Raw genomic sequence first — 111,613 nt, 5'->3', positions numbered from 1 at the left:
TGTAATCTAATGTAAAGAAGGAGTTAAAAAATGGACCCACTTAAGTTAACTAAGATAATAAGAGAAAAAGTAGGAGAGGTGAAGTATGCAAGGATTCTGGGAGATGGAAATCTACTTGTAGGATTTATTAATGAAGAGCAAATGGAATAAACAAAGAAGATGAAGTGTATAGGAAAAGTAAAAATAGAAAAAGTAGTAAGAGTGGGGGGAGAAACGAAGTGGAGGAAGTAAGGGTGTCAGGACTGGATTAAAATGAGGACTCAGATGCAGAGGGTTTGGCGTCTTTATTCGCTTCGTGAAAAAACAAACATAAACGGCTATGAGCTATCAGCGTTTCTGCCGAAAATTAACAAAATAAAAATCTCTCTTAAACGAGGAAAACGAACGGCTTCGAAAGCGCGCCAAAACTAAATCTAAGAAAACTCAAAAGGTCACTCTTACTCAGAGGAAAAACAAAAAGGGGTAATCATTCCGAGACAAGGCAAGGTATAAACGAATCCTGTGGCTGTGGCTGTGGCTGTGGCTGTGGCGAAGCTTAGGTGAACGCAGGGTGCTATACTCCGGCACAAGACAAAGGGAGACGCAGACTATAAGACACATGAGGGTAATGGGAAACAGGTGGACACAATCAGGAATCAGGGGAGACGATTCGACTGGTGACATGAGGAAGGGCAAGTGACCTGAAACGAGAGGAAGGTTACTACTTTCAAAATAAAACGGAAATGACAAGACCAAAACATGCAGACAAAAACCCAACTTGACCTCACCCTGTGACAAAGGGAGTGATATATGGAATCCCACTTACTGTGAATATGAAAGAGTTGGTAGAGAATCTGAAATTGAAGAATAGATCAGTCAAAAGTGCAGTAAGAATGACAAGGGGAATGGAAAAAATGGAAACCGAGTCTGTGTTGATGTACCAAAAGAGATATACTATGGATTTATGAGATACAGCATAAGGGAGTATGCGCCTAAATCATTGAGGTGCTATAACTGTCAAGAATTTGGGCACATGGCTAATGTCTGTAAAGGAAAGAGAGCTGTGCTAGATGCACTGGGGATCATAAATATGGAAAGTGTGGAGAAGGAAGAAAGTAAGTAAAGTGTTGTAACTGTGGAGGGGATCATAGTGTGGCATTTTGGGGATGTGAAGTTGTCACGGTTTGGCTCTGCTTTATGTCTTATTTTGTAGTTTTCATGTCTCTTGTGTCCCTGGGTAACTTCACTTCCTGCCTTGTCCTGTGATTGCCGGATTGTTTCCACCTGTGTCCAATCACCTGCACCTCCCTTGTGTATTTAAGCCCTGTGTGCCTGTTGTCCCTTGTCGCGTCATTGTCTATTGTCAGTCGTCGCTGTTGGTGCACGTTCTTCTGTCTTTGTTGTAAATAAAGAGCACCTTTGGAAACGCCTGCATCTGAGTCCTGCCTGCCTTCAACCTGCACCCTCGCTTGTGACAGAATGACGCGACCAAGAAAGGACTCAGCAGGGTTTTACCTAGTGATGGCAAAGTGAAGCTTTCCAGCCAATTATATCGGAAAAAGGTTCATTCATTCAGTGCATCGCAAACTCTATGATGACCTCTGCTGTTGAAAACTTGTAGTGCATGTTTCAAATGGCCTACCAGTGTATTTTGGCCCAGTCTCTGTGGGTTGAACATGATTATGAAAAGTTGAACCAATAAATACATGGATTCCTATATGAATACAACTATTGTTTTTCAGGTTTGAATTGTGTCCTTGTTTGTGTATTTCAATTCTCTGTACATTAGGAAGAAGTGGAACAAACACTTGTCTATGTATGTGATCATACTAGCAGAAGAATTAATAGAAGATTTATATATGTAGTATAGAGTTATATGTAAGCAATATAATTTAAAATACTAGCAAGTACTTCCTACTGCATGTGCACTTCATGGCAGTCATAGGGACTTATGTGAATTGTTTGAATCTGGAATGTGGGAAGTGATTTACAGAGGAAAGGTCAGTGGGCAGTGATTGTGCTTTTGGACAGGTTTGTTATGACAGGACATTGAGGTGCTTGTGGACACATGAGATGGGGCATGAAATTATTATTGATTTTTATTGAGAAACACAATTTTCTCCACAGTATTGGGGTTGAGTCGGTTTCTTTTTGCAGAAACTATTTCCTCCGCCTTAGAAAAAACACGCTCACACGGTACGGATGAGGCAGGGATACTCAAAAGATTACGTGCCAATTCAAATACATGGGTACACATGTTTGTTTGACCCAATATTTCAGCGGGTCTTCACTCCGTGGAATGTTTGGCTCGGCCAAATATCTGGTGGTCTCCACAGTGGCATTGGCTGAGGCACTTCTCACGGTCTTCTTCTCAAGAACTTGGGTGTCTAAAAGATCCCACAGTCCTGAAATGGTATAGGAATGCATTAAGATGTATATTATACATATAAGCAATATATTGACAGTAGGTCGTTACCTGAGGAATCAGACGCTGAAGGTGCATCTTCTGAAGTTGATGGTGTTTCATCATGTTCAGGGTGCAGGATCAGATGATTGTTGCTTTATCACAGTGGCTGTTTCAGCAGTAAGTTTTTTTATGGCATTTTGCTGGTTTGTGGGGTTGCAAAACCCCATCGTTTTGAAACGAGGATCTAGGAGCGTGGCCAGAGCGTGCTGTCCAGCCAGTTCATAGTTTCCGAGCTTCTCGTGCATTAGGCCTAGTAAATGCTTTCCCAGAACTTTTGCCATTTCATCAGTCAGCTGCCTTTGCTTGGCTGCAATTGTGTGGCGCAACATCTTTACCAAGGGAATTATTTTAGATCTAGACACGTGTTTCTCTGTAGAAAGCTCGACTGTTGCGTCTTTGAGCAGGGCCAAAAGTGCAATGCACTGACCAATACTGGCATACTGGTTTGAGGTGAGTGGTGACACATGTGTTTGCAGAGAGGCGAAGGCTGCACCCACTGGCTCTCTCTGCTCATACAGCCTTTGCAGCATGTCCAGGGTGCTGTTCCATCTTGTTTCCACCTCTTGAATGACTTTTGTGCATTGAGCACCCATTTGCTTCTGGAGACAGAGAAGGCGCTCTCTAGCTACAGTGCTGGTTCTAAAGTGTGTGGCAATATCCCTTGCCTTAGTGCGGACCTCCTCCAGACCAGGTGTTAATTTCATTGCTTTCTTCACAACTAAATTCAATGCATGTGCAATGCAGTGGCTGTGCCTGATCTCCATCATGGTACTACACAAGGTCATGTTGGAGGCCCCATCTGTGGTTAGGCACATAACTTTGGATTTGGGGATTCCCCATTCCTTCATTATGGACCCTTTCACAGAGGCAATATTTGAAGCCGTGTGCCGCTCCCCAAACTTGGCAACTGCCAGCAAAACAGTAGCCAACCTGTCCTCTTCATCCAAAAAATGGCAAGTGAAGGCCAGGTACGAGTCCATGTGGATGGATGTCCACATATCAGAGGTCAAAGCCACAGCAGTAGCCTTCTGGACCTTTTCTTTGGCCTTCTGCTTCTCCTCGTGATACTTGGCCTCCACCATAGATTTCAAGGTCTGCCTTGAAGGAAGGACATAGGTGGGGTCCAAAAGAGACACCGAGGCCCTAAAGCCTTGATCATCCACAACCTAAACAGAAAAAGATATTTTACTTTGTGTTTTACTCAAATACCTCATTGTATGTGGCAAATAAATATCATACCTTGAAGGGCTGCGAATCCTTGACAATCATGTTCACCAGTGCATCATCAATCTTGGCTTTCCTATTACCTACAACACAACAACAGGCCGTTGATACATAATATATTATGCAATGCAAGTACTTTTAAATGAGTAAACGCTGGCATAAAATTAATGTATAAACATATATATTTATAACAATTGTACCCACCATGGATGCTTGCTGCAGCTTGACCAGCCTCATGCTTGGCACGAAAGTGCCTCAGCATGGATGAGGTGTTGTTGTTATAGGCCAATTGCTGATGGCAAACCAAACATTGTAAATTGTGTTGTCAGGTCCAAAGGTATGTATAGTTTAACTACAAAACACAAATAAAAATAAAGATCCATAATTAATAAATAATTACACAATACAAATGAGTCATTTGGACTGCCTATTGCAAACCTTGTTAGAGGAAATCAAATCAAAGTGCTCGCACATCTCAGAGCGACCTCTCTTTTGCCACAGGTACCATTGTAAATTTGCTCTTTGCTACTAGTACTCACAACAACACTGACTTGACTGTATCAAACAGACAGGCCCGAACCCTGTTTCGCGCCCATTTGAATCAAATTGAAGCGGTCACGTGACTGTGCGCCCGAACGAAGCTTCGGACGTCACTGATCACGTGATCAGCAGCGAACGAACCAAGCACCGATACATTTGCTTCGTCTTGCACTGGTTCATATTTCGACACAAGCTTCGAAGCAGGAGGGTCGGAGGTAACAACACTAGTTTCACCCGAATGAAGAATATTTGGGAACTCGCCTTGCGTTTAGGGGCCCACGCAGCGTGCAGCAGGCTGCCCGGCGCAACACCAACACCGGCTTGCCAGCGGACTCCTGGAGCGACTTGGGGCCCGACTACCTTGATTTGAGAAGCCCATCTTTTCAATGGAAGACCAACGTCGTTGTTGGCCCCAGGAGCTACCAGGAGGAATGCTTCAAGCTCCGGGATCTCCTCAATCCAAGGAGAAGGAGCCCGGGGGGAAGGAGACGACGAACCCCCCAGTCCCGGCTCCCGAGTGGGCCCCCAGACGCCCGTCCCAGCCCGAGTGGGCCCCAAGACATCCGTCCCAGCCCGACCCGGCTCCCAGAGTCTCGTCTCCGCCCGTCCCGGCCCCCAGAATCTCGTCCCCGCCATGACGCCGCCGCCGCCGCAGAGCCACTAATAAAGAGCACCTTTTGGAAACGCCTGCATCTGAGTCCTGCCTGCCTTCAACCTGCACCCTCGCTTGTGACAGAAGTGATGTTTTGTTACAAAAGTTAAATCTATGTTATACGTTTTTTTTGAAAACCGGAAATTGTCAGGTGACAGGAACCAGGAAGTGAGTCGGCTCAGAACTGCCTTTTGTAGTAGTTGTTTTTTCTCTATCCAGTTGAGTCTGCCTGCATTCTATTCCTTTTGATAGCATCGTTGGTATGTATTGAATTGTTTTATTGCTCAGATTATATTTGTGTGATGTTTAGTTTGGATATTTTGTGCTGATGACAAGACAATACACTTTGTTTGTGTTTATTATGTCTTTTGTGTCATGATATTCTGACGGGGCGAACCCAGGTGCTGGAACCCAGAGAAATGACAGGCAAATAGTCCGAGCGCAGAGCAGCGTTGACGAGCTCCTCAAAAGAGTGGGTTTCTGGTTGCGTACATAAATGGTCCTTGATGGGGTCATTCAATGACTGGTAAAAGACCCCCTTTAATGCTGGGTCCGTCCATCCTGCCTCCACCGCCAGGATTCTGAAATCGATCACATGATCACTAATGGAACGGTTGCGTTGTTGCAGGGCTAATAGCTTACAGCTGGCTTCTTGTCTTTTAGGGCGGTCGAACACCAACTGGAACTCCCCGATGAAGTGGTCAAAGGATAGGTGAGAGACGGGGTTGGCGGCCAGAAACGCTTGAGCCCATTGTAGAGGCTTGTTACGCAATGAATTGATGATGAGCGTAATTCTGCTGTGATCAGACTGATAGTACCTCGGGGCTTGCTGAAACAGCTAACGGCACTGAAGGAGGAAACCGCCGCAGGCTTCGACGTCCCCATAGAACGGTTCTGGTAGTAGGCGGACGTTTTCCGGGTTCATGGCAGAAGCGGGAGCGGAGGCGTTGCTGGGAACCGGAAGTGAGGCTGCGGTGGGAGAAGTGGACATTTGACCAGTTAGATCGATTAATGTTTGTGTCAAACCATCTAGACGTCGGAACAGCTCTTGTTGGGCGGATGAAATCTGGGACAGAGCGTCGGCTTGGCGGCCCAGGGCGATGCCTTGTAGGTTTACGGTGAAACAGAGTCCTTCTGGGTCAGCTGGGTCCGGAGTATCGTCAGTTCGTTCTGTTATGATATTCTGACGGGGCGAACCCAGGTGCTGGAACCCAGAGAAATGACAGGCAAATAGTAGGAGAGTACAGGTTTATTGTTACTACGAGGCAGACAGGGACTCGGTCTTGACCAGGTCCAGACTTGCGGATGGTTGGCGGCGTGACTGGAGGTGCTAACCCGGTTAGCGAGAGAGGCAGCGGATGCCGGCCTCCTGATACTGCTGGGCAGGGGGTCCCCACTGGCGTACTCCTGAAGTAGTTTCCTGAGGCACGAGAACAATGGTTAGTTTTAATTGGAAGGCGAGGCAGGACAAGGCAGAGCTTGACTGGGACCTGGCGAGTCGACGTTGAAGGGCAACGAACTGACGTCGGCTTGAGATTTTGCAGCTCCTTAAGAGGAGGTGAGGTGACGAGGGTGATTGCTGCAGCTGGTGGAAATCAGGAGTGGAGCAGAGCTGGAGGGGGAGGAGTCCGACAGGGGCAACATGACATTTTGTGTGTTTTAGTCTTACTCTATCCCTAATGTCAATAAACCTGTGGACAACGAAGGACCGTCTTCAGAGTGGTGATGTAGGGAAAGAGTTCATCTAACTGCCAAGGTGTATCGGAGCACATATACTGAGGGCGGCATAGTAAAACAACGCTTTCTAGCGAGAAGATAACGCAGCCAACTGAGGGACGCTGCTAACAACGTCATCACACGCAACCAGTGGATGACCATCACAGCGGTGTCTAAACAGAGGTACGTCAATAGACAACGCCATGTCCGAGAAAGCAGCTTCATTAAAGACGCGGTCCCGCGCTACATGTTCTGCTACATACTCAAGTGTAACATCAACGGGGTCTGCTGCTGCAAAAGCGAGAGCGAGAGCAGAGGCAGCAAAGGCACGCATGTCCTACGCCAAAGAGGAAATGAGCCTGAAGCTAGAAAAAGCTAAGCTAGAGGCCTCAATAGAAATGCTCAATTACAAGAAAGAGACCGTTGCAGCCATAGCTGAGGCTGAAGCCCTTGAAGCTGCGGTAGAGGCAAATAGTGAAAGACAAACTTTGATGTCAAATTTGGACTTGAGTTCTTTGGAAGCTGCACAACGCACAGAACAATACGTGATTGATCAAGCTGAATCACCAAACACAGACACTCAGCTGCTTGATGATGGTATTATAGCAAAAAGAGAGCAAAGCCTTAACTACCAAACTCCAACGTCATCTATCAAACCTGAAGCAGACTCATTCCATCCGGCTCAAGCCAATCTAGCTTCCCATCAAACACATGGTCACAATGCAGCTTCTCAACCAACTCGCCTCACCTCACAGCAGCCTTACATCTATAAAGATGAGAAGGTTGACACGACACACAATGTTCGGTTTCATCACAATGCCACTCCTGAGCAAGGTCTTAGACGTCAAAACGACCAAGGTCATCCTGCTCCTAAATCCTACCCCACATCTTCAAACACCAATAATGAAAACTCCAACATTAGCGACTTTGTAAGATATTTTGCTCGTTGTGAGCATGTGGCAACAGGGCTGCTTCAATTCAACGACAGACCTCAGAACTACAGAGCCTGGAAACGTTCTTTTCAGAACGCAACCAGAGATTTGGACCTGACACCAAGCGAGGAAATGGATCTCCTATTCAAGTGGCTCGGCAAAGAGTCATCAGAACACGTCGAGCACATAAGAGCAATACACATCAACCATCCAGCAGCAGGCTTGGCTATGATATGGGACAGACTTGAACAATCATATGGTTCCGCAGAAGTAATAGAAGATGCTCTGTTCAAACGTATCGACGCCTTTCCAAAAATAACAACTCAAGATTATTCAAAACTAACAAAGTTGAGTGATCTTTTAATGGTCAGCCAAAGCTGAAGGAGACCTACCCGGCCTCTCTTTCCTCGATACAGCGAGAGGCGTTTAAGACATTCTTAAAAGAGAATAACATCTGTTTCAAATGCTGCGCTTCATCATCTCACATTGCAAGGAACTGCACATTTAATGTTAGATGCTATGAATGTAAAAGTGAAAAACACCACACAGCGCTTCACCCTGGACCTGCACCTTGGGTTGAAGGCACAGACTCTGCTCCAGAGCATGGCGGGGAGGAGGATAGCTCTCCACAACCCCATGTTGCCACCAAATGTACAGATGTCTGTGGCGGAGACATGACGGGCCGATCCTGCTCTAAAGTATCCCTCGTGAAAGTGTATCCAACCGGCCACGCTGACAAAGCAGTGAAAATGTATGTGATTCTGGGCGAACAGAGCAACAGATCACTAGTTCGTTCACAGTTCTTCGAAATCTTCAACGACCAAAGTCCAAGTGCTCCTTACTCATTGAAAACATGTGCTGGAGTAAAGAAAGCAACAGGAAGAAGGGCCAGTGGCTACATCGTGGAATCTTTGGATAAGACTGTCAGCATCCCACTACCCAGCCTCATAGAATGTGATGACATTCCAAACAACAGAGATGAGATTCCAACTCCTAACGCAGCTTTTCATCACGCACACCTGAAGTCCGTTGCACACCTCATCCCAGAGATCAACCCACAGGCCCAAATTATTCTTCTCTTAGGTAGGGATATTCTCAGAGTCCATAAGGTCCGGAAACAGGTCAATGGCTCACACAACCTACGTATGCTCAGAAGATGGATCTGGGATGGGTCATCGTGGGCAATGTGTGTTTAGGTCGCGTTCACAAGCCACCAACAGTCAGCGCCTTCTACACTAACACCACGGAAATGGACGCCCTACTCTTTTTGACCCGTGTCCTAACGTGTTCCATGTGAAGGAAAGTTATGGTGACACCCGGGACACAAACCACCTCCAACCACATCCTGAGGAGATATCAAACTCTGACGTTGACAGCCTAGGACATAACATATTCAAGCAGACCAAAGATGACAACAACATGGCTCCATCTATCCAAGACCTCTCCTTCATGAAAATAATGAAAGAAGGACTAACAAAAGATGCAAAAAACAGCTCCATTACCCTTTAAATGCCCACGTCAACGGCTCCCCAATAACAGGCCACAGGCATTGAACCGTCTCAAGTCGCTCAAGCGCAACTTTGAAAAGAAACCTGAAATGAGAGACCACTTTCTCAATTTCATGGACAAGATGTTCAAGAACGATCACGCAGAGTTGGCCCCTTCTCCCAATGAGGGTGGAGAACAGTGGTACCTGCCAATTTTTGGTGTGTACCATCCAAGAAAACCAAATCAAATCCGGGTGGTCTTCGATTCCAGCGCCCAGTACAATGGTGTGTCGCTCAACGACGTGCTGTTGACTGGCCCTGACCTGAACAACACGCTTCTCGGTGTGCTGATGCGCTTTAGGAAGGAAGCAATCGCCTTTACAACGGACATAGAACAGATGTTCTATTGTTTTTCAGTAAGGGAAGACGATAGGAACTTCTTACGTTTTCTATGGTTCCAAGATAACGACCCCTCCAAAGACATTGTGGAGTACCGAATGACAGTCCACGTCTTTGGAAATAGCCCTTCACCCGCAGTAGCGATTCATGGACTGCACCAGTCTGTTCAGGTCAGTGAGCACCACATTGACCCTGACGTCCAACGCTTCGTAATGCGTGACTTCTATGTAGACGATGGATTGAAGTCCCTACCCACTGTCGAAGCTGCAGTCAACTTGCTGAAAAAAACACAGGATATTCTCAACCCAGTCTCAAAAAAAAGCGTGAAATGGCTACATTGGTCCACCGTGATAAACGTAGTCATGTTACGTTTTCCCCCAAAATAACGTTACTATGTTACGTTTCTTTTGGCCCATTCATTTACATTGCTTTGCAAATAGGTCACGTGACTATCAAGTTTCCCGTTAGCGAAAAGAAAAACATGGCGGACGGTCAGCATAATCTCCGTGAAAAACACAATATTTTAAGAAAGCATCAGCATTTGTATGCATTTCGATGGCATTTCTAGCGAGAAGTATGCGTTATTCTTTCATAATCTTCTATCAGAGACTGTAGAAGACCTTCCGTTTATTCGTTTCTGCGAAGATTTGAGTGTCTCTTTGGGAAAGCGTGGCTACGCAACGCCTTTAACGGCGCATTATTAAAAAAACACTTTCAGTGGGGGCGTTACCGTAAAGAAGCGTTCAGCCTTAAAGCCACTAATCGCCAAACAAAACAAACTCAAAGCACTCGAATCACATTATGACTTTTTAAACATAAATTCCCTTATTTCTATGAGTTTTCAATGAAAGAATGCATAATTTCCGGGGGTAGGCATGCCCGGGACATCCCGAATTATGGGCAATTTTGATTTGTCCAGCTTTTTGACAGCTCCAGTCCCGACTTCCAATCACAGCCTCCTAAATCAATGACGCGCCTAAAACTCTCGGTTGTTGTGTGAGTGCAACTCCCCCCCCCGAACATTACGTCTTGTTTACATGGGAAAGGGGGGCGGGGCTTCGCCCTCAGAGCGGAGAGTCATTTCTCGCTCCACACGTCTCCTCTTTTTACTGGCCAGGAAAACGGGCGATCTATCCCACGTGGGTCTGGCTCCATTCCATTGGCTCTGACGAATCCATAGAGAGGCGGGACTTATAATTTTCCCGGCAAACGGAGAGATTTGAACTCCATTGCTTGCCCTGTGCGTGAAGTGGCCGTGAGGCCTCCACTAAAGTCTCTCTCTATTTGTTCTGCTTTACTCAATAAAAGTAAAACCTTTACAGATATACTGTCCACACACTAGGCTAACATAACGGAGACTTCCAGGCTTCGTCCTTTATGTTTTATGGGGATAAAGCCCCTGTAAGTAGTTTTTTCCCAAGCAAATCTGAGTTTCTTCTTTTTTTGTGTGTCCCATACAAATATCAAAATATATATACTGATTTTCACATCCAAACACACTCACTTATGTTCCCTTGAATCATGACAACAAGAACGAGAGGACCCAAATCTCTGTACACACCGGAGACAAGTACCTCAGAGAGCACCCATGAGCTTGTAGACCCGGATTCAGATGCAGACATTCACCCTCTGGTATCCACTTTGAGCACTACAACAACATCCAAGCAGCTTGGTTCTCAACGATTCTCAAAGTTCTCATCCTGGAAGTCGCTAACTCGGGCCATTATTCGCCTCATACACATAGCCCGTCTTTTCAACCGGACTTTGAAGAACAGCCCTTGTAAGGGCTGGCATCACTGCAAAACAGGATACACTGTTGAGGAGTCTGATCAAGCGTCGCACATCATCATTCAAGCAGTACAGGAGGAAGTCGACAGTCAAGAGATCAAATGTATCCAAAAACATGAGCAGATTCCTAAAGGTAGTCCTCTCAAAAATCTGGATCCTTTCATTGATGCACTCGGCCTTCTGAGAGTCGGAGGTCGCCTCCACAATGCAAACCTTGATCAGAGCCAAAAGACTCCAGTGATCATTCCTGGCAAACATCAGGTTGCAACCTCGCTCATCAAGCATCGCCACGAACAAATTTATCACCAAGGCCGTCTGTTTACAGAGGGAGCCGTCCGTACAGCTGGCTTTTGGATAGTTGGTGGTAAAAGAAAAGTGAGCAACATCATTCACCAGTGTATAACCTGCAGAAGGCTTAGAGCCCCACTTACTATTCAAAAGATGGCCAGTCTTCCAGCGGACCGTCTCTCAACAGATCCTCCCTTCACAAATGTTGGGCTTGATGTGTTCGGCCCTTGGAGTGTCTCTTCACGTAGAACAAGAGGAGGCCACTCACACAGTAAACGATGGGCCGTAATCTTCACGTGCATGAGTGTACGAGCGGTTCATATTGAAGTCATAGAATCCCTTGACACTTCCAGTTTCATTAACGCGCTAAGGCGCTTTCTTGCTGTGCGCGGTCCTGTCAAACACATCCGCTCAGACCGTGGCACCAACTTCGTAGGTGCCTGCTGGGAGTTGAAAATACCCTCAAACATTGACAACACAACTGTGAAGACTTACTTGTCAGGTCAAGGTTGCTCTTGGACCTTTAACCCTCCGCAGGTTCGTGGGAAAGAATGATTGGTCTTGCAAGAAGAATCCTGGACTCTATGTTCCTTCAGCTGAAGGACAAACTTACCCATGAGGTGCTGGTGACTTTCATGGCAGAAGTTACAGCCATTATAAATGGCAGACCTCTTGTTCCTGTGACAACCGACTCTGTGGATTCGTTTATGCTCACTCCAGTGCCCTTCTCACTCAAACACAGACTTTCCCTAGCCAAGACGGGAAGGTACGAAAGGTCGAGATCAAGGTCACACGAACAGGAGTGACCAAAATCTTTCTTAGGCCTGTTTCAGAGATAGTGCTTCTTCTCCCCCCAGAGGCCCAGTGAAGCAAACTGTCTAGGATTTATGGGGTGGCGTGTATTCACGCCAGGCGGGGAGTGTTTTGTTACAAAAGTTAAATCTATGTTATACGTTTTATTTTGAAAACCGGAAATTGTCAGGTGACAGGAACCAGGAAGTGAGTCGGCTCAGAACTGCCTTTTGTAGTAGTTGTTTTTTCTCTATCCAGTTGAGTCTGCCTGCATTCTATTCCTTTTGATAGCATCGTTGGTATGTATTGAATTGTTTTATTGCTCAGATTATATTTGTGTGATGTTTAGTTTGGATATTTTGTGCTGATGACAAGACAATACACTTTGTTTGTGTTTATTATGTCTTTTGTGTGTTTTAGTTTTACTCTATCCCTAATGTCAATAAACCTGTGGACAACGAAGGACCGTCTTCAGAGTGGTGATGTGGGGAAAGAGTTCATCTAACTGCCAAGGTGTATCGGAGCACATATACCGAGGGCGGCATAAGTGATGAAGAAAGAAGTTAAAGTACAACAGATAAAAACACAGGGAAACATTTAATATGCTGAAGCTGTTAAAAGAGTGGAAAAGGAAAAGAAGAATCAGAGCGAAGAAGTTCAAAAAAGGGTAGTACGAGAAGATCATCAAGAAAAGAAGGAGAAATGGGAAGAGCAGAAGAAAATAGTGACATTCATAGCAGGGGTGATAAATGTGTGATAGGGTCGGCCCAAGTAGGCGTGTATTGGCTGGCACCCACAGGTGCACCAGATGAGGACTAATGAGCCCATAACATCCGGCTTGATAAACCAGGAAATGACCTCGGGAATTGTTTGAGTTTCATGTTGCCGTCGCTGGTTGGCACGCTATTTGAGGCTGCCAAACTATACATTGGGCATTAGGAGGTAAGCGTTTATGCTTAGTTGGTTTTTTACTATTTCTGATTAGCTACGGTATGCCGTGCATGTTACGCCCTGTGTTTTGTTATTAGTAGGCATACAGCTCACTAGTGTGTGTCTTACTCCTCATAGCCCTTGGTTTGTCTGACTGTGGCGGCGCGAGACCCATAGACGCATAGAGATGTAAAGTCTTTTCACTGGAATTAACAAAGGACGACCAGGTAGGCAATTCAGGCATGGTTTTAAGTGCATTCACCTGGGCAAAGCGACTGTGACGTGGGCCATATTATTAGTTGGTCAGATTACTATACGTGTAATGTAATCATACTGCCCTATTTTAATTAGTTAATTTTTATTCTAGTTATTCTCAATTTTGTGAGTAGTAGAGGAATGATGTACTGGGAAAATGTGCAATATCTGCTAATATGAACAATTTGTGTTATAGATCTACAAACGATCATCATTCGTAGCCGGACCACTGTTTTCCTCGTTTCGTTTTGTTTCTTTTCTCTTTGGCATACTAAGCAGTTAAAGCCACGTGTTGTGTACTGTTTGTTGATGTCTGTTCTCCTTGTGGGCCCAACTCTGGTATAGCTCTACTGTAAGAATATAGCGGGCATTTCTCTGCCCTTGCAACGCTTACAGTGTAAACACTCTTAATGATTGAGTTTTGATATAATTTGTTTCTTTTTTGTGATTTTGCTTGATGTCATCGTGTGACCTAATTTAGGTGTTTTAACGTTTGCAGTGTTCACTAGCATGTGCATGAGTATATCAGAAATCACGCATAGCTGATTTGTCCGTTGTAAATTCAGCAGTACAACCAATTACTTGGGTGGGTTCTCTGTGCCTATGTTGCTCATTGTGTTTTCTAGTATTTTGTCATGATGTATAGTATATTAATTGATCTATGCTTTGTTACCCCTGCTAAGTACAAGCAAAGAGACTGAATAAACTATTGACTGTAACTGCTTCTGGTTTTATCCATTTACTTTGGGTAACCTGCAAGATGGAACTACATGGTGGCTAGTACAAAGTTGTACTTTGTCACAAATGCTACAGCTGAAGTTAAGTCTAAAACTGAAAGAATTCAGATTATTGTTAAAGCAGCAATACACCATTTAGATATGGCAGAATTAAAGTGGGAAGAAGTGAGGGATGAACTTAGTGTACAGTCGAGTCAAGAGACAGCATAGGTGGGCTAATCATTTTAGTAATGCTAATCCTGCATTGGAATTCAAGAAGTTTGATCGCAAATGGGCAGTATTTTAAGCAATTTGTTGGGATTAGAAAAGAAAAACCAGATGTAATATGTGTCCAGGAATCCTGGTTAAAGCCAAATTTGGAGTTTATAATATATGGATACATATCAGTTAGACAAGACAGGGAAAATGGTGGTGGAGGGGGATGTATTACATTTATAAGGCAAGGGATTCCGTATAGGGTGTTAGGTATAGGTAAGGAGCAAGAGTATGTAGTAGTAGAAACGTGGGGGGAAAGGAAAAAAATTGTAATTATAAATTATTACAATCCATGTAGGAAGTTAGGCTTAATCAAATTAGAGAAAATAAGGGGACAAGATAATAATAATATTGTATGGTGTGGGGATTTCAATGCACATAATACATTGTTGGGGTAGTGAGAAAATGGATAGTAATGGACAAGTAATCGAAGAACTATTAGATGAGAAAAACTTAGTTTGTTTAAATGATGGAAGTAAAATGAGGATAGAGGTTAAGACTGGGAAGCAATCTGCACTGGATCTAACAATGATATCTAGTAATATGGCAGCGATATGTAAATGGCGTGTTTATAAAGAAGGAACAATAGGTAGTGATCACTATCTAGTAATGTGTGAAGTTAATATGGCAGTATCTCAAAGTATAGGAAATAGAGGAGGAAGATGGGTTTTTGAGAAAGCAAATTGGGAAAAATTACAGGGGGAAAGTGACAGGTACCTGAACCAGATTGAATATAATAATGATATAGAGACACTGGAAAGTTTGTTTTTTGTCATAGCATGTTGAAACGGTTAAGTGAAAAGGGGAAAGAAAAATTGTTGATGCTATATAAGAAAGTGTGGGAGAAATCTGAAGGAAAGAGTGTAATATGGAAAGAAACCATTAGAAATTGGCAACAGCAGTGGGATAGGGAAAATAAAGGAAGACATTTGTATACTATTCAAAATAAAATTGGGGTTGTGAAGAAAAGGGGAGGAAATAGAAGAGAAGAAATTGTTATGAGCAGATTAAGGATAGGTCACAGTAATTTGAACAGCACACTTCATATTATAAGGAAGCACCCAACGGGTTTTTGTCAGAGGTGGGAACAAGTCACTGTTAGGCAAGTCACAAGCAAGTCTCAAGTCATTGCCCTCGAGTCCCGAGTCAAGTCGAGTCAAAGACGAAGCAAGTCCCAAGTCGAGTCACAAGTCAAAGCCAACAAGTCTCAAGTCGAGTCACAAGTCGTACCATTTTAGTTTCGAATCATTTCGAGTCCTTTTATTATAGTGGGGACGGGGAACCCTGGGTGATGGTGCGCTGCCTCACAGACCTAGACTACGAAGGGAAGGCTAATGGTGGATGGACTGTGACTGTGTTATAGTACTGTAACGCTCACCCCAATGCTGCAGCGTAAATAAGGAGGCGATGACTGGCTTGCAACTCCGCTGCATTTATTTATATAAAACAACTCAACTTCGGTCACTGTTGGCCGTCACCACGCCGAACGAACACTTCCGCATACACGGCCCCCCAAAACTCGGGTTGTCTCGCGTAACTACAGCTAGTAACAGAGCATAACGTGAACACATGCAACATCTGCATAACTGATTAACTAATAACATTAACTCAGCTCATTACAGTACTTTAAAACGGACGTTGACATAATGTTGGCGAGGATTTCCATCGGAGTCTGAATCCGGGTTCAAAAATCCCCCAGTTTTCATGGGAAGTAGCAAGTCTTCTCGAGTCAATAGGCTCGAGTCCAAGTCAAGTCACGAGTCATCGGTGTTCAAGTCCAAGTCGAGTTGCAAGTCTTTGTACGTTTTGTCGAGTCGAGTCTCAAGTCATCAAAATCATGACTCGAGTCTGACTCGAGTCCAAGTCACATGTGTTGAGTTGAGTTGCTTGACTTCTTGCAGCTAACGTTGCATTCGGAAGAAAAGAGTGGACGATGAAGATGAGCCATCTTTAGCCGCCTTCGGCATATTTATTACGAGCGCTGCTGACACATCAGTCTCACGGTCATACAGCCTTCATTGCCTCCTAGATAAGAAACGGCAAAACATTTGGGACAAACAAAACAGTAACGCAAACGCGTCCACTTTAGCGCCCCCTCGTGGCTTAAGCTTAATACAGAACAGTACAGCATTACATTATTACTACAACTGAGGACATCATGAATGTCACCAGGGGGACATTGTGGTTTAATTATTGGTTATATTTCAGCATGGTTTTGGTTTTATGTATGGCATGTTTTTATAAACATTTTAGCATGTTTTGTTTTTTATAAACATTTTAGCATGTTTTGTTTTTATAAACATTTTAGCATGTTTTGTTTTTATAACATTTTAGCATGGTTTGTTTTATTACATTTTTACTTATAAAACCAATGTTTAGTCAACTACATGCACCTGGAGGGACTAATCAACTACAGAGCCCTGGCCAACCATATTTCACTAGGAGAAAGGACCTCCCCTCTCCAATCACCCCAGCTGCTATAAGGACACCAAGCACGGCATGAGAGGGAGTAGAGAGACCACGAGTAGAGAGACCACGGGAAGGAGAAGCCACAGGAAGGAGAAGCCACAGTGGAGTGAAGCAGTGGAGGACGACAAGGCAGCGGACGAGCAGGCAGGGTGCATACAAGGACGAGACGGATTGGGCACCTCACTGGCAACCGGAAACTCAGAGAAAGGACCGGACGGATCAGCGGCTGGTTGAATTTTAAACCTTGTTTTTAGCGCTTTGTTCCAGCTGGACTTTTTACAATTGTAGTTATTTATGGACTTTTAGTTATAATAAAATCCTCCTTTTAAACCACGTTTTTAAGTCTTGTAACCCATGCTGTTCTTCCTTCGATGAACAAAGAACCGGTTTTTATGGAGACCTAGACTCCGCAACTAGGTGGCGTTGCTGGTACCCTTTTTATAAATTTATCTTATATTTTTTTATTAGATTTTAAGTCCCCCGCCTCACCGGGCTGACAAGGGAACTTTTCTGGCAGTTGCTGGCAGGATCGGATTGGAGAACAGCTGTGGTGATTTAAGACATAAAGGCTTCGAAGATGATGATGCCTGTGTTTCCTGGTGCCCCGTGGCTGCCAAAATTTAAAGGGCCAGGTGAAGATTTAAAATATAGTGATTGGAAGGAACAGATTCAAGGACTGTTAAGTTCCCAAGAATTAACAGAGGCTGGGAAGGCAGCTATTGTGTCGGGAGCCTTAGCAGGAGAGGCTAAACGCCAGGTCAGTGTCCTTGACAGTGAGCGAGACCAGGGTAGGAAGATTTTTCTCCATCTAGACTCTCTCTATGGCGATAGAACCCCAACCCCGGTTTTAAGATCACAGTTCTTCAGTTGTAAACAGAAACCTGGAGAGACTGTACCCTCATTCATATTACGGTTGAGAGAGCTGTTTTGCATGTTGCGGCGGCATGATCCAAGCAACGCCCCCTCTGACACGGTGCTACGAGACCAGTTGTTGCTTGGGCTAAACGAAGGCCCAATGACTCAGGCGCTGAAGGTGTATGCGCGCCGTAACCCAGACGAAGACTTTGCTGCACTACGGCAAGAGGCACTACTGCTGGCCTCAGAACACGGATACACACAGCCGGAGGTAACATGCTTTTCTGTGAACAACTCTCATGCCTCCCCTGCTTTGTTACAGAAGGACAGTTGGAGAGACTCGCTGAAGCGAGAGATCATGGAAGATGTGAAATCCCAGATGCAAGGACTCGCCCAAGAATTAATGAAGGAAATTAAACCACTCCTTCAACCAGTCAATGCACCCCCACCGCCCCTGACACAACATAGGGAGCGGTCGCGACCAGTGTCCAGTGTTAATGACTGGGATGGACAAGGTAGGCCGATCTGTCACCAATGTAGACAAGCGGGACATATAGCCAGGTATTGTAGGAGGCCTGCAGCTTCCCAGGTGGCTTTAAACTAGTCGTCCCTGCTGCTGAGGTCCAAGGGGCAGGGGTTGCTGATGCACTACACGACTCAAGGGCCACGGAAGCCTTTATTGGGCAATGTCCAACTATAGGAGTAACGATTGAAGGGGTTGAGTTGCAAGGACTGTTGGATACGGGGTCTCAGGTTACATTAATGCAGCAGAGTTTATTTGAGCAGCATTTTTCCAAAGCTAAGCTTGGGAAGACCCCTGTAGTTTTCCAGTTAAGGGCAGCCAATGGCCTGGAGATCCCATACACTAGCTACGCAGTGTTTGATCTAGAAGTGGAAGGCATCAAAATACCTGGACGAGGAGTCGTGATTATTAAAGATAGACACTGCACCCACCCGCTCCTCATAGGTATGAATGTTGTGACCGCCTGCTGGGAAACACTTTTTAAACAGCCTGGAAGGCCTGTTTCCACCCCACAGCAGCTGAAGAACCAGAGAGTTTGGCGGGATGCTTTTGCTACCTGTCGACGTATCAAGGCCACCATGACAGAAGACGGATTCTTGGGAAACGTACGGCCAGCTGCTCGCCAAAATATCCAAGTCCCACCAAAGAGTGAACTGCTGGTGTGGGGCCGTGCTCGGATGGGCCCGGGAGGAACTGACTACTGTGCCCTGATGGAAGCACTACCTGAAACCAACAATGTTGGCGTAGCTAGGACACTAGCAGTGGTAAGAAATGGGAGGATCCCTGTTCGTGTCTGTAATCCATATCCCTACACCTTGTCAATAGGGCGGTACCAGAAATTGGGTAAGCTGTACCACATTGATGAAGCTGATGTGCATGGATCTCATGACCTTACCCTATCTCTGGAAGACAATGGTGTTGTTGAAGTGGCTTTGGTAGATGCAACAGTCGACCACAAGGGGCAGGAGCTGCCTGAAGAGGTAAGGAACCTGACTAACCGACCTGATCTCTCTAAACCGCAACAGGAGGAGCTATGCACCCTGCTGCTCAAGTGGAAGGACGCGTTTGCTAACCATGATGAAGACTTTGGTCGGACAGACCTGGTACAACACCGTATCCATACAGGTGATGCAGCGCCCATCAGAGAAAGGTACCGACCTCTTCCGCCTCTGATGTACAAGGAAATGAAAAACCTACTTGCAGAAATGCTTGAGAAGGGGGTAATCAGAGAAAGTTGTAGCCCATGGGCTGCACCCATAGTTCTGGTGAAGAAGAAGGACGGTAACTGGAGGTTCTGTGTGGACTATAGGAAACTTAATGCCGTAACCCATAAAGATGCCTTTCCCCTTCCCAGAATCGAAGAGACTCTAACAAACCTGACCCGAGCCGAGTGGTTTTCTACCCTTGACCTGGCTAGTGGCTATTGGCAGGTTGAGATGGACCCCCAAGACAGAGAGAAAACTGCCTTTACAACCCCACTTGGACTATTCGAGTTTGAGCGCATGCCTTTTGGCCTATGTAATGCACCAGCAACATTTCAGCGCCTAATGCAACAGTGTTTAAGCGGACAAATGGCGGAGTCCCTATTGGTGTATTTGGACGACATCATAATATACTCACCTGACTTTTCCTCTCACCTACAGCATTTGGATGAAGTGATCCAAAGATTGTTGCGGCACGGCCTGAAACTGCAATTGGACAAGTGTAAACTTCTCCAACAAGAAGTCAAGTTTTTGGGCCATGTGGTGGACCATTCTGGGGTAAGACCTGACCCCGATAAAATCTCGTCTGTATCAAACTGGCCTGTTCCATCCACGATAAGGCAAGTGAGAGCCTTACTAGGGCTAGCTGGATACTACAGACGCTTTGTATCTGGGTTTGCCAAAATTGCACGTCCCCTGAATAACTTGTTGACAGGCATTCCAGCAAATAAAAAGTCTGAGACTCGAAGAGTGCAATGGTCCTCCGAGTGCCAAGCAGCCTTCGATGCCCTAAAGAGGGCTTTGACACAAACCCCTGTTCTGGCATACGCTGACTACACACTTCCCTTCATTGTCTACACCGATGCAAGCAACCAGGGGTTGGGAGCAGTGTTAGCCCAAGCCCAGGAGGGAAAGGAACGTGTAATAGCGTACGCCAGCCGAAGTCTACACCCAACCGAGAGGAATGATGCTAACTACAGTTCGTTTAAGCTAGAGCTTCTGGCTCTAAAGTGGGCGGTGACTGAGAAATTCAGAGACTACCTGACTGGAACACAGTTCACAGTATACACAGACAATAACCCTGTTGCTCACCTGCAGACTGCTCGCCTGGGTGCTGTGGAACAACGCTGGGTCGCTCAGCTGGCTTCTTTCAACTACGACGTCAAGTACCGCCCAGGTAAAAGCAATGCTAATGCAGATGCTCTGTCCAGGTTTCCAGTTGACCCCATCCCTACCAGGGTTGCAGACCAGGAGTGTGAGACAGGAGCAAGCGTGACCACAGCAGCCATTGAGCCAACCCCTAGAAGTGAGGACAGTGAGTGGGCTAGCAGCGAATGGGAAGATGCCCAAGCCAATGATCCAGACATAAAAGTGGCTAAGAGGTATGTAGAAAACCAGACTCTACCGACGGGACCAGAACGCCGAGCCTTGTCCTGTAGAGCACAGAGACTGTTGCAACAGCGGAAAAGACTTCAAGTTGAAAACAAAATATTGTGTCGTAAGGTTACTGACCAGCATACCCATGAAGTACGCTTTCAGGTGGTGTGTCCAAGCTCAAGGTGTGAAGAGGTCTGGAAAAAGGTCCATGAAGCCGCTGCCCATGCTGGTGTGGATCGAACACTGGCCCGGATACGACAGCATTTCTATTGGCCTGACATGGAGCAAGAGGTACGCCATTTCCATTTGGGTTGTGTTGCCTGCAGCCTCCAGAGGAAAAGAGTAGAGCCTAGGGCCCCTCTTAACCCAATAGCTGTGTCATACCCTCTTGAGGTAATAGGACTAGACTTCTTGTCCTTAGGTCGGCCAACAGACCGTATTCAAAACATCCTCGTTGCCACGGATTTATTTACACGCTACTCTTGGGCCATCCCTACACATGACCAAACGGCGCAGACGACAGTAAAAGCTCTGTGGACTCATGTAATACAGCCGTTTGGCTGTCCAGCTCGGTTCCATTCTGACCGGGGACCAAATTTTGAGTCGGCATTGATGAAACAGCTCTGCGATACCTATGGTATAACTAAAAGCCGCACAACGCCGTACCATCCTGCAGGAAACGGTGGAACAGAACGCTTTAACCAGACCTTGTTAAACATGCTCCGCTCTCTAGAGACAGAGAAGCAAAACCGTTGGCCAGAATACTTGCTTGAGTTGGTACATGCTTACAATAATACAATACACAGTGCAACCAACTACACTCCCTCTTTTCTTATGTTTGGGAGACATCTGAGGCTTCCTGTACATGTGGGACTTGGTGTCGGTCCCCAGCAACTACGCCATGACATTAGTGGTTGGATACTGGACCACCAACAGAGACTTTCACTAGCGTATCATATAGCTAGACAGAAAATGGGTAACGCAGCCTCCCAAAGTAAACAACACTATGACAAAAGAGCTAAAGCCATGCCACTCTTACCTGGAGAGAGAGTATGGGTACGCAACAGAAATCAACGAGGTCAAGGAAAGTTGTGTACTTGGTGGGACCCTGAACAATTTGTTATTGTTGAACTAGTGGGCAATACAGGGTTGGTGTATAGGATAAAACCTGAGAAGGGGGGCCGTGAACGAACTGTACATAGAAATGCTTTAAAAGTCTGCTTAGCTCCTCCAGCAGACCCCAACCCACCGACCAATGGGCCCGCAGAAGAGACGCCCGCAGAAGAGACACCCTGGCCACAAGGAACAGCATTCTATGGGTTTGCTCCAGCCCCAGTGGTGGTCCCGGCGCAGGAGCAAGGACCAGAAGTAGCGCCACGACGCTCAAACAGGACTAACCTCGGCCAACCACCTGCTTGTTATAGGGACGTTTAGGTATTCATGTTGCAGGGACTGCCAACATTAAAGAGTGGAGGGATGTCACCAGGGGGACATTGTGGTTTAATTATTGGTTATATTTCAGCATGGTTTTGGTTTTATGTATGGCATGTTTTTATAAACATTTTAGCATGTTTTGTTTTTATAACATTTTAGCATGTTTTGTTTTATTACATTTTAGCATGTTTTGTTTTTATAACATTTTAGCATGGTTTGTTTTATTACATTTTTACTTATAAAACCAATGTTTAGTCAACTACATGCACCTGGAGGGACTAATCAACTACAGAGCCCTGGCCAACCATATTTCACTAGGAGAAAAGACCTCCCCTCTCCAATCACCCCAGCTGCTATAAGGACACCAAGCACGGCATGAGAGGGAGTAGAGAGACCACGAGTAGAGAGACCACGAGTAGAGAGACCACGGGAAGGAGAAGCCACAGTGGAGTGAAGCAGTGGAGGACGACAAGGCAGCGGACGAGCAGGCAGGGTGCATACAAGGACGAGACGGATTGGGCACCTCACTGGCAACCGGAAACTCAGAGAAAGGACCGGACGGATCAGCGGCTGGTTGAATTTTAAACCTTGTTTTTAGCGCTTTGTTCCAGCTGGACTTTTTACAATTGTAGTTATTTATGGACTTTTAGTTATAATAAAATCCTCCTTTTAAACCACGTTTTTAAGTCTTGTAACCCATGCTGTTCTTCCTTCGATGAACAAAGAACCGGTTTTTATGGAGACCTAGACTCCGCAACTAGGTGGCGTTGCTGGTACCCTTTTTATAAATTTATCTTATATTTTTTTATTAGATTTTAAGTCCCCCGCCTCACCGGGCTGACATGAACATATTTTAACAACATGACTCGAGTCCACACCTCTGGTTTTTGTGGTTTTTGTCCGGTTGCAGAAACAATAGAGCATGTGTTAATGAATTGTAAACAATATGAAGGACATAGGAAAAGATGATGGAAGAGTTAGGAAAGATTGGAATAAAAGGGATAGGAGTGAAGGAAATACTAAAGAGTGGGGTGAAAAGAATATGAAATAAGGATATGATATAACAGAGAAATAAATCCGGAAGATGGCGGTAGTGCAACATAAAAGGATGCAAGGTACCGATAAACACTAAAGAAGAAGAAGAAGAAGCTACGTGTATCGCGGTGAGGGTTCATAGGTCAGGGGTTGCCAACTAATGAGGAAAATGGCGGCGGGCGGACCGACCTGCAGGCTTCGATAAAACAGGGTTAGCAGGCAGCTCATACTTTAAGAGGAAAGCGCATGTATCGCACATTCACGCCACTACCCTTTAAGGCGCTTTCAAGGAATACGGACACACATGGCACTGCTCTATGGCTTGTTATGGCGGCTACTCCTGCTTCTGGTCCACATCAACAGAGCGCTAGTCGTCTGGCTTCGTTTCCGGCTTTGGGGCTGGAAGAGGCGGCTGTGGGAGCGGGCGATGGCCGGGCTGCTGCTGCCAGTAGCTCTGGCCGGATTCCCGGACCACCAGAAGACAACGAATCAAAACCCCGATGCTAACACTAGTCCGGGGACGGCAAAGCGCCTCGCATTTCGCCGCTCGCGGTGGCTCTCTGACGGCAGGTCTCTGGAAAAGCTGCCGGTGCACATCGGCCTGATTGTGACCGAAGAAGAGCCCAGCTATACGGACATAGCGAACCTGGTGGTCTGGTGTATGGCTGTGGGCATTTCTTATGTCAGCGTCTATGATAATCACGGTAAACATCTTGGCTTTTATCTGCTAGTTATTTTTCTTAAAACACTATGTGCAACGTAATTTATGCCAACTAACCTGGGCCATCTCCGTTCGCTGTATTTAAAACCTTTTGTATATTACATTTGCATAACACATCGCAGCTGTTCTTTGTTTCACTTATTGTGAAAAGTTAGTTTGCAGAGACTGTTCTCCTTCCAGGTTCGCTTAGCAAACAGAAAGGACCTTTACATATCTATATTCCTGCTCCTTCGGAGTAAAATGCTCCTCTGTAACCGATGCATCTCATTTGTCGCAAATGTCTCTGATTATGTGATCAAGCAAAATAACAAAAAATGTTTCTCCGGCCTCTTCACTCAGGGACGTTTCGCAAGAACAACTCCCGTCTGCTGGAGGAGATAGTGAGGCAGCAGCAGGACTTACTCGGTGGGGATGGATCCAAATGCAATGTGGAGTTCCTTAGCAACGGCACTGACAAACACCACGGTAAGGTTTCAGCACAGCTGCTTCAGTCTGCACGTTTACACCCACGTTGGTACAAGCAAGGTCAACTAATGCTTATTGGGATGTATTTAAGGAGATCTGATTTCACCAGCAACACTTCCTCTATGGTTTGAGTTCATTAAGCTAATGGGTAGGGTATCGTTTGAATTTGAGCGATTCCGATTCCGATTCCTTGTTTCGATTCCGGTTCCCAGCGATTCTCGATTCCGATTCTTTTAAGAGGCAGGGTCAAAAAAGTTTAAGTTTAAGATATTTTAAATGAGCTAGCTAACCAAGGGTCTTTCTGAAGGAAATAGTCTGACCTTCTCCATCAATATTAATTCTTTTTATTAACTTTACTATGAATTTCTAACAGGGCTGTTTTCACCTACAATATGAATATCAAACTATGAACTTGAATATTGTATAAACATTATAAATAACAGGGGTACACTTTCCTCCAGAGAGCTTTATTTTTGAAACCTCACAAAAACACATTTACTCGTGAGTGTATGATACTGCAGGTACTTAAACGTTACCTTGCTCCCACTGATGGACGAACCCTTGGAATCAGAGGAAGAGGCAGCGCGTCAAACACGGGGCACACGGGGGGGGGGGGGCGCGCGCAACTCTCCCAACCTCAAATCAGGGACACTTTCGCTGACGGGGGGGCTGCTGGCGGTCGACGCGGGGAGTGCTAGTACAATCTTTTTTTTTCTTTGCAGCGCCAGCCTCACCGCTCATTTTAACAGATAGGACCGCTCCGCTCGGGCCACCCGGCACCCGCGCGCGCACTGGTCTGATGCGTCACAAATCCACAACAACCGGGAGTTTTTTGCCAAGTTTTCGGTTTGTTTCGAGAAGTGTAACCACACTTTGGACCGCCGACGCACGCTATACATGTTCGATCGCGCTGTTACGCCAACACTTCCGGTGCACGCTTCTTCGTTGGTGTTCAGCGGTTTCTATTTCCGGTCGGCGCCGGCGGACTGAGAATCGAAACAAGGAATCGAATTTTAAACTTTTGAACGATACCGGGTAAATCGCAAAGCTAGTTTCGATTCCATTCGATTCTCGATTCTCGATACCCAACCCTACTAATGGGCTCTTCACAAATACAATATAAGGCAATAAGAGATGTTAGAACAGCTGGAAAGAAAGGAAAGCACATCACATAAAGTGATGCATCTTTGTAACTAAAATGACTGTTAAAAAAAAGTATTTTACTAGTGTCAGTATTTTTAGGTTCTCAAATTCAGTTAATTATCCACAAATTAAAATTGTGGAGAACCTGATAAAGTAGCACTCTTCGGAGCTTTACATGATCACCAGCTTTATTTCCTTTACCAACTTATTATTATTCTGGTGAACTAGTGTGTACTATACAACTCACGCATGTGTCAATACACTCAAAGTGACGACATACGTGGAGGAATTTAATCAGGGTTCTTCAAGAGTATCCAATACACCCACATACGTTAATTAATATGGTTTTGGATAATAATGTGAGGTTTCTGTCGTTGAAGACGGCAGCATAAAAGATTCACACACAAAAGCAGCTGGAAGACCAAATATAATTTTACATAAAAGTCCAAATAGACTTAAAGCAAACAGAATGACATCAGTGAGTTGACGGTGGTAAATTACACAAGTTAACTTACTATAGAAATGGCTTTTTAGTCTTTAATCCTTGATCTAATGTCTTCGTAGCTCACATCCCGACGCTGTGTAGATGAGGACACAATTCCTTTATTGACCCACTCCCAGTAAGTCCGTTTCTTGTTGAGAAACAAGAGTTGGCGAAACACCACACCTTTTGATCCCCGCCATCTCAAAGTGACCCAAAGTGGGTAGTTCAGGAAACGTTTATTGCCATATGTCAGACGTACATGGAATTTGACTTGGCGGTTGGTGCATGACAGCAGACAGTACATTAATGGGCAACAGACAACGTAGTGCAAGAATAAGATAAAAATATAATTAAATACATGATATGGATTGGTACGCTAAAGCTATGGGTTAGTAAGTTAAGAAATAAAATAAAAATAAAGAAAGCGCACCAGCTAACAGAAAGTGACAACTGTGTGCATGAGAGTGGGAGTCAGTCAGGGGGGGCCCCGGGCTCTGTTGATGAGCCCGACTGCCAAAGGGAAGAAGCTGTTAGTGTGGTGGGAGGTCTTAGTCCTGATGGACCTCAGCCTCCTGCCGGATGGAAGGGGAATAAACAGTTTATGTCCAGGGTGAGACGGGTCGGCTACAATCCTACTGGCTGCTTCAGAGTCCTGGAAGCGAACAAGTCCTGGAGAGACGGCAGATTGCAGCCAATCACCCTTTCTGCAGAGCGGATGACACGCTGCGGCCTGCCCTTGTCCCTGGCTGTGGCTGCAGCGTACCACACGGTGATGGAGCAGAGGATGGACTTGTAGACGTGGACCATCATTGTCTTTGGCAGGTTGAATTTCTTCAGCTGCCTTAGGAAGAGCAACCTCTGCTGGGCCTTCTTAGTGATGGAGCTGATGTTCATCTCCCACTTGAGGTCCTGGGTGATGATGGAGCCCAGGAAACGGAAGGAATCCACTAGAGCTGCAACTAACGATTATTTTAATAATCGATTAATCTGTCGATTATTTGTTCGATTAATCGATGAATCGGATAAAAAAAATAAAAACATTAATTTCCAACCCTTTATTGAAAAATAGAACTGACAGTGCAAAACATTTAGAAAGTGCACAAACAGATTGCTCCTTGAACATCCCTAAGTAAGCAAATAAAATGGACTAACACAAAAAACATACACACATCGCATGATGTATACTTTACAGCTGCCAAATTAAATATATTAGGCACTAAAAATATTTAGATTAGATTTTTCCAACATGTTTCCGTTTAAGGTGCTGAATCATCGCTGTGGTGCTGAATCATCGCTCCCGTGCCAGGCCATGTCGCTTTTGCATATCTTACAATCAGACATGTCAACCCTCCCAATTTTTCCGGGAGACTCCCGAATTTCAAAGCCCCTCCCGAAAATCTCCCGGACCGACCTTTCTCCCGATTTCCACCCGGACAACAATATTGCTGCACCATCCGTCACTGGGCGGGCCGTTTCAGACCGAACAATAATAAAGGTTACACCTTGAAGTCAAGCGCGGCGATTAGAACGGAAAACGACTGGCGCTGCAAAGAATTTTTTTTGGTGCTGCAATATATTATATTCATTTTACATATAAATGAATGTCACCAACATTTTAGTCTATCTCAATGCAGCGGCTCAGACAGCGTCTGACAGCAAGCCAACAGGAGAAAGGAAGGCGTAAAACCACTGTTATGTAATGGGGTTTTTTTTGTCACATCTACAGCCAATTAGAGTAAATCTTTAGCTTCGGTGGGAGCATTTTGGCTTCAAGCCAAATAAGACAGGAGAGCCAATAGACGTGAATCCCACCATCCCACCATGTTTTTGAACCTGGAAACAACAACCGTTGGTTCCTCCGGACTGCGCCTTTGCCTCTTTGTCTGAGGGCCATGTGCAGGGTGATATCCCCTCTCAAGCCGACTGGTAGCGGGACCGAGACGCCCCGTCTCTCCCAGCAGCACTGCCACGCAGCGTGGCACCGTGCTGGCGGTTGAAGCCCTCGGGCCAACCTCCCCGGCTAGTGCAGCACGCCTTTCCGGTTAACACATTTTCTTTTACCCTACTGCAACTAGCAGTACTGGTTCCTGTGAAGACCCTATAATGCTCTGACCTTTAATCGAGGGGCAGTGGAAGTTGATTTTGTTTGGTGTCTCTCTCAGTGGTTTCCTGCAGGCCCACTGTGAAGGTGTTGTCTCCAGAGGACGGGAAGCAGAGCATCGTACAGGCGGCGCGGCAGCTGTGTCGCTCTGTGGAGAACAAAGAGAAGGGCTCCAAAGACATCAGCGTCTCCATGCTGGACGTCCTGCTCAGAGGTACTAGTTCATTTCATAGTTTTTTTTCACGCAGCAGGCTCGTCTTTTATTTTCTCCCGCAAGAATGGGTTTGTGTGGATTCTCAAAAAGAATATGTATATAAATAATATATATATTACCTTTTTTATATATACTGCATATCTAAACAATGCTGTTCATAGTTTCCGTCAACGAAATTAACACTGCTTTGTAACATGCTTTCTAAAACCCACGTCAACACACGCTTAAGGGTTGGGACAAAGTGCTTCAGAACACATTGGATGGTTTTTTTTGACAATTTGTCTGCAGCCCCGGATATTTTATTTTTGTCGGTCAGAAAAGCTGGATGGAAGCGACGAGTCCCCGCTTTTTTTCCCCGAAGCCTCCACGTTTGAAGGGTAGACACTAAAGACACCAGTTATTAGTATCCATGTACAGTGTCGAGGCTGATGGTCTCAGACAGAATAACATTGATTGCTTATGTAGGCACCCAATTTTTTTCCCCTTGGTGCCGTATCTTTCAGAGTCGAAGAATGTCCCCGACCCTGAACTGGTGGTGAAGTTTGGTCCTGTGGACAGCACGCTGGGCTTCCTCCCCTGGCACATTAGACTCACTGAGTTCATGTAAGCAGCTGTTTCTACACGTATCAACCTTTTAGCATCGAGGAGCAGAACCTTCAGGTTTTATTATGTTTTTGTTCCATTAAAGCTATTACTTGTGGAGGTCAGCATTGGTTCCATACCAGTTAAGTTCCAGGCAGTTGACTGCCTTGTTTCGCTCTTAGTGAGTTTATATTTAGTTTTTCCTCCAACTTTGTGCAGTTTGAATTGTTGAAGTTGTGTCCTGCTCTGTCCTCAGGTCCTTGCCCTCCCACAGAAATGTCTCCTATGAGGACCTGCTGGGTATCCTTCAGCGGTTTGACTCTTGTCAGCAGCGGCTTGGCCAGTGATATGCCGCCCCCTCCCTCTGTGTCCGCCTCAGAAAAGAGGTGTGGGGGTGCACACAATCAAGAGAGTTTGGCCAAGCAGTGCACCCCTCAACGCATCACTGCGTCCCTCAACTCCCCTGCTTTACCTCACTCTGTCTCTTGGGTCTTTGATTGACTCAAAAGACAAGCTCTAGGACTACCAGGGGCCGGCCCCGCTCACTTCCTGCCGCCCGCTCTCGTCTCCCATTCCAGGACTTTGGCACCGCACACACTGACGTGAGTGCGCAGGCCTTTTTCCTCTCCCCCCCCCCCCTTATCTGCTCACTGATTGTCATTCAGTTTCCAGCTGCTGTTGTCTGCCGTGGGTTCAGAACATTTCGCCCCGCCCCCTTCACCCGGCCAGACAACAAAGGAAGAAACTAGGCTTTGTGCTTGTCTTCGCACGGGAAATACGACGACGAAGTAGAAGAAAGACGCTCGATTCCACCAACCACAAGAGGCGGAGTTTGATCTTGGGGGCAGATCGGTTAATAATGTGGAAATGTGAGAAGTTTGTTTGTTGTCCCAGTGGCGTGTTGCTTCAGACACATACAGGCGTTTGTCCATGGCTCCTATCTGCCTGACCAAACTTTGCAATACAGAAATGCTGCCGTTTGTCCCATTGAAACTCAATAACAACTCGTATATCCACCTCAAGCTGACATCAATTTGTCAAACTTATTTTTGAGTGACACTTCACACGCAACTACTCATAGGTTTGACAAACACTACGACCTTTAATATTTAACTTGGCCATCTCAACGTCAATATATGAAAACACTCAAAATACATTTTTTGAGAAACGCGAGCAGTGAGAAGTTAAGTTTAAGTAGAAAAAAAACCCAATATTGACCCAGGAGTACATTTTGACTGGTCAAACATGGATGTTAAAGTTGTGAACTCTTTCATCTAAGCTAGATGTGCAGAAAATGATTTTCGAATATAGTTTAGGTAAACGAAAAAACTGACATTTCTACTTCCATCTTGTTTTATTTGGGGTTTTTTTTTATTCCTCTTGCGACAGTGCCCCTTCCCCTTGCCTGATGGAGGGGAGGTGTTCACTTCCTTTTTGTAAATGTAATGAACACCTAGAGGGATTTTTCCCCCCAAGTTTGCTGCAAACAATCAACTTGGATTCAAGGATGACCTGATTAACTTTGTAGGTCACTGTGGCTTCACGTCTGTCCCATTTTTCGAAAGGTAATTTTCAGCAAATTGGCACAACTGTCCACCTTGACCAAAATTCAACTTATTAGAATTTTATAGCATAAAGATCACTGACCTAACAATCTTTTTTTTCTCCCATAATTCAGGAATAAATGTGCTAATTGTGACAATTTCACATACATGTCTAATGCATATTGAAGGTTTGATCTTTTTGTAATAGCCTTCCTGTGAATTTCAACATGACTGGTTGGCGATAGCATCCATCTGCACGGCAATTATTGTAGTTAATTTGCCAATGGAAATAAATGAGAACCATGTTGATGCTCTACTAACGCCTGTTAGATTGATTGATTGAAACAAAATTGTATGGAGGCATTTGTGCTCCAAATGTATTTGTAACCTTTGGACAGAGTTGGGTGATTGTGTTGTCTAGTTTGGGGAATGCTTCGAGTAACGTCGAAGGGTTTGGATCATACACAGAAACCTTCTTAGAGTTAAAATCACACTGCAAAAAGTTGATTCAACTCTGACTGACGGAGAGGGTGTGTCAGGAACCACAAGGTTGTTGGTTCAAACTCTTGCTTTCCCATGTCAAAGTGTCCCTGAGCAATAAAACCAAACCCTGAATTTCTCCCTGGCCTAAAATGTAAACACCATGTGTTAAAAATGCAATATAAGTTGCTTTTGATAAAAGCATCAGCTAAATGATGTATTTAACACAGATCAAAATGTCAGAATGAGTGTCGACTTAACACTGACAAGATAGGGACAATATAAACACCAGCTTAGAGTTAATATTAAATCTCACAGTCAATTTAACTCTCTGAAATTTGCTGTGTACACATGTGGACACTTATTTGATCCTCATGTCCTCATTTACTTTTTAATTTGTGTTCTGTGTACTTATTTGTATATGAATAGTATGACGTATGTTCTTTGTTACATTGTATACAAATCGAATACTATAAAAAAATAGAGCAGCATGTAGGGAAATGTGAAAGGAATCTGAACTAATATGATCATACAATTCTGACACTGGCCCTGCTCCACATCATTTTGACCTCAACATGAATCCAATTGGAAGTCCTATGTGGTGACGTAATCTGAAGGTAGTTCATTCCTGACGTCGATACACCTGCTGAGGTATTACGTCTTCATCCCGGCAGGGGGTCTGGCTGAGAAGGACCAACGAGCGCAGAACGTGGTCCTGGATCCCGTGGCTTTTCTGCAAGGGGGCAGTGCATCCACGCCGGGGGCTAAGTGCCACTTGAATATTGTTCCCTCCCACAAGCGTGTAGGGCGGTCTGGAGCGCGCGTCGGTCCGCTGAGGTGAGCCCCCCGCCCCCAAATCTCCTCCGCTCCTCCCCAGAAGAAGAACGCTGCTCTCTGCCGCTCGGTCTCGGGTACAGAAGCATGATGTCTGTCGTCTCCACTGTGGAGAGCGTCCCCAGAGTAACGGGCACCCCCGCGCCGAGTCTCTACCAGCGGACAAGGAGACTCCTCACCAGGTACGACAAGGACGAGCATCCCTTTTGTTTCTCCTCTTTTTGTCTGCATTCAGCGCACGCGCCACACGCGCTCATCACTGCTAGTCATATCCAGGGAGGAGAAGCACCAACAGATGTGTAAACGCAACACTGCAGCGTGTGTCTGCATCAGCGTGACACTGCGTGTGTGAAGGAGCGTTTTGACCTTCCAGTGCTGCCTCGGACAAGGTGTTGCTGCTAGTGGGGGGCGGCTGCACAATTGCTGCTGTCCTACTTCACTGTTTTTACTCTTAGATATTTCTCATGCACACACACTCACACCATGCATGTTTCGTGTCACTGACGTAAAGACGTATAGACAGCGGGTATGGGGGGGAGAGGGGGGGCGTAAAGGTTTTGGTGGTAAGGATTCGTTGATAAATTCTGATCAATTTACCTATTTGCGATATTATTTCCTTGAAAAGGGAACCCCATCTTATTCATATGTTTGTAATAAAATAGTCTGTGGCAATCAATCCCAGAATCTATTCTTATACTACAATGGTGGGAGTACATACATGTAGTGATTAGGGTACAGTGAGCCTGCTTCAACCACCTTATTCCAGCTGTTCTCTTGTATGTCTGGTCCTGCTAACTGAACTCTGGGTGCGAGCTGAATTTTACACCAACATATGAGGCCATTTGGTGTGTTCTTGTGCATGCTCTCACTCACGTGGTGATGTTCCTGTGAGGGATGCTATACGTCCTTTATGAAACGTATAAGCATGGAGATGGAGACATTTCAGGGAGCCAAGCGAACAGAATACACATTTAAAAAAACACACACACACAAAATATTACATTGAATGATTGATTTTCACCATATTTTATTATTATTACAATAATTATCTTATTTCTCATTTTTGTACTTACCTCAACCCTTTATTGTCACTTCTTGTTGCAATGTGAGGTTTCAAAACCGCATAACTCAGATCATTCACTTTTTATAAAGAGTGTATGATCCCCGGCTGCACAGAGCACACATATTTAACCAACTACAGTGATGGAAAAGAAATATGACACCTGGTTTTACAAATCAAGTTAAGTGTCCTTTTGGTCTGAGGTGCATCGCTAAAATTCCTTAAAGGCCACAGACTAATCTGCGGACATGTCAACAGGGACATGAAGTATCAATGCAATGTTTCCAGCACATAGTTGAATAATGCCACAAAGCAGTCCGGCTATGATTACATTACATGTTATTTAGCTGACGCTTTTATCCAAAGCGACTTACATTGCATTATAACCCATGCATTACATTTTTGCCTGGGGAGAAATTAGGGGTTAGGTGTCTTGCTCAGGGACACGGGCAGCCGGGATTTAACCGCCAACCTTGTGGCCCCCAGCGCACTGCACTACTCCATGCGCCACCAAGACCCCATGATGGAGGCAAACAGGGCGTCTACCAACACATGAATGATGTATCTGATAACGTCACAACTTGTCTGTAAACTATAATCACTGTTTCTCTGTAAGTGCTGAATGTCTAAATGATAATATATCACCTCAGCTTTAAATCCAAAGCATTTGTCCCATGTAAAATCCTTCTTGGGACACTCACCACCCTTTGGCCCTGCAGGGACCTGCTGGTGACCCTCGCTCTGGGTCAGGTCCTGTCCCTGTTAATCTGTGCAATCAGTCTGACCAGCAAATACCTGGCTGAGGACTTCCACGCCAACACGCCGGTGTTCCAGAGCTTTCTCAACTACATCCTGCTGTTTCTGGTTTACACCACCACACTGGCGGTCAGGCAAGGTACCCACTTAACCTGAATGTGTCTCTTTGTGTGTTTGTGTGGTACCGTGGCCAATTAAAAAATATAAAATGTTTGCTGATGGTACCAAGTAACACCAGTGCAAGAGTCACCGATATCAACACAGGTTGTTATTATTATTATTGTATTTAAAAATAATTAAGTTGATGGGTGCACACATGTATGAATTTAACATATTGTACATCTATTACGCTGTTCATTCTGTACACAAGACATCCCTTGCAGTCTGTAGATCCCGTGAGAGGAAAGGTTACAATCGCATTTCCGGACATGTGGATCTGCAATAATGACGCGTTGTCACAAAACATGAAACCCGGTTTTGCCCGTTTTTTACGGCTACTTAAGTAACGTGTTGATTTTGTCAATGATCTTTTACCAACTAAAGTAATATGCCATTAATATATTCTCCTCACTCCGCTAAAAGTGTTTATCAGCCTAACAGTCTAAAGCTAAAAACTGTTGTCATTAGATATTATATAAAAAAGCACATAGCTGTTTGGTAACAGACAAAGTCTTGTCGAGCCACCGGTTTCCTTCGCAGGTGGTTTGCTGTCATGGATGGGGTCATCTTCGCCTCTCTTTGCATACTTTGTCTGTCAGGGGATGGGAACCTGCTGGCCATCCTGAAGCAGCGCTGGTGGAAATACATGATTCTGGGTTTGATAGACATCGAGGCCAACTATCTGGTGCTCAAGGCTTACCAGTACACCACACTCTCCAGTGTACAGGTGAGTTTGTGTGTGTGAAAAACCTTTGTCAAGTCCGACCAAATCACCACAATTATATCTGCGGTAAATACTGTGCAGTTGATTTGCATTATGACCAATGCAGGCAAAAATCCATCCATAAATCCATCCATAACATTACAATACTTCACATCATACTGTATTCAGGCTGGATGCTGGCAGTGAGGCAGTTATTGGAAGGAAGGAATCAGCTCACATTCCTAAATTATAAAGAAATGAGTTGACCTGAAAATGTATCAGGACTGTGGGGATCTGACAGCATCCCTGCAGGGCTGGCAAAGCGGGCACAGGGGCCCTGGAGTGGATTCAAACATGACTACCAGGAACACAGGGAGATGGTACTGTTTCACAAAGTTAATCTACAGGGAGTTTTTTTTAACATTTTATACAAAAATCTCCAAAATCGTTCCTTCTTTAGGACAATCCAAATGATTTATTCAGATCTTCATCATTCTCAGTTATCCTTCATGTCTATAATAATCTTAATCTATGGTGTTAATCTTTAACCTAAAACATCTACCCGCCCTCCTGTCAATGGCAGTGTCAATGGATCTTTTTGGGGTAGGGCCAGCCAATCGGTTTCAGTTTCAAAGGTATCAAACATGCATTATTACTTTGCAGTTATATATTTAACATTTATTCCAACAGTCTTAACATAATAAGGACATCTTAATTAATGAATACATATACAACTATATATATATATATGTATATATATATATATATATATATATATATAAAACACAATTTAGAATATGATATAACTACCATATCATAATATCTTATTATATTAAAGGATAAATATATTACAATATAAATATATTTATATGAAATCTATTAAAACATGTGTATATATATATATATATATCCTCCACTCCCACACAGTGATGCCCGCGGTGCGCGTATACGCTGTTAGGACGTAGTTAAGTAGCACCTGTGAATCTAGTGTGTTGAGGAAAGACCAACTCAAAAGCTCCACAAAACTTCACACAATTAATTATTTTGGATGAAACGTGCCTGTTTTCTTCCACGTCCTGGTTGCGTGTCCTGTATGCGTCGCAGCTGGGTAGCGATGCTAACTTTAACATGGCGACATGACAAAGTTATTCCTGCGATCAACCAGCCTCCACCTCCAAACATATACAGCCTTAGCACGTCGCTAACTAGCTAAACCTCACGGTGTAGCATCTCTACAGAAATGTCATATATGAGGCAAGAAATTTGACTTAAGTTAAAGTTGGAGTGCAAAAAAAAGGTAAAGTTGCTTTTGCCCCTGTTCAGTGAATACTAGCTAGGTGAAATAAAATCATTGACATCCATTGAATTATTTATAATCACTAAATAACGTTGCACCACCCTAAAAAGGGACTAATAACCAACTATAAATCATGTCTCGTAATTCATATTCACTCATTGAGAGGAATGAATTGAATGTTTTATTTTGTTTCCAGCCAGCATCACACTACACATATGCACAGAGAAATCACAGAAAACGGCTCCTTAAAGTATAACATGGTTTATTAACTTCCAACAATAAGATCAAATCAATACCATTGGAAACGAACAAAAGCTATAATACGATATCCTAATATCTAAATAACAAATATGCACGTGGAGAGGGAGGTGCGTGCGTTAGATAAGGAGGGGAGAGCTGAGGAAGGTAGCTAGCTGGAAGCTAAGCTAGCTGGAAGCTAAGCTACCAACCATATGGCAGGCCATGGGTGCCTACAAGCTGGCAGAGATGTTGCTGGGTGTTTGTACACCACATGTGTTCCATACATGTAGGTAGATCTATATGTGTAGAGGGACAGGTGTATTGGTTAGTAAATGATAAATCAAGGGAAAGACTCAACGCAGATCTAATGCGGAACAGTGAGACATTGCAGTTGATAAACATACACTATTGCTCACGATGGTAACTGACTACCACCTTTTTCAGTAACGAGTAATTGTTGTGTTCAAATAATTGTGGCAGTATAGAAAGAAGGTTGTCTTGCTGAAGTTAATTGCGCCGGCTGACCACTAGGGCGGCAGTATATAAGTGCGGCCTTCCTTCTTGCGCCCCCACGGATGCATCATTTCCGGGTCAGGTATCTGTCTGCGCAGAGTAGCGACCGCGTGCTCTGTGCACCGGGCTCAGCTTCTGTTCTTAATCCTCTCGATCGGTGGTAAGTGTCCTCTAGTTCTCTCTCTGGTTAGATCTATCAATATTCTGTGGCTGATGTCATTGTGGCCACAGGTAGATGTCTGCCGCCGTGTGGGTCTTTCTCTCCCCCCCTCTCCCTGTGCAGGTTTGACCTTAAACAGGTATGTTACTGAAATCTAGCCTCCAAAAGCCTTGATCAATGTGGCTTAGTAAAGTTAACTTCATGTCCATCGACAGGGAATGTTCATCAGCTGGCTGAACCCTACAGGTGGTGATCCAGGTGACAGCACCATCTGTTGATTGGGGCCTCTGCTGCTTTGTCTACTGCGTTCTCCGCTGTTAAATGCTGCCAAGTGTACATTTGTTGTCTTTGCCACGAGGTGCCCAGCGTGTCTACTTCCGGCTGCCGCCATCGCTGGCTGGGGGGGCTATGGTTGGCTTTCCTGGTGGATTGCCGACACCAGATTTGAACCAGTTTAGTCTTATTTTGAACAACTGATTGGTTAATCCTTTAGTTTGTATTATTTTGGTTTGTTTCCTGTATTTTCTTTATTTGTTTGGTTACATAAATTGTTTTGTTAGGATGATTTTTGTGTGAATTATTTTCTGTTTTAGGTTGTTTGGTATGCTTTTGGTTTATTTTGTTGTAACCTATTTTTGTTTGTTTATCCCTTCTAGCGGCTGCAATCCTGGTGGTTCAGGCTGGTGGCGTGGGTGGTGGTGGTTTTCCTCGTGTGTCGTGTTCCATTTGATTTTGTGCCATCACTGGGTGAACTCTTGTTTGTTTTCTTTAAGTTGGTTTTATTAATTCTCTTGCCCCACCACCGGCCCTTCTCACCAGTGGGCCTTTAGCATTTGATTAGGTTTATTTTTGATTATGTGACAAATGCCAGATTTTATAGTAAATTATATTTACCTACCTTTTATTGAATTGAATATTGTATCTTGTTGTTGAATAAAAATGTTTTGTAAACGGGGAACCACGAGCCCTTGCCTATTGAGTGGAACGTACCTGTGTGCTTTAAAGGTCTTGGGCCTATCCCAAGTGGCGTTGCTGGAAATCTTTAAATCCCTGAGTGTTTCTCTGCCACTCATTCGCGCTGCCACACTTGGCGTTGCTGGCAGGATTACTCTTTTAACGGCAATGACGTGTGTTCCCTGTGGGTTTTAGTTTTTTTCTCTCTGGTGTATTAATGTTGTTTTTTTTGTAGGCATTTGGGAGCGTTTAAAGAGACAAAGCAGCAGTGGTTTCCAGTGGATCTTCGTGCCAATTCTGGGGAGACTTGGTAGAGTGGGTTAGACATAGGTGGCCGTTTTTGAGTTTTACTGTAGCCATGGAGGAAGAGTTACAGGAACTTAAAACTCTGATAACCCAGTTAAAGGCTGATAATGACCGGTTACGACAGGAACGGGCTGGCTTCAGTGCCCTGCCGTCTACCTCTGTTGCGTCACCCACTGCCCCTCCCACTTCCAGCATCCCTGTAGCAGAGAGGCTGGTGTTTGTACCCCGTGATAGGAAGTGTCCTGTTTTTAGGGGAAGAACAGGTATGGGGTTGAGTGAGTGGAGGGAGGAAATAGAGGCGTGTATGAGGTCCCGGCGGTTATCCCAGTCTGACCGGGCATTTTTCCTGTTTGACCACCTAGAGGGTGAAGCTAGGGAGGAGCTAAAGTATCGCTCTAGCACAGAGAGAGAGGACCCCGATAGAGTATTGGCCATTTTACAGGAGTTGTACGGGTGCGCGGAGTCTTATGTTGCTCTGCAGGAGGCTTTCTTCTCCAGAAAGCAGCAAGAGGGAGAGACTCTTCAGGAGTTCTCCCTCGCTTTGATGGGTCTCATGGAGAAGGTGAAACAGCGGGCACCTGCTGGTGTGCCAAATGCTGAAGCCCTTTTGCGAGACCAATTTGTTGAGCACGTGCTGGACAGTTCCCTGCGTCGTGAGTTGAAGCAGTTAGTGCGTAGACAGCCTAATTACTCCCTGCTTGCTGTTAGAGGAGAGGCAATTCAGTGGGAGCTTGAAGGTCTACCTGGCGGTATGAGGGGCCGCAGTCATTCAGTCCCCTCAGTGTTTGGTCTCCAGTATGGTGTCCAAGGTAACCCGCAGGTCTCTTCCCCCCCTGTGTCAGAGATGAGTGAGATGAGGGAGATGCTGCGGCGTCAGCAAGAGCAGCTCAACAAGCTTACTGAAAGTATTGCTCTGCTGCAGGCCTCTCACCAGCACAGTCATCCATCTCGTACCGGTCCTCCCATATGCAGGCGCTGCAATCAGCCCGGCCATTTTGCCAGGGAGTGCCGGGTGCACGTCCCTCGTTCACAATCTCATTCACAGCCCCAACCCAATCCTGGTGGGCAGTCTCGTTTTGCTTCTGGGTCGGAAAACTAGTGCCCACCGAACTGCAGAGCCACAGTTTGGGAGGGGTCGCTACTGGCTCACAAGTTGCACCAAGTAGCTCAGAGGTTTCTGAGCTGATTGCGTCGTGTCCCCATTTAGCTGTAGACATGGGTGGAGTGAAGGTTCCTTGTTTGGTGGATACTGGTTCCATGGTGTCTACGATCTCTGAGAGCTTTTTCCACCAGCATTTTGAGCCTTGGGGTCAGGATCGCCTCCAATTATGTCATTGGCTACAGCTTAGAGCCGCTAACGGCCTGGCAATCCCCTATATCGGCTACATGGAGCTAGAGGTACAGCTTTGTGGCAAAGTGATGCCCCACTGTGGAGTATTGGTTGTAAGAGACCCCCCTGGTGGGGTGCCGGCTCAAGTGCCGGGTGTTCTAGGGATGAATGTTATCCGTAAATGCTACCAAGAGCTCTTTGGGCAGCATGGCTTGGGTTTGTTTTCTCAGCCCTGTGTCTCTGAGGCCCCAGGGCCTATTGTGCAAGCGCTGCAGCAGTGTCATTGTGCAGAGGTGCCTCAGGACAGTCTAGGAAGAGTAAAGGTCAGGGGTAAAAGGGTTTGGCGAATCCCTGGTGGTGTCATGAAGATCGTGGCAACAACATGCTCGGAACAATTCTCTGTCTCCACAGTGTTGTTTGAGCCCTTGGACTCTGGTTTGCCGAGTGGCTTGCTTGCTTCTCCTGCCCTGGTTAAGGTGATTAGGGGCACAGCCTACATACCGGTGGTTAATGTAGGCTCTGTTGAGGCCGTGCTGCATCCCCGCACAGTTATTGGCACACTGGGCACTGTCAATGTCATCAGCCTTCCTGCAGGAGTCACGGAGGTGCCATCAAATAGGGTGACCATGTCTTCTCATACGGTTTCCCCTACTGTACCACAGCAGATGGGAGAGATGGACCTGTCGTCCCTGCCCGCCGATCAGCAGAGTCAGGTGAGGTCCCTGCTTGGGCAGTACACCTCTGTCTTTTCGGCTCACGATGGGGATTTGGGTTGTACTCACCTTATCTCCCATGACATCCCCATTGGTTGATGACACTCCGGTCAGGCAACGCTATAGGCGTATTCCACCCTCAGATTATGAGGTTGTAAAGGAGCACATCAATCAGCTGCTCTCATCACAGGTAATCCGGGAGAGCAGCAGCCCCTATGCCTCCCCCATTGTGTTAGTGAGGAAAAAGGATGGTAGTCTGCGCATGTGCGTTGACTACAGACAGCTAAATAACAAAACCAGGAAGGATGCCTTTCCTCTGCCACGTATAGAGGAGTCCCTGGATGCGCTATCTGGTGCCTGCTGGTTCTCTACCCTGGACCTGGCCAGTGGTTATAACCAGGTACCAGTTGCTGAAGCAGATCGGGCAAAGACTGCCTTCTGTACACCCTTTGGTTTATTTGAATGGAACAGGATGCCCTTTGGGCTCTGTAACGCCCCCAGTACCTTTCAGAGGTTAATGCAGCGTATTTTTGGGGATCAACAGTGTCAGTCTCTCTTGTTGTACCTTGATGATATTGTTGTGTTCTCATCAACAGTGGAACAACATCTGGAGCGATTAAAAGTAGTGCTAAACCGACTTCAAAGTGAGGGCCTTAAGGCCAAGCTAAGTAAATGTTCCTTCTTTCAGAAGGAGGTACATTACTTGGGCCATGTGATTTCTGGTGAGGGTGTCTCCACCGATCCAAGAAAAATTGAAGTGGTAGCCAATTGGCCAATTCCCACTACTGCCTCAGAGTTGCGGTCTTTTCTTGGTTTCGGCAGTTATTACCGGCGTTTTGTGGAGGGCTTTGCTGAGCTGGCAGCACCCTTGCACAGGGTTGTGGCTGAGGTTGGTCATGCTAAGACTGGTAAGAAGTCTGAGCGGGGGTTTATCAGGTGTTGGACTGATGAGTGCCAAAAGAGCTTCCAAGCACTGAAAACTAAGCTCACCACTACACCGGTGCTAGCCTATGCAGATTTCTCCCTCCCCTTCATTCTGGAGGTTGATGCAAGTCATGGTGGTTTGGGAGCGGTGCTCTCTCAAGAGCAAGCGGGAACGGTAAGACCAATAGCCTACGCTAGTCGAGGCTTGAGGCCCACCGAAAGGAACATGTTGAATTACAGCTCCATGAAGCTAGAGTTTTTGGCCCTTAAGTGGGCCATGACTGACAAATTCAGAGAGTACTTGTTGGGTAATAAGTGTGTGGTCTATACTGATAACAACCCCCTTAGCCACCTGTCTTCTGCTAAATTGGCTGCTACTGAGCAGCGATGGGCAGCCCAGCTTGCTTCATTTGATTTCGAACTTAAGTATAGGTCAGGGAGGAGCAACAAAAATGCTGATGCTCTCTCTCGCCAGCATCCCCCCGGTCCTCAGGATATGCAAGTGATGCTTCCTACTACTGCAATACCTCAGCCTTTGCAGCAAGCTTTGGGGTCAAGGAAGGTGGAGGCAACCCAAGCTGCCATTGCAGCGTTGCCACAACACACCTCCCCAGAGATGCGTGCCTTTCAACAGGCTGATCCTATTATCCAGGAACTGTTGGTGTTTTGGGAATCAAAGCGGCGTCCCAGCCATGAAGAGCGGGTACGGTTGTCCCAGCCCACGCTGTCTCTTCTCCGACAATGGGACCGCCTGGTGGAGAAGGATGGAATCTTTTATCGCCAGGTGTTCCGCTCCGATGGTGCGGAGGCTGTGCTTCAGCTGTTGCTTCCTGGTACCCTGAAAAGCAAGGTTTTGACCCAAGTCCACCAGGAGCATGGGCATCAGGGAGTGGAGCGGACATTGGCGCTCCTTCGGTCTCGGTGTTACTGGCCTGGCATGTCTTCAGATGTGGTCCAGTGGTGTCAGACGTGTGAGAGGTGTCAAACTGCTAAAGATGTTCACCCAACAGCTCATAGCTACATGGGACATCTGTTGGCGTCTCGCCCCAACAAAGTCCTTGCCATGGACTACACTACTCTAGAGCCTGCCCAGAATGGTGTGGAAAACATCTTAGTGATGACCGATGTTTTTAGTAAGTACACCATAGCTGTCCGCACCAGAGATCAACGTTCCCCCACTGTGGCTAAGGTTTTGGTGGCGGAGTGGTTTTACAAATTTGGCGTCCCTGCTCGGTTGCATTCCGACCAGGGCCGTAATTTTGAAAGCTCTCTCATCCAACAACTTTGCAATTTGTATGGTGTTGTAAAAACCCGCACTACCCCATACCATCCAGCTGGGAATGGTCAGTGTGAGCGGTTCAACAGAACCCTCCACAATCTGCTGCGTACACTGCCTGTGTCTCGAAAGCGGGACTGGAACGCATGTTTGCCCCAGGTACTATACTGCTATAACACAACGCCCCATCAGGCTACTGGAGAGTCCCCTTTCTTCCTAATGTTTGGCCAGGAGCCTAGGCTGCCAGTGGATTTCTTGCTGGGTAGGGTTGAGAGTCCTGTTAGTGGAACGGTTCATGAGTGGGTTCGGGAGCATCAGGCTCGACTGCAAGTGGCATTTGAGGGTGCAAAGGAGCGCTTGCAACATGCGGCTGACCGCAGAAAGCAAACTCATGATAGGCATGTTAAGGACCTGCCACTGCTTGAAGGTCAGTTGGTGTTCTTGCGTGACTTCAGTGCAAGGGGGCCCAATAAGATCCGGGATCGGTGGAGCTCTGTGAGGTATCGAGTGTTGAGAGCACCCAGGGAAGGCGGCTCAGTATACACCATAGCGCCAGTAGATGACCCGACAAGGGTCAGGCAGGTTCATCGCAACATGCTGAAGGCGGTGGTTGGAGTGGACCCCCCTGGTGGTGCCTCTCTCCATAACTTGGTTGTGGAAGAGCCACCCTCTGTGGATGAGCAGTCATGCGAGTATGACTTGTGTGTTCTTGAACAACCACCCTCTGTGCACCCTTCGGCTTTGCCCTGTAGCAGATCAATCTTGAATCCCCCAAATCCATACCAAGTGCCATCTGACCCAGATTCTCCTGGGGGGAGCTCATCGATGGCTCCACGGGTTGGAGCATCGATACTTCTGGTGGCCCCTCCAGTGGACTGCCCCGGCCCCAGCCACGAAGCCCCACGTCGAACCACACGATCAACTGCTGGCCACCATGCTAATGTTCACCATCTTCCACGGCCAGTGGGAGGGGTGGCGTCTGCTAATCCTCCCACTGTTGTGTCTAATGCAGTTTCTGCTCTTTTCAGACCTTGGTGCTAATCTGTAGGACTTGGCTTGAGCTATCCATCGTCGGGGCGTCGATGCAAGAACTGGGGGTAGAATGTGGCAGTATAGAAAGAAGGTTGTCTTGCTGAAGTTAATTGCGCCGGCTGACCACTAGGGCGGCAGTATATAAGTGCGGCCTTCCTTCTTGCGCCCCCACTGATGCATCATTTCCGGGTCAGGTATCTGTCTGCGCAGAGTAGCGACCGCGTGCTCTGTGCACCGGGCTCAGCTTCTGTTCTTAATCCTCTCGATCGGTGGTAAGTGTCCTCTAGTTCTCTCTCTGGTTAGATCTATCAATATTCTGTGGCTGATGTCATTGTGGCCACAGGTAGATGTCTGCCGCCGTGTGGGTCTTTCTCTCCCCCCCTCTCCCTGTGCAGGTTTGACCTTAAACAGGTATGTTACTGAAATCTAGCCTCCAAAAGCCTTGATCAATGTGGCTTAGTAAAGTTAACTTCATGTCCATCGACAGGGAATGTTCATCAGCTGGCTGAACCCTACAGGTGGTGATCCAGGTGACAGCACCATCTGTTGATTGGGGCCTCTGCTGCTTTGTCTACTGCGTTCTCCGCTGTTAAATGCTGCCAAGTGTACATTTGTTGTCTTTGCCACGAGGTGCCCAGCGTGTCTACTTCCGGCTGCCGCCATCGCTGGCTGGGGGGGCTATGGTTGGCTTTCCTGGTGGATTGCCGACACCAGATTTGAACCAGTTTAGTCTTATTTTGAACAACTGATTGGTTAATCCTTTAGTTTGTATTATTTTGGTTTGTTTCCTGTATTTTCTTTATTTGTTTGGTTACATAAATTGTTTTGTTAGGATGATTTTTGTGTGAATTATTTTCTGTTTTAGGTTGTTTGGTATGCTTTTGGTTTATTTTGTTGTAACCTATTTTTGTTTGTTTATCCCTTCTAGCGGCTGCAATCCTGGTGGTTCAGGCTGGTGGCGTGGGTGGTGGTGGTTTTCCTCGTGTGTCGTGTTCCATTTGATTTTGTGCCATCACTGGGTGAACTCTTGTTTGTTTTCTTTAAGTTGGTTTTATTAATTCTCTTGCCCCACCACCGGCCCTTCTCACCAGTGGGCCTTTAGCATTTGATTAGGTTTATTTTTGATTATGTGACAAATGCCAGATTTTATAGTAAATTATATTTACCTACCTTTTATTGAATTGAATATTGTATCTTGTTGTTGAATAAAAATGTTTTGTAAACGGGGAACCACGAGCCCTTGCCTATTGAGTGGAACGTACCTGTGTGCTTTAAAGGTCTTGGGCCTATCCCAAGTGGCGTTGCTGGAAATCTTTAAATCCCTGAGTGTTTCTCTGCCACTCATTCGCGCTGCCACATAATGAAGAAACACTAGACGGAGAGGAGACATCTTGGAATGAACAGTTAAAATCAAAAGTATTTAGTAAATGAAAAGGTGTTGTGCTAAAAAGGACATCTCAGCTGAGGAGCTACTAGTCTCTAGTGTTGTTACGTCCAACCCTCCTGCTTCGAAGCTTGTGTCAAAATATAAACCAGTGCAAGGTGAAGCAAATGTATCGGTGATTGGTTCGTTCGCTGCTGATCACGTGATCAGTGGCGTGCGAAGCTTCGTTCCGGCGCACAGTCACGTTACTGCTTCGATTTGATTCAAATGGGTGCGAAACAGGGTTCGGGCTTGTCTTGTCAAAGTCAGTGTTGTTGCGAGTAACAAAGAGCAAATTTACAATGGAACCTGTGGCAAAGAGAGGTCGCTCCGAGATGTGGGAGCACTTCAATTTGATTTCCTCTAACAAGGTTGGCAATAGGCAGGCCAAGTCTGTCATTTGTATTGTGTAATTATTGATTAATTATGAAATTCTGAAACAATTCACATAAGTCCCTATGACTGCCATGAACTGCACATGCAGTAGGAAGCAGTTGCCATCAGGCCACAGGACAGTCTTACGACCATCCCTAGACCATGCCGTTGTCTTCAACCAGCGAACTCGAGAACAATTGCTGCCTACAAGTATTTATACCTGTAGTGGCTAAAGTTCCCTTCTTACGTTCGGCAGTTGTTTCTTTTCATTTAACCACTCCAAAACGGAAAGAACGAGTCTACGCGTGTTTATGTGTTGAACAACGGTAGAAAACAGTGTGTTCGCTCCGTTCGCTTTACTGAAAGATCTGCCAGCATAACATTATACAGGGTTTCTTACTTCCTCAAACACGGGTTCCTTACGTCCTAAATAGGTGCGCGCACTCGCGTAGCTCCAATGTATAAAATCAAAGCATGTACACTAAACATGTATTAACTATACATTTTTGTAATCATACTTATAATGTAATAAATCATCATAGAACATGAATCAAAATGATCTTAATTTAAACCTAATTTATAACATGGAAAATGGCACTAACAATACCAATCAGTAAAGGTGTGAAAGTCGGTGACCACGCCCCTTGGGAGTGGTGACCATGCCCCTGGGAGTGGTCTCCTGGTGAGTTCAAGTTGCTCGGCTGTTACAGGCCTCAGTCAATATCAGTTGTGGTGTTATCAAGTATTACATGAATGCATTTCAGTAGATTACATTACATTGAATACAATCATAACTGTACTTTGGTATTATTCTATTGATTACAGTGGTTTTAGTACATTCCCATTACTTTATTGAATACATATCCTCCAGAATCATGGTTGTATTTTGTTGTACCCTAAATGCATTTTATCTATAGTTAATTTATGAAGCTGGTCGTCAATTTATTTTTTAATATCCTATCTAACGCGTTAGTATGTCCAAACCAGTAGCCAGATTAAAGTTACTTGTCCAAGTCACTGTGCGCTATCATTTTGTCATTAAAAGTAAAATATATATTTGAATTATTGCGCCTCTGGGAGTGAAGCCACGTAGATGCGACAATAAAGTAATGTTTTCGGCATGAGGGTCCCGTCACGTGTACATACATAGATCTACCACGCAGCGACACAAACAACAATGGAGGAGAGGGAGAGATGCGCATTTTTGAGTGGGAAATACAATCAATATTTTGAGTATTTGTCAGCTAAAGACGGAAATATCAAGGTCCGTTGTACACTCTGTGCTGGTGGTGACAAAGTGCTATCAAGCCGGTTTTTCCCCTACATTATAACTGCTGAAATTATTCCCTGCCCTCCTGAAAAAGTGTGGAATAAAAAATATTTTCCATGAACGGCAATTCCGCTACAACACGTATGCGCATATGTCCGTATATGCGCACACACGTACCAGCGGACATACATCTTCCCCGCTGCCGGAGTGCGTAAGGCCCCCCGGGTGACAGCGTGCCAACGACCCGTCAGCTAGAACTGTTAGCCGGTCAATCGTCAGCAGCAAGGCAAACCCCCCCCCTGCTGTGTTTTCTCGAATGTCCTTTTTCTGAGGGGATTGAAGAGCTTTTGTGTTTTTCTAACACAAAAGCTGGATCCAAGGGGGTAGAGGAAGTTTTCCTTCTTGGTGAGCTGGGAGCCGGGATTCTTTTGAACAGCTAGAAAATGGGTCCCACCGACGAGGTTTGGTCCAAGATGAGTTAGAGAGGCCCAAACGCTGAAACCCGGAGAGCCCAAATGAAAGCTGGAGAGCCCGAATCCTTATTCCTATCATCGACACAAGTCGATTCGAAAAGTTAACACTGACCAGTGTCACGGTTTGGTCTCCCTTTCTGTTTTAGTTTGAAGTTTCATGTTCCTTGTGGTCCTGGGTTAACTTCACTTCCTGCCTTGTCCCGTGATTGCCTGAGTGTTTCCACCTGTGTCCAATCACCTGCACCTCCCTCGTGTATTTAAGCCCCGTGTGCCTGTTGTCCTTTGTCGCGTCATTGTCTCCCGTGGTTGGAGCACGTCGGTTTTTGTTTTGTGAAATAAAGAGCACTTCTCGTGGAAGACCCTGCATTTGAGTCCTGCTTCCGCCTGCACCTCCACGCCCACCTGACAGAATGACGCGACCAAGAAAGGACTCAGCAGGGTTTTACCCAAATTAAAAATATTTGGGAACTCGCCTTGCGTTTGGGGGACCACGGAGCATGCAGCAGGCTGCCCGGCGAAACACCAACACCGGCATGCCAGCGGACTCCTGGAGCGACCTGGGGCCTGACTACCTCGACTTAAGAAGCCCATTTTTTCAATGGAAAACGAATGTCGTTGTTGGCCCCAGGAGCTACCAGGAGGAATGCTTCAGGCTCCGGGACCTCCTCAATCCGAGGAGAAGGAGCCGACGAACCCCCGCAGTCCCGGCTCCCGACTCGGCCCCCAGACGCCCGTTCCAGCCTAAGCGGGCCCCAAGACGCCCGTTCCAGCCCGACTCGGCCCCCAGACGCCCGTTCCAGCCTAAGCGGGCCCCAAGACGCTCGTTCCAGCCCGAGCGGGCCACCCGACGCCCGTCTTCGCCCGTTCCGGCCCCCAGACGCCCGTCTTCCCCCGTTCCGGCCCCCAGACGCCCGTCAGCGCCCGTTCCGGCCCCGAGACGCCCGTCAGCGCCCGTTCCTGCGCCGAGACGCCCGTCAGCGCCCGTTCCTGCGCCGAGACGCCCGTCAGCGCCCGTTCCTGCGCCGAGACGCCCGTCAGCGCCCGTTCCTGCGCCGAGACGCCCGTCAGCGCCCGTTCCTGCTCCGAGACGCCCGTCAGCGCCCGTTCCTGCGCCGAGACGCCCGTCAGCGCCCGTTCCTGCGCCGAGACGCCCGTCAGCGCCCGTTCCTGCGCCGAGACGCCCGTCAGCGCCCGTTCCTGCTCCGAGACGCCCGTCAGCGCCCGTTCCTGCTCCGAGACGCCCGTCAGCGCCCGTTCCTGCTCCGAGACGCCCGTCAGCGCCCGTTCCTGCGCCGAGACGCCCGTCAGCGCCCGTTCCTGCGCCGAGACGCCCGTCAGCCGAGACGCCCGTCAGCGCCCGTTCCTGCGCCGAGACGCCCGTCAGCGCCCGTTCCTGCCCCGAGAACCCCGTCAGCGCCCGTTCCTGCCCCGAGAACCACGCCCCCGGTCCCGGCCCCGCGGCGCCTGACCATGACCCCTCCCTCCCACCCTCTTGGGACCGCCTGGAAGTCGGTCCTTGAAGGGGGGGTGGGGTCAGGGGTTGGGCCGGAGCCCCACGCCACGACGACGCCGCAGCCGCACAGCTCGGCGCCCCCCGCCACGACGACGCCGCAGCCGCACAGCTCGGCGCCCCCCGCCACGACGACGCCGCAGCCGCACAGCTCGGCGCCCCCCGCCACGACGACGCCGCAGCCGCACAGCTCGGCGCCCCCCGCCACGACGACGCCGCAGCCGCACAGCTCGGCGCCCCCCGCCACGACGACGCCGCAGCCGCACAGCTCTGCGCCCCCCGCCACGACGCCGGAGCCGCACAGCTCGGCGCCCCCCACCACGACGACGCCGGAGCCCCACCGCCCGGCGCCCCCCGAGACCCTGAGGCTCGGTTGCCGACCCGGCACGCCCCCCGAGACCCTGAGGCCCGGTCGCCGACCAGGCAGGCCCCCGGAGACCCTGAGGCCCGGTCGCCGACCCGGCAGGCCCCCCGATGGACCCGACACATGGCCGCCATCACCCGGAGTTCCCCGCGCGGCCCAGGATCATCGGGTCCCCACCCTCCCTCCCCTTGTCTGATTTTTTCCGGTCCTGCTCCCCTTTAGGACCGTCTGGAATTCGGTCCTTGAGGGGGGGGTTCTGTCACGGTTTGGTCTCCCTTCCTGTTTTAGTTTGAAGTTTCATGTTCCTTGTGGTCCTGGGTTAACTTCACTTCCTGCCTTGTCCCGTGATTGCCTGAGTGTTTCCACCTGTGTCCAATCACCTGCACCTCCCTCGTGTATTTAAGCCCTGTGTGCCTGTTGTCCTTTGTCGCGTCATTGTCTCCCGTGGTTGGAGCACGTCGGTTTTTGTTTTGTGAAATAAAGAGCACTTCTCGTGGAAGACCCTGCATTTGAGTCCTGCTTCTGCCTGCACCTCCACGCCTACGTGACAGACCAGGGCCAATTCAGAAAGAAAGTTTTGAGAGGAGGGAGCTGCCTGTCAACTCTCAGTCCAGAGCAGAGGGACCCCTGTGGGGTCCGTGGCTTGACTTATCAGATCTCAGCTCTCACACCTTAACCACAAGACCACATCCTATCATATCAAATAGCCAAACCTCAAAGGTAAAAAAAAAAAAAGTCATTGGTTTACAGGGATGGAATCAAGGCCCGACTCAAACTGCTCACTCAAGCCTTGGTGGAAGAGATGCTCTGGCTGAGAGTCCACCGTTGCACGGTATGTTTCCAGCCCACTTCTGGTCTGAAGCGATGAACCCTCCCAGGGGGAAGAATTTTACTAAACTAAATAAAACTCACCATGTCTGTATGTGTTTGTCTCTGTGTGTCCGTCCTTCCACTCAGCTGTTGGACTGTTTTGGCATCCCAGTGGTCCTGCTGCTGTCCTGGTTCTTTCTTTTAGTGAGGTACAAGACTGTCCACTTTGTCGGGGTGGGACTGTGTCTGCTGGGTGTCGGCTGCATGGTGGGAGCTGACATACTGCTCGGTCGACAGCAAGGTCTCGGTGAGTGTCCCACCGTGCTCCTGATCTATGCACAGCACGCCATGTTATCAGTACATGTGGAGGGTGCCAGGTTTGTTCATCTTGCAGTCTTGCCTACCCTTTTTCTCCTGTAGCAGGAGAGCAGAAGCTGTTTGGGGACCTCTTGGTCGTGGGTGGAGCGACCCTCTACGGGATTTCCAACGTCTGTCAGGAGTTTATCGTGAAGAACCTGAGTCGTGTGGAGTTCCTTGGCATGATGGGACTATTTGGATCCTTCTTCAGTGGCATCCAGCTGTGAGTCTTTGAGCTATCTGAGCTATTAGTAATGAAGAGAGATACACCTTTTAACTGCAGGGAGTACTGTTGAGGTACTGAACACTGACTGTTTGATTCATTGTCTACAGGATGATGTTTTAAATATATTTAATGCAAACAGATTTTTAGATATCAGTTGAACAAAGACAACATGTGTCGTTCTTGCAGATCATGTCAGTTTAAAGTTAGATATTAACTTAGATGTTAGATGTTAACTTCATAATCGCCAAATGTTGGTTAGGGAAACACTGGCATGGCCAAATAGAAACTTGTGGATTCCATCGGTACTCCTGAGTCTCCCCCATGTTCATGTCCATGTCAAGATAAATCTGCCATGTTTGCATGCAGTGTATTTTTTGCCTTTTCTAAAAAACAAAAAAGGGGGCATTTGAACATATCTGCACACTGCAGTCCCTAAAAAGTGATAAACTGGAAAGCGGAGACCCTTCAACCCGTTGATCAAATGAGCCCATATTGTTTGATGATTTAACTCCCCCTAGTAGCCATTTCATTGTGGCGAGTTTAAAGTTTGACTTCACAGAGTGAAACAACCTTTTGCGCTGTGTAAGGTACTCAGAGGATGTATGGCTTTCCTAGGTCGACTGTGAGGCAGTTTCTAAAATAGATGTTCTTGCCATTTAATTGCCCTTTTGCTCGGGCAGGAATCTTCTAATGTCAAAAGTTTTGGACGCAAATATTCCTTGAGATCTTTGTGTATTAGAGCAGTGAATTAGAGGTTTGGTTTTGTTTTTGTTTTTTTAAATTTTTTAAACCCAAGAATTGCTACAAGATGTTATTAGAAACAATAGGAAAATGGCCATTAGAGGTTAAGCTCTGCATTTGTGCTCTGTTGCAGGGCCATCATGGAGCACAAAGAGCTGCTGAAGGTACCCTGGGACTGGCAGATAGGTGAGAATGCACTTGCACGGAGAAAGTTGGATTCATACACACAAGTAACTAAGTGAAATGTGCCGAGATCGACTAGTTCAATCAATCAATTGGCTCCATGTGTGTGTCTGCAGGTCTTCTGTATATCTGTTTCAGTGCCTTCATGTTCTGCCTGTATAGCTTCATGCCAGTGGTGTTAAAGAGAACAAGCGCCACCTCAGTCAATCTCTCTCTGCTCACAGCGGACATGTATAGCTTCTTCTGTGGCCTCTTCCTCTTTCACTACAAGGTAAGAGCAAAATGCCAGGAAGCTTTCATTTGGATACATCAAAGAGGCCACCCGAACTTCAGACCATATATTTGTTATTTAGAGGGTCTGTGGACAGGACCCACAGTTCCATGAAGTCACAGTTTGTCGCTGTGATAAAAAGGCTATTAATGTCCTGTCTTTCAAGTCTTTACTTTGATAAGATAAGTTCAGTGTGACAATTTATATTTGACCATCTCTTTGTCAACCGCTTTATCCATGGTCGGGTTGCAGGGGCAACAGTTCAAGCAGGGACTTACCTTTCCCGGGGCACATCTACCAGCTCTGACTGGGGGATTCCACGGGTTTCCCAGACCAGTGTAGAGATATAATCTCTTCAGGTACTCCTAGGTCTTCCCCCGAGGCCTCTTCCCAGCCGGGCCGTGCCTGGAACAACTCCTTAGGAAGCCACCCAGGAGGCACCAGATGCCTCAACCACCTCAACTTGCTCCTTTCAACATAAATAAGCTACGGCTTAACTCTGAGAGTTATCTCCAAGGGAGACGCCAGCCACCCTCCTGAGGAAACCCATTTTGGTCACTTGTACCTGTGACCTAGTTTTTTCGGTTATGACCCATCCTTCATGACCAGGATGAGTGTAGACTGATGACTGACACAGGGTTCGAAATGACTTAGGACTCTTGGAGGGTCCCCTGAAATGTAACTATAAAAAATACTGAAGACTACCTTGCTACACTATATACTGCAGGCAAAATTATATTGACATATTTTGAAGGTGAGATAATGGTCTTGGGATGTTTTTCATGGTTTGGGCTAGTCCCAGTAGTGTAGTGGTGTCTGGAGAAGTGGATTGGCTATAATCAAACAGGTAACCCTCTAATTCTGGACCAACAAAGTTACAGCACCTTATATAAATCCCTGACATGACAAAGTGGATAACAGGTCATTCTTTCCTTGAGCAAGGAAGTTAACCAAGTTACCTAAATCCACCAGGTGTACTCATTATGGCAGCACCATGCACCTTCAAAGGGTTGGATGAAATACAAATGGCATTTCTCATCCCTTATGTTAATGGAATTTGTAAAACAACTAGCCGCTGGATTGAATAATAATGATGTCTATGAAGACTGTACCTACATTAGATGGTTTACTTTGTTTTAAAGTAGTCAATCTATAACCTGAACTAAGATCTTTAGGGACACGTTTAAAAAAAAAAGTAAGATATTCTAACATGACCGAAAGCCATTAATATGACAATAATCCAATAGTAACCACATTATTCAAAATCAACATGTTAAGTGACCAGGCACATATTTTATTTATTTGTTAACAACTTCATCAGGTTAGTGTTAACTGGGGTTGGAGAGAAGACCTACTTGCTTCTTTTTTTTTAGTTAGTAAAAAAAAAAAGGAAACGATAGTGAGCTCAACATTAAATGAATTATTAATAATGTAATAACAATAACTTATAACAAAAACTTATTTCACCAGTAAATTACTGTTAAACGACAAAAACAATGGGAAAAGGGTATTTTACAACACCTTCGAATGCAGCACAAGGCTGGCGAGGCGAATTTCACGTGAACGCAACATCTGTTTGTTTTTCAGACAACGGCAGCTACAGACTGTTCAGTGAAACACAGACACACTTTACACCGTTTAGCTGTCAGTATTTTAACCGTGGTTGCTCCATTGACATATTTAAAATATGTATATACTTCAGCTGCTAGCTAACGGTAGGCTAACGTTACCTGTCCAGTGTAGTGTTTACTAGCGTCCCGTGCGGCGCTGTTTCACTTCCCTCTAACGTCCGTTTTCGGAGCATCAGGGAGAAGCGGGAGGCATTTAAGTGGCATCTAAATAAGGCACCGAAATCAGAGTTACTATTCGGTCTGGTAGATAACGGCCGTTAAGACACCTGTACCGTATTAGCCCCGGGTCTCGGACCCCCCCCCCAAAAAACCTCTTCGGATCTACACGATTCACGTGGATGACATTTTCCCATTCAAAACTCACAGACTTGAATTAAGTCCTCACTATCTTTCGTAATCACTGACTGGACAATTATGTTGGCATGCTAGCTTTGAATAACTAGTCTAGCTAACTGCTACATGTCTGCTGTTAGCTGGCAGTTTGTTTGGCTTATACACGTACAGCAAGAAACGTTGACAAACGCACTCTTCTAATCATCTAAGTTAATGCAACTTTTGATATAGGAACACCAACTCCAAATATTTTACTATATTAAGCAATTATTATGGAGATATAAACATAATCGAAGCACTTACGGGATTTTCATTAGGGTTCTTTAGATTTCACTCTTTGTGAGGCTTCTTTTTTGCCGCGTTCAATGACCTACGTGTCTGCGTCACAGACTGTACTGTTTACTCCGGAGGACCACGACAACAATCTGTGACGCTATTAGCTGCCCTGATTGCTGCTCAATCGCGCTAGGAAATAAAGTAATTTTTTGTTATAAATATAAAACGTCACTAAAGACCTATAATTACACAATCATTTTTAATGTTAAAAATATTTTTCGGGGACCCCCCAAAATCTAAAAATAAATTCTTATGGGGGGTCCCCAATGGCTTATGGGGGGTCCGGGACCCCCCCAGACCCCCCTCATTTCGAACCCTGGACTGACAGATTGAGAGCTTTGTCATCCGGCTCTTTTCTCGCGAGTGCAATACCATCCCTGGTGCTCCAATACTCCAGCCAAACTCACACTCCATCTTCCCCTCACTTGCGAACAGGATCCCGATCTACTTGAACACCTTGGAGTAAGGACACATTCCCTACCTCGAGTAGTCAATCCATTGATTTCCTGCTGAGAACCATGGCCTCAGGTTTAGAGGCGCTGATCCTCGTCCCAACCGCTTCACAATTCAATTTCAATTAATTTTATTTTGTACAGCCCAAAATCACCAACAACAAATTTGCCTCAGAGGGCTGTACTGTCTGTACAAATGAGACATCCTCTGTCCCGAAACCCTCACATTGGCACAAGAAAAACTCCCCAAAACATGAAAACTCTTTCATGTTGAAAAATGGGAAGAAACCTTGGCTAACCGCTAGTAGGGAGCCCCTCACCCCATACTCTCGCAACACCTCCCACATCATCTCTCGGGGGACCCGGTCATACGCATTCTACAGGTCTACAAAAGACTGTAGACTGGATTAGCATTACTGCCAGGCCCCTTCCAAGATCCTTGAAAGAGTAAAGAGCTGGTTCCATGACCTTAGCGGAATTGTTCCTCTTCAATCCTTGGTTCGTCTGTCGGACAAACCCTGCATTCCGGCACTTTGGACTAGACTTTACCAGGGAGGTAGCTGTAGTTGGCACACAGTCTCTGGTCCCACTTTTTGAAGAGCGTTACCACCACTCTGTTCTCTACCAAAGAAGGCATAGTAGTTGGATTCAGCAGTTCCTCAATGTGCTTCTTCCGATAACCTCCTCAGTTGATGTCAGCAGGGTCTCATCCTTACTGTACACAGCTTGGATGATTCCCCGTTCCACATCCTGAGGTGCCGGATGGTCTTACAGAAGGACTTTGATGCCAACCAAAGTCCTTCTGCATAGCTACCTTAAACTCCTCCCATCCTCGCTGCTTTGCCTTCTCGTCGGTACATGGCAACTCCCTCCGGAGACCCACCACATATTAAACCCTGAAAGCCTCCTTCAGTTGAACGGCTTCTCTGACCACCAGTGTCCACCACGGGGTTCGAGAGATATCGCCCCTTGAAGCCACAACTCACTGCCGCAGCTTAAGCAATAGAAGTTTTGAATACCACTCTGATTCAATGCCCCCTCCCTCCACAGGAATTTTATAGCAGCTCCACCGGAGGGGTGAATTGAAAATTCTTTGGACCGGGGCATCCTCCAGATCAGTGGTTCTCAACTTGTCTGGCTCCGGGACCCACCTTTACCTCTTAATGACGAGCCGCGACCCAATTCAACCGGTCAACGGGGAGGGGGGGCGTGCTCCCGCGTTCGCTAGCGGTGTCGAAGGGGGGGGTGCAAACCCACTACTAACGGGTCCGCGACCCACTAGTGGGTCGGGACCCACCGGTTGAGAAACACTGCTCCAGATGTTCCCAGTTCACTCGCAGTACTCGCAGTAGCCCTAATCATGGATTTTAAGCAGCCAAGATGGCACCGAAGATGGCTGCCATGATGCGTTGGTGCTCTTTGTTTTTTGTTGTTTTTGTTGTTAATTCTGTTATCTGTTGGGATTCCCAGAGCTTTTGCTCCAGAGATGAGCTCATGAACATCCGAGGAACAACTCCAAGGCAGTTAGTTCAACTCTTCTTCTTTCTTCTGTGGCATTACTGCAAACTCTATTCAAAGGTGCACTCACCTTTACTCACGCGGTGAGATGCCGTAGGAGAGGGAAACTGGCCGGCTGGTTAGTGCGACTCGGCAATCGTGGTTCTCGCACACAGCTGCCAGGCATTTTCTCTCCAACGTGTGCTCACTGTGCAATAAACTGCTCCAGCTGCTGTTGAGGAAAGAGACATTTTTGCATCCTCCGTTTTGTGCTTCACGGAGATTCTCCTGGTCTCTTTGCTTCTACTCCAACATAAGTTGTTGCAATGATGTAACAGTGATCCTACAAACTGTTTGTGGCCCTTCCATCTGGCAAGAGGCTGAGGTCCATCAGGACCAAGAACTCACGCCACACTAACAGTTTCTTCTCATCGGTAGTCGGGCTAATCAACAGAGCCCGGGTCCCCCACTCCTTATGCACATACACTTGTCACTTTCACATACACTCACAACACAGTTGTGTAGAGTAATGTTGTCTGTTTACTAGTGCACTTTATTTTTTAACTTTTATTAGGGCCTAATTATTCTTTCACCTCTTCCATCACACTTTTGAGGCCTTTATTATATTCAAAAACGTTCGAATTTTGGCGTGTGCATGAGAAGTGCAATTTTGATATTTTCGGAGTTGCGTATTTGGGGATGAAGCTTATCACGCAACAAGATTAAACTGAATGAGAAGTTTCAAATGATTCACGGAACATAACGTTAACGTGTCCAAACTAATTATTCATGGTCATGGTGCGCCATGTAAATACTCGTAATGTATATAATTGTGTGCTTCTCTGCACTCATACAAGGAGGAGAAGTGAGACGGCGTACTTCTCTGCAAATACTGTCAACTTGCGCTCAAATGCCAAAACTTCCTCCAGCATCTGCAGGGCTGTGCCTCCTATCCCCTGTAGGCTTCAGTTTAACATGTTACGGTGCGCTGTCATATCCACAATGAAGTCCAGCTTTTACAGCCAATCTGTTTGCTCCACCTCAGGAAAGCTGAGGCCTTTGCTTTCCAGGAAAGCTTTTACGTGCTCCAGACATACAGGAAACCGTTTCAGCACCTGTCCTCTGGAGAGCCACAGGACTTTGTTTTGCAGAAGGAGATCAGAATATGCACACTCAACTTCTTCTAAAAATGGACGAAACTGTCAGGGATTCAGTCCTTTTGCCACGATTTGATTCACTATTTGAATGACGAGATTTATCACTTCTGTTTATTCCGGGGGAAATGTTTTAACAACAATGCCTCTCGGTGCAGGATGCAGTGAAACGTCAGCAGCTTTCTGTCCAGCGATTTCTCAAGTAAAGTCACAAACCCACTCTGTGCTCTTTTCATACTCGGTACGCCATCAGTCGCCACTGACACAAGGTGGGTGGTGTTTCTTTGGTGTTTAAACAATGCAACACAGCCTCATCGATGTCCTCTCCCTGTGTTTGTCCAGAGTTCACGAATCTGCATAACAGCGTCAGTTGTTCAATATCGCTGAAATCTTTCAACTCATGGCAGTCGATTGAGTAAGCTGGACCTGAATTCATGTCCCAAATCTGTTGACTAGTGATGTTTGTTGCCATTTTTATGGTCCTGTCCTTGACAGTCTTTGCAGAGGCATATCTCTACTTTTCTGAACTACTTTATTTTTGTTTTTGATGTCTGATATTTTGATGAACGATTCTTTTAAATACTCTCCATCGGTGAACGGCTTCCTGTGCCTTGCTATCTCCTGAGCTGACAACAATTTTTTACTTTTTTACTTTATCAGCGGAAAGCTGATCAAACTGCTCTTTTTCTTTCATTACCTGTTTGGGTTTTTTCAGCGAAGGCTGCGTGTTTGATATGGAAATATTTCGTTCAACATTTTAATTTTGTTGTTTGCAAATTTCTCGACACATTAGGCAGTGAAAGCTAATTCATCTGTCCATAAAGCATTGAACGTTCTGTGATGAGCTAGGACTAGGGTGCCTAATAGGTTGATCGCAATCGACCGGTCAATGTTAATGCTAATTAGCGATCCTTGCTTACTAACAGACCCATTTAATTTAATTCAAAAGCAACCCTGGCTGACTCCAAGAATGTATGGAATGGTTGTAAAGGTTCCCTCGCTTCTGTTTTTTTATGTACTCGTTTTTGTACTGACGGCCAAATGGAACTACACCCGACTACTACATTACACCACCCACCCCCATTGGCCGCTCCTCGGAGCGTAGGTTGTAGATCGCCATGACTTAGTCAATGACTATGACTTTAGTAACAGTGAAGATACAATTTGTCTTGTCTTTGAAACTCAAGTCAAGAGCTTTAAACGGGTCCCAAAGGCTAGGACAGCTATGTTGAGGACACAGATATCATGTCTCCCTGTCATTGATCATTACACACTGAATGTATAGGGAGAAACTAAACCAGCATAAAGTGTAGAACTACAGCTTCTATGTTTAAGTTGTTCTCTGTGTTGCAGTTTTCTGGCCTCTATTTGTTGTCCTTCTTCGTTGTCATCTTGGGCCTGGTCCTTTACGCCACCACGTCCACCTACGTAGCTCAGGACCCCCGCGTTTACAAGCATTTCAGGAACACCGGCTGCCAGCCGGCCACTGACCGGCCTTCGCTCGGAGTCCCGGAGCCCTCCGTCACCTACAGCAGCCTGGGTCCCGAAGCAGGCGACGACCTTCCCGTACACGTAGTCTAAGACCTGGCAAGGAATTTAATCTGTCAGGCTGGTGAATTGTCAGGCGAGATGTAGCCTCCAGTTTCTGCCCAAGCTGTATAGAGAAGAAATGTGGCGGCCGTACCTGGTCTCCTGAGCAGGGCAGCCAGATAATTACCCAGGTAGGTCCTGCTTATTATTTAATGGCCGTTATTGAGGAACAAAGTCTCCACCTGCTCAGAGACCAAGGTAAGACTCCCTAACACATAATGTTGTAAAAACAAATAACCAAGTGAGTGAAACTGTTGAGGTCAAAGGTCAAAGACCGTGAGGAGGCATCCTTCATGTAAATAGATGGTATCTTATTTTTTACCGTATTTGATCTATCTTTTTTACATCTGTAAAGAATGTTTGTGCTTCACTCGTCTATAAAACTGTATTCATTTAATTTGACATGTTCTATGAATCTACTGTGTTCATAAATCTAACTTCAATATGAGTTCAGTAGATAATATGCCGATCTGAGTCAGTTAGTACTTAAATAGCAGGGAATCAAGTATGAATGGCGGACCATCCTTGTATCACTCAAAGCTACGCTGATATCTAAATATTCTTCATCATGTAATGAATGCAGGCTGTTACAAACATATTTATACCTATCATATTTAAGTTTGACAACGTTTACACTGAAAAAAGTATTCTGTAGTATGTATACCAGTAGACAGCATTTAGAGCATCTTGAGAAAATGAATCCTTCAACTGATGAGAAATGTAAATATTTGAAGAGTAGTCTTGTCTGGTGGGGGAGGTGGGTGCTTGCGTATTAATTCTTTATTTATTTTTTTGCATTCAGTTATCTGGATATACACTGAGGCGTTTATGCACAATTTGGAAATCTAACAATCCAATTTGTGAATGGAAATACACCCACCGGCTCTAAAAGTAATATATTACCAGCAATATTTCCATAGACAGTATTACATGGCTCACAGATGGAACACCCTTGCTGATTAAATTCAACTCTCATAGTAAAATGATTGAACTACTGGGCAACTCTATTAAACTCAACCTTTCTGGTAAACTCTAGTCTTCAAAAGTCCATTTGCATTGCAGACTTTTTGGTCTCCTAAACATAGATAACGCTGATGATCACTATGATGTTGTATGATGTCAGCCTGGACAACGCTCCATCTGAGCCACAAAAGACATAAAACAATAAGTAAGCTGAATCTAACTAATGACCATTAGCACACACGGCTGTGTTACTGGTTTTGGCTTTAATTTGATGCAGTGATCAGTAACAGAATGGAGGTGTGATACGCTGACGTCGTATTAGACCATAATCCTTTGAAAACTGCTGTTTGCTAGGTAAAATAAAAAATAAAACAGGAGATGTTTAGTTATGTCATCCTTGTTTTTTCCATTTCACTGTGGTCCGGCCAATCGGAAATCACTACTGTAAACTGAACTATGTTTTCCACATTTTCAGATATATTAACATGAGTGTCGTGGCCTTAGTGTTGATTTGTATGAGACAAATTTATGAGATGCCCTACAGCTCAAATCCAACTGAATGGTTCCTTTCCTCTTTAAAAGAAAAGTGTACTCCAGGTTGAGGAGCATTATTTGACCCCTATTTAAATCCTAATTGTGTTTGAAACCTAAAAGCAATATAAGTTCTTGTCGATTTACAGGAGAGACTTAACAGGGTTATTGAACTGTTCACTTGGTTTGGTTTACTTATTTATTCACTTTATGACTGTTCTGCTGTCTGGATTCTTTATGAGGGACTTTTTTGATGCTCCTGTTTCAACTGCCTTTTGTATCCTGTTTGATGTAATGCATCGGGCTTACTGTGTATATGCTTACATAGATGTTCCTTATTGTAAAATAAAGCTTCTTTGTCAGAACACCCAGTCCCACCCGCTTTGTGAGCAGTGTCCAATTTTAAAAAGTTTTGAGTTTTCCAATCGCAAGAGGATGAACCATTTAATGTCAAAATATTGAGTTTGAAGATTGTGTCGAAAGAAACTTGCTTTACATCCAAGTATTGAAAATCTGATAACCTCTGGAAATAATTATGAAAGACAGTGAGAGATATATAGATAAACAAAAGTTGATTTAAAAAAAGGTCATAAACAAATACATATCATACATTTATTTCTACATTTACACATGTATTTATGCGTGTGTCTGGATGCTAACGAGGTGGGCGGTCCTAACCTCTGTCTAAAGCAGGATTGGTCAGAGGAGTGTGATTGCTCCTGGGGTACTACTTCTGTCTTGAAGTTCGCTCCTCGGTAGAAGCTGTTAGCATTTGGCTACATGGTGTTTTCAAACCATTTCAAATCGTTAGCAAACGATTTAGAAAAGCGCGTTAAGAAAGAGACGCTTCAGTTTCTGCTGGATGAAGTGATAGAGGACTTGTCTCAGCCCAATGAAGACATGGATGTGGAACCAGAGGAGCGACCGATGGACGTCCATCGTATATTTTATTCTCCTTTGGGGCAACATGGCGCAGCAGCAGTACAGAATAAGGTAATAAGGTCAAGTGTTTTATTTACCATCTTTTAAAAGTAGCTGTATATCGTTTTGCAAATGTACATAATGTTTACTGATCGTAACTTTTATGAACTTTTTACATGGAATAAACTCTTCAGTATATCAGATAATTTGCAACCCCATTACTTGATAAAATGAAGTTGAATGTGGTCCGATTTTACACATTTTTAGTTAAGCACCATCATCAGTTTGACCCTGATGATGGTGCAGTCAGAAACATAAATTAAAAGTGAAATATTTTAACATGTTAATGACATGTAAAAAGATATGACAGATGTATTTAGGCAGCAGGTTCAAGTTAAAGCTCCAGTTATATTTCATTCATTTCTATAGCACATAGCTGGGTTCAGACTAACACTATAAAATAATCTCAATGTTCAGGAATCAGGAAACGTTTATTGCCATCATATGTTGGACATGGAATTTGACTTGGCGGTTGGTGCATGACTGAAGACAGTACAATAATGACAATGTAGTGCAGCAATAAGATAAAAATAAAATAAAAGAATAATAAAATATATGCTATGGGTTAGTAAATTGAAAAAGATACAATTAAAAATAAAGATAAAGTGCACCAGCTAAACAGAAAGTGACAAGTGACAAAGTGTATGTACAGTGAGATTCAGTCAGGGGGGGCCCGGGCTCTGTTGATGAGCCTGACTGCCGAAGGGAAGAAACGGTTAGTGTGGCTTGAGGTCTTAGTCCTGATGGACCTCAGCCTCCTGCCGGATGGAAGGGGCACAATCAGGTTCTGTCCGGGGTGAGAGGGGTCAGCTACAATCTTTCAGGCCCGCTTCAAAGACCTGGAAGCGAACAAGTCCTGGAGAGGTGGCAGATTGCAGCCGATCACCCTCTCTGCAGAGCGGATGACACGCTGCAACCTGCCCTTGTCCTTGGCTGTGGCTGCAGCGTACCACACGGTGATGGAGCAGAGGATGGACTTGATGATGGCCTTGTAGAAGTGCACCATCATCGTCTTTGGCAGGTTGAATTTCTTCAGCTGCCTCAGGAAGAACATCCTCTGCTAGGCCTTTTTCGTGATGGAGCTGATTTTCATCTCCCACTTGAGGTCCTGGGGGATGATGGAGAACAGGAAACGGAAGGAATCAACAGTGGTGATTGGGGAATCGCACAGGGTGAGGGGGGTAAGTGGGGCTGCGTTCTTCCTAAAGTCCACAACCATCTCCACTGACTTTAGCGCGTTGAGCACTAGGTTGTTCTGGCTGCACCACGACACAAGGTGGTCAGACCCCCACCTGTTGGCGGACTCATCCCCACCAGAGATCAGTCCAATGAGGGTGGTGTCATCCGCAAACTTCAGGAGCTTGACGGACTGGTGACTGGAGGTGCATCTGTTGATGTACAGGGAGGAGAGCAGAGGGGAAAGAACGCAGCCTTGGGGGGAACCGGTGCTGATGGTCCGGCAGGCAGAGACATGTTTCCCCAGCTTCACGTGCTGCTTCCTGTCGGACAGGAAGTCAGTGATCCACTTGCAGGTGGAGTCGGGCACGTGCAGCTTGGAGAGTTTGTCCTGCAGTAGAGACGGGATGATGGTGTTGAAGGCAGAGCTGATGTCCACAAACAGGATCCTGGCGTAGGTTCCTGGGAAGTCCAGATGCTGGAGGACGAAGTGGAGGGCCATGTTGAGACCTGTTGGCTCTGTAGGCGAACTGCAGGGGGTCCAGGAGGGCGTCGGTGAGGGTGTTCAGGTGGGACAGGACAAGCCGTTCAAAGGACTTCATGACTACAGAGGTCAGGGCGACGGCCTGTCGTCATTCAGTCCTGTGATCCTTGGCTTCATGGGAACAGGGATGATGGTGGAGGCCTTGAAGCAGGCTGGAACATCACCAAGGAGGTGTTGAAGATGGCGGTGAACACAGGAGACAGCTGGTCAGCACAATGCTTCAGGGTGTGGGACGAGAGAGTCCGGACCGGTAGTTAAACTACTGTTTACAACAGATCAATGTTGACTTGTGATCAACATGTGGTTTTTGTACTGAGTCATGTCACATCGCTTTTGTTGACTCTTCTGACTTTTGTCTTGTCGTTTTTGATGACCGGAGTCCACGACCTATAAACTCCATTAGAAGACAAAGATTTGGATGAAACTGGGACTCAAATTCTGCAGAAACATCCCAACACTGGATACCAAATGGAGGTTGGGCCTTGAATGCACCACACACACGTAAACAAGATAAGTGGCAGTAGTCATTATCTGTTTAGTTATTTACTTGTGCTCAGATTCAGATCAGATGAGATACCAACAGTGTTAACTATACATTTTATTTCTATTGTGAAGTGTGAAGGAGAAGCTTTGCTAAAGTAGATTGTCAGTGGCAGCCAGTCATCTGATCCCTTTTAAGAGATTAACACAAATATTTGTTAATCTCTTAAAGATTAACAAATATCTGCAATTGTATTAAATTATTTATTTCCCATTCAGGATAGAAAGGGTCTGGAGAGAAGTTCAGATGGCTGTTCTTGCTGATCTCTTCTTCTACATCTTTACCTTGAGGGAAAAGGCCTTCTCAACCTGACAACAAAACTCATCTCCATGCTGCCCTGGTGCTTTGTTCCCCACGTACAGGAACACCTTCAGGTTATCCAGGATGCCTGGACCTGCTACGACTACGTACCGAGGGAAACCAGTCCACCCCACAAGTGTGGAGTCTCCATGAACACAAGGCACAGCAGGACTCAGTACAGGTGTGAATTAATTCAGTCATTTTATTTTTACCTCACCATATCTAACATTAAACATGTTTTTAATAATGTGGGCAAGGTTCATTCCAATGTGCAGGTATCAGAAGCATGACTGAGGAGAAACCGTGAGATCCTCCTTGTGGCTCTGGCACGCAAAGGCAAGTGAGTGGCAATCGGCAGTAATTCAGTGGCAAGTCCGGAGCGAGCGTCACAGCGGCACGCTGAGTGGGCAGAGCCAAGTGTTCCTAGAAAACAGCCGTTGTGTGTACGACAGGTCAGCTGACATTAATACGTTTCTAATTATTTATTTTTATATTTGAGACATGTGAGCCCTCGTTTTCTTAGAGCAGGGGCTCATTTTAGCTTTGGACCAGATACTGTCCACTTCGATCTCATGTCAGTGGGGTCCGTGTGGGGGGCTCAGCGCGCCGCTGTGACGCTTGCGCAGGACTTGCCACCGAATTACTGCCGATTGCCACAAGGAGGATCACGGCCCTGCAGGGACTGAGAGACCTGTACATTTTTTGTCTGCATATCATGGGCACTTGCTAAAATGTTGTGATCAAACAAGGAGCAGTGTTTTAGAGACATTATTATACATCGTAGCTCCCTGTTCCCTATTTATTAATTCATCGGCTCTCTTGGATTGAAATCCATCTCTTTCTGTTGTCATAGCTGTTCATATTCATCTAGAATCCAAGGAAGTTATACAACAAGTTATATTTACAACAAGGTTCTAAAATATAAATAACTAACTGAAAATAACTCCGCTCTGTAGAAATGTTGACCATAAGAACATAAACTTTTGGCTGAACAAAACCTTTAACCTGAATCCTTTTAACTGCAGGTCCACATGGAGGTTTGAGTTAACTGTACCGTGTGGTCATCGTCAGCCTGGTGTTCTGGTCCCTGTCATTCGGTTGCAACGCTGAAGGCCCCCTTTCCAATGTGTTGGATGTCTTTGTACAAACTGAATGCTTAATATCAGATGTGCTCCAGTAAATGCCTGTGTCACCAGCTGCATGATGCAGGGGAAGTTAAATAAATGCTTTTATTAAGAATAGATCTGAAATCTGTGTTGAATTGCATTCTTATTTCCCAAACTCCTTTCTGTTTCACATGAATAAAAATAATAATAATAATAATGCTGACATCACTGTGTGTGTATATATATATGTAAAACAGGCTTTACTTAACTTTTAAACATTATTTATAGACATTTTTCTCAAATAACACTGAACATACTTGCTGTAACAGATCCCCTCGTATGGACCAAACCGTTTTGAAACCTCTGCTAGAAAGTGAAGATGAGAAGCTGTAATCAGTAAACAATAAGGACGTTGCAGAGGAAACTTGTTGCCTGAATAAATCCTAGCAAACCGTACAGGAGGGTGATCTTGTATTAATACATCACTCTTCACGGCGATAGTTATTTACTCGCTCCTCTATTTGATCAATCCTGCTCAAGAATGAGGTTCGGCCCACATTTACATACGGATACAGAAATACAGATATAAATAAATGAAGAAATACAGAAATGTAGAAATACAGAATACATTGATGTATTTATTATTTTATTTAAGCATTTATTTATTCATACTTAAGTCATTTGTTGTCCTCCATATGCGAATAGGTCCAGTTTGATAAGACGGAATGGAGCGGGTTGGGTCCTGTGGGGGGCAGCAAAGCTCCTCCACCTTCCATCAGGAGGAGAAGAAGAAGAAGAAATCCGGTGGGGCTCATCATCCATTTTCTGGAAGAGCAGAAAGCACCAGCCATCTAACGACCGACTAGAAGAGAAGAAAGACATCCGCCATCATGGGGGCCGTTTTGGGATTGTGCTCCATGGCGAGCTGGGTAAGTGTCCTTCATGGTGTCCGTGTACAGTGGAAGCGGCGCGTAGGACTAGTGGCGTTTGACTGCGCAATGGCGCGAGCGGCCGCGGCCATAAACAAACGCGGCGAGGCTAGTTAGCATTCACTAGCGGGTATTCTATTTGGTGAATACCAGGTGAGTTAGTGACGTTGACGGCTGTGTTGTGGTAGTTACGTGCCTTGTGTTGGGCAGCGGGCCCTCAACACACACGTAGATCGACCGTTGGCCTTGGCGAACGTTACATAATTATCGTCGCTCCGTTCCGGCCCGTTTCAGTATCTGTACTTTTCCCACGATGGTGAACATGGTAATCAAAACACGTCGATTACGTAGACTGAGCAGGCGGTGCTCTGACGTCATCGCCAGCTGTTGCGTCATCTTGGCCATGTAAACAGCGCTCGGGTGTCAGCAGGTTGAGACATGTGGGGCGGGGGGGCAGGGGGGCAGTGACCTGGTCATTTAATGTCGGTCTATGCGCAGATCCCGTGTTTGTGCGGCAGCGCCCCCTGCCTGCTGTGTCGATGCTGCCCCGGCGGCAACAACTCCACGGTGACCCGTCTCATCTACGCCTTCTTCCTGCTGCTGGGAGTGGGCCTCGCCTGCATTATGCTGATGCCCGGCATGGAGGCTCAGCTCAAGAAGGTAAGAAACGTAATGGGATGAACGGTGGGGTATCGATTTCAACAGAGCCAATTGCCAGTGCTAGAAGCTGGATAGTTATTGAGTGTAAAGACACAAGAATAATGGGAATTATGTAATTGTACCTGTGTTACACACACGCTTTTAAGGATCCACTTGTGTCTTATGGGGACACTAAAATGAATGCAAACACGGTCAGAGCTCCATTCCAATAGTTAAGTATCTTATAGAGGACCGTTTTTATTTTTAAGTCACAGTTATTACAATGAAGATGATCCACGTTTTATTTGATCTGTTTATTCATTTGTACTGGCAAGCAATTTTATTTGAAAATTACAAAGCTAACTAACAATGAATCACTGCAGTGATACAAATTTGGTCATCTGCCACCTTGGTGCACCTATTTAAAGATTATTCCTTATAAAGATGTCCTTTGCTAAGAATCACATGCTCATTTTAAAATTCTTAAAATGAGCCGTTTAACAAGAAATTGGAAAATTTGAAATTTGCTCTATCATTGAATCACAAAAAGCCATTAAATATTACATTTTTATAAAATTGATAGCGATGGGCCTTTTAACAAGATTTACATAAATACATACATAAAAAGAATGTGGCCTTTATCAGCATATTGGACCGGGCTTGGTTCAGAGCGGTACTTTGCAAATTGGCCACAAAGAAAGACCAATTGCACATGAGAAACATTTAAATGAAATCCATTCAGCGGTTCGTGAATCCGAGCTACAGCCGCTGAGAAAGGTGATGCACAATGAATACTGTCCTTTATTGTATGGAAATATATAATCATGATAATAGTAATAACAAAAAACAATTTGAAAGTTGATTGATTGGCATGGCCAAAGCTTTGAGGCACCTGGGTCAACTTTATCAAACATTGATATTTTATTACGTGAGACCCTCAATCTGACTTTGAGCTTATTAGCCTGGCTCCTCTAAAGGGACGAGAGAAGCCAGAAACCCGTCACAGCTCCCGTCCCCTTGTGCCTCCCTAGATTCCGGGTTTCTGTGAAGGCGGGTCGGGCTCGTCCATTCCCGGTGTGGAGGGCCACGTGAACTGCGACGTGCTTGTCGGCTACAAGGCTGTGTACCGCGTTTGCTTCGGTATGGCCATGTTCTTCCTGCTCTTCTCTCTGCTCATGATCAAAGTGAAGAGCAGCAACGACCCCAGAGCGGCGCTGCACAACGGGTGAGTCAGCGTCCAGCAAACGGACCAGAAGATGTTTACTTAATGGTATAATCCAGGATCCAAAGTGTTAGCGATACATTCTCAGATGTTTTGGTGTTTTTTGACAGCAGCACTAAACAATAACTCCTCTCTCCAGCTTCTGGTTCTTTAAGTTTGCTGCAGCTGCTGGCATCACTATCGGATCATTCTTCATCCCAGAAGGTCCCTTCACTACTGGTAACTGTTCCAGTCCGTAATTAGCTCAAAGGCTTATTAAGGGTTATTTTTGGTGCTATTATTTTGCATGTTAATATACACTCACCGGCAACTTTATTAGGTACCCCATGCTAGTAACGGGTTGGACCCCCTTTTGCCTTCAGAACTGCCTCAATTCTTCGTGGCATAGATTCAACAAGGTGCTGGAAGCATTCCTCAGGGAGTTTGGTCCATATTGACATGATGGCATCACACAGTTGCCGCAGATTTGTCGGCTGCACATCCATGATGCGAATCTCCCGTTCCACCACATCCCAAAGATGCTCTATTGGATTGAGATCTGGTGATTGTGGAGGCCATTTGAGTACAGCGAACTCATTGTCATGTTCAAGAAACCAGTCTGAGATGATTCCAGCTTTATGACATGGCGCATTATCCTGCTGAAAGTAGCCATCAGAAGTTGGGTACATTGTGGTCATAAAGGGATGGACATGGTCAGCAACAATACTCAGGTAGGCTGTGGCGTTGCAACGATGCTCAATTGGTACCAAGGGGCCCAAAGAGTGCCAAGAAAATATTCCCCACACCATGACACCACCACCACCAGCCTGAACCGTTGATACAAGGCAGGATGGATCCATGCTTTCATGTTGTAGACGCCAAATTCTGACCCTACCATCCGAATGTCGCAGCAGAAATCGAGACTCATCAGACCAGGCAACGTTTTTCCAATCTTCTATTGTCCAATTTCGATGAGCTTGTGCAAATTGTAGCCTCAGTTTCCTGTTCTTAGCTGAAAGGAGTGGCACCCGGTGTGGTCTTCTGCTGCTGTAGCCCATCTGCCTCAAAGTTCGACGTACTGTGCGTTCAGAGATGCTCTTATGCCCACCTTGGTTGTAACGGGTGGTTATTTGAGTCACTGTTGCCCTTCTCTCAGCTCGAACCAGTCTGGCCATTCTCCTCTGACCTCTGGCATCAACAAGGCATTTCCGCCCACAGAACTGCCGCTCACTGGATGTTTTTTCTTTTTCGGACCATTCTCTGTAAACCCTAGAGATGGTTGTGCGTGAAAATCCCAGTAGATTAGCAGTTTCTGAAATACTCAGACCAGCCCTTCTGGCACCAACAATCATGCCACGTTCAAAGTCACTCAAATCACCTTTCTTCCCCATACTGATGCTCGGTTTGAACTGCAGGAGATTGTCTTGACAATGTCTACATGCCTAAATGCACTGAGTTGCCGCCATGTGATTGGCTGCTTAGAAATTAAGTGTTAACGAGCAGTTGGACAGGTGTACCTAATAAAGTGGCCGGTGAGTGTATTTGTGTCGTTACTGTATTCCACAAGAAAAGGCCACATCATTTCTTTACTGGGGTTATTATTTCTGTCCTCACAAGCAGGAGTAAAACTGCACAGAACTAATGGAGATGTCCTCATTGTGGTTTGTTGTCATTGTCGCCCACAGTGTGGTTCTACATCGGTATGGCCGGAGCCTTTTGCTTCATCCTCATCCAGCTGGTGTTGCTCATCGACTTCGCCCACTCCTGGAACGAGTCCTGGGTGGAGAAGATGGAGGAGGGCAACTCTCGCTGCTGGTACGCAGGTATGGTGACGTGTTCTTATGGCCATTTATGGCCGAAAAATGCTGCTCTGACGCAGACAAGAAAATGGCAAATGGAGTCTCGATTGACGACATGCAGAAACAGTTTGCTTTTTGTGAGGGGAACCCTCTTTTAGATTAAAGACCATATTGGATTCAGATGGTCCTGTAGCATTTATTCTTGCTACTGTGCAGAGATGGGGACTCGAGTGCGACTCGAGTCGCACACACGGTGACTTCAGACTCAACTTGAGACTCGTCCTCGAAAGACTTCAGACTCGACTCGGACTCGAGCTTTGGGACTCGTGAGCATCTCTGCTACTGTGTGTTCGCAGCTCTGCTGTCGGTCACCGCGGTGAACTACCTGCTGTCTCTGGTGTCTCTGGTCATGTTCTACGTCTACTACACCCACTCCGACGGTTGCACCGAGAACAAGGTCTTCATCAGCATCAACATGCTCCTGTGCGTGGCGGCCTCCGTCCTGTCCATCCTGCCTCCCATCCAGGTCGTCTTTCACGTTCATGTCTGGGACTTAAAGCCAGAATTCAGCTGTTGTCTTTCCTGAATAGTGCCTGTTTATTCTCTGTGTGAAGGAGTCCCAGCCCCGGTCCGGCCTGCTGCAGTCCTCCCTGGTCACCCTGTACACCATGTACCTGACCTGGTCTGCCATGACCAATGAGCCCGGTACAATATCTCAGTTACATCAGCGATATCGGAGCAGATAAAAGAACCATGTTTCTGGTGGTATCCCATTCATACATTTGAACTTTGAAGTTGCTCAGAGTGTAAATGTTGTAATGAAACTTGTTTTTCTATAACAAACTAGATAAAAAGTTAATGCCCTGCACGGGTAGACAGCTTTGGATTTAGATTTTATTGAGATTTACGAGAAATATTTCTACGCTACTGTGTTAAGGGAATACTGCCTCTTATTTTAGTATATGCATCAACTTTTGGTCACTAAAGGCTCTATATGTCTTCTATTGTTTTGAAATGATGAACAGTCATCCATCAGTCACACAGCATGAATTGAAACTTTTCCTGTGGCTCACAGACAGGAAATGCAACCCGAGCCTTCTGGGTATTATCGGGCTGAACAGCACCAGTCCAGCAGGGCAGGACAACGTGGTCCAGTGGTGGGACGCCCAGGGCATCGTAGGATTGATCCTCTTCCTCATGTGTGTCCTCTACTCCAGGTGAGGAAGGCCGTGTTCTTTCTTATGAGCTTGTGGTGGCGTCCAACGAGGCGGGCGTGTTCTCAGTGTCTTTTCTCTGGTTTTCCCATCAGCATTCGCAACTCGTCCAACACTCAGGTGAACAAACTGACCCTGACCAGCGACGAGTCCGCCTTGATCGAGGAGGGGCCGACGGCCGCCGGCTTCGAGGAGGGAGGAGGTGGCCGAGCAGTGGACAATGAGAGGGACGGCGTCACCTACTCCTACTCCTTCTTCCACTTTATGCTCTTCCTGGCGTCGCTCTACATCATGATGACGCTCACCAACTGGTACAGGTAGGGTCGCTCTTCTTGTCTCTGTTCAGCCTACTTTATCAAACTGACGTGAACTGTAGTAGGACGAGGTACACAGTGTTAAAAAATACTCGCCACCAACATTTTGCAACGGGCGGCATTGTGAGCTGTAATAGCTGTGAGGACAGAGTGCTGAATGCTAAAAGCTAAGAATTCATTTCAGAAAATTGCTGAAAATACAGAAAGAAGAAAAGCTGAGATGAATTTAAAAAATGGCTGGTAATATTAGCTGTAATTATGGTAGTGGTAGTCGTACTGGTAATATCAGCCGTAGTACTAATGCTATTAGTTATAGTAGGATTTGTAGTAATATTAGTTGTTGTTTTTAATGGCAGTAGAAATACCAGTAGTGCTTTTTGTTAAAGTTGTAAGAGAAGTACTTTCAGTTACTGTCACTGGTAGTTGTATCTTTAGAACTACTTCTACTGAGTCATTTAGTATTGATAGCAGTAGAAATACTAGTAGTAGTTGTATTTCTAAACCATTATTGCACTTTCAAATACTGTAACTATCGGCGATTTCCAAAACTTGCACCTTCTCCTTTCCGAGAAATAAGTCCTCAGATTTTCATTGGAGTTTGACTTTGTACCCTGCCATTTTTAGCCTGAAATGCAGCATGAAGAGTGAATATTGGGGCAATGAGGGCAAGCTAGAAATCACATTTGAACTGGGTCTGCACTCCAGCTCGCCCCATACCCCCCCCCATGTAAATCTCAGACTGAAAACATTTCGTGTTTGATTGCAATATTAATTGATGGTTAAAGGGTCCTTTTCAATATTTTTTATCAACCTTTTGTTTTTTGGATGACGTCAACAATATTGGTCTGAGAACAGAGACCGGAGGCCTGCTGAGTGTAAATCACCTATTGTGTCTCTCCCCCCCCCACAGCCCTGACTCCAACTACCAGGCCATGACCAGCAAGTGGCCGGCGGTGTGGGTCAAGGTCTCCTCCAGCTGGATCTGCATTGCCCTGTACGTGTGGACGCTGGTGGCCCCGCTGGTTCTGGTCAACAGAGACTTTGAATGAAACGGTCTCTACCGCTCACCCACATGCTCTGCTTCACCTGTGTTTTTGTTTTGAGCAAAAAAAGACGTCGCTAGCAAGCCCCCACGCGCATCAGGTCGTTCTGCAGCAGAGGGGCCGGGGGGGGGCGTAGGGTCCGGGGGGGGTGTTATGGATCTGTGGGCTTATCCACGTTCTCAGCCCTGACTGCAGCCTGGCTCCTCTGCTGCAAAGTGCCGACCTGTTGAAGTAACCTCATCCATAGCGTTTGCCTCTGTAAATACGTCCCATGTTGTTCTTTCAAAAGGCAGAGCTGCATGTTTTTCCTCTTCTCAAACGAATGTGAACATTAGCTGAAGCCTGCGTGAGGACGGTGACGGCTCCACGGACTGCAGGGTTACGTGGGGACGGCCGCCGCCGTCCTCTGCTGGATTCAGTTGTGTGTGAGCATTGCTGAGGTGGTAACTTACGCTAGCAGCGTTGTGTGTGCACGCTCACAGTATTCAGTGTTCTGCTGTCACGTATTAAAGATCTGCCGGCTGCACGTGTCCTCTGCAGCTCGTACAGGACAAAAGGCCCTCCTGTTTGTGTAGCTTCTGATTTTAATTGTTTGAACTTTAAAACAGAAAATTGAAAACTCGATAAATGATGTGGTAGCGTTTAGTTTGCATTTGTATGATTGTCTCTCCTGTGCTATTATAACTCGTTTAATAAAACTGAAGGAAAAGGAGTGCTGAGTGTTTTATTTCCAAAATCTAACCCCCCCCCTCCCTGGATCGAGGATATTGAGTTTGCCAGCACATATAGAATTATTTTATCTGCCAGCTGAGTGTAAATCAGTTGGAGACAATAAAACCTCCCAATGAGAAAGCAATAAACGACAAATGAGCACTGTAACATTTGCTTTTATTTTCTACCTGCAAGACTTGCGACAATGACAGACCGCTTGTGGGAAGTGACCCTGTCACAGAAGTCATGTGACCTGTATCTGACATGTAAAGTGTGGAGCAACCCAAAGAGGGATGTTGCTTTTCACCACAACAAAGGTGCACTGCAGTTCGTTTACAGATCAGAGCACTGAGTCCAGTACACACCAGTCCCTGCTGGGTCTGAACAAATGAACAAAATGGGCTGAATCCATGTTTCTGGCTGATGTGTAATCCTTGAGAAGTGTGACTAAGATGTCTTATTAAGGAGCCGACCAGAAACGTAGCAAGAGCTAAAACACAAATACAAAATAAATACAAAAATAAAAAGGTCGCAAGTGTCCTTACAGGTTGGTCAGTGACCGTGAAGATGATGAAGAGGAGACCAAGTGAGCTTGCGTGTTCTCGTTAAGCTGCAAACCGCATCATTTATACATTTGAGAGCTTTGCATTCATGAAAACATTAAAAGTCAATCAGCTCTTACCGCCATGCAAAGGCTGATGATAAAAAGGCAACAGTACACCTACAATCGTTTGGATGAGACCCATTTAGGCCATTTTTAGAGTATTTATTGATCAAACACCACTGCTTTCTTAGTTCCATGTTAGATTAGAATTCTTTTGTTAATGTACTTTCATGAAGCACAGTTGGACTGCTATCGAAGTGGGGACGCAAAACTTGTATAAACTGTAAAATTGATAGAATTACATTTGATGAGAATGTGCCTTATTATAAATGCAAAAGCCTTAAATGTAAAAATGCGTACATGGGAGTCACTACATCCATTCTCAGCCTGGTGTTTCAGTCAGTTCCGTCTCTGCTTCTCTCCCGATGGCAGAAATGCCTACGACGCCACGTCCCTGTCCAGCGCTCCTGCCTCCGCTCCAGCGGGACTCAGTTCACACAGGTAGAAGAGCGTCTCGGCTGTGGCCTCCGCCTCAGTCAGCGGCTCCAGGCGGATCAGCGAGCTGCGGGCCGCCTGCTTCGACTCAAGGCCGGGGTCCAGCAGCTCCGTGGGTGGCTCGGCCTCCACGCAGGCCTCGGGGCTGGGGGGGGGCTGGAGGTGGGCGGAGGAGGAGGACCTGCTGCTGCTGGGAACCGGATCCAGCTCTTGGTGGGTAATGCAGCCGTCGAGGATGGACAGCAGGGGGCAAGATGTGTACTGGATCAACTGCTTATCTGAAGACACGACACCAGAGGAGTGTAAATACAGGGGTTCCCCTCCCTACCAGGGTGACCCTGCCCCCCTGACGGCTTGTGCGCATTTATTTCAAGTTTCAGGCACGCACATCCATTCCGTTGAGTTCAGGAAGTGGCGCCTACTGTGTTGAAGGTGCCAGCGCTCACTTACCTGTGTTGGCTTCATCCGCCCTGCCTCGGTTTAGAGGGGTCGGGCTCTCTTTGGAGGACACGCCTTCCTGGAAACAAAAGTCACCCAGAAGGGATGATGAAGATGAGAAGCCCACTTTGACATCAAGTAGGTGGATTAAAGTATAGATCCGGCGTTATGTTCAATGACAGGAGTTATTGGTCACTTTTCAAAACACTGGTACCTGCTTACCAGGGCCAACAGACCGGGTGTCTACATCCAGAATCTGCTCTGCCTCGGCTTGTTGCTCCCTCACAAAGAGCCTAACCACTCAACAACTTCCAGACTGCTAAATGGGGAGATGAAGTCACCAATACCACAGGACAGTGGGAAACTTAAACCACTAGTTAGCACTGTGGCACTTCCCTACAATACTTTGGCTCTTGTTGTTGTGGTTCTGTACCCTCTTGATTGAATGCAGTTATCAGAAGTCACTTTGTAGAAACCTGTCAGCTAAATGAGGATTATGTGCCACCAATCTTGTTACCATGGTACCTTTTCCCTTTCCCACATGAGCTATTGTTCATCATGCATGTGTTAGTCAATTTGACCATTACTGTACCTCCCCTGCATGCTCTAACTGCTCTCATGTTTTAATGGGCCTTTGTGTCAGGGGACACTAAAAAGGGTTAAGGGTCATTCATTTCACCTCGAAGGCATCAAAGTCCAAGCCAAATTGTTTTCCATAAAGCATGGCCTGAAAGTCCTCCAGACTGCAGTCGATGCTGTCCAGATAGTCCATCAGCTCCATCCTGGCAACACACACACAAAATACAGTGTTCCACCAACAGCCAAAAACCACGTGGCGCCCCCACAAGACCCCCCTGGCTGTATGAATGCACAGCGGTTACTAGTGTGTTAGACTAGCGGTGCAAGGCCGTATTAGATCTGTGGTTGTTGGCCTTATACAGGTTTCAAAAAACATTCCAAGATGATTGCAAGATGGAAATGAAGGAATTGGTCTCCAAAATCACTTGCTACACTCCCCACAAAGCATTCACACGTTACCAATAAGGGCTTTGTGTCCTGTCCACATGCCTTCATTGCCAAGTCAATATCTGGGTTTTTAAATTATTACTAAACTCTGACAACGCGACTAAGCCTCCAAAAAAATCACATCACAAATGTTTACATGACGTTAACCCAGAAAATCTTTTACCCCTTGGATTTGCTTTGGACTTTTGTTGTTTGTAAGGCTGCAGACTTACGAGAAGGTTTCAACACCTTGAACTTCATAAGTATTTACAAAAAACAATACAGATATAAATGCATAGAGTTGTATATGGAAATCTGTATTGATACATCTATGCCTCCAAGGTACAACTGGCACATCATCTTCGCTTACTTTTCAAAAGTAAATCCTTCAATGTCTTTGACAGTTTCACAAAACATAAAGCCTGTTAATTCTCTTAAGTGATTGACATTAAAAATGCATACGATGTTTCTTAATCAGACTTTCCAATGTGCAGGTTAATAATCGTCACAATCCCTTTGTCTGAGAGCTTAGTGTGTCACATAAACAGATCCTGCATACTTTGAAAATGCTAAATCTATTTACAGCCAGCTGCTGGAAAGACAAAACAAAATAAGACCGTCGCAATTCTTTAACCCTATAAAACCCCCAATGGCAGGGCTGACAGAGACAAACAACCACTCAGACTCACATCCACACACTTACGGGCAATTTAGTCACCAATTAACATAATCCACAGTGGCCAGTAATCCAGATCAGAATGATCCGGATAATCAACCTGATCTATCCCGCTATTTCAAAACTTTGCCTTCACTAAAACACTAACAAACCGTAGCACTTTAATTGTTCTTCTAATGGCTCTTATCTATAACAAATCGTCTTATTTGATGAAATTGCACTTTGTTTCTTGTTCTTCCGAGTTTGTTTCCGTATGGTTGATATTTAATTTTTGTAAATCACTTTGGATAAAAGCTAAATGACATGTAATGGAATATAATTCATATCTTTTTAGGAAACAGCCCTAGAACATTATTATTGTTATTTCTTTACAGATGATTGTGGAAGGAGAAGACAGCCAGTAAACAGAGCTGCTCCAAATGGTACAACCCTTTGTGTGCTGAATGCATGTTAATAAATACATTTGACTGATTTTCAGGGGAGGCCTTTGTTGATGTGTATTAATTGTTTGAGACAAATACGTTGTATTTTTTTTAACTTAAAATAAACATTGATCAAACAGCAGTGTAGCCTTATCTGTCTCAAACAAAGAACTTACACGTACATGTAATCTCCCTCAAATCCACCTCTGAGGTGGGATCAGGGTACTCCTGATTTTTAGGATCAAACTAGTCCTAGAGGATTTTACCCTAAAGTTTTGAAATACTCAACAGCAGTTTTTGTCCGGATCGGATTCCCCAATCTGAATTTTCAGGATCAGATTTGCTTTGAAATACCAGTTTATAGGATCTGATTGGCATTTAATCCAATCCAGGAGGATTAATCCTGTGGGGTTAATTTGAAATAGAGGGAGGAAGCCGGAGATCCTGCAAAGAACCCACGCAGACACGGGGAGAACATGCAGACTACACACTAACCTCCTCTCCACCCTGGCACCAATCAGACAGCTCATATTTACACCACTCCTATGAAATTAAACTATGACACGCCTATATATGGAATGGGAGGGACGTTTGGGTTTCAGTCATTTATACTTACTTGCCCAGCAGGTTGATGTTCTGCGATATCGCCCCGTTATCATTGAGTATGGAGTCCATCATCTTGAGGGGGTCCTCCGGACTCAGAGCGGAGGCTTTGTTGAGCTGCAGGGCGCCGCTGTCGTCTGCTGACCGTCCGGCCTCCGCGTGTCTGACGTCATCTGCGGCCGAGGCGCTCGCGTCCGACTCAGCCGTTAGCAACGCAGAGCTGTCCAGCTCCACCTCCACGATGTCCATGTCGCTGAAGGACGACGCTTTCATTGAGAACAAAGGCTGCTGGATATTTCACGTACTGGCAATCTCTTTAAAGTCTTTAAAGTAGTGGACATTATCGTTCTTGCTGAACACTTTACACTGGTCATTTCCATTTGAAAGGATTGTACATCTCGTTCTAGTAAATTGTAGAAAACCATTGAGTCAACATTATTCTAGTAAAACGTATTTTCCACAGTGAAATTGCTTAGTGCAGTGGTTGTGAACCCATCGATCGCAATCAGCAGTCACTTATCACAAAACCCACCTCTCAAAATAAGGCTGCAACTCAAGCGTCATTTCACCTTTTGGCTAAAAACAAGAAGCCTTAGTACAGCGGTTATTAACGTGTCATGATGACATCATCCACGGACCCAGAACGCTCACTCACTGGGGGGGCAGCGGTGGTTCTTGTCACCGATACGGACCGCTGTCTGTTTAGCTAACTGTTAGCAGGCTAAAGAACTCCAGAAACAATGTGCGTGGAGATGAAGACCCGTTTAACAGCTCGGGGCTGGTCAGCCAGCAGAGATGTTCATGTGGACCTGGCTGCTCCGTTTTCTGGTGACGAGACACTCGCACTTCAACCAGGTCACACGCCACGTCTTGAGAAGACGGTGTTAAAGCGTCTCGGCCTCCGGACTTTAAGGGGTCTCTTTTGTTGGGACAAGCAATTTCACATGTCAAAAGCATTGTAAACAGTAAACAGAAAGTAAAAAGTGTTGCGTTTAGGTTCCTGGTCCTCATGAAGTCAGCGGCGCTTTACAATAAATAAATAATGATAAGCACAGTGAATATATTCATGGCCACACACCTTAAGAAAGCTTTAATAACCTGTGGGAACGGTCAAAGTCCATCAAAGATGATTCTGACTTCCACCCTGAGCAGGACTGTGTGCACCTGGTGACCACTGGCTTAGCACAAATGTTCATGTCAGGCTGCATTAGACAAACTTTGACTTGCCCACAGAAGTTCTTCGGTAGTTTGGTGAAAGAATTATAAATATCGTTCAAAGATGTATATCGAATAGCGCACGGAATGTACCTTTAGCTCTTTCCCAATATACCTGTATAAGGACTGTTATTATTATGCGTTGAAGTGAATTGATACGGATTATAGAAAGGTTTCTTTGGCATAGCAATCAGAGCTGCAGAGAGCATAGAGAGCAGTTTGGCCATCAGAAAGCAGGAGCCCGTGTTGCTGTTATGTGAGGAGTCAAAAGGTAAACAGTCTCACCCTTGGTCGTGGGCTCTGGGTAAACCGTCTGCAACTTCCGTCGCCACCTCGCAGTCACTCTCCGTCAGGTCACAGATGATGACGTCATCCGATACCATGGAGCCCGTCGAGCCGCTCAGACTGTTTACAGACATCTAAACGGGACTCAGTGAAAAGAATAAGATCAGGCAACACGTTGCATAATCCTTATCAGCTCTTTAAAAGGATTTCTATATTCGGACAGCGATCACGTCGGGAGTGCACTATATCGAATTCTCCCCCGCTTACGTCACTGGAGACTGCAGTTTACTGACCTGGTCCTCACACACTTTGTCATCGTAGATCTGATGAATGTATTTGGGCTTTTTTCCATTGCTGTTCATAAGAACTGGCCTGTCAAAAAGACAACAATTAAAGCTCAAACATGCAAGGCTTTGTATGAATCGCTGGGACGGTAGATGATACTATGACAGAACATAACAATGACGTTAAAATGAAATAGATTATTCTTGGCAGTCATTCTACAGTGGCAGTCAAAAACTACAAAAACAGACTACAAAAACAAAAAGATGTTTTTTTTTCTTTTCCGCGTGAACTCACATTTTGCGTTTTAAATTCAGGATGCGGTTGTTCTGAACCAATGTGACGATGAAGTGGATCAGCTGAAAAGAGAAGACTCTCAGAGATTCAACAGAAATCTGGATGTAACACTCAGATGCAAACATCAGATGTCCCTTCCTCAGGTAATTAGTCAAATGCCACTAAAGAGTAGACATGGGCACCAAATGCCATGATTTGGGACATGTTGCGTGCATAGTCCACCAGTGGCTGGAGGAATTGTTTTTTGGTAGGGCCAGCTAATCACTTTCAGCATACATCCCGTTGTGATTCAACGCAAAAAAGGGTAACAAACATGCACTATTACTTTAAACGTGTTGTTTTTCAGTTAATGTCCCCAAGTGAGTTTCAGCTGCCGCTGGTTTGGTAGCGTCTTTCCTCATTAAGAAATTCTATAGGTTGTGCATTAGGCGCGTCAATAACAGGACAAATGAATACGGCCAAACTGACACGGTGTGTGTGTGTGTGACTAATATACATATAAACCACCAGCGAGTGGGTAGCAATGTTAACTTTATCCGTGTGTGTCCAGTGTTTTCTATCGTTTTATTTTTTTGCTTCAGGTCCCCATTGATTTAAAGCAAAATCCGTGGTTAGCACTATGAAGCTAATTCTTACAAGTGTAGCAGAAGCTTCTACAGAAGCTTCAAATGTGCGGCTTCTCTTTCATGAGAAGGGCTTCTTTTCAGCCCTACGACGGCCCGAGGCTGAATCTATTTTAGGACGCTGATTGACTCATTTATCAGTAATTGGCTAAACTGCTTCTTAGACCCGCCTCTTTTGCTATGACATGCAAACAGGCAGAGAGGTCATGCAGGAAAAGCATATACTTTGCACAGATATCTTATTTTAACAACATTACTGGGTATATTCCATATTTAAAGAACACAAATAAAAAAGATTATTTGTAAAATGTATTAAGCTGTAAAATGTAAAGCTGCACTTTAAGCTGTTAATGCAATGGGTTGGTGTGGTACTCACCTTTTTGATGAGCTGCTGTTGGTGGGCATGAATCTGTCGCAGGTCGGAGATCTCCCTCCACAGAGCTTCATTTTCCCTGAAAAAAGAACGTTGACGGATTGGTAAGTAACCAACAGAGTCTCCATGAGTTCCTGTAGCTTGATTTAAATTGGTGTTAAATGAAAATGGTGGGAGCTAATAAAGGACATCTGATTCGTCTTTCAGAAGGTGTTTTTCCTACTAGGGCAGTAATGTTGAAGCTGTAATATTAGAAGGAGCTTTAAGCTCACCTCTTCAGTGTTCCCAGCCGGGCGTCGATGTTCTCCTGTTTGCTGTGAACGCTGTGAACAGTCGCCAGGATCTGGGACAGGTCTTCCTGTTGAATCTTGTTGTCCTCTGGTCGAGTGTTGGATACCTGGCGGACCATAATTACAATTAAATCTCGGGTTTGCAGTATCTTAACCCTGGAAGCCAGAGTGTGATGGAAGGAATATTGCACAAAACATGAGACCTGCCAGCAAATGAGAAAAGGAACCAGATACGGTGGGCAAAGGTTTTTATGCAGAAATTCTTTTTTAATTCTCAGAACAAATTTACTTGACAAAAAACTGATTACAATTCAAAATGCGATCATCTTTTCTCTGTCCTAACTTTGTTGAAGTACAAAGAGATGACGGTGGTTTTGACTAGTGACTTGTTCAACCTCAGTGAATGTGAGCATGCAGAATACACAGAGATGACTCCACCTTCCTCTTGATGTTCTCTAGTAGGTTGTCCTGTCCATGTTTGAAGTAGGGGTGCTGAAACTCCACCGGGCCGTCTTTCTCTAGTTTCACGATTCCTGTGTCAATGTGCATCACTTTACGGAATCCATCTTAGCAAAAAAAACAACAAAAAAAACAGATTTAACAGATATAAATTTGACCCAGTTTGTATGTGTTATCTGTGTGTATGAAACGGATGTCAAACGACACGTAGGAGCCGAAATATAGAGCGTGTGCGACCACACTATTCCTTGAGAGGGGAGGACAGCCAGCATGCAGGCAGGCGATTACAAGTAGTGCGCTAGCAAGAAACAAGCTACGGAGTCACAAAAAAACAAATGGATTATCATGAGTCAGGTGATTGTTTTGCAAGCGAGAAGCTCAGCAAATTATTGGATAAATATTTGCATCACTAGCTATAATAAATAAATAAAAATACATTTATCTGGTATTTGGGCCACCAGGATGTGTATGTCAAAAAGACAAATCAAATAAACGAATATACTATTTTTTGTTTAGTGCTATCCAACACCATACCACGGTCTCCAAAATAACCACTTAAAACAATACGATGTCAACAAAACTTTTTATTGGCTTGATTTGATCCATTGTTCCATCCTGTGAAATATGTCTGTGTCTGATCATCGATCTTGCATCAGGCTTGTCATTATTCAGTCAGTTTAAGAGCATAATTTATCCCATGTCTACAAACAAATTAGACTTTCCGTACTGGGCCACTGAACTGACAAATAACGGAGCAACAGCTAAATTGTTAATGTTATTTTTTGTGGATACCATAGTTTTTTTCTATGCAACTGAATTACCCTCAACTAAGCCTAGGTCTAGAGCGGCGAGGATTAGTGGATGAATTCATGGAAAAATAGAATTGGTTATATTGCTGTGAATTTTTTAGAGGGTTTGTGTTCCTGTGTGGCGCTCTCCTTTGACCTATACGTTAGTAGAAAGACCATCTTTTGGTACGGGCCGTCAGTTGGGTTAAATACCGTATTGGACCACATGCACTTGGACTGTTGAAATACAACAGCCATATTACACTTTAGTATAGACAACCAATAGAAAGAACTACTTGGAATATGATGGACAGTGGCAGTTGTACCTGGTTCTGCAAAGCAAGTAACTGGCTCAAAAACAAAGTTGACTAAAGCAGTCTTACACATGTTCAGCTGCCTGATGAAACTGGCCATGTTGTTGTGCTTGAAGAACTTGGGAAGGATCTCCTTGGCAAAGTGCTGCTCATCCAACACAAGGAAACTGTTGCCCTCCTGAAAACAACCAACACCGCCGTGAATTCACAAGATAGCACACATAGCTTGTTTACAGCTGAGCTGACATGCTGCGCGGCCTGGATGTGGCCCAGCATGCGAGCTGCCGTTACACAGTTAAAGGGAACCCATTAGTAGTCTGCTGACAGTTAGCTGCAGCTAAAGCTTGCAGATGGAAACTAGCTAGCTGGCCGTTATTAGCGGAGGGAATGCTACATTTGCAGCGTTGCCTTCCAGCTACTCCCACTGTTTATTAGACATTGGTGCTCTGCTTGGTGTTAGCTTTCAGAACTGGAATGCTAACGAACGTTAGCTAAAAAAGAAAAGCAGCTGCTACGTTGGCGTTACCTGGCTCCAACAAATAAACTCATTGGTGTCGGCGTCCTCGACGAGCGTCCACAGCTTGGTGAGGAAGGCCGGCACGTTCGAGTTGTGCTTCATTTTGTAAATCCAACGACTCAAACGGTTCTGCTGAAACGCTGCTTGAGCCTGTTGCTTTCAGAAAATGTTATTGCTTACAACTTCCGGTTGAGTGAAAGAGAGCGGATTGGTCAAAACGGGGTACATCCGAAACACTTGTCACGTGCGTCGAGACGCAGCAAAACGACGTGTATGCTCACATTTAAAGTCCAGTTCAGTCCATTAGGGCTCGAGCCCCGATAACGTGTGCGCGCGAGGACCCTGCAGAAAGAGTTGAAGGTTTATTATTACTGTTATGGACTTTATTAGAACCCAAACACCGACGGAATATGGCATTCATATCTAGTCATATCTAGGTAAAAGAGTTGGTATTTTTATTTAATTTTGGAATGAAAATAAATAGTTGATTTAAGATTTGAATAGCCAGTGACATCACCCCGTATCTCCGACTGACTTGAAATTCAACACATATGTGCAGTTTCCTCTCTTCTAAAAAAAAAAGTCAATGAGACCCACTTACCAAAATCTTCCAACATTTTTAGGGTCCTCGCTATAACTAATCGTAAAGGAACCTATTGTATTTCAAGGAACTATTATTATTAGGGTCCTCGCTGCGAAGGTGCTCTTCGACATGTTCTACAAAATATCAATCATGGTATGCAAATGCGCCTAATTAGATTTTCCGCCATTTCGAATTTTGTGGTAAAAACACACAAACCTCCGGTGGATCATTATTGGTTCGATGTGCCCTTGATATATCAGAATGGTGCTGATAACTCACTGTTTTGATGAGATATGGGCTAATTAACTTCGCAAGTGGTGTGGCTTAATCTGGCAGATATTTAACTTCCAAATGGCTAGGTCTGCCATCACCAGAATATAGCATGTGTAAACATTGACGCCCTGAACACACCCTATTTTTTTCATAATTTTTGAAGAATGGGGGGCGCTGCATTTAATCATTGAAGATGTGCCTTTTTGGCCCATTTATTAGAGTTGTAAATGACAGAATTCCTCCTAGGGATTAAACCTGATTCTTTTCAAATCCACGCAGTGTGCTCTTGTTTGTTTTATTTTGCGAGTGCAGTGCAAACACAAAAATCAGCATTTCCATTACGACTGCATTAGAAATGACCATTTGCCCGTCTGCGGGAGGCGTTTGATATTCAGTATTCAGGGTGGTTACTGAGCTGCATACAGAGTTAGCCCACCCTTTACTCCCTACAGTAGCCATCAGCATCGGCAACCACACTGACCCTAATCATTTGATTCCTTGTATTTTGTCAAATAAAAAAAGTGAAACAGTGAATAATATGTCAAACAGCAAGCTGAAATAGCTGATATTGATAAGATTACTGCGGATACCAGGGTTTCAAAATTCCGGAAATATTCATAGTTGGAAACTTTCCACGGGAACATACAGGAATAAAAAGTAAAAAACGGGAATAAACTAGAAATTCTGGGGTAATTTAACTGTATTTACCTTGTCATAAACAGACATGCATGCAAACATTTCTAATATAACTTTCCCAATTTCACTAGGTAAAAAAATTGTGGATACAATTAGTCTTTAGGATATATAAACAGTTCCCTAACAGGGAACTCGAGCTGCATGAAAACGCTGTGGGATCACCCTGCGTGACCGCGTCATGAAGCAAGTGTGAAATCTAACCAATGGCCAGCTGGTACGTCATAGGCGGGCGATGCCAGGACCAGGAAGCGATAAAGGGCCCCGAAACACAAGTCCATTCATCTCTGTGCCTTCATCAAGTGCGTGTGATTTCCGAAGATGGCTGGGTTAGAACGTTTTGTGCAGTGTGCTCCCCCCTGCACCCGTTTTATTACGGGGAAGGACTTGCACGCTCTGTGTGTGGTCTGCCTGGGCGTAGAGCACGCTCAGCTAGCCCTTGAGGGGGCTGGCTGTAGGGACTGCGAGCGCCCTTCGTGGCGCACACGTCTCTCCCGTTGGGCGCTCGTTGAGGAGGGCGGTTCGATGTGCGCTCCTGCGGTTCCGGTCCCGCTTTTGCCGAGGCGGAGCGGCGGTTATCTTATCTTCGGTGATCGCAGATGGACCTCGTGGAGGGGCCCTGGACGGCTGAGGCATTTTCCCGTTCTTTTGCCGCGGGATCCAGGACCTCGTACCGGGCGTCGGAAGCGCGAATGGCGGGTTCTTCCACCCTGGATGAGGCACCGCTCACGCAGTCATCCAGCTCCGAGGAACTAGACGTCGTGAGCGTGGAGGCAGCGGAGGCTGAGGACACGTCACCTCATTCCCCCGCCGCCGAGGAGCTGCTGGAGGTACTCGCCCCAGCTGCTGAGAAACTCAGCATTGACTGCCCGGCGGATAGGCAGGAGCCTACTACAAGTAGTAAGTTACATGAACGGTTTCTGCCTCCCCGTAAAGTACCTCCTCGCCAGTGTTTGCCCTTCTTCCCGGACCGAGGTGTGGGCGTCCTGGGGGAAGCCGGTGTCCGCTTGCGTTTACAACCCGTGTACGTCACTGTACTCGTCCGTAGCTGAGGCTAAGCGGCACGGTTATGTGAGCATGCCGGTCGCGGAAGAGGTACTTGCAGGCCATTTATCTTCCGCGGCCGTGCCGTTTAGGACACCGGTATTGCCCACCAAGCCCCTGAGGACTACCTCTTCGCTGGTGGGCAAAGCTAATTCGGCGGCAGGGCAGGCGGCTTCCTGCCTGCATACGATGGCACTTGTCCAGGCGTATCAGGCGGAGCTGCTTGCGGACTTGGCTGAGGGGAAGGAGTTGACGCCGGAGATAGTGCGTGAGCTGCGGCACACGGCGGACTTGGCCCTGCGTGCCACCAAGGAGACGGCCAAGTTGGTTGTCTGCTCCATGGGAGCCCTGGTAGTGTGGCGAGTGGAACTCTTTGGGTGTGGAGCGCCTTTTTGGCCCGCTCGACACCGATGACACCGGCAACGCCACCCGGGGAATTTCACCCCGAGAATGGGATCGTACTACAATTAATTTAAATACAGAAAGCACACAGGTTCGATTTATGCGTGAAGCCAGAGACGTAGTTCCGTTATAACAATAATTTTATTTACTACAATTACTAAAACGTCAAATATAAAATACCATTTAAAATACCCGACCTACTAAATATGGAAAGTAGGTACTGAGGCCTTACCGGTGGAGGGACAGGGCCAACGGGGTGTGGGGTCTCAGGGAAGGATCACCCCAATCACACGTGCACACACAAACACACACTACAGCAAGCAAAACTCAAATTAAACCAAACGGGGGAAAACACAGCACACGAGAGGGAGACACCACCACCTGGGACACCGACACCACCACCTTCGGCACTCAGCAACTATGGAAGGAGAGCATACAGTTATTGGGAGGGAAAGCAAATCAATAAACCAAAAAATAAACGAAAACTACTTCAAGGCAGCAAAGGTGTCTTAATGGCTGCCTAGAGCCTACCAACCCAAAATGACAAAAATAGACAATATAATCAACAAAATTAGTCTTTTCATTAGAACTCAAACAAAAGAAATATAAACCAAAATCACTTAAATCATAGTTTAACAAATAAACCCATAAACATAACAAACTCCATACACATAGTAGCAAAACACAGGCGACCCAAAAAGAAGGCAAACTATCATTCGGGTCGCAATCAGACAGCCCTGCCCGACACTTTGAGCGACAAATCCGGGCGCTTCAACTACGAGTTGTAGTTGGAATCAAATAAAACGGAGACAAAACAGCAGCGTGGCAGGGAAGGGAGGGGTTGGTGCAGATACCAGCGCACGGCGAAGCAATTTTACGACCCTGGTGTGCACAAAACCAAATTTACTGTTTTAGATTTCAGAACATACATACCAGTCAGGGAGTGTCGCACACGTACACCTGCGGCCCTCATACAGCTACACACAGCCTACAATAAAACGGCAGATTACTTAACAACTCACTCATTAAAATACATGAGAGGAGAAAGGTTTGTCCGACCTACCAGCGGCACCGCTCAACCCGATTCCATTAAAGGAAAGCTTGGGTTGGTGACAAGGAGACACTGCAAAGAGACAATACACTCTGTAATGGTCATCCCAACGCAACCAAGGCCAAAGTAAAAGAACAATTAAGCACACTACATTACCTGTTGTACAACCGTGAACGCGCCGCGAACGTGAGAGGACCCAGAGCGGAAATATACCTCCAGCAACAAAGAGTAACGGGTCAAGATGTCAACCCCCCCGCCTATATAGCATGCAGTAACTTCCTGATTGGTCCAAAGACAATGAAGTGATTGAAACCACCTGCGACCAGTCAACCTGCTACAGTAGCCCCGGAGAGGCACCTGTGGGTCAGTCAGTCCAGCCTGAGGGAGAAGGACAAGTCCTTCCTCCTCGACGCCCCTCTCTCCCCGTCATCCCTCTTTAGGGACGCTATTAATGCGTTCGAGAGGCGGCAGGCTGCAGCGCTCAACAGATTCCTTCCCCGCCCACGCTGCGTCCACGTCACCCACGCCGTCGTTAAGCGCGCATCACCTGGCGCAGCAAGAGAGTCTCGCGTTACGTGCACCCCCTCGCCGAGGCTGGGCCGCAACACGGCACTCTCAGACGGGGCCTTCATGCGGTAGGGCTTGTCTGAGGATGGCCGCTGCCGCCAAGAAGGCTAAGCGTTCCTGACGCCATAGCCACCAGGGCCCGGAGGGTGATCCCCACTGGGGGGGGCAGGGTTGCACCGCACTACCCGATGCCCCCATCCTCCCGGTACTCTCCAAGAGTCAGGCTGCTGTCCCCGCCATCGTTTCGGGGCACGGCCAGCCCCAGCGAGCGCGAGCCCGATTTTAAACTACATTGACGACTGGTTGATTTTAGCTCCGTCCGAGCGACTCGCTGCCCAACATCGAGATGTTGTGCTCGCCCACATCAACTGTCTGGGGCTGAGACTCAACGCCAGGAAGAGTGTACTGTCCCCGCTGCAAAGGACCACCTTCCTGGGTGTGATCTGGGATTCCACCACGATGCGGGCACATCTGTCTCCCGCTCGAGTAGCCTCGATCCTCTCTGCAGTCAAGCAGGCCAAGCTAGGCCAGCACTTACTGTGAAACAGTTTTAGAGAATGTTGGGTCTGCTGGCAGCGGAATTCAACGTGATCCGGTGCGGCCGCTGCATTTGAGACCGTTGCAGTGGTGGCTCAGAGCCAAAGGGTTCTCCCCAAGGGGAAACCAGCGGCGTCCGATCAAGGTCACGCGACGGTGCCTGCGGGCTCTGGCTATATGGAGGGACCCTTGGTTCTTATCCCAAGGGCCGGTGTTAAGAGCGATCTGTCGCCGAGTCACACTCACGACAGACGCTTCCCCCACGGGCTGGGGAGCAATCATGAGTGGTCGCTCAGCCTGGGGGCTGTGGCAACATCATCACCAGTCTTGGCATATAAATTGTCTAGAGATGTTAGCAGTGTTTCAGGCATTGAAACACTTCCGCCCAGCCTTGATGTACCAGCATGTTCTTGTCCGTTCAGACAACACATCGGTGGTCTCGTACATCAATCATCAGGGGGGCTTGCGCTCACGGCAGCTATAAAAGCTAGCCCGCCAGATCCTCCTGTGGTCCCTCAGGAAACTCCGCTCAGTGAGAGCGGTTTATATCCCGGGGTACCTAACCAGGGGGAAGACGCTCTGTCGAGACAGGGGCCGAGGCCCGGGGCCCGGAGACTCCACCCCAATGTAGGGGGGGAGCTCCTTTGGAGACACTTTGGTTGTGCCGAGGTAGACCTGTTTGCTTCCAGAGAGACAACACACTGTCCTCTGTGGTTCTTCCTGACGCTTCCGGCCCTGCTAGGGGTGGATGCAATGGTGCAGGCTTGGCCGAGGTCACGCCTGTACGCCTGTATGTATGGTTTGCGGACCTGATTTCTCTCCTCGTAAGTCCTCCCTTGGAGATTCCGATCAGGGCGGACTTGCTGTCGCAGGCGTCGGGGTCCATCATTCACCCCCGCCCAGAGCTATGGAAACTATGGGCAGGGCCTCTGAGGGGCCCGCCTCTTAGAATCTGGTCTCTCGACCGAGGTCGTTGAGACCATCCTCCACTCCAGAGCCCCCGCTACAAGGAAGGCGTACGCTGGTAGGTGGAGGCTCTTTGCCACTTGGTGTGGGGAACGGAAGCTTGACCCAGTTAACTGTCTATGATCAAAGTATACGTGGCGGCCTTGTCGGCGACTCTTGCCCCACTTGGATGGGCGTTCTCTGGGGAGACACCCACTTGTATCTCGCTTCCTTCGTGGCACTCTAAGGCTGAGGGCAGCAGCCCGCACAAGACTACCGTCTTGGGACCTGGCCATCGTGCAAGAGCAGGGGTCGGGAACCTATGGCTTGCGCGCCAGATGTGGCTCTTTTGATGATGCATATGGCTCGCAGATAAAACAAAATATTCTCACTTGTTTTAATCCATCCATCGATTTTTCACTGCGCATGTCCTGTTCAGGGCTGCAGGAGCAATTGTCAATTATTTTGATTGGATGATACTGGCCTACGTTTGCCGTTGCTGGGTAAAACAGGTAAACGCCCGCTTTTGAATCAGTCTGAGAGTATCGTACATTTCAGGACAAATGGACTGAAGAAATCGCCTTTGTGGAGAGAGCGGGTTCTGCGGTGTGTCTAATTTGCAATGACAAAAATACATCGTTGAAACGGTCGAATGTAAAGCGGCACTTCGACACGCGCCACGCTACCTTTGCATCAAAATACCCTGCGGGAGACAGCAGAAAGAAAGAAGAAGGAAGAGAGCTTCTGAGCAGGGTGCAAGCTAGCCAGCAGCAACTCCGCGTATGGACCCGGCAAGGTGACTATAATTCGGCTAGCTTTGCTGGTTCTTTAGCAATAGTGAGGATAGTTGAATTCACTTTTAAAATATATTATATGGCTCTCACTGAAATAAATTTTCAAATTTTTTGCTTTCATGGCTCTCTTAGTCAAAAAGGTTCCCGACCCCTGTGCTAGAGGGTCTCTCCGGTGCTCCGTTCGGGCCCATCGCAGAGGTCGCAGTGAAATATGTGGCTCTTAAGACCCTGTTCCTGCTTGCTATTTCTTCCCTCAAGAGAATTGGAGATATGCAAGCCCTCTCGGTGGCCCCTTCGTGCTTGGAATTTGCACCCGGATGGTTAAGGCGTTACTTCCTTCCCCCGGCTATATTCCTAAGGCACCGTCCAGTTCGGTCGGGCCTATCGTGCTGAAGGCCTTCTGTCCTCCTCCTTTCCTGACGTCGGACCAAGCGAAGCTGAACCTCCTCTGCCCAGTTAGGGCTCTAGACTCTTCCACAGAACTGCCCTGTGTAGACGTTCCGAACAGCTGTTTGTGTGTTTCGGACCACCCAATACTGGGGGCCTGGTGTCTAAACAGAGGATGAGCAAGTGGGTGGTTGAGGCCATCTCACTTGCCTACGAATCGGCCGGTCAGCCCGCACCTTTGGCTGTCCGGGCCCATTCTACCAGGGGTATGGCGGCTTCTAAAGCCCTTTTGTCGGGTAAAGTGTCGCTGCACGACATTGTATGGCGGCAGGCTGGTCCTCTCCCCACACGTTCGTGAGGTTTTATCGTCTAGACCTTAACTCCACGTCTGGAGCGCAGGTCCTCTCGGCGGAATGTGCGCCCAGACTTCACACTACGGTTACTGGCTCATATGGCGGAGTGGGTATTGGCGTTCCCACAGCGTTTTCACACAGCTCGAGTTCCCTGATAGGGAACGTCTCCGGTTACGTATGTAACCTTAGTTCCCTGAAGGGAACGAGACGCTGCGTGTCTATACCATACTCCCGGCATGCCCGTGGCACTTGATACGGCCATTCAGAGATGAATGGGCTTGTGTTTCGGGGCCCTTTATAGCTTCCTGGTCCTGGCGTCGCCCCCCTATGACGTACCAGCTCGCCATTGGTTAGATTTCACACGTGCTTCATGACGCGGTCACGCAGGGCGTTCCCACAGCGTTTTCACGCAGCGTCTCGTTCCCTTCAGGGAACTAAGGTTACATACGTAACCGGAGACGTTCTATTGAAACCAATAACCTCCAAAGCATTTGACTGAGCATTACCAACCAAGTTGCATGGGGAGGCCCTTGCTACCTTTGTGGGGCAATGCAATCCATTGTCCAGTTTCTGCTTTTTTTGTCATTCGTTTTTTTTCAGAATGGAATGCCATCTAAATAAGTCACATGCAGCTTTATAGTTTGGAAGTTGGATTCTTCGTGAACTTTGTGTCAGCCTATTAGGAATGGATGGGTGAATATACTGTGTTTCTGGTTTGCAGTGACTAGTGTGCTGTGACATTTATTGATTGCGTTGGTCTTGTGTTCACTGTGCATGATTTTCTATGTGTGCACCGTGCATGAACTACTGTCCCCCATTTAGGCATAACTAATCACTCAACTGTTTTCACCTGGACTAATTACGTGGCAATTATGACAACCTATCGAGCGGCAAAGAGGACGTTGCAGACTCAGAAAGGGGAGGAAAACGGACGGAATGGAATAGGACAGACTGACGGAAACAAACGGAGCTGCAACGGAGTACAAGACTGTTACGGATTATCGCTTCCGGATTTAAACACACTTTAGTCGGATAGACTGTAAATGGACTCCAGCTGTCGGGCAGCTCGTAATTGGATTCATCCTGATAGACGTGGATCCGATTAGAAGACTGTGATTTGTAAAATATAAATTATTTATACGTTTTACTACAAAATAAAAGTATTTATACAGATATCCCTCATTGTCTTTCTGGCATTCCAAAATTAAAAAGGAGCCATACGGCTGACATTTACATGTTTGCATGGGTGCATGGGTTGTCTCCAGGTACTTTGGCTTCCTCCAACAGTCCAAAGACGTGCAAGTAGAGAAAATTGGTGACTTTCAACTGGAACGTGAGGATGTCGGCCCTGGGATTGACTGCCAACCGGTTCAGAATGGTTTCAAGTCTTCTGCAATACAACATGATGTTCATTTAATAACTGATGCTCCATTAAGAGTCAAATAGACTTAAAGGCAAGGTATGCTTTAGGGCAGGGCTATCCCTTGATTGACAGGTTGCTCTCACACCATTGTGTGTTTGTGTCACAACTCTAACCTTTTCAAAGTGTCTTCCCTCCTTTGCTGAATAAGACATTCCCCTGTCTCTGGGTGAGAGAATTAACTATCATGACGAAGAAACGTAAATAGATCACGTGAATAGGCATAACTCATTCATACTGTACCCTTGTTAATAAATACTTTCAACCTGGTTGTGTCGTCTGCATGACTCAGCACTGTAACAACACATGAACATTTATGATGCTTCTTTGTAGTTTTTCACATACAAATAATTGTTGGAGCCATAATGCAGGTTTTGGTGATTTTGGTTATCTTGAGGGAATCACTGGGTGAATTGGTACATGCAGTTCCTACACATGAACACTGGGTGGCATATCATATATTATGGCATACCATAAAAGTGCATTTAAGTAAGTGCCTGCTAATGAGAACAGGTGTGGATGGGAAGCAGACCTGTTGCGTGTGGTGTCTATAACCACAACATGTGATGGAATGCAAGGAAATGAACATTATAAATTACTTAAAGACACTGGACAGTGAATTTATTTGTGGCAGAACACACTTCCGAACAGGTTTCCCTTGTTCGCCCTATAGTGTCTTAAACACATCTGTGGAAATGTGTTAGGGCCTCTACAATAAATACACTTCATCAACAGATCTAAAAGTGCAACAGAGCCAACAAAACATAGTTAAAATGAAGTAAAAGCTAGTAAAAACATCGGGGAAAGACCAAAGATAAGTGACCATGCGGCCCCCAACACCATGCAGAGCTCGGTGTTGGGGAGCTGCAGGCAGATCGGAGCGTGGAGGTTTGGGGAGTAAGTAGTTCTTGCAGATAGGGAGGTGCGTGTCCATTCATGCATTCATGAGTGAGTAGTAGTCTGGGAGCCAGTGTAGTCAGTGTAGGATGGGGGTTATGTGTTCATGTTGCCGGACTCTCATCAGGATCCTGGCAGCGCTGTTTTCGATGTATTGTAGTTTCAGGCAGAGGTGTGGACTCGAGTCATGTGACTTGGACTCGAGTCATGAATTTGATGACTTGAGACTCGACTCGACAAAACGTACAAAGACTTGCAACTCGACTTGGACTTGAACACCGATGACTCGTGACTTGACTTGGACTCGAGCCTTTTGACTCGAGAAGACTTGCTACTTCCCATGAAAACTGGGGGATAACATTTTCACACGGCCGCGCCGCTCTGTTTATCTGCATCTGTCAAAAAAATGTGCGCCACCTGTATGCAGAGAGCGCGCGCTGCCTGAACAACATCCAATCACTGCAGTCCATTTGACCGTATCAACGAGACAGCTCGTTCATGGTTACATTTTTGAACCCGGATTCAGACTCCGATGGAAATCCTCGCCAACATTATGTCAACGTCCGTTTTAAAGTAGTGTAATGAGCTGAGTTAAAGTTATTAGTTAATCAGTTATGCAGATGTTGCATGTGTTCACGTTATGCTCCGTTACCAGCTGTAGTTACGCGAGACAACCCGAGTTTTGGGGGTCCGTGTATGCGGAAGTGTTCGTTCGGCGTGGTGACGGCCAACAGTGACCGAAGTTGAGTTGTTTTATATAAATAAATGCAGCGGAGTTGCAAGCCAGTCATCGCCTCCTTATTTACGCTGCAGCATTGGGGTGAGCGTTACAGTACTATAACACAGTCACAGTCGATCCACCATTACCCTTCCCTTCGTAGTCTATGTCTGTGAGGCAGCGCACCATCACCCAGGGTTCCCCGTCCCCACTATAATAAAATGACTCGAAATGACTCGAAACTAAAATGGTACGACTTGTGACTCGACTTGAGACTTGTCGGCTGTGACTTGTGACTCGACTTGGGACTTGCTTCGTCTTTGACTCGACTTGACTCGGGACTCGAGGGCAATGACTTGAGACTTGCTTGTGACTTGCCTAACAGTGACTTGATCCCACCTCTGGTTTCAGGATATTCTTGCCAGTGATTCCAGTGAATTACAGTAGTCCAGTCAGGTTAGTGGTTATCAATGGTCACAAGACCTTTTTGTTTTCTTGCCTGCAGAACCTGGTTAAAAGGAGGTCCGCTCCTCATAGGTGGAAACGTCCGATCCCAATATAAAATGTCATCATGTGGCCACTAGATGGAATCCTTGGTTGCAAAACTTTACAGCTGTCAAACCAGCACCGATGCATGCAAAATGTTCATTACTTCATTATTTCATACCGCCTGTCTTCTGAAAATACAATTGAATTAATCTGGCTTGAGTCCTGCTATTTACAACACGTGTGCTTTTAGTACTAAACCTTTTTATAAGAACCATCCCTGTTCTCTAGTCTGTTTCTGTTTAACTTCCTCTTCCTCTGTCTCCTTCACATTAAACGTTTTGTAGCTGTATCATGATTAAATCATTTAAATATCTATCATCCTTTATTTGGGTCGATACTGTCCATAGAGTTTCTCTGAACCAAGTAATTTAAAGGTACCTTTTAAATCATTACCATCTATAATTAAATACAACTTTAGCAGATAGAGCGGTGTAGTCCATCAGCATTTTGAAGGGACAAGTAGGTTTTCTTTGCCTTTTCAGGCTGGTGGCCAAGACTGCTAAGTGAGGTTGACATGTGTTGGGCTAATTGGATTGGAGGATAATATTACTTCAAAAGATGTCACCTGCTCCTTTAAAATGGCTGTAATTAGGAAATTCTTCAACCTCAAGCACAGGGGAGATTATGGAGAAGCAGGAATCAGAGCGCATTACAGCACTGTAAAATATAATAAGTTGCCTTGCGTTGTTAATACTGAAAATAACTGAGTTCAGGCAACTTATGTAACTGCAGTAAACATTAGTATAGTTAACTTAAAATGATGAATTGTGTTTAGAATAAATAGTCATTTCAGACAACTTAAAAGATCTGAGTAATATTAAGTAAGCAGTACAAATAAGAAAAAGTTACCTTTACTAATCAACCATGCCGTTTACTTAGAAATAATCAGGAAACCGATTCCCTTAGAATTTTCAAGTAAGCTGAACTAGAAAATGTAAGATAGAGAATAGTTATAATGGAAGACAAAGTTTATTTCTGAGAATGTTTTGTTCTCACACATTTTCTTAATTTCGAAACATAATTAAACATGCTGGACATGTTTTGAAATTAACTTTAAAAATATATTGACTGTAGTGAACGATTTTTGTGAGCCACTCGGCAGGGTTTTTGTGAGCCACTCGCTCACACAAAGATTCCAAGTCTTTCCTCTTTGGGTGAAGTTCCCATTTATTAGTTTTTATACGTTATCACAAACAACTATATATGCACTCGGTTCCTCTTCTCGCTGTGTGTCTTAGATAGCGGTAAAAACCGTGCGATCTCCCCGTCACCCCTACATCATCAACCGTGTCAATTGCACCTGGGCCCCACATGTAGACTCCTTGTCAAACAAATACAATGTCAAATACCCGCACGTATTGACATACACACTGAGATCGGCTCCCAACACCATTTCAATCCGAAGAGACTTGTTGAAGTTTGGACACTGCTTTATTATAACATGCATGAATATTGATATTCCAATGTGTTTGGGGCTTGGACTCCATCCTGCCGTAGGATAGAAGAGGGGCTGGGATGCTGAGCCGAGCTATATCCCCCCCTTCGGGAGTCCAGACACTGGTGATGGTGGTAGAGAATAAGTTGCTCCAATATCCTGATGTGCCAGTTACTGCTGTAGATTGGAGGTGTCAGGGGTGGTGGCGGGTCGCCTTTGGTGCGCGCTGAAATGAGAACTGGCAGCAGAGAGAGCGAACAGTCTTTTAACGTTTGCCAGCACTGATGCAATTGGTTTACGGTAACATCACCCGCATCTGGTTGGCTGGTACAACCTGACCCCCGCCCCTAATCAGCTGGCCGTGTGCTCCGGATTGATATTCAAATGGTACTTTTTAAACTACCCTTTATAGGTATAGCCATCATTGCAGGGACCCAATCTGCTAAAAATGACATAGCAGTCAAATGACAAAGTTAAATTCTAATGGAAAATTGCAATTGATATAATAATCACTTTGACAATGACATTTAATGGTCTCAAGGTAATATCACACACGCAACACTACATCTGTAAAACATAGAGTTGGGTATCGTTAAAAAGAATATGACAGTATTGCCAATACTAATACCCTTGAAGCAATAACAATATTGAAAGGGTACTTCATTTGATACCTTCTTTTACTGCTCCATTACCATTCATGGGAAAGTAGCACAATGCCAGCCCCATATCATGTATTTTCATCAGACACCTCTCCATACACTCCCAAGTCATGATGCTGTCTCAGCACGCTGAACTAGCTGGACTGTATGGGAGGTAGCTACTGGGCCGATCGCACATCACATCAAGATTTGATGGAGAGGGTCACCACAGTGGAGGTGCAATGAAGTGTAATTATTTTTCACCAAATGAATGTAGCACTAACAAATGATAGCACTTAAATTGTACTTATAATGGCACTTTTCTATAACATGTTTTGTAACTGCTTATTTGATGAAAAATGTACTTTCTTGATACTTGCTTTCTGAGTTTGTATCTATGTGGAAATGCACTTATTGTACGTCGCTTTGGATAAAAGCGTCAGCTAAATGACATGTAATGTAATGTAATGTAATGTTATTTGGTGAAGAAGACTTCTTGAAGAAGACGGTTTCCTTCTTCACCACACAAAAGTTATGGACCTCTTTACTGACCTCAACAAAGGTCCTCTTAGCTTTCTAGAGAGCTTTAGTAGAGTTGATCAGCGTTTTAAGTATAAGGTAAAACCAAAGCATTCTTTACTGATAGCCAAACCTGGCCGCTGTGTGTGTGTGTGTGTTTGTGTTGTTTCAGAGCAGGTAAGATCCTGCGTACTGAACTATGGACTTGGAACCAAGAGTGGTTGGAAAGTACAAACATTTTCCATTGGATGGAGAACTTGGACAATGGATTTATGGTTGTTCTTTTCTCTCATTACTTGATTAATATTGAGGTCTAGCAGGGCAAAAAAGACCCAGGAGAAGAAAGAGAAAAAAAGAGCGATATTACAGCTGACCTGGGCAGATTTATTTATTCGCCTAATGGATGAATATGTTTCGGAGTTTGCCAAGCGGGTATTAAGCGCTGCAGACTGCCAAAGCATGGATTTTACTGCATTTTCAAACAATGTTTGATTAAGTGTATTCCACTTTCTATAAACTAAAGCTGTATTTCACTGCCCCCAGCGCCCAAAACACCGAATCGAAAATAAATGATCTCACCAAAAAGTAGTTATTTTTAAGACCGCTGTATTATAGTGGAACAATAAAACACACCTTTACTTTGTCTATGTCGCTATTCCCTAACAGGAAGCTATTTTTCAAAACCTTCTGAAAGCCAATTTGTCTCTTTGATTCCTCTTTTTAAAGGGGACATCACATTTGGAGATTTGAAAATGATTTGACACTAGCTGCATGACAGAATAATTCAACAACCACAACATACACTGTATGTTTCAGCACTTTGAACCAGTGAGTCTTTCCTGGAATCTCAACAGGTTGAACTAATAAGTTACCAGAGTCCATAGAAACCATGTTAAGATCAGCGGAGGACACAGCTCACATATCATTTGCGTGTGTGTGTGCTTTGACAGTCTTCGACCATGTGCGCCAGCTATCTAGAAGACATATCATTGCTATATCAAATGTTTTACCAATGAGATTTGAGATCAGGTGGTGTTATTGCCTTCTCCTCCAGCTGTGGGGCCTAACGTGGGTGATGGCCTTCTGTCCGTCCTGTACAGTTGGCAACAACGCTATCGGACCTGACATTTTGTGTATATATTCATTGCTAATTTCTTAATCTTTCCTCTACTGCTGGGATTCCAAAAGCATCTACATCGTATAAACTAGAAATATCAAAACTTAAGCCACAGAACGCTTTTAAAAATCCTGTGTACCCGTGTACCACATATTCATTTTGTGCTTTTCTGCTGTAATGTGAGGCCCCAGGAGACACAGTCCCTTTTGTTTAATAAGCAGGTGGCCAATCAGTGAGTCAGATACATTTTTAGATACAAAGCTAAACTGCCGGACAGGATATCAGTTGTATTTGTTGGATACAGAGGTGTGAAGGTTATATAACAGCTTATAACTTCTTTATGTGCTAGTGCATTCATGTGTCTTTGATGTGTGTATTTACTGACCGGTATGCGTGTGTGTGTGTGTGTGTGTTTGTATGTGTGCATGTGTTTTGGGGGTGTAAGTAATGTGGCATTGTCCCATCTGCCAATTGAAAGTAAGCTCGGTCAGGTGGGGAACTACAAAGACAGGATATCATTAGTGAGAGCTGAAGTCACAGCACTGCGTGATATGAGGTCAGTCCTGTATGCAGATGGTGAGAGTGGACCTCACAATTAAATAGAAATCATCTATCGAATCGCTAGAGCTAACATACTTAATATGTACAACGTCTTTCTCATTATTATGCTCCCAATATCTTTGTGAATGGCAACTACAGCATGGGTAAAGGAATAGTTGAAGAAGCCTTTAAAGAAAAAGGCTGTTTGTGCATGTAGAGGAATGTGCATTGTTAACTTAATGAAAGAGTAGTTTTTAACAATGGATTACGTGGGTAACTTTGGGAGACTACTTTTTTATGGTTAGCCAAAAGAAATCATGTATGGCTCAGAATAGCTATGCTAATAATAAGACTAAGTTCCATAACAACGTAACTACAAAGAAAACATGGGACCCGAACACTAGTCCCATGGGTTAAAGGAGGGATTCCCAAAGTTTGGGAATTGCTGAGTTAAAGTCATGTTTTTCTGAACCATCCTTCTACCCTCCCATGAGCTTCTAATATCAAGTGGAATCATATTCAGAGTCTGGTGCATCTCATGCAAACTTCCTAAAAACGCTGAGGAAATCTGGCATGCAAACCAAAATCCTCAGCCACTTATACAGAGGGAGGGTGGAGGGTTCTTACCACATCAATCCCCTTGGTATGGACACTCCACTGCCCAGGGCAGGAAGGCGCTCCAGTGTGGGATAAAACAGCACTATTCATCTCAGGAGCGGCCTTCCCCTTGCTACAGGACATTTACTCCCCCAGGGTCACCAGGAGAGCCCACAACACCCTCCAGCACAGACTCTTCTCCTGCAACCAGGCCCCCCCCACCACTGTCACAGCCCCCATCCACACAGACATACACATGCTGATCTCTATGTCACCAATCATACCTGCAATATTTGCAACAAATGCATGATGCATTTTTGCAGTAAGCATATATAAATATGCAAGTAAATCTGTGTCATCAGTTTTTGAAAGAAAAAGGTGATTGAATTTCTAGCACTGAATATTTATGCATTGAAATTACGCATCTGAATACTGTTGAGTGTGTGAATTTTATTTTGATGAGTTAAATCTGTTTCCTGCAGAAATTGCGTTTCATCTCTTCTGTGCCTCTTAGGATTCCATAGTCCCGTTTTTCCTTCACGCAAGATTTATACTGTTGAAGCAAGCTGATGTGCAGAGAGAGACCAGAAGGCAATGTGTGTGTTTTATTGTCTTCTGCAGGAACAATGGAATGCTGGAAAGATCATTATCTGACTCAACTTCTTCCATGCCCTAAACACATCCGTTACATACACCTAACAATAAATATCTTAAATAGAATCTTGAAAATGCTCAAGGGCACCTTGTTTGTCGATATCAAGACGCAGATAGCCTCTGGCAAAGCATCGGTAATTGACACTCTGTCAGTGAGACCAGGCTCCATCCGTTAATTGTTGTTTTAATGTTTTAGACCAAGTGGATGGAGCAATGGAACAATTACTGCACAGTGCGTTTTTGCCTTTTTGGGGGCAAATCTGTTCTACTTCCAAAGACACTTTTGGGGGGTGCAGCTTGACACAGAAGGTTATTGCACACAAACCATATACAATAGCACTAGAGCTAACAGTGAAGCTTTTAATACGACATTCAGCACACTGTCATCAGCCTAAAGTATAAGTGTAATCATATCTCAAGTTTACTTACCCTGAGGCTGGCCTTAACCTGGTCTTAAGGACACAGTTTCCAGTGCCTAGTTAAATCAGGAGACATAGTCTGATAATGAAAAAGATAATTGTTTGTTATTGACAGATGATGTGTTGATAAAGTTTTTTCAGTCAGTTTATGGCTCTTTGACTCTACATGGAGAGTTGTAATCGATGGCCGACTGTCTTAACCAGCAGTAGGATAAATCCTCCCAATCAACATGCACACTTTCACAGAGTTCATACTGGAAGGAATCAGTTGTACTCATTAAAAATTGCCAAACGCTGGATAAAGTTACAATAATTGTCGTTACAATCAATTTGTTTTGGGTGTCATTAGGTTTTGAGGCCCAGTCACACCAGAAACATTCTGCCTGTGTCTTGAGTTGCATTCAAACACAATTCAACAACTGCAGCCAACAGCAAATTGGGATTTGTTGTGCCTTCATGAGAGGAAATAACTCCATACTGGCAGGTGTGGTGGAAGATTTTGCACAGACAATCGTAAAATAAGAAACAAAAGGCTCAAATATGTCTTTCTCCGTTTATTTCCTTGCAAGGGATGAAAGGTCACAACAGCTACGTGCTCTGCAGACTGTCATTAACCTCCTTGACCCCTAACAGAACGAGGCAGTTCTTATACCTAAGTTCAGTTATCGGTGGCGTCAACAGAAACCTTGCCCACCTTGTTGTGTATCTACAGCCAGGATACTGGGGACATCTAATCCATGTAAGACACGTCAGTTCCATGGCCTCGCCCTCCCAACACTTGAAAACAAATCTGGTTATACACATATGACCTACTTTGTTTAGTCTCTACAGCTAGGACGCTGGGGACATTTATCAGTGTGGAACACTTCAGCTCTTATACCATGGCCTTTGCCATCTCAGCACTTGCAATTAATAAACTGGTTATACAAATGAAGCATTTAGAAGAGTTACATATATTTTTGCCATTACACAGGTGGAGGTAGTCTCTATCCATCATTCCAAAAAGAGCAGCCGTTATGACCTTGTATATAGAAGCCATTCGTGTGACACAAACATGAAAAAAAGCAGCGTTGGCCGACCACTTTTTACACACTGCACCCCACTTAGCTTTCTGTGCATACCCTCTGGACCTCAGTCAACTGCTTGCTTTCCAAACCCAAGTTCCTCTTCCCCTTCCCTGATTTGTGTGAGCCTTGAGTGATTTTTCTCATCGACTTCACCAATTCACTGCATTCGCTCTACTCCCACCCCGACCCACAGATGCACTTCAGGAGGCCAGGTTCCTTCTTTGTCCTGGCTTTGCTCTGGCCTTTCCACAGGGCAGCTCCCTATTGTGAAGTTACTTAGACATTCTGGATACATCTTCTAACAGGGCCTGGTCTAGGCAGGGGCAAGAGGGGGTCTGGCCCCCTCAAATAAATGTTGTGCCCCCTCAAACTAAATCTACTAAGCACATAAACTAAGCACAATGCCCCCTCAAAATTTGTGGCTGCCCCCTCATACATGCCTGTCTAGACCCGGCCCTGTCTTCTAACATACCCTTTCACCTCACACACTCACACACAAACACTCTAACCCCAGAAGATGATAACCTGAATTACTCAATGCATTTCACTGCAATAGACTTTTCCACCTAGACTGGCTGGAGCACGCAGGAATAGCGAAGCTGTGGCAGGGCCTCTGATCAAGAAGATTCCAAAAATAGGCTCTTTTTCTGTGGCCCCAGGAAAGGCTCCTCCAGCAGAATTGTGACTTAGCAGTTAGCAGTTGAAACAATAGCTTTGTTTGGTGAATGCAAAACGTCAGTCAATCCAAAAGACAGGGTTTTTAACCAATTAGATGTAGAGATACCATGGTGACTCCGCCCCCTTCTGTGCAGAAAACCCCTTCGAGTGCGAGCAGAAATCAGCCTTGCAAGCAGGGAAGGAAGTTCATATTCCGCGAGCGAGCTAATCTTGCGCGAGACAAACTTGCTCGCGGATGTTTGATTTACGCGCGCATGAACCTGATTTGCGCTCTTGAATTTTGACAGTGATTTGCCGCCATAACACGTTATTTCAACGTGCGCGTTGTTTACTAGAGATTACGGTGGTGCCGTTAGCCGTGTGTGTCCTGGTGTTTTCTATAGTTTTATTTTTTTCCGACTTTTTCCGTGCTTGTCTATAATGGCTTCCGTCCCCGTTGATTTAAAAAAGTGAGCATGGAACGCTAAACATGGTGTTAGCATGTAGCTAACTAGCTAGCTAAACATCCCTGCTGCTGTTGTTACAATGGCTCTCGGTGACTCGCCCTGACGAGAGCTCAGTGTAGGGCAGCAAAGGCCCTACACTGAACACTACACTGGCCCAAAGCTGAATGTGTTTTTAGGACGTTAAAATCATATTATATGTCACTCATTTATCTTTTCAGTGATAAACTGCTTCTTAGCCCCATCTTTTGGGACCTGGTCCGAGCTCAGCTGAGACATGCAGACAGGCGAGGAGGTACAGGAAAGCATATATTTTGCAGGGGAATTTACAGGGTTAGGGTTAGTTATTACTGGCTATATTAAAAACACAAATATACAAATAGACTATTTATAAAATGTATTTTTAGTATTTAAAAAAATATTTTTTTTTTGCGGCCCTATGGCCCTCTATGGACCAGCCGCCACTGCCCATGTGCAATGTGCATGTGCTCTGCTTCAAGTACAGCACAGCTCATCACTGGTGTTTCAACTTTTAATGAGCCTGACTTTGCCCTAGTTGACTTCACTCACTTTGTGTTTAGTCTGAATAAACGTCCACACAAAAACATCCCCTTTGTAGGCACTTCAATTATTCCAAACAAACCATAACACTTAAACATCTCAGAACAGCGGTGCATTTATTTTTTTTGTACAAAAGTTCCATTCTCTGCAGCAATGATTACAAGACTAAGGCAAATAAATTGGGGATTTACAGGTTTGGCAGTGACATCTCTACTCACAATTCATGTGTTAAGTGGCTAAATCTGCATCAATAAATAAAGCAAGAAAATAATGGGGACCGGTTATAGGAATAAAGGAAGTTTTATTTCACATTGTTAATGTTTCTATTTTTAAGTCAATGTAATTGCCCTTCATTTACTTCCCCCGTTAAATTGCAGCATATGTGTTGAGGTGTTAGTCCAATTTGAGCAGCAAACACAACTGAGAATGTCACATTGGGACCAAGATTAGGGCTCAACACTAATAGTATAAAGTGATTGCATATTATTGCTGATCTGGTTTGGCATGTACAGTCCTGAACAACTGGATATTGGCTCACAAGAGGTGCAACAAGAGGGCATTGCATTATCCCACTCAGGAAAATTGATTTCAGTCAGTCAGTATTTTCAGTACAAAGTGACCATTGACTGGGAAGATGGTGGCGCATGGAGTAGTGCGATGTTCCATGTCAAAGTGTCCCTGAGCGAGACACCCAACCAGTAATTGCTCCCCAGGCAACAATGTAACGCATGGGTTATAATGCAGTGTAATTCACTTTGGATAAAAGCGTCAGCTAAATGACATGTAATGTAATTACAGAATGACAAACATGCAGTTCGTTGTATCTTCTGTTTTTAGGTTTATTTCATAACATCTGCCTCCTGGGACTACAGATATAAATGAGCCTTTTGGCTGACTCTGGCGCATTTACAGAAATGGTTTATTAATATGCCCTGTCTCATATCAAATAAATCAAATAAATAAAGTAGCTGGTTTCAATCTGATGTTATCCCCTCTGCTTCCCCACTTAGTGCTGAGCAAACAGGACTGTTGTGAGCATTTCTATTATCCGTGTAATAGATGGACGAGTGTACGGCAGTTTCATCCCTGCCCACCTTTACGCATGTTCAAATTTCCTCAGGCAAGATGTTGAGGCTAGATTCGAATTATTATAAAAATGCCTCTACCTCTATTCCTAACCATTATTCCTGGACCTCAGTGGAATACGTCACAGGGTCAAGGAAAGATGGCTAGGAGAGTTGATGAGGAGGTAGGAAAGGACATGGCGGTGTTTAGGGGATCGGCTCCACTTCCAATGAGCTGCATAGTTGTGATGGAGGAGACGCATGTTGGTGACGTCAGTCTGCAGCGGCTCCAAAGAAGCCTCGGAGATGCCTTCATGTGTCGTCACAGTGTGAGTCATGCAGACGACACAAACTACCAGCTTCAAAGAAAAATTATCAAGGAGCAGCAGACAGACTGGGGAACCAGGAGGACAGATAACTGAAATGACACAAATACAGGGTCAGCGGAAACACGGGCAGACAAACAAAAAACTTCTATTACTGAAACCGCTCTTCAAAGAGCAGCCAAGCGCTGTCACTACCAGGTAGGTTGGACAACCATCTGGCAACGAGTGGATGAAGAAACAGGGTAGATATACTACAGGGGGATTTGTTGATTGAAGGCAGCTTGGTTACCTGACTTTTCATCGGGTTGTCTGAATAGGCTTCAGATTAGAGCCACGCCCCTACCACAGCATACAACAGGAGGCGTGGCCTCGCCGTCCACACCTTGTCAGTTAGATAGAATAGATAACAAAAAAGCATGTTTAAAATACACACCTTCTAAAGTGATTGTTGGTTCATTTATAAAATTTTGTCTTTAGAAGCAAAACTAAATTTTAATCTCAATTAATCCAGATTAATTAATTAGTGGCAAAACATAATTCTTAAACTTGGTTTGATAAAAAACAGCAGGTTTGTAAAGGATGTAGCGCTAGTAACAATTCTCACCATCCCATCAGTGGTCAGCAGCGGTTTAACTCCAGATTCTATCGACTCAGCTCGCTAGGAAGGTGAACATGTCCAGTTGGGTGAGAATCAAGTCTGGGCTTCTGAGAACAAGGTTTTCTGGGCAGCGGCAGAGCTACATGCTTATTTAGTGGTGGGAGGGTGTTGAATGTGTGTGTCTATACAATATGATCCTTGTGACTTTGTCCATATGTTGTGCATGCATGAGGCAGTTGGCGTGTTTTATATCAAACCAGCTGATGCATGCAGTTATCAAACTGTAGATGGTTGTTTATTATCAGCAGCACGGGAAAACAGTACAGTGCAGAGTGCTTAAAAGGTTTCTGTAAATTTGCATGGACTTTAAATACTAAGCAACTCAACATTCGGTCCCACATCTCACAGCCTGGCTGCGCGGCAGTGAACCACAATACCAAACAGGGTCACTTTATCTTTTTCTTTTGCCCAGATGATTTCTCAGGATTAGTGGATATCATAGAGAAGACTACTTAACTTAAAGGCTGTTGAAATTACACTGAAGAATTCTTTCCCCTGGGGATGCATTTCCCTTAAGGAGAGGATTTATTCCCTCTGTGACAGCATTAGAGTAATGAGTAGCTCCCACAGAAAGCCACTGTGTTGAATACTTGACTGTAAAAACGGAGGGAATGTTAATTGAGCCTCACACACCAAAACCTTTTCAGTGGGTCAATCTTGGGAAGATCTTTCAAGGTTTTTAGTTGCTGAATTCAGCATTCAACCAAACACAACAATATTTGAATGAACCATTTAATTGCATTTCTGTTCAAGTATCCTATTTGAATGTTTGTGTGTGTGTGTACGTGTACATGTGCGTTAAACCAGTTTGTCAAAAGCAGTGTCCAGCAGAGGGCCTTCTTTTATCGTGTTAACATAGGAAGTCATTAATAATACACAACTTGTGCAGACCAACACACCATATACAAAGAGAAACTACCAAAAACAAGGTTCTGGTAGAGCAAAAAAAGATCAAGGGCTTCTGTGAAATTATCCCCTCTTTATGACGGCATGGCCTCATTATTCTTCTGTAAGGTGCATTGAGCTCGTAACTAAAGGTGACCTCCTATTGGCTGACATAGTGGCTTTTGCTTTACTCTGTACATTGTTATTAACTCATGTTTCTCTATGATCATTGTATGGGAAAAGTGCAACATGCAACATCCTCTGTCCTGAAACCCTCACATCGGCACAGGAAAAACTCCCCAAAAAATGAAAAAACCCTTCAATGGGGAAAAAAGGGAAGAAACCTTAGGGAGAACGTCAGAAGAGGGATCCCTCTCCCGGGATGGACAGACTGCAATGGATGTCATGTGTACAGAATCAACAATGTAGAAAAATGTACATTACATTCAAATCCTCTAACAGAAATGATACAAGTAATAGCAAGTAGCAGAACAAGTGTACGGCAGGACCACTGCAGGGACAACCACCATCAGGTCGAATCACCATCCACAGAGGCTTCTGTGGGGAGGGAGAGCAGAAAGATGTTGGTTTATGATGACAGTAATAAATAACCAGTAACAAATCCGACCGAGTGCTAAAGAGGAGTCTTTGTGATTGGCATGTACTTATCTTGAAACTAAATGCTGCATGCCAATTAGTAAGACACAGTCAAAAGTTGAATGATTATTCCTTTGAAAGCCCTTTATTCATGCAAACACTGTTGATGAATATTTTGGGTAATAAGGGTATTCATCTTCTGGAGGGAGGTAAGCAAGTACAGCAGTTTGAGGGGGCCTGGTGCAAGAAGCACGCAACAGGCCTCAGGATTGCTATCCATCAGGAAACTAGAAAGCAGTGAGTCTTCCTGCCATATTAGTACATAATGTCTAAGACTACTGTATATACAGCTTCCTTCCTCCCATTTATAAATATATGACCCCAATGCAGTATCTTAAATCCCCATTTAAATGACAGCTTGCTTTTCTTATCTGCATTCTTCTCCCGCACACACACACACACACACATACGTTTGATTCCATCAGGAGCGTGTGCACCGCGATCCGTGTGCGACCTGGCTTTGCTCCGTCCTCCGCCTTGCAAACTGCCCCACGGGGAGTGTTTCTGAAGCAGAGCCCATGAACATGAGTTATAGATATAGAATCTTCCATTTCTGCAGTCTAAGCTAAGAAAAGTGTTGAAGAAGAGCAACTGCAGAAAGTCAACCTTTGGGCTCTTGTATCTTGTATCTTCAATGAGGCATGGGTACTGTTTGCCTCCCTCTCTGCTATTTTACTGCAGTTTTATGTCAGATCAGCAAGCCTGATATTGTTCTATCAAAAGAGAGGACATAAAATGAAAGTGTCTACAAATATAACAGTGGTGACAAACAACAAGAAGGCAAAAGGCATGCGCTCAACCCAGTTTGTATTTTGAATTTGAATTTGTTTATTTATTTGAGCAGTACACATGGTGCTCAAAAGGAGTGGACTGAAGCAAGAGCTTATGAGAGCCCACCCCCAAGTACAATAAAATAAATAAAGTAACAATAATAAAATCAAACAAACAAAAAGTAAAAAAAAAAAAAAATATAAAGTTTGTGGGGCATTGCTTTAACTGCCAGTTGCTGCCTCTGTTTCAACAGGACATGTACAACTCAACAATGTTGATTATAAAAATGTTTAAAATGATTCCTTCATGATTCATAGCATCAGTATCAAGTATCAGTAGAGTAATATTTATTCATTCTATTTCGTTATTATTATTTTTAACTCATTCATGATGATTCAATCAAAGGAGACCTGCTTTTTAGGGGAATTCCTAAGATTAAAATAAATCTTTGTTATTACTTTTTCTTACATTTTTGCACATCTTTCATTTAAAATCCAATGTTTTTGTTTGACTCAATGCATACCTGCACTGGTAACAAATCACCCCTCAGACTACGGATTCCAGACAAAAGTCTTTAAACTCAACAGTGCTCCACTCAAAACTTCTACCTCTAAAACATTGCTTTAATTTCCTGCGGCCTTAAAGCAGCAGTTACCAGACAACTTCAATAAAAACAACAAATCCCCTGTAAATTTGACTCAAAGCATTTTACCCCCTGAGAAAAACAAACACACATAAATACACACAGAAAATCCATTGCTCATGAAATGAAAAAACATCAATATGGGAAGCTTATATGACAAATTCTACATCTATAATATATCATATAAATAAAGGTGGAGATCATGATGGAAGACAATAGAAAGCCATATTTGATTTGAAGTCATGGACATGAGAGTGAAGTCATGGACATAAACAACGTGCAGATAAACTACAGAGCATCAACAAACATTCAGATGTTCACTGACCTGAGGGCTATTGCGCGAAACCCGGATAAGGGATTAAGTCTTAAGTCGGGCTATCCAGGTTATCCTGGAGGAATTTAGCTCCGACTTGGTTGCACGAAAGCAGGTTGAATTAAACCTGGCCAAGTAACCATGGCGATTTATTCTTTGAAGCTAGCCTGCTCCAGACCAGGCTAAGAGCCAGGCTAAGATTAATCCTGCAGCCTCATGTGTCAAATCATCTTCCGCTTTGACCCGAAACAAACGGGTTTAACAGTAATTCCGTTGTTTTCTGAATGCGTTCTGATTTTTTTTTATTAACATGCATCACTTGTCACTATTGCTCTCACCAGTTTGGTTTAAAACTCTACTATTGCAGATGTTTAGATCAGTGGTCTGAATCTTTTACCTCACGGACCGTTTTCATGTCAGACAATATTTTGCGGACCGTAAGAAGGTCGGAAGGATTAGAAAGATAGAAACCTGTAAATGGGATTGAAAGTTTTTAGGTACTTCTATTACTTCTTTTACCATTCTGCTGAACCTCTAGTGGAGTTTCTGGTTTCAACTACCCTGGTGATCTAGGAGAGAAGCAACTCTGATATTCTCTCAGTGCATCTTCTTATCAGTTACCCTGCTTGACATCTAATGGCGCGTTTCCACCGAGCGGTACGGTACGGTACGGGTCGGGTCGGTACCCTTTTATTTGTGTCTCGACTGCCAAAAATTGAGAAAAGTACCAAAAATCCGAACCGTACCGTACCACTTTTTGGGTACCCTTCCGTTGGGGTACCTGGCACAGTTGTTTGGTACTAAAGGGTGAAGCTAGACTCACTGCAGAAAGTTGATTACCCTGCCCCTCAGGCCCTTACAGATCAATCTGATGATGTAACGGTGGTGTTAAGGACCAAGATGCAGTAAACAGATACACAGAGTAGTAGGGCTACTGTTTCCAATCAGCTCGCGAAGAGAAATCCAATCGGTGGATTACCGAAGCTGTCAGAGGAAGCAATCCTCTGACAGCTCATCTCATGGTCAGGGAGAGAAAGGTATGGCGGATTACAGCGCAACAGGACATAGAACCTCAAACAGGCAGGCTCTGCAAACGGGACCCTAAAGGGACAGGGAGTATGTGAGAGCAGATCTGTGAAAGAAGGGATTATATAAGTGTACGGTGTGGGTTAGTACGGCTCCGGACACAGGCACTGACACCAGGGTGGTGGGTTCCAATATTTTATTATTTTAATCGGTTTGCTCCTGCTCGCTGGAACACGCTGCTCGCTCGCTCGGTCTCTCCTGCCGCTCGCTCGCCTTACTGCCTTTTAAGTAGCGAGGAGACACACACACACACACATGTCAGTCATCAATCAATCAAATCGTTCTCACCTGGCACTGTTCCCTGAGCCGCTCCCCCTCTCTCCCACACCTGCAGCCGAGCTGAAACCACGCCCGCCACCACAATAAGCATCCACAATATATATGGTACTTTGACCTGGACAAGAGTAATTTACAGCAAATAGGTAGATGCATACTCAAAGCTCAAGCTTAGATAAACCAGAGAGGTCCTATTAAGTTTTCTTTTCTCAGAAGGGAGTAAGCCCTTCCAAGTCATAGGCCTTTAGGATCAGATAAAGCCCTCGGAATATAAAAGGGTTCTTGCTCAAACCCCCTGTGCGGGTTTTAGATAAAATACAAGGAATCATTGTAGAAGCCCCCTTGTTGGCTTCTTGTGAGCAACCTTAGAAGGTGGAAAAGTTATGGATAAAACTTTCAGACAGGAAGCTGGGTGGAAACAACAGACAAAAGAAGTCTGAGTGAAACCTTTTTACAAATGGTTCTACGTGTTACCCTTTATGTTTGGTTTGATGTGTAACCCTGACAGGGTTACTGGTTATGTAAGAACCAAAAATGTTTTCCCGACAACTATAGACTGCTCCTTTTATTTAAAGCTTCTATTGAGCGATTTCTAGATGGAAAGGAGTGTGCAAAGTAATGTTGAGGATACACTGACAATGGAGCAAATAGTTTTCTTCCAGAAAACAGAAGTTGAGCTTGTTGTCTTAATGCAGAAACCTGTTATAGCTCTGAATTAGAGTCCATTTAATCATTGGCTTTTATACTGTGTAAAACACAGGCTCTGAAGGCTCTGGTGTGAACTTGCTCACCAAGATTCACAATGACGTGAAATATTCTAGTGGAGAGGAACTAGAAAGAAACTTTTATTTCACTGAAAATCAATTCTTTGAAATGTTTTTCTTTTCACGTGCTTCTGCAGCATCTTAATAGCTGGTCTTACGCAACACCCCCTAGTATCCCCAGCTTCTATCAGCTCTGAGCGTCCATGCTCTGTTTTATACATGAAAAGCCTATAATTGAGACTATGGATGATGTGTGTGTATTCCCAGTGCATCTGTGCATGTGCGTGTTGTGCTATTTGTTTGGCCAATAGGACAGAGACAAAGCTGTTGCTAAGCTGGATCTTTCGCTGCTGAAGAAATGTAGTGTTTGTGCTGGGTTGTTTGGGTTCCACCTCCCTGGAGATGCCCTGAGCTCTGGCAGCCTGACCAGTACTTTCTTGGCTGTATTTCTATCTAGGTCCTCATCTACTGCAGATTTGTTTTGAAGATTTGGGTTAAGTTTAAAATATGAATTAGAATCAGATAAATCTTAGTTCAGAACTGTTCTTCAATGTGAGTTGAGTTGAAAGTCTGTTCATATGTTCATGGTGTGTGTGTGTGTGTGTCCAGAGCATAATGGCAGTCAGGCTCATAATGAGGCTAAGAGGCCCTCTGACCAGGCTTTTGAAACACTGGGCAGACACTTGGCACCCACCGGGTACTACATCATTTGGACAAAGGGGTATTCATGGGCACATAGATGCACAGCCATAGACATCAACACAGTTTTCTATGCTGATGCAGGTTCACATGAGCTAGCCTGGCACAATGACTAAAAGTTGAAATTGGTCAATAACTGTTGACTTAATGCCAGATATTATTTAAAACTTTACTTTCTCTTCCCTTGTTGTTAAAAATTAATAATAATGGGGAAAACGGGTGAAAACCTCCGGTTTGGAAGTGAAGCAGATGTATGAGTGCCTTATACTTGCATTCCTTCTTTTGGCAACCAAGAAGCAAATGATTAGGAAAAACGAAGACTGGTTGTATGGGAGTCTTTGGGAGAATTGCCCTAATTATGCCTTGATTTATTCCCCTCGTAAACATTGTAAACATGAGTTTATGTTCTCAATTGCTAGTTTCAAGTTTTCTTCAGTACACCATGATGCACATTTAGAAAATGATGGTCTAATTAGAGTCAACTAGATCATAAAGCAGGGTATACTTTAGGACCCTGATACCATGTGATCGACAGGTGCCTGTGTTTACTTTAACTCTGCCCAGTGTGTGGCCTCTTCTTATCATTAATATTGAGCCATTTCCTGACTCAGGGCCCATGAAATCATGTTAACACGAGGTTCAGTAAAAACTATGCCTTGTAATGTCTCATTTGATAAGTGAGAGGAACCTTCAAGGAAGATTTACATTAGGAATACTACAACTAATAAAAGTTCTCATCAATAAAAAAAAGAAGAAAACTCTTGAATAGATATGTTTTCCTATATTAGCAAGGTAGCCTCCTTGGACAGTTTTTTGGAATGGACTGGATGATTTGTTTCTGTAATTAACGCACCATGTCTACTGTGAAAAAGCTCTATTAGTGAGTGTTTGACTATGTTATTTGTCTTGTTGTCCATTGTCTCATTGTCCAATGTTATGCATAGTTATGCTATGTCAAATTCCTTGTATGTATATTTTGGCCATAAATGCTCCCGATTTCTGATGGCTGCAATCCTGCATTGTAGATATGCATAGCCCAGTGAAGCATATAGGATATAAGATCAGTCAAATTGAGACTGCTTTGATGTCATGTTTTGTATGGGAAGAAACTCAGTAAGGCACTGAGAAAGCGTGGGGAAGGGGTGGTTCCTGGTGGGCGAAGGTGTCAGGGCTGACACAAAGTGCAGCACCAGGGCGTACCAGCTGTCCTACACTTGTTACCAGCTGTTAAAAGTGAAATGGCACTGCCTCCCACCAACAGTGCCCTCCATGGCCTCAATGGAAATTCACAGCACGTCAAATTTCCCAGGACTTCAGGTCCATGCTGTGACAGGGGCACAGAAGACCTAGAGACTGGGGTAAAAGCCATGAGACGGACAGCCAATCTCTGGTGTCCATGTAATGTGACTGACAACAATAACTTCAGCGGGCAGTAATCAGTCGATCATCCATCATATGTACATCAGAAACTGACATGACCAGCAATCGACCACTAAGTGCATTTGCGGCGCTGGACTTATATGTTGAGTTTTGATTTTAGCTTCACTAAATGCCATCTTGATGAAATATCTCTTGTTGCATAAACCTTT

At 45.3% G+C, this 111,613-nt stretch overlaps 5 protein-coding genes and 3 long non-coding RNA genes across 12 annotated transcripts in view; 5 read left to right on the top strand and 3 right to left on the bottom strand.

Annotated features, from left to right (window-relative positions):
- The first annotated feature begins 12,395 nt into the window (after positions 1 to 12,395).
- On the top strand, positions 12,396 to 14,121 carry LOC119195007 (uncharacterized). The gene is made up of 3 exons (XR_009942813.1): positions 12,396 to 12,563; positions 12,685 to 13,206; positions 13,333 to 14,121. It is a non-coding gene; the product is annotated as an uncharacterized LOC119195007 (long non-coding RNA).
- A 4,476-nt stretch (positions 14,122 to 18,597) lies between these two features.
- On the top strand, positions 18,598 to 21,816 carry LOC134107860 (uncharacterized). The gene is made up of 4 exons (XM_062559811.1): positions 18,598 to 20,048; positions 20,589 to 20,872; positions 20,994 to 21,158; positions 21,759 to 21,816. Exons 1-4 carry the CDS (start codon positions 18,735 to 18,737, stop codon positions 21,814 to 21,816), a joined length of 1,821 nt encoding a protein of 606 aa, XP_062415795.1. The 5' UTR covers positions 18,598 to 18,734.
- Positions 21,817 to 23,447: 1,631 nt separating this feature from the next.
- On the top strand, positions 23,448 to 30,906 carry nus1 (NUS1 dehydrodolichyl diphosphate synthase subunit). The gene is made up of 5 exons (XM_037449354.2): positions 23,448 to 24,040; positions 24,397 to 24,522; positions 28,312 to 28,464; positions 28,968 to 29,067; positions 29,303 to 30,906. Exons 1-5 carry the CDS (start codon positions 23,641 to 23,643, stop codon positions 29,391 to 29,393), a joined length of 870 nt encoding a protein of 289 aa, XP_037305251.2. The 5' UTR covers positions 23,448 to 23,640; the 3' UTR covers positions 29,394 to 30,906.
- An 839-nt stretch (positions 30,907 to 31,745) lies between these two features.
- On the top strand, positions 31,746 to 64,600 carry slc35f1 (solute carrier family 35 member F1). Of its 3 annotated transcripts, none has more exons than XM_037449344.2 (10): positions 31,746 to 32,086; positions 33,684 to 33,859; positions 34,479 to 34,606; positions 49,700 to 49,859; positions 49,976 to 50,132; positions 51,010 to 51,062; positions 51,176 to 51,330; positions 58,087 to 62,992; positions 63,422 to 63,540; positions 64,385 to 64,600. In XM_037449344.2, exons 1-8 carry the CDS (start codon positions 31,992 to 31,994, stop codon positions 58,312 to 58,314), a joined length of 1,152 nt encoding a protein of 383 aa, XP_037305241.2. In that variant the 5' UTR covers positions 31,746 to 31,991; the 3' UTR covers positions 58,315 to 62,992; positions 63,422 to 63,540; positions 64,385 to 64,600. The 3 variants fall into 3 exon arrangements, with proteins under 3 accessions (XP_037305241.2, XP_037305240.2, XP_062415467.1); XM_037449343.2 differs by having other exon boundaries at positions 49,973 to 50,132; XM_062559483.1 differs by lacking the exons at positions 63,422 to 63,540; positions 64,385 to 64,600 and adding an exon at positions 56,892 to 57,002 and having other exon boundaries at positions 49,973 to 50,132; positions 58,087 to 58,187.
- Positions 64,601 to 65,233: 633 nt separating this feature from the next.
- On the top strand, positions 65,234 to 72,316 carry serinc1 (serine incorporator 1). Its single transcript, XM_037449335.2, has 10 exons — positions 65,234 to 65,394; positions 65,893 to 66,054; positions 67,065 to 67,258; positions 67,395 to 67,474; positions 68,920 to 69,057; positions 69,390 to 69,559; positions 69,648 to 69,738; positions 70,109 to 70,250; positions 70,343 to 70,564; positions 71,472 to 72,316. The coding sequence occupies exons 1-10, from the start codon at positions 65,356 to 65,358 to the stop codon at positions 71,608 to 71,610; spliced, it is 1,377 nt and encodes a 458-aa protein (XP_037305232.1). The 5' UTR covers positions 65,234 to 65,355; the 3' UTR covers positions 71,611 to 72,316.
- A 159-nt stretch (positions 72,317 to 72,475) lies between these two features.
- On the bottom strand, positions 72,476 to 82,257 carry hsf2 (heat shock transcription factor 2). Of its 2 annotated transcripts, XM_037449331.2 has the most exons (12): positions 82,011 to 82,250; positions 81,554 to 81,662; positions 80,362 to 80,489; positions 79,906 to 80,030; positions 79,637 to 79,712; positions 78,638 to 78,699; positions 78,352 to 78,430; positions 78,059 to 78,192; positions 76,572 to 76,811; positions 74,532 to 74,634; positions 73,865 to 73,931; positions 72,476 to 73,692 (listed from the first exon to the last, which is right to left on the bottom strand). In XM_037449331.2, exons 1-12 carry the CDS (start codon positions 82,101 to 82,103, stop codon positions 73,358 to 73,360), a joined length of 1,551 nt encoding a protein of 516 aa, XP_037305228.2. In that variant the 5' UTR covers positions 82,104 to 82,250; the 3' UTR covers positions 72,476 to 73,357. The 2 variants fall into 2 exon arrangements, with proteins under 2 accessions (XP_037305228.2, XP_062415466.1); XM_062559482.1 differs by lacking the exon at positions 81,554 to 81,662 and having other exon boundaries at positions 82,011 to 82,257.
- A 19,722-nt stretch (positions 82,258 to 101,979) lies between these two features.
- Positions 101,980 to 103,963, bottom strand: LOC119194892 (uncharacterized). The gene is made up of 2 exons (XR_009942829.1): positions 103,877 to 103,963; positions 101,980 to 103,654 (listed from the first exon to the last, which is right to left on the bottom strand). It is a non-coding gene; the product is annotated as an uncharacterized LOC119194892 (long non-coding RNA).
- Positions 103,964 to 103,971: 8 nt separating this feature from the next.
- The window catches only part of LOC119194893 (uncharacterized), a 12,556-nt gene continuing 4,914 nt past the window's right edge, over positions 103,972 to 111,613 (bottom strand). The window contains exons 2-4 of one of the 2 annotated variants that reach the window (XR_009942828.1): positions 106,079 to 106,185; positions 105,883 to 105,976; positions 103,972 to 105,373 (exon numbers count right to left, since the gene is read on the bottom strand). This is a non-coding gene — a long non-coding RNA (uncharacterized LOC119194893). Of the gene's footprint in view, positions 105,374 to 105,882; positions 106,186 to 111,613 lie in introns of both variants that reach the window. The other variant, XR_009942827.1, reaches the window with a different exon arrangement.

The sequence above is a fragment of the Pungitius pungitius genome, chromosome 20 (genome assembly GCF_949316345.1).
Source record: "Pungitius pungitius chromosome 20, fPunPun2.1, whole genome shotgun sequence".
Lineage (NCBI taxonomy): Eukaryota > Metazoa > Chordata > Actinopteri > Perciformes > Gasterosteidae > Pungitius > Pungitius pungitius.
Note: the sequence above shows the minus strand (reverse complement) of the source record. Positions and strands in the feature narration are given on the sequence as shown.

What these genes read in the sequence shown, in the direction of transcription:
- nus1 (XM_037449354.2), top strand. Translation starts at nt 23,641, where the DNA reads ATGGCACTGCTCTATGGCTTGTTATGGCGGCTACTCCTGCTTCTGGTC. An exon ending in CAGCGTCTATGATAATCACG is followed by an intron (nt 24,041 to 24,396) that starts GTAAACATCTTG and finishes CTCTTCACTCAG; the next exon opens with GGACGTTTCGCAAGAACAAC. An exon ending in GCTGGACGTCCTGCTCAGAG is followed by an intron (nt 28,465 to 28,967) that starts GTACTAGTTCAT and finishes CGTATCTTTCAG; the next exon opens with AGTCGAAGAATGTCCCCGAC.
- slc35f1 (XM_037449343.2), top strand. Translation starts at nt 31,992, where the DNA reads ATGATGTCTGTCGTCTCCACTGTGGAGAGCGTCCCCAGAGTAACGGGC. An exon ending in TTCTTCAGTGGCATCCAGCT is followed by an intron (nt 50,133 to 51,009) that starts GTGAGTCTTTGA and finishes GCTCTGTTGCAG; the next exon opens with GGCCATCATGGAGCACAAAG. An exon ending in ACCCTGGGACTGGCAGATAG is followed by an intron (nt 51,063 to 51,175) that starts GTGAGAATGCAC and finishes GTGTGTCTGCAG; the next exon opens with GTCTTCTGTATATCTGTTTC.
- LOC134107860 (XM_062559811.1), top strand. Translation starts at nt 18,735, where the DNA reads ATGAATGTTGTGACCGCCTGCTGGGAAACACTTTTTAAACAGCCTGGA. An exon ending in ATGTGGTGGACCATTCTGGG is followed by an intron (nt 20,049 to 20,588) that starts GTAAGACCTGAC and finishes GCTCACCTGCAG; the next exon opens with ACTGCTCGCCTGGGTGCTGT. An exon ending in GGCCTGACATGGAGCAAGAG is followed by an intron (nt 21,159 to 21,758) that starts GTACGCCATTTC and finishes GTCGGTCCCCAG; the next exon opens with CAACTACGCCATGACATTAG.
- hsf2 (XM_037449331.2), bottom strand. Translation starts at nt 82,103, where the DNA reads ATGAAGCACAACTCGAACGTGCCGGCCTTCCTCACCAAGCTGTGGACG. An exon ending in AACAGCAGCTCATCAAAAAG is followed by an intron (nt 78,700 to 79,636) that starts GTGAGTACCACA and finishes TTCTCTTTTCAG; the next exon opens with CTGATCCACTTCATCGTCAC. An exon ending in GGCGGATGAAGCCAACACAG is followed by an intron (nt 73,693 to 73,864) that starts GTAAGTGAGCGC and finishes TCGTGTCTTCAG; the next exon opens with ATAAGCAGTTGATCCAGTAC.
- serinc1 (XM_037449335.2), top strand. Translation starts at nt 65,356, where the DNA reads ATGGGGGCCGTTTTGGGATTGTGCTCCATGGCGAGCTGG. An exon ending in TGGAGGCTCAGCTCAAGAAG is followed by an intron (nt 66,055 to 67,064) that starts GTAAGAAACGTA and finishes GTGCCTCCCTAG; the next exon opens with ATTCCGGGTTTCTGTGAAGG. An exon ending in ACGCTCACCAACTGGTACAG is followed by an intron (nt 70,565 to 71,471) that starts GTAGGGTCGCTC and finishes CCCCCCCCACAG; the next exon opens with CCCTGACTCCAACTACCAGG.